At 39.1% G+C, this 115,991-nt stretch overlaps 7 protein-coding genes across 7 annotated transcripts; 3 read left to right on the top strand and 4 right to left on the bottom strand.

The window, feature by feature from the left end:
• Nucleotides 1-1,563: 1,563 nt before the first annotated feature.
• On the bottom strand, nucleotides 1,564-9,881 carry mrpl38 (mitochondrial ribosomal protein L38). Its single transcript, XM_041815008.1, has 9 exons — nucleotides 9,770-9,881; nucleotides 8,863-9,051; nucleotides 8,615-8,746; nucleotides 8,215-8,417; nucleotides 7,979-8,051; nucleotides 5,423-5,468; nucleotides 3,941-4,099; nucleotides 1,947-2,083; nucleotides 1,564-1,800 (listed from the first exon to the last, which is right to left on the bottom strand). Exons 1-9 carry the CDS (start codon nucleotides 9,852-9,854, stop codon nucleotides 1,664-1,666), a joined length of 1,161 nt encoding a protein of 386 aa, XP_041670942.1. The 5' UTR covers nucleotides 9,855-9,881; the 3' UTR covers nucleotides 1,564-1,663.
• Nucleotides 9,882-11,836: 1,955 nt separating this feature from the next.
• trim65 (tripartite motif containing 65) lies at nucleotides 11,837-25,248 on the top strand. Its single transcript, XM_041815934.1, has 8 exons — nucleotides 11,837-11,908; nucleotides 12,307-12,760; nucleotides 12,911-13,006; nucleotides 18,498-18,728; nucleotides 21,215-21,383; nucleotides 21,493-21,582; nucleotides 21,756-21,973; nucleotides 23,839-25,248. The coding sequence occupies exons 2-8, from the start codon at nucleotides 12,332-12,334 to the stop codon at nucleotides 24,145-24,147; spliced, it is 1,542 nt and encodes a 513-aa protein (XP_041671868.1). The 5' UTR covers nucleotides 11,837-11,908; nucleotides 12,307-12,331; the 3' UTR covers nucleotides 24,148-25,248.
• Nucleotides 25,249-30,265: 5,017 nt separating this feature from the next.
• Nucleotides 30,266-42,573, bottom strand: wbp2 (WW domain binding protein 2). Its single transcript, XM_041815938.1, has 8 exons — nucleotides 42,344-42,573; nucleotides 39,001-39,109; nucleotides 38,757-38,892; nucleotides 38,576-38,668; nucleotides 38,259-38,408; nucleotides 38,014-38,136; nucleotides 33,532-33,608; nucleotides 30,266-31,485 (listed from the first exon to the last, which is right to left on the bottom strand). The coding sequence occupies exons 1-8, from the start codon at nucleotides 42,400-42,402 to the stop codon at nucleotides 31,438-31,440; spliced, it is 795 nt and encodes a 264-aa protein (XP_041671872.1). The 5' UTR covers nucleotides 42,403-42,573; the 3' UTR covers nucleotides 30,266-31,437.
• Nucleotides 42,574-47,589: 5,016 nt separating this feature from the next.
• On the top strand, nucleotides 47,590-77,626 carry unc13d (unc-13 homolog D (C. elegans)). The gene is made up of 34 exons (XM_041815540.1): nucleotides 47,590-47,714; nucleotides 50,501-50,533; nucleotides 51,999-52,055; nucleotides 52,132-52,188; nucleotides 52,259-52,366; nucleotides 52,457-52,516; nucleotides 52,697-52,763; nucleotides 55,153-55,333; nucleotides 55,416-55,460; nucleotides 55,543-55,614; nucleotides 55,695-55,764; nucleotides 55,848-55,952; nucleotides 58,023-58,115; nucleotides 58,204-58,304; nucleotides 59,121-59,238; nucleotides 62,858-62,979; nucleotides 63,058-63,148; nucleotides 63,221-63,277; nucleotides 63,371-63,468; nucleotides 63,602-63,653; nucleotides 64,619-64,749; nucleotides 66,948-67,065; nucleotides 67,139-67,291; nucleotides 67,382-67,477; nucleotides 69,355-69,561; nucleotides 69,660-69,734; nucleotides 69,814-69,893; nucleotides 69,993-70,107; nucleotides 73,368-73,439; nucleotides 73,551-73,634; nucleotides 73,729-73,849; nucleotides 73,945-74,068; nucleotides 74,169-74,389; nucleotides 76,240-77,626. The coding sequence occupies exons 1-34, from the start codon at nucleotides 47,655-47,657 to the stop codon at nucleotides 76,350-76,352; spliced, it is 3,357 nt and encodes a 1,118-aa protein (XP_041671474.1). The 5' UTR covers nucleotides 47,590-47,654; the 3' UTR covers nucleotides 76,353-77,626.
• On the bottom strand, nucleotides 77,624-93,955 carry unk (unk zinc finger). The gene is made up of 15 exons (XM_041815541.1): nucleotides 93,706-93,955; nucleotides 92,983-93,192; nucleotides 89,211-89,387; nucleotides 88,957-89,087; nucleotides 87,909-88,044; nucleotides 87,694-87,811; nucleotides 85,087-85,171; nucleotides 84,687-84,994; nucleotides 84,309-84,374; nucleotides 81,954-82,137; nucleotides 81,758-81,859; nucleotides 81,480-81,665; nucleotides 81,216-81,397; nucleotides 78,763-79,023; nucleotides 77,624-78,452 (listed from the first exon to the last, which is right to left on the bottom strand). The coding sequence occupies exons 1-15, from the start codon at nucleotides 93,852-93,854 to the stop codon at nucleotides 78,297-78,299; spliced, it is 2,451 nt and encodes an 816-aa protein (XP_041671475.1). The 5' UTR covers nucleotides 93,855-93,955; the 3' UTR covers nucleotides 77,624-78,296.
• A 1,911-nt stretch (nucleotides 93,956-95,866) lies between these two features.
• On the top strand, nucleotides 95,867-98,249 carry LOC121527833 (histone H3.3A). Its single transcript, XM_041814840.1, has 4 exons — nucleotides 95,867-95,966; nucleotides 96,747-96,884; nucleotides 97,277-97,430; nucleotides 97,539-98,249. Exons 2-4 carry the CDS (start codon nucleotides 96,757-96,759, stop codon nucleotides 97,665-97,667), a joined length of 411 nt encoding a protein of 136 aa, XP_041670774.1. The 5' UTR covers nucleotides 95,867-95,966; nucleotides 96,747-96,756; the 3' UTR covers nucleotides 97,668-98,249.
• Nucleotides 98,250-98,322: 73 nt separating this feature from the next.
• Nucleotides 98,323-115,313, bottom strand: si:ch211-250n8.1. The gene is made up of 16 exons (XM_041814839.1): nucleotides 115,179-115,313; nucleotides 114,782-114,889; nucleotides 112,414-112,489; nucleotides 110,995-111,151; nucleotides 110,777-110,822; nucleotides 110,616-110,674; nucleotides 109,046-109,081; nucleotides 108,824-108,876; nucleotides 108,599-108,731; nucleotides 103,267-103,481; nucleotides 103,136-103,181; nucleotides 101,368-101,433; nucleotides 101,219-101,278; nucleotides 101,058-101,143; nucleotides 98,444-98,538; nucleotides 98,323-98,366 (listed from the first exon to the last, which is right to left on the bottom strand). The coding sequence occupies exons 1-16, from the start codon at nucleotides 115,213-115,215 to the stop codon at nucleotides 98,332-98,334; spliced, it is 1,308 nt and encodes a 435-aa protein (XP_041670773.1). The 5' UTR covers nucleotides 115,216-115,313; the 3' UTR covers nucleotides 98,323-98,331.
• Nucleotides 115,314-115,991: the final 678 nt, after the last annotated feature.

The raw sequence follows: 115,991 nt of genomic DNA, 5'->3' as shown, positions 1-115,991 counted from the left end.
ATACACACAAATACAAACATCCATTTTTTTTATTGCAAAACAGAAAAGTACATGTAACAAATAAAGTAACATAAATAATAATAATAGTAATAATTATTATTTCTAATATTATATCATCATTATACATGATATATTAGCATCATTATTGTTATGTTTATAGTTATATGTCAAAAAAATACTAACGGTATTTTAATAATAATAATTATTCTAATATTATTATTTTACTTTTATTATATTAAACCTATTGTTCGTATATTATTCTTATTTTACTATAATTGCTTTTATCATCTTAACAGAAATGTGATAATAATTATTATTATGATATTTACCATAACATTATAATATAATTATAATAATGTTAATATTACCAGGGTTTTTCCTTGGAGGAGCTCTGGAAAGATGATTCTGTAAAAACCCTTAAATCTTATCAAATCATTACCACAAAATATTCTCATATTTCCCCTGAACATTTTAGTAAAAATTTCTGAAAAAGCCTGGAAGATTTATATAAAATTTTACCACCGCTTCATGACGATTCCAGCATATGTTCAAGCAGATTTCCCCAAAATTTCACTTAAAACTACAAAAAGTTGTCAGAGTAGATTATTTAGCTAGCAGTCACTCACAGGCTCTGGTTGTTTTTCTATATCCAAACTTGGAAAAGACTGCTGATTTATCGTAGGTGAGGATTTTCCTCACTATAATAAAGGATGCCGATAAAGATACATTGTTATAGTAGGAATAAGCATAAAAATGGGTCCCCTTTATGCCATTTAAGAAAGTAAGTCTTTTAGGTTAGACTATTTTTACTTACCTGTCCAAGTGGTTGGTAAGTTGCACAAATTTACCAGACACTACTCAAAAATACCTGCATTTGGCTGGTGACGGGAGCTAATTTGAATCCCGTTGAAAATCTGTGGGGTGAACTGAAGACCAACGTCCATGCCAGAAGGCCATCAAATCTGGAGGAGCTGGAGAGCTTGGCCAAAGAATAATGGGCTGGGATTCCTCAGGAGACAACACGCCATTATCAAGCAAAAAGGAGACACAGCTGACTATTAAAAACAAGGGGATCATTATTTAGACCCTGGTAGTTTTTACCAAACAATTTTGTTTCTGTGTGCAAAGTAAAATAATGCTAGCATCCAAAATAAAGCTAGGATGTTTGAAAAAGCAGTGTTAAAATTACTTGCTCTGTTTAACAGAAATTGGGAAATACTTAAGGACTTTTTAGCCTGTTCAGCCCTCAGTAAGGGTTAAGGATGTGGGATTCCTGTTAAGGTTGAGTGTGCTGGTGTCATGAGAGGGGATGGTATTACAGATCAATAATTTATCTTTAAAAAAAGTCTCTTGTAAGCTGATGTTCCTGCTCTGATTTTTCTAAAAAAGTTCCATTCTAAATGACAGCTGAAATACCACAGAAAAGTTAAAATGTTAGTTGCATTCTCTTTATGTCTGGTTGAATCTCATCTTCTTATCCTAACCTCCCACACCTTTCGAATGCACTTTAAAACAAACCCATCATGTTTACTTCAAGACAAAATTTCAAACATGACCATTACATGATGAGAATAAAAAACGCTTTACTGATGTTAACATAAATATGGCAAACAGTGCATTTGCAGAATAATGTATTTTGTGGTTCTATATATGTGCATATTGATCAATATATCCCGTAGGTGTGCTCCTTTCCATCTCTGTATCTGTCCAGGTAGCGTAGCGGCTGTCCATGTGGGTATTTGACCTGTGGAGGGTGGTACACCGGAGGCCGTATGAACTCAAACACTGGCTCTTTCATGTCTGTGGAGAAAAAGAACAAACAAGCTTTAACATTACAATAACAAGCTGCCATGACACCATTTTGTCTAATATCCTAGGGATGGTACATTGATTTTTAATACATTTTAAGGTCAAACATGCTGTCTGTGAGCATTAGTGTGACTCACTGAGCGTGCTGTGGAAGGTGTTGGTGACGGATTCATCCCACTGGCTCTGAAAGAAGGCCAGGCCTGCTGGGGTTATGTTGTCCTGGTGTTTTCTGTAGAAATCCACAGTCTTGAATGTACGATCAACAAGAGAATGGCTGGGAGGAGAGGGAACGTAAAATCAGGATCATTAACAGGATTGCTTGAGTTTAAATCCAAAATAATTCTGCTTTACATTTGGGATTGTCTAAATTACTTTTTCTCAAGAGATCGTTTCTTCTGACAATTTAGAAACTTATTTATGTTGTCTATTGCATCCCATTAAACAACACAATAATCCACCAACTCATTGTTTCTATGGGTCAATTGATCTATGGAGCTACCTTACATCCCCAGTTTTGGGTTGTGGCTCTTGCAAAAGTATATTTAAAACAACCTGGCTCGTTAGTATAATAAGGTTGAGAGTTTGCTTACAGATGTGCACATTTTACCCTTCGGTCTGTTTTTTATAGATCACATACTTCAAATGCGTGGAGAATGGCGCACGCCAACCTCAGGCCTTGTATTGCAAGCTTTATAAATGAGACCCCCTGGGCTCTAGTGTAGCCTTTTAACAACCTTTGTATCAGCCATGGTCTGTAAAATTCTACATCTTCAGTTTAAAAACGCATTTAAAACAGTAAATGAAATCTTAAAATGGCTCAGTTCATACTTGCTTACATGAAGACCGGGATTGTGCTTCTGTGGTGCCATTAAAACAACACATAACCTCAAAGATTGTTTGCTGTATAAAATATTAGTAAGAGAAAAAGGTGCTTTATAAATTGAATGCTATTAATATAGTAATCTTTCATTACATTATTAAGAATATTAAAGAGAGGAAATTTTAAAACATGCACTATAACAGGGCTAAACACTGCTAGTACTGTGCTCATGGTGATTAATGCTGGTCTTTTATTACAGTAGGGCAGGGGTCATCAACTCCATTTGCACAAGGGCCACATTTTTCCTAACAGGCAGTGTGGGGGCAAGACCTTGACATTAACTACAATAAAAATCAATATTTTTAAAAAATGTATCCTTCAAAAAATAACAGAACTTTTAGCCTTTTGAGATCAGCCGTGATCACCTGTACTGCAGCCAGCCACAAGGGGGTAGAAATATTTTAGCTATATATTTCTGGATCGCTCATGATGTCCATTACTGAGTTTGATACTAATATGATATGTCATGACTGTTTAAAGACACATGGATGAAACAGATCTTCAGTGGAGATTCTCAGAAAGGGGAACTGCACCCTCAAAGAAAGGTACCTGGAAATTTGATGTCAAAAACCCCCAGCTTTAATCAAGATAAATAAGACTGTTAGGTATGCGTTTACATTGCCAACTTAAAACAAACTATACTTTAATGCATCTTGTTTGATAAGTTACTGGGTTGAGGGCTTTATTTAAGTGTAAGGAAAAAAGTTAACCAGTGGCATGCTGGGGCGCAAACGCCCTAGTGGTTAGGGCGTGCCCCATGTATGTGGGTGGCCCAGGTTCAAGTCTGCATGTCTCCACCCCGCTCTCTAATTCCTGTTTCTTATTTCATCCACAGTTCCCCTCTATAATAACAGGCATTAAAAAACAAAATACATATCTTTAAAAATATTGCATGCTTATTTATCCCTCTCAAATTTTCTGAATTTAGTAATCTTCCAAGGGCCAGATGGGAGGCTATGGGGGGCCTGATGTGGCCAGTTGATGATCACTGCAACAGAGTATAGTCTTTAAAATAATACAAATGATTAACACTGGTCTATTATAATAGGCCACAATAGAGGTAAAACGGTAAGTGCTCTAGACTGGGCCTCTTTGTAGTGTCTTTAGATAACTTCAGTTATGAATTGGTGCTATACAAACAAAGATAATCAAAATGACTGATACTAAAATGGTATGACAGAATTTGTACGACCCTGTCTGTCAAAATGTCAGACAGTAAAACAGTCTAGCACGTCCTCTGGTTTTGCTCACCACGGTGACGGTCTGACGTCCTCCTGGAAGTCGACGTGTCCCTCCTGCTTGAAGAGGACATAGACGTAGCGGTGGAAGCCCGTTCCTTTGGCAGGGAAGGGGGCCAGGTAGTGGCACAGCTCCTCTCCAGCCTGCACTGCTCCACCTGGAATGTTCCCTCTGCAGACACACAGGGGGGTAAGGGCTGTTGGGTAAAACTCAAACTCTACGTGACTATGCCATCCACAGAGGGGAAAATAACTGATAAAAACATCTATCGCATTTTAGTTATAAAAACCTAATTTTCACCAGTAATGAATTATGGGGAAGAAAAACCTTAGCACTGATGATAAATGATTCAGAGATTTTTTTAAAAAGTCAATATGACTGTTAAAGGCTAAAAGCTGAGATAAAAAGACTAAATTATTGCTCAAAATGTCAAAATAATGTTTTGAAAATTTAAATAAGTGAGATAGAAAGTCAAAATCATCAGTTTTAAAGGCAAGTATATGAGATAAAATTAGATATCTTGAGTTTAAAAGTTCAAAATATGAGATAAAATTCAAAATAATAATTTTTTAATAGGGCAGAATATGAGAAATGATTCAGAATCAATCATTTTAAGTCAAAGTTAGTAGTTTATAAGGTCAAAATGTGAGATAAAATTCAAAGCCATTAGTTTAAGTTATAATTGTGATATGCAAAATTGAAAATATGAAATAAAAACAAATTAATTTATTTTCCCTCATTCCATACCTTTAATCTAATTATATTATCTGCTCTTTACTTTTTCACATTTTTTGACTTAAAAAGGATATTTTAGATCATCATGGTTATGTTTACATTTTCATACTGGGGGAAGTCTGTAGACCTCATACCAGTGAGTCCATTATATTAAAAACATGCTATGATCTTGCGGGCCCGGTATAACCGTGCCACAGGCCGGATTTGGCCCCAGGGCCTTGAGTTTGACACCCCTGTCAGATTCCGCTACAGCCTTATTTGTCCAATCATCATGCTCCTGTCATAGTCTATATCTGTTGTTGCCTTTTCCACAGTCAGCCCGTCGTTTCAATGTGGATGTTGCAACCCTCCTCCACCCCAGCCACCTCCATTCAGTTCATCAGTGTTGAGTCCAGATCCTCACAGGTCATCTGCTCATCTTATTCTGCATACCCCCTCCAAGCTACCTCACTGATATCCCAGTCCAGCTTCTAAGAAGTCTACTCCTCATCTGATCCTGCATCCCTCATCAACACCAACACCAGAGTCTGGACTCCATAAGAGGAGTACTCCCATCCCCCACACCCCTTCAAGTACATTTAGCCATCCTGATGGAGTCTAATCACCAAAGTCATTGCAGATTTCTCTTTAATCAAATTTAAATAAGCAGAAAATGAAAAACAGCCAAGTCATCACAGGATTTACCCTGATGCAATGTTATAAATTGTCCCTTATCCCTGTAAGAGCATTTTGGCTAACGTGTTTTTAAAGACTACTCACACAAGCCAGTGAATGTATTCAGCCTCGTTATCCAGAAGATGCTCATCTGAAAAACATGACAGGATATTCCTCATAATGCAGACAATTAAGAATGCACAAACACCAGCATTTTCCAGTAGAAGTGCACATTCTTACCTTTGGTTCTCATCAACAGAAAATACAAATATAAATGCTTATTCAATTACAGTTCTTAAAATCAATTCGATAGTCCTGTTGGTTTCATCTTGTGAATGGTGCATGTATAAATACTAGAATTAAATTTTAAAAAATGCAAGCTGCAACTTTCCTTTAAAAAACAATCCACTCCAGGACTTTTGTGGAATTAAAACGCCTTTCTTGACTTTGCAAAACGTGGAAAAGGAAAAGGTTCTGACCTCTTCATGATTTCTTGTATTTTTGCATATTTGTCACACTTAAATGTTTTAGATCATCAAACTAATTTTAATGTTAGACTAGGAGCAACCAGAGTAAATGCAAAATACAGTTTTTAAATGATGATTTCCTTTATTAAGAGGAAAAAAGTCATCCAAACCTACGTGATCCTATGTGAAAAAGTCCTTGCCCCCTAAACCTATTAACAAGTTGTTACACCCTTGGCAGCAACAACTGCCAGCAAGCGTTTGGGATAACTGGCAATGAGTCTGTGGAGGAATTTTAGCCCATTTTCTTAGCACAATTGTTTTAATTCTGTCCCTTTGGAAGGTTTTTCAGCATTACCAGCCTGTTTATGGTCACACCACAGCATCTCACTCAGATTTAAGTCCGGACTTTGACTAGACCGCTCCAAAACCGTCTTTTTTAAAATCCATTCAGAGGTGGACTGGCTGGTATGTTTCGGGTCACTGTCCTGCTGTATAACCCAAGTGCTCTTGAGCTTGAGGTAACAAACTGATGGCTGGACATTCTCCTTCAGGATTTTCTGGTAGAGAGCAGAATTCATGGCTCAATCAATTACAGCAAGTGGTCCAGGTGCTGAAGCAGCAAAGCTGCCCCAGACCATCACACTGCCGCCATGTTTGACTGTTGCTATGATGGTGTGCTATGAGGGCATATCCCAAGAGGAGGCTCATTGCAAACGATTATTTGTCTGAATAATCCTTAAGTGTGTGGTGTCTGCATGATTATTTTATAGTTCCAAATCATAGCGTTCCAAACTTCGAATCTTAATATCAAACATAGATGAAATTTCCGATTCAAGGTCTTAATGCTGCCAACTGAATACCCACAATAGCCGATGAGAGCGAGCAGACTGAGCAGCATCCCTAGCTGGATGGTGCCTGCTTTCACTGCGCACAAGCATAAACACAACTGTACCTTTATTCCAGCTTGGATTTCATCCATACTCGTTTCCTTGTTTTATGCTGTTTGCTGCAACTGGAACAAAATTTACGTTTGTTCATAGGAGATTCTGTGAGATCTTGTAATCAAATGTTAATCTTCACCATGAGGTCCCTGGCAGATTGTCAGGCATGTAGTTTCCAGTGGTCTGATGGTCTGACACTCAAAGGATTTAAGATGAAAAATCATTTGAAATTTTCTGTCTGCAATCTCACACCTTTTAAAAATTATTTAAAATATGAATATAGTCTTGTGTGTGGCCAGCCTAAGTTTTACACCAGATGTAACGAGACGCACACCTTCCAGAAAGTTCAACTTTTGTCTGTCCCTTTACAGAATATTATCCAAAAAGTCTTGGGTATCATCAGGATGTTTTTAGTCCAATTTTAGTCGAGCCTTTGTGTTATTTTTGGTCTGCAGTGGTTTTAGACTCTCCCGTGTTTGCCCAGTGTCTTTCTTATTGTTGAATCATGAACTCTGACCTTAACCGAGTCAGCCAGGCTTTTACATGTAATTCTGGGCTCTTTTGTGACCGCCTGGATGAGTCATCATTGCACTCTTGGAGTAATTATGGTAGGCTGACCACTCCTTGGAAGGTTCACCAATGTTCCCACTTTTCTCCATTTGTGGATAATTGCTCTCAACCTGGTTCACTTGAGTCTCAAAGCCTAGAAATGTAATCCTTTTCCAGATGTTTTAGCCTATTTCACTTTGTCAGACAGGGTCTATTGAAGGGATTTATGGATCCAACAGGTCTAGCAGTAATCAGGCCAGGGTGTGGGTAGTGAAATTGAACTAATATTTCAAAAAATGTGGTTAATTCATGATTTAACATGCAAGGCAGTGACTTTTTCACATGAGGCCAGGTAGATTCGGATGCCTTTTTCCCTTAGTAAATGAAATCATCATTTAAAAACAGCATTGTGTATTTTACGCTGTTATCTTTGTCTAATATTAAAACCTCTTTGATAATCTGAAATATTTAAGTGTGACAAATATGCAAAATATAAGAAATCAGATGTTCCTCACTTCTCTTTGCAACAATTTAGCAGAACATAGTCTGCAGCGTCTTCTACTTCTGTATTCCTTATTCATATCTAAATATACAGAGATGCTATCTAGTACAGTATTGGCAATGTTTTATAAGTATAAGTCCTTACTCTTGGTGTCACTAGGGTGTCTGAGGATACTGGATCCTCTATTAAAGCTGATACTAACCTGGACAGGTGAGCAGAAGGGTCCACAGGGAACCCTCCTCTGCATCAAAGCTGATCTGAGGGGCAGATGCTGCCTAAAAAGTACAGCAAAGACAAGGTCAAGACCACAGCCAGCACAGGCATAGAAAGAAGGCTACAAAGCAGGATATTATAGGGTAAGAGACGATAATTATATAAAGCCTTATTATTAAATCATAAACAGGAACGCTGTATTAAAGTACTGATGCTCCAACGTACTTCAGTAGGTGTCAGACGGTTTCCATAATACACTCGACTGCTGTCTTCCTGGCCATAGCTGATGCGGATTGGGACTTGAGGTAGGAAATGTGCCATGGGGAAGAGATCCCTGAAGACTCCATAGTGACTGGCTAGTCTCCTGATATGAAACGGACCGCTGGTTTTCTCCCACATGTCCTGCACTCGATCAAGAGGGACCTTTACTGGTGGGGCAAACAGAAAAACGGAAAAAAGATTCAGGTGTATATAAAAACTACAAATCGGGGCTGTCAAGATTAATCACATTAATCTTGATTAATTTGGGTTCATAATTAATGCATTTAGTGTCCCTGCAGCCACAGAGATGTAAAATAAACCCACCACTGCTTTTTAATGTTTCATTTCACTTAAAAAAGCTTACATGTGCGCAGACGGACACCCCTCTCCAACTCAATGTTTTTCTTGTTTTCCTTCATCACCTGCTTCCTCTCCCTCACTTCTTTGGACCTACAGGTTCGATAGTTTGGCAGTCCGATGTCCACTCGCTCAGCCCCTGCAAAACAACAAGAGTCATATAAACTGTGAACTCAAAAGCAACAAAATGTTTGGCCACTAACTGAGCTGTGAACTTGTTTCACTGTCAGAGATATTAATGCTTTTATTCCTCACCATGCTCAGGATCAGCTGCTTCCACGTAGCTCCGGTAAGTCTTCCACCACACAGGTTTGTTATTTTCTTCTTCCGCTTGTCTGAGGTAACGGGTGTAGCTGCGATACTTCTCCAATGATTCCAGGTCTGTAACATCAATGTCTTCATTCGGCATACGACCAAGAGGAGGCCTCCGCTTGCAGAGGAATGCTGTAATGTAGGAAACAGTCGCAAAGGTTAGTGTGTACATGAAACCTCCCTATTCTTGTCATTTATTAGGGATACACAGATACACATACCTATCAGTGTACCTCTACTAGTACTCATAAAACATTGCAGATACTATATTCAGTATTAGTTTAAAGCATGCTAGCCTCTCATTAAGTTGGAGCTGTGTCTGCAGGCTGTTGATATTTTAACAAAAGCAAGTATTATTTAAAAAATAGAGAAAGAAAACTATGCACTAATGAGGGGAGTGATGAGAAAAATCTGATGAAAGTAAAAAAAGAAGAAAAAAAACGTTCAAATAATTTAAAACAGTTACTGTATTATAAAGAACCCATCTCTACTCGGTCACAGTACTTGGTCTAGAAAACTTTTGGTGTCGTTGAGTCTCTATCATTTATCATTCGTTGCCTGAAACAAATATCGCGAATTTCCACGAGACTTTATCATCAACATGAGCTTTAAAATAACATATTAGGACTAAACCTCATCCACCTTTTAATATAGGCCACTCATCATTTGAAGGACAGCTTTTTCTTCCCATCCTTTTAATCAGAATAAGTTTTTTAATTTGACAGACTGTCGTTGTCCGAAGAGCAGCACGTATGTCTGTTCTTTTAATTTTATATTAACGTTGCAAGTACAATGAATTTAGTCTAGAATGAAAGAAGGCAACCCAAAACAGTGCAGCAAGATCACATACCTGTTGTGAAGATAGTCCTTGCATTTTTGACCCCTAAATCAGCTCCAGTTCGCAACGCCGCAGCACAAGCCGTGCGCAGCGCCATCTTGGATTGGACTGATATGAACGTACGGTGGCCAAGAAAGGGAAAAAATGTGTGCGTGCAGAATGCGTCCTGTGTTCATTTTCTAATTCAGGGGTTTTCAAAGTGTAGGAAAGTTAGCCTCCCTCAAGAGAAAATATGTATTCCGTGGACCCCCACTACTATAAAAAAAATACGATTTTAACAAATTTAAAACATTTATGTCTAATTTTTAAGCATTTTCATTTTAACATTTTTTATTTTTGATATTTTGTCAGCATATTTTTAAAACATCTATCTCGCCAAGGCAATCAGCAACAATCGGTTAAGTCTAAATATGGGAAATTCTAACATCTTAACAATCCTTTTTTCTTCTTTTTTCTTTCTTTTTATTTTGTTTGTTTTTTTTAAATGATGTTTCAAACTATATGACAAGATAGACAAACGACAACAGGAGAGAAAAAAGAGACAACCAAAGAACAGGAAAATGATGGAAGATTAAAATACAACCACAGCAGAAATAGCAGAGAGTGGGGGATGTCAGCAAGGATAATCAGGTTGGCTATTGAAGAAGGAGTAGACACCAAATGTTTGATTTCTTTTAACATAGACTTGGAGCATTTGAAAGGTCACTTTGCAATGGTACAACAGCATGTCTGCATTTTTTTTATCTTGTATTTTTGTCAAAAATGTTAACATTTCAAGAAAATCTTTGACAAATGATGCTGATTGAGCATGTCAGAATCATCATAAAACATCAAAGAAAAATGCTAACACACACAAACACACTACGTGGTCAGCTCAATTTAAAACCTATTTTATTAATCAAATATTTCTTCATGCATGGTATTTTTTTTACAGTGTTTTACTGTGGAACATAAAATAAATACGTTGTTTCACTGCCATTAGAATTGAATGGACTGTATAACCAATTTTACCAAACAGCTGGCCTATTCTTCCTCAACCTGCTGTGACCTCAGTTTTGGTTGGAACACATTTTTAATTTCTCACACTTATTTGGATAAACAGGAGAAATCTGTGATTTTTTCAAACATATTTTTAGAATATCCCATAAAAAATACTCCAAATTTCTTTGTCCTCCAATCTCTCAGGGAAACTTTTCATATAGCATAAACATGCCAAAAAGAAATTTACCCCCGAAATGTCTCGCAAAATACTGAAAGTTTCAAGCAAATTACACAAATATAAAAGCAAATTCCCCTTTAATTTCTCAGTGAATTCAAAAACAGTTACAGATGAATTCTCCAAAATTCCATGAAAATGTGGGAAACAAACAAATTCCTAGGAAAAATATATAAAACCCCTAAAACTTTCAAAGGACACCCACCATCCCCAAATTTCCTGATCAAATGTCCTAAAATTTAGAAATATATTTCTTAAATTCCCATGAAAATGCAAAAATGAATGAATGAATAAATAAATAATAAAACAACAACAACAACAATAATAATAATAACAAAAATAATAATTATCATCATCATAATCAAAAACAACAAAAGTTTAAAGCAATTTCCCCAATATTTATCAAAACAGGAAATTATCCCATAATTTTAAGCAAATTACTTAAGCCTAAATGGACAGTCTGGACAATTAGCTCAAAATTATTACAAAAAGTTTTTAGTAAATGTTGATGGAAAGCCAAATGTAATGTCCTCATATGTACATGCAGGGTCTTGCAGGAGGTTAGGTAAGGTGGAGGAAGGTCAGATGAGGCCACCTTGATGTTGTAGCTCTGATTTAGAAATATTTTTCCCCCAATTTTGTAAAATAGTCTTGTTTATTAATAATAAATAGGCAGTTAAATAGAATTGTGCTCATGTATAAAACATCATTAGATGTTGTGCATGACAATTTTAAAGGTCAAATAGACGTTTTACCTAAAACTGGCCCATTCTAGCTGAATTTATTCGATTGCTAAACTGATAATTAACTGCGTAAGTCCCTTTTCCGTCAGCACTCGAAGGCAGCATCTCTGCGTCTGACGTCACGAGTGAAGCTCCGACTGACGCTGTCCACTGTTCCCACAGATGCTGTGTATGAATGTCTCCTAAAAACTGGTAAGAATTCATATTAATGTCGTATCTGTGATGTGCCTATGCGGTGGGATTAAGGGTATGCACTTTTTAAGAGTTAAATATGCAGTTATTTTAATATTTACATAATTATTTTTAAAACGAACTGAAAAACGAGGAATGAGGTGCTCCCAGGCTAGCGTTAGCCTGTGCTAGCTGTTTATTCCACATTGCTAGGTTAATATGTGCTTATAGTCAGAATTTCTGTCTGGGCCGAGCTCTGTACTGATGCTTCATATAGGACAGTCTAAGAAAGAGACAGTTGGTCTTTTTCCCTTAAATCAAAACTGGTAAAGCAGCTGAGTTGAATTATTGCTATTGTGTATGTGATGTACTGTTTCAATTTTGGCACATAATAAACAGACTTTTTCTTTCCTATGTAGAGAGGAGTGCACTCTTTCTTTGGAGATGGAGTCCCAGAATTCAAACCTGATCTGTGCCATATGCCTGGAGCGTTTCCGAATCCCAGTAACCATCCCCTGTGGACACACCTTCTGTCAAACATGCATTACAATTCACTGGGACACCAAGAGCAAGTGTGACATTGGACCTCAGTGCCCCATCTGCAATGAAAAGTTCCCCACCAGGCCCATCCTCAAGCGTAATGTGTCCCTGTCGGTCCTGACTGAGGCTGCGAACAGCACAGGGCCCTCCAGTAGAGAGTGTCTCATGAGGGGAAGCGAAGGGGCCAGAGCCATGTTGCTTTGTGATCGCCATAAAAAGCCTCTGGTTTACTACTGCAGGCAGGACCGAATGTCTGTGTGCTGCGAGTGTGGCATCTCTGAATGCCTGAACCATGAGAAGGTCTTGTTGGAGGTGGAAAGGGACTATCAAGAGGTATAATAACACAGGGTCATCACAGCTGCTTGGCTTGGTATTGTCAGAGCAGTTATTAAGCTGTCCACTTTACTCCAGTACTGTCTGCACACATATTCATTGTTTCTTGGTAGAGCCTCCTGCCCTAATTTAACGATTTCTTTATTTTAGATGATGCTAGAAAGGAAGAATAAGGAGGTGGTGAAACTCATGGAAGAAACAGAAAAGAGTATAAAGGAGCTGGCTGACAATATCAGTCAAGCCAAGGTGAGTCCCAAATACAAGCTGCTTCTTCTGTGCAAAGTTTGCTGGAGGTTTTAGACCAAGAGATACTCAATGTATTTTTTAAGATTTATTTTTGGGCCTTTTTATGCCTTTATTGATTGTGGAGGACAGTGGATTGACTCGCAAACATGGATGAGAAAGCTTGGGAGAGACATACAGGAAAGCACCACAGGCCAGACTCGAACTGGGGCTGACCTAGCACATGGGGCATGCCTCAAACCACAAGGCCACTCGCCCCGAGAGATACTAAATGTATTGTTAACTTGGGTTACTAGCATTTTTGTTAGGATGCAGGATATTTCCCAAGTCATTTCAACCAATACTGATATATATAATAGGAGTCACCATGCATGTGCAAGCGCAGTGAGCATAGCGCGCTCCTCTACGGGCATTTAATTTAATCAAAATGCTAAGAGAGACTTTAGTGGAGTTTTATGAGTAGAGTTCTGCCACCCATAATATCAGGTTAAGGAGGAGGAATGGGGTGATTCTTGGGATGAATCCTGTTGTGCAGCATCTGCAAGTCCCCTATCATTGTAGGGACTTTCCATTTGTATGACCCAGTCATTTCAAGGTCCACACATCCAAGGGGGACCACCAGACCTGGGGGAGGTAGCTCCCCTCAATGTAACACACAGCGCTTTCATGGGAACTCTGTTTCAGTTATATGAGACAGTTGATAATTGATTTAATTTGGTATCTTTCTTAAAGCACCGCCCCTCTCCACAACATCCCTGTGTTTGCACATGATTACTGATGATGTAACTGGTCCAAAAGAAGGGGTATGTCCAGTGTGGTCAGTAGGTGGGTCACAATTTTTAAAGCATCTTCACACACAGGCAGTGGCACTTCTGCTGGAAACATACACATATTCTAAAGGCATTTTTTATAAACTTATGCTCATTACCCAGCACCGTGTTCATTACACCGTGTTCACCGTGTGATTAAAGCAATACTGTGGCAATTTTTTAATGCCTCAGGATACTAACCTTGCAAAGCAGATGGATACGTCTGTTTCCTTGTTTTTCACTGGCCAATCCATCTTGCAAAGCTCCCATCTGAAATCTTTGGGCCCCGTTAGAAAGTGACAGGACCGATCAGTGACGAGGGGCAGTACTTTCAGGCACAGCAGAGTCGTGATGTAAACTAGCAGCAGCAAGAGCTGGTGCAGTTATGGAGGAAGAGATTAGCGTGGATGCTGCTAAAGCACCAGTTTTATCAGAACTTGACAACATTTCTTTGTTAAAAGAAGAACAAAGAACAGCAGTGAGTTGTTTTCTTTTCAAAAACGACAAAAGTCGAGTACTAACATGATTATAGTAGCCATGTTTCACGTTATTCCTCAGTAACTGCGCACGTGCAGCTCAATAGCAGCTACGTCACGTGTTTTGTTGCTCTGATTGGCCCGTAGAGATGTGACAGACAGAACGTTCATCCGATCCCACTCCAAGTTTTTTTCAAAGCCTCTGTCTTTTCTCAAACGTTTCCTGTTGAAGCTTTCCCAGATAGATGTGTGAAACAAATCCATCTGGCATGTCAGGTTATCAGGATATGGCACTACCGTATTTCTGCCCATCCATAATATACACTCTCCTTTTTTACTGTTAAAAACACCAAGTGTTTCTTATGCAAAGCTGAGTCTAAAGGAGCTAAGACAGGAGCAGAGAGTGGGCCCTATGCATGCATCACTTCCCCATTTGACATTAGGATGCTCACAAACCTCCAGTCGGAAGACTAAACGCAGAAGAGAACTGTGTATGAAGGCAGATTCGTTTTGGTTTACCCGCTGTTTGCAGGAGTTAACTGAGAACAGAATTAGATTTAGCTGAAGACGTACATTGCGGCAGACAGCAATGAAGTCCAGAAATGTTTTTAACCAGTCTTTGGAATGATGCCAGTATGATAAAGAGTAACACAAACAAGAATCAAAAAAACAAACAAACAAAAAAGCCTGACAAATAAACACAGTATAGGACGGTTTACGATGACAGTAGGTTCCATTTTGGCTCAGCATGTATTGTTGGGTGTAAGTTGTCAGGCCGCCTTATTTTTCATGGGCAGTACGTCACACCCTGCCGTGCATAGAGCCCATTAGACAGTCTAGTGGTGGGAGTCAGGACCCCCAGGCGGGTCACAACACTAGAGGGCAGAATACTTTTAGGGCCCAACGATTTGGGAAAATAATCTAATTGCATTATTTTATCCAATATTGCAATGGCAATTTCATGTGCATTTATTTTTTAAGTTCCACATCTTGTGTTTTTTACCAAACACAAGCAGTAAACCCTTCTGTATTTTAAACACCATAACATTAAATAGATTAACAAAGAAGAAAAAAAAAATTTGCAATTATTTTGACTCATATTGCAAATTCAGAATGAATTGTTTTATTGAAAGGAATGATCATTTTCATGTCATCCCCATTTTGATTTAGAAAAACTTGAAAAAATAACAAAAGTAGTATTTTTGCAAACTATTCTAAAAAAGAAATGTGACACTTAGATGTTTGCATGATGGGTGGAACATCTCCGCTGCCTATTTTTTTATTAAACTGGTGTTTTAACACACGTTTCATTTCAAAGAAATATTGCGCCTTTTGCGATTTGAAAATTGCAGTAGCACATAATGCGATATAATCTAAATTTTGATTAATTGCTCAGCCCTGGATGCTTTACAAAAACTGCTAAGAAATTTTGTTTATTGTGATTATAAAGTGGTACAGTTGATTCTTTATTGTAAAATTAGTTCAATTTAGAATAAAAACATAGATATCAAGTTAAATTTGTACTTAAATCCAAGTAAAATTTACAAAAACTCCCTTGAATGTGAATTCTTTACGTGATGCTTTGTGCACCATCCTACGCTTTAACCACCTCTAGGGAAGGAGGGGTTCCCCAGTCTCTGCATCTGTTATTTTGGGTGGTGTTAAAGGTTTAGGAACCCCTACCCCTAGGCAACCACCTAAACATGATGGTGTAAATTTTGTAGATTTTTAAGACCGTTGTATGTTACTCATACATCTGCCAATCTGAAAATACTAATATTGAACTTTATAACCTAAAATCTGTTGATATCCTGCTAATAATTTTGTGCATCCTACATTTTAGTGTTCGAAAACTTCAATTTGCTGCGTAGATGACCATGTCACCATGCTTTAGACAGTCCATAATTCTGCAAGCTTTAGCATTCCGACAATAACAATCCTCAAACTGAATTACTCATTTCTGTACTCTTTTTGCCATGTTTGATAGAGTTTGTCGAAGTTAAACCTGAAAGCTGAAATAGAAGCTGCTGTCTTTAAGTGGTGTCACCCCCGACCTAACCACAGAGGCGAGACTCAGCACTTATTGTGGCTGTTTAACGGTTGAAGACGATTTTAAAGGCAGCTGATTATTCTCTTAGCACACCCTGAAGCAGTTAACTTAATTATATTTGTGAATCTGCCGAGGATTTTGAATGCTTCACATAAAGAATGTTAAAAAGCCAGGGTGACAGTCTAGCTTGTGGATTGTATTGTGTGTCTCATGTGCAGAAGCCACAGTTCAAGACTAACATTGAAAATATGTGACTGTCCTCCCAGAGTTTCCTGCAGTTTACCAGGAGGGCGTGGTATGAAACGGCCCAATAATCTTAAGAATTTTGAAAATGCCAAAATGTTTCCATATGGCTTTATTCATCAAACCAACAAGCCAAAAGAAAGACTCTTAAACTAACATGACTGCCCAAAATTCCTGATTTTACTCAAGATGATGACTTTTTTGAATGAAATGAGGGACAAAATTGTGTTAATGTTTTAAACTTGTGCTTGCACCATCTGACATTTTTAGCTTATTTCAAATTAAACAGGTAGTTGTTGTAGTTCAAAAGTGGATGTATTATTTATTTATTTAAATAGAATGAAGAATTTATGGTAAAATAAAATATTGTTGTTTTACCTTGACATGGGAAGTGAACCCACTCACCTAAGCAAAATTATTACTGATGTTTATATATATATATATATATATGTATATATATATATATATATATATATATATATATATATATATATATATATAAATAACACCTCCTTAACTTTATTAGAAGTAAATCAAATATTTTTAGAGCTTAGGATAATATTATTTATTTCATATGGTGACACTTTTGTGATTTTACTACCTGAAAGACCGGTTGTGCCGCATGACTTTATCCACAAATAAACAGGCAAATACGTGGACACATATTGTTATTTTTGCTCTTGATAAAAAGTAGACACAAATATTTCTAAAATCAAATCATCAGTTTAATGGAAAAAACACATTTTTAAAGCAGTTTTACATTTGTTGACATAGAAAGTGTTTCAACCCACCTGTGACTGAAAATAAATATTTTTATCTTTACTCGAAAAGGATTTATAAATGATTTTACTTGGCCATGAGTGTTAGCTGAATTTAAATAAATTATAAATTATGTTGCGATCTGTTTTTATCTGTTCATTTCAAAATAAAAGTCCCATGATTACGGTTGCACCACCCTGACATTTAAGAACTTACAAATTCAGGGACAAAAGTTTTTTGGTGAGCTTACTAACTTTAAGATGAATCATTTTGATAACATTTTTATATTTTAAGGATTTCAAATATAACTAAAACGCCTTTTTAATAGTGTCAGTGATCTGTTCTTTTGCTCAGACAGTTGCACAACCTGACATTTATAGTGTTTGAGATGCTAAAATATAAAATGAATCTAAAATCTTAACACAAAAAGTGATCAAATTTGTATTTGGTAAATGGTGCCACATTTATAAGGAGCATGCATTTGTGGGATAAACAGCAGAGCTAAGTTTGTGGGTTGCACCAATGTTATTTTTTTCTGACTAAAACTATTTGTAAACAGCCTTTTTTTCCATGACAGAAACTAGACTAAGACTAACAAAAATAAATCTGTGATGACTAAAACCGACAAAAACTAAGTTTAGGTTTGTCAAAAAGACTAAAACTAGACTAAAATGTAATGTAGTTTACGTCAGACACTCAAAATCTGTGATATATAAAAAAAAAAAAAAAAAAATGCATCTGTAGCTATTCTGCCTCTCAGCTGTAGAAAGCAGGGACCCCAGGTTAGACAGAGTGCAGAGAGCACACTACCATGATTTAGTACCAGATTTAGGCAAGAAAATAAATGCTTGGACTAAAAGTAAAGACTAAAATGTGAGGACTTTTTATGGACTAAAACTAGACTGTAACTAAAAAGATAGAAATGCCTAAATGTGACTAAAACTAAAACGCATTTCATTTAAAGACTAAAACTAAGACTAAAATTAAAAATAGCTGCCAAAATTAACACTGGGTTGCACCCATGAAAAATTTCCCAAATCTAAAAGCTGATTCTGCCATTGACTATTGTTTGGTGGATTTGATGATTGATTGAGTTTGGACCCAACTACCTTTGTGTTTTTCAGGTAAATTATTCCTCATTTCGTGTTTTTTAACAGGTCACTCTCCAGCAGACCTCTGCCTGGGTGAATGTCAAGTTTTCCAGCCTGATAAAGATCCTGGCTGAGAAGCAGGAGGCCACAGAGCTCTTTATGGAGGAGCAGAAAGAAGCTGCGATCACAGAGGCGGAGGCACGGCTGGCTGAACTGGAGAGACGCTCCCAGATCCTCCGGGAGAGTCAGGGACAGATAGCAACAGTACAAACCCTCGCTGACACGGAGCTCATTAAGGTTTGTTCTCCTGTCTTTAGAATGTGTTACAGTGGAAGTTTAACTAGCCTAACCTGAGATGAATTCCAGTTTAAGACTTTAACCAAGCAGAAGAAAAAACCTGTAGCATTAAATGTCTTAGAGCAGAGCTGATGGCTTATATTCTACTACCAGTTACTAAATGATTTATGTTCTGTCCTCTTGATTCTCTCAGCTTGCTAGAATCTTTCCTGAAGTTCACATACTCTGTATGCTTTGTGAACACCTTTGGGGAGACGTTTAGAAGCTGTTGAACACATTACCACACAATGAAGAAGAAGGGAATAAATTTGTCTCATGTCAGAGTGCCTCAGAACAAATATGTGTTACAAAAGCAACGTTGTGCAGCCTGGAATGGGTGGTAATGTTAAACTCTCTTGGGAGTAGAGCGAGGCCTTAAGTAAGGGGAACACTCTACTGCTAGGTGGCAGCACAGGAGGGTTTTATTCTGTTTAGGTTCTGTTTTCCACTTAAAGACTTTAAACAGTTCACTGAATCAAAACTAAATATAATTTCCTTCTAAAGTACTTTGAAGTTTTTTTTTTAATTCATAACTTTGAAAGTGGTCTTATTCATGCAAATGCATGAATAAGATATAGGGCACTCTTTTACCATTACTTTGTTGTGAGTCTCCCTTTGTATTACACAGAGAGCAAGAAGCAAAGCATAAAGAGATGATCCAGAATGTGCAGGGCAGAAGTTCATTATTGAGCATATAACAGAAATATTTAATAACAGAAATATTTGATAACAGACGTTCATGAAGATAAATGTGATTTAACTTTGTTCTAAATTTATCAAAGACGATGAAATTAAAAAAACTATTATATATATATTGATAAAGTAATAAGGCTTTTGTAAAGTGCAATGCAATGTCATTTTTAGAAAAATAAAACCCCATTTCCAAAAAAGTTGGGGCGCTCTGTAAAATGTAAATAAAAAACAGAATGCCATCATTTTCAAATAAAACCCATATTTTATTCACAATAAAACATAAATAACATATCAGATGAGACATTTTTCCATTTCATGAGAAAAATAAGCTCATTCTGAATTTGATTTCTGCAACACATCTCAGAAAAGTAGGGACATGGCCATGCTTACCATTAAGTAGCGTCCCCTCTTCTTTAACAACAATCTGCAAACATCTGGGAGGTGAGGAGACCAGTTGCTGGAGTTTTGGGAGAGGAATGGTGTCCCATTCTTGTGTGATGTAGGAATCTTGCAGCTCAACAGTCCTGCACCTTTGCAGGAGTTTCAGTATGCACTTAATATTTTCTATTGGTGAAAAGTCTGGACTGCAGGCAGGCCCGTTAAACACCAGGACTCTTCCTCCTCACTGTGAAGCCATGTTGTTGTGATGGATGAGGTATCTTGTTTAGCATTGTCTCGCTGAAATAGTCAAGGCATTCAATGGAGGGGAGCAGTTGTTGCTCCAAAACCTCCACATACTTTGCAGCATTGATGGTGTCTTTCCAGATGTGTAAGTTGCTCATACCATAGGCACTAATTCAACCCCATACCATCAGAGATGCAGGCTTTAGAACTGAGCTCTGAGAACAAGCTAGAGTCCATTTTATATGAGTTTAGGCCAGACCCCGGTGTAGCATAAACAGAAGCTACAGTCCTCAATACCCTGGTCGCGGGATTGATTTCTTGTCTCTGTGCATGTTTGCCCCCATCCTCCCTCCTCATATTTCCTGTCTCTCTTCAGCTAATCAAATAAAGAATAAATGCCCAAAAATAATCTTGAAAAAGAGCTCTGACCCAGTTAGGATTGCGCTGTTTCTGGGTCCTGTTCACATGTGGCTTCTGTCTTGCATGATACAGCTTTAACTTGCATTTGTGGATGATGGCTGTGCAATCCACAAAATTACTCACATGCTGTCTGGGAAGTATGCAGAGGTGGAAAAAGTACTAGACTATTGTACTCAAATAAAAGTAAAGTTACTTTGGATACAATTTACTTAAGTAGAAGTAAAAAGTAAGCCACTTAAAATTTACTTAAAGTAGGGAGTAGTTACTCTTGATGCCTGGGGGTTATACAGTAAAATATATTTTCTCAATGTTAAATAACTACGAGAGAATATGAATCTAATACCAGGTGACAGAAGTGACAGAAACTGTGCTGATGAATCAGGGTTTTTTTTTCTTGCAACAACAGGGAACTAGTTTTCCCAGTAAAAGATTATTTATAAGACAAAAGTGATACAGTAAATAGCCTCTGAGTGACTACTAATGCTTAACCCACAAAACTGATCAAAACACTCCCTCATAAAAACAAAGAGATTACTCAACTCATCCCAGGGCTGGACCTTCTCAGCCTGCTCAGCTACTGCAGAAATACCCTGTCCAAACTTTGTTAGTTTCACTTTGTTTATTACCAGCTATCATCCCATTCTGAAACTGTCCCCAGCAGCCAGTTTATCTGGGTCTGCTTTAAAATGTTCATTTTTTTTTTTTTATAGGAATCAATGCTCATAGAAGTCCCCCGTTTTGAGGATATACCCACAAATGTAACGCCAAACCTTCCAGATCGATTAAACGGGGTCACAGATGTCCTGTCCAGAGTCTCCAAGCTGGTGTCTGAGGATCTGGAAAAAGCTGTGAGCACAGCTGTGGGTCACGACAAAGATGGTAATCTGATTTATATGTTTATGTTCCATCTTAAGCTGGTTGGATGAAGATAAAACATCAACTAGACCTCAATCTTTGCTTTGCATTCTTGATCTGTGCTGGTCTGTAGGTTCTCCTCAGGATAAGAGGCCGATCCTAGCCGTGGTTCCAAGTCCAGCTGCTCCATGCCACCCTGGTGGAAAGGAGGGCCTCAGTGCTTGTAAGTCTAGGCTGTTACTGTTGAATTCATCCTTTCTGTGCATAGATTATCTTCGCATAATAATAGGGATAAAGCAGCCATGTTTGATTTTATATTTACAAAAACAAGGAAGGCAAAGGTAATTCAGTAAGGAAATGTCCCTGCTGCAGTCTGATTTGTTTCTGTCTTAATAGATCGATGTGCGTTGACCTTCGACCCTCGCACTGCCAACGGGCACCTGTTCCTGTCGCAGGAGAACCGGAGGGCCGAGCACCTGACCTCCGGGCCACGCCCTGTCCCAGGAAACCCTTCCCGCTTCGATCACACCTGGCAGGTTCTCTGCTTTCAGGGCTTCACCCACGGACAGCACTACTGGGAACTGGAGGTGTCTAAGCCCTGGGCCTACCTTGGGGTAAAGGCCTTTATTTATCTTTGTGAAAGGGCTTGGAAAAGTTCATGTACTCTGGAAATTAGCAGAGTCAGTTTGATAAGGCATTAAGATAAGTGTTCCTTTTGTTGCTATTCATTGTATTATTTGATAATTCATCTGAAAGTGCAACAGCAAGTGTGCTCAACTGTGAAAATACAAATGCTATTAAAATTCCTACATACATTAAAATTTGCAAACACAGACTGTGTTATCCGAATATTTTGCAGGTTGATCCCGTCTGCTTTACTCAGATCTCTTTACAGTTATTACACAAAAACTTGAGGTGTGTAGTAACGGTAGAATCTCTGAGGCATGACTGAGGTGCACTGAGCTGGGTACTATATGGCTAACCTAAGAGAAATTACAACGAAAGCTTGATAATGTTGAGCAGGTATAAATTTCTTTGTTTATCCCACAACATTTAGTAGTTTATTTTGGTCCAGATAAAAGTGTCAGGCTGCAATTTTTTGGATAGCTGAGTTCAGATTCTCTACCCACACCCAGGCCTGATTACTGCCAGACCTGTCCAATCCAGAAATCCCTTAAATAGAACCTGTCAGACAAGGTGAAGTAGGCTAAAAGATCTCCAACACATCATGGCGCCATCTAAAGAAATCCAAGAACAGATGAAAAACAAAGTCATCTATCAGGTTGGAAAGGGTTACAAAGTCATTTCTAAGCCTGAGTCTTCAGTGAACCACAGTGAGAGCCATTATCCACAAATGGGGAAAACCATGACCAGTGGTGAATCTTCCCAGGAGTGGCTGGCCTCCAAAATGACTCAAAGAGTGCATTGATGACTCATCCAGGAGGTCACAAAAGAACCCAGAACAACATCTTAAGACCTGCAGGCCTCAGTTGACTCAGTAAAGGTCAGAGTTGATGACTCAACCGTAAGAAAGAGACTGGGCAAGAACGGGAGAGTTCCATGACCACAACCACTGATGACCAAAAAGTAAATAAAGTCACGTCTCACATTTTTCAAATACACACTGAGGTTCCCAAAGACTTTTGGGAAAATATTCAGTGGACTGATGGGACAAAAGTTTAATTTTTTGGAAGGTGTGTGTCCCGTTACATCTGGAATAAAACCAATACAGCATTACATCAAAAGAAACTCTCACAAACAGTCAAACATGATGGTGGCAGTGTGACGTCTGGGGCTGCTTTGCTGCCTCAGGGCCTGGGCCACTTGCCATTATTTACGAAACAATGAATTCTGCTGCCATCAGTTTGTGACCGCATGCTCTTAAAGTGACCAAGTCAAAGTCTGGACTTGAATCTAATTGAGATGCTGTGGCATGACCTTAAACAGGCCGTTCATACTGGAAAACCCTCCAGTGTGGCTGAATTAAAACAGTTCTGCAAAGAAGAGTGGGCCAAATCTGTACAGTAATTTGAAAGTCTCATTGCCAGTTACCACAAATGCTTGGTTGCAGTTATTGCTGCCAAGGGTGGAACAACCAGTTATCAGGTTTAGGGGGCAATGACTTTTTTCACACAAGGCCAGGTAGGTTTGGATGGCTTTTATCATTATTTCAAAAAGAAAAACACCTTATCTGACGTAGGTCTGTTGGTCCAGCCAAATTCTATAAACTTGGAGCATGCAACCAGTTTTTATAGTCACTATAGGCTAATATCTACCACTGATTTATCAGACTCAAATTGTCATGTCTGCCAATTGAATTATTAACTTCTTAAGAAAATATCTGTCAATATTGATATCATACTGAAAGTATCATGCATACTTAGGCCACTGTTCTGTTCACTTATCTTCTCCCTCTGTTGTTTGAAATGAGAGTCCGTCTCTGCACAGCCTTCCTTACCTCTCTCTAACCTCTCGCCAGGTAACCTATGAGACCATCCCCAGGAAGGAGAAGGGCAAGAGGTGCATGGTGGGTATGAATGAACTGTCCTGGAGCCTACAGCTGGACGAGCATCAGCTCAGCGCCTGGCACAACGGCCGAAGGGAGACTCTGGCCAGCCAGCCCCGGCACAGCCGCATCGGCATGCTGCTGGACTACGAGGCCGGGACGCTCACGTACTACGGGGACGGGCAAACCAGGCTACACGCCTTCCACTGTGCCTTCACCCAGGAGCTGTTCCCTGCCTGCTGGATAGGAGAGGGCGTCAGCATCACCCTCTGCTCCACATGAGCCAAGGCAAGGAGAGGAAAGGGAGCTGAGAAATAAGAGCACTATCATACACAGGCACTAGCTGACTCAACTTAGAAAATATCCCTTTAACATTAAGGAGGTTTTTTTCTTTCTGCCTTCCTGCTGAAGGGCTTTTCTCTCCCAAACAGACCTTCTATCTTAAACCAATTCACAGCTTTACTGACCACGTGAAAGAGTAGCAAACTTGTTCTGAAGGCAATTAGCATCTTACAAAGATGCATCAATAATTCAGTCAAATAATTGCCAAATATTATGACTATCAATGAAGGTATTGCCATTTTTCTCAAGCAAACATGTTGGAAACATGCTGTCTCCAGCTTCCTTCAAGGAGGTATTTGTAGCATTTATGTGCCCTTTAAGACAGGATATGATGAGCATTGGACTTTTAGTTATTTAAAACAAGCAATTCAGAAACTTTGCTAGCTCTAGGAATTAGCAAAAAGCATTTTCTCATTTTTTACTAACATTTTAGTAAACAATCAGAATGTTTCTAAAGGAAGCCACAGCTTCATTTTATGTTCTGTTCTTCAATTATTTATAAACCACATTAGTTTTAAGATCAATCATGCTTTCACTGATATAACGGCCATTTTCTTCAACAAGTATGTCAGTTTATTGTGCTTTTACTTTACCTACACTCATTTGGGAGTCCCTGTGTTCTTTCATAGCAGTAAGCAGGTATTAATGGAGGACTTTGAGACTAACTATGACATGGTAGGGTTTAATTACAAGAGGCACAAAGGACTTTCTTAGCTGTTCGGTTAGCACTGTGTTAGTTTAAGAATAACACGTTATTTCTACCCTGAAAACTTTTGTATTTTTTTCCTGAAGTGTTCTTGATGCATTGTGTGTGGCACAAACACTCCTTCTGCCAACTCGTGTTGCACATTAAATTTGACCTGCAACAAAGTGTTCACTCCCTTAGATGTTTCACCCTTTTTATTGAATTTCTATAATTAACCATGGTCAGAATCATTTGGCTTTTTGACACAAAAATTTTACTAAAAATCCTCTTTAATGTCAAAGTGAAAACAGATTTCTACCAAGTAATGTCAATTAAATAAAAATATGTAATGTAGAATAAGTGACTGCATAAATATTCACCCCCTTTAAAGTGAGGTCCAGCCAGTTGGTGCTAATAGTCTCACAGTTAGTGAAATGGTGATCACCTGAGTACAGTGAATGTGTCTCAGTGATTGTCGTATAAAGGCACCTGTGTCTGGAAGTTGCAGTCACTGGTTAATCAGCATTCCTGGTTACCATTACACCATGATGACAAAAGAACACTCCTAAGAGAAAAGGTTATTACGAAAGTATAAGTCAGGGGATGGATGCAAAAAAACAAAAAAAAAACATCCAAGGCACTGAACTGCCCCAGAGGTCAGTTAAATCCATCATGAAGAAATGATCTATATGTAAATCTGCCTAGTTCAGGCCGTCCTCACAAACTGAGTGAGCGTGCAAGAAGGAGACTAGTGAGAGAGTCCACCAGGACACCTATGACTGCTCTGAAGGAGTTCCAAGCTTCAGCAGCTGAGATGAGAGAGACTCCTCAGACAACAATCATTGGCTGGGTTCTTCACCAGTCAAAGCTTTATGGCAAAGACAAAGACACTGTTGAAGAAAACTCAGATTCAGTCTGGACGAGAGTTCACCAAAAGGCATGTGGGAGACTCCATGGTCAAGTGGAAGAAAGTTCTTTGGTCTGATGAGACCGAAATGCTTTTTGGCCATCAGACAAGATGCCAAACAGTGCACATCACCACAAACACACCGTCCCCACTGTGAAGAACGATGGTGGCAACATTATGCTGTGGGGATGCTTCGCAGCAGCAGGCCCTGGAACACTTGTATAGGTAGAGGGTAAAGTTAATGTAGCAAAATATAGGAAAATCCAGGAGGACAATCTTATTCAGCCTGCAAGAGAACTACTGACTGGGAGATTTATTTTCCTGTAAGACCAATGACCTCAAGCATACAGGGTAAGGTGAATGTTCTGTAGCGGCAGAGTCAAAGCCCAGACCTCAATCCAATAGAGAATTTGTGCCTGGCCTTGATAAGGGCTGTTCACGCCTGATCCCTGTGCAAAGAAAAATGGAGTAAAATTTCAGTGTCCAGATGTGCAAGCCTGACTGAGACCTATCCACACAAACTCAGTGCTGTGATTGCAGCTAGAGGGGCATCTTATAAATACTGACCTGAAGAGGGTGAATATTTACGCAGTCACTTATTCTACATTACATATTTTTATTTAATTTGATTCTGACATAACTTTGTCAAAGTCAGTTTTTGCTTTGACATTACAGAGGTTTTTTTTTTCTTTTTTTTCAAAAAGGCCAAATTAATATTGACAATTATTAATTTATAAAATCAATAATAGGGTAAAACATACAAGGTGGTGAATACTTTTTGTAGGCACTGTATAGAAGAGCAGAAGAGCCAGCCTGGATCTGCTTAAAGGTCAATACCACCACAACCACTCGCTTGTTTCACTTTACAACTACAGGAGCATCTCAAAAAGTTATAGTATCTTGAAAAGTTCCTATTTTCTATAATTTTATAGAAAAGTGACTTTGAAAAATTCTGAATGCATCACACATAAAGTAAAAATTCCAAGCTGTAATGGAGCTCTAGTTGTTTTGACAGCGGCCTTTAACTTGTCTGTATTGTTGGATCTGCTGTCACATACATTCTCCATGGATATATCCTCCAGACCAATCAGTTGGCCAAAACGCCTGAAAAGTGCCTCAGGCTATTAGCCATGCTGCACCATCAGGTGGTGGCTGTGGGGATCAGTGGTGAAGTTTGTCATCTCTCAACTTCTAGCAGGTTTCTCCTCTTGTACTTAAATAAAAGTAAAATGACTGATTTTAAAATGTACTTAAATAAAGAGTAAAAGCACAGAAGAGCTACTCAACAACAGTAGCATGAGTAAATGTAATCAGTCACTTTCCACCCATGGTCTTATGTTATATTCAGTATTTTGAGATACTGGAATTTGATTTTAATGAGCTGCAGTCATTATGATAAAGCCAACTGAATGCACATAGCTTTACATAAAATAAATCTAGAATATATGAAAGTCAAACTTTTTGAATCAAACTACAGAAACATGCACTTTTCCGTGATATTATAATTTGTTGAGATGCATCTGTATGCAAAGCAGCTAACCTGGATCTGCATAAACATTACCTTACCCTCACTGCAGAGTTCACAAGTCAATATGTGCACGATATGAACAAAAGTATTTGGGCGCCTGACTATTACTCCAACAAGGACTGTAATGACATTGTTTTCAAATACATGTACTTTAGTATGGAGTAGGTCCCCTTTTCCACCCATAACAGCCTCCACTCTTCTTGAAAGGCTTTCCTTTGGGAATTTGTGTCCATTCATTCAGTAGAACATTTGAGGTCTGGCACTGATGGGTGGCCAAATCCTTTTGTCCATATAGTGCACACTCACCCAACAAAAACATCCAACACAAAACCACCATCGTGCAGAAATTGCAAAGCTAACCATCTGACTAAAGCTTTACATTTTTGTTTCATATTTTTATTGGTGTGTACACAAGAGGAGCCAAGGCACTTCATTTACTGTAAAAATAAGGAGTCAGTCTTTATCTTGGAAGGCCAGAAGATTTATTTTCACAACTGCTTTTGTTTTTGTTTACCTGGACCCATTCCTCTAACGTGGAGGTGAAAGTATACGCACACATGTAAGCAATCATTGCATCAGTTTAAGTTAGGAAAGGGAAAAGGATATTTTTGCAGTTTGCTGAAAAATTATCAGTTTATCTTTATTTCCTTCCTGGAAAAGAATTCAATCCATGTAAAAATGGGAGCAAGTTAATCATGTGTGTTATCTGTACAGACAATACGTCACTGCAGGATATGTTAGAAATGATCAATATATCTGACTGTAACAGGCACAGCCCTGCTGCTGTACCATGAGTGTTGTAGGGGAAGCAAACGCCTGTGGTCTGTTCACTACTACTGAGAATACAGAAGAATCCCAACGTTAGTAATAACGCACAAACATCCTGCCTGTAAACTCTACTTCCTGTGATGCTGAATCTGCTGTACAGTAGAAAATGTTTTTAATAGGCTTTTTGCCTTTTTTTAAATTATGAGCACTAAGAAGGCACGGCCACTGAGGAATATCAGTCTTTGGGAACCTGCTGTGGATTTGCACAAGTATTTTGGAAGCTCGGATGAGAACTACTGATTCTGAGGAGGGGATAAGCACACTTCCAGGCTGCTTGAGCCTAAAGACAGAAAATATGACACTGCTGACATTCAAACAGGTTTATGTTACGTATGCTGTTGTACTATGCTGTGTTCAAAGTGGAAAACCTTCAATGTTGTGAAACTGCAATGCCCAGTGCGACGTAGACCGAGTATAAGAAGTGGACGTAGCTCAGTTTGTGAATTAACAGTCCTGCCCTCAGCACAAGTGCGTCTGAAAAACATCTCCAGATAGACGGCTGCACTGACAATAAATGCCTCGGAATAAAATAAAACTACTCCATAATATTCCAGTTTTTCAGATGCACCTGTTTTACTCAAAATGAGATCATGGTTTACAACAAGGAATGTTGTGAGAGTGATTTATAGGTGCATGAAAGTTATTTTTTCTGTAATTTCATTAAAGGAGTAAAACTTCCATGTATTCTAGATATATCTCATTCAAAGTGAAATATTTCAAGACTTTTGGGTTTTAGTGTTGATGATTACATCTTACAACTCATGAAATTTAAAAATCCCCTACCTCATCAGTCCATAAAATAGATGTATAACACAGAAATGTTGATCTTCTGGAAAATTATGCACATTTATACACTCATTATTTAGTTGGAGCTCCTTTTGCAGAAATTACTGCATCTATGCACGTGTCATGGAGGCGATCAGTCCATGGTCATGCTGGGGTGTTATGAAGCCCAGGTTGCTCTGATAGCAGCCTTCAACTCTTCCAGATTTTTGAGTCTCTCATCTTCCTCAGAGATTCTCTATGGGGGCTCAGGTCAGACCAGTTGGCTGGCCAATAAAACACAGTAACACCATGGTCAGTAAACCAGTTTCTTGGGGTTTTGGCTTCACTGTGGACAGGTGAAAAGGAAACCAGTATCTCCATAAAGCTTCTCAGCAGATGGAAGCCTGAAGGTCTCTAAAATCTCCTGGTAGATGGTTGACAGCGTTGACTCTGGACTTAATAAAGACCAGTGGACCAACAGCAGTAGATGACATGGCACCACAAACTGGAAACACTAGACTTCAAACACCTTGGATTCTGGTTGTCTCAAATCTTCCTCCAGACTCTGGGACCCTGATTCCCAAATGAAATACTAAACTTGCTTTAATTTGAAAACAGGACTACAGACGACTGAGCAATGGTCCCAGTTCTTTTTCTACTTAGCCCTGGTGAGTCACTGGTGACATCTGTGGTCCAGGATTTGCTACACACTAGGAACACGACACTTGTGCTCCATTTCCTGGACCCTGCTGTGTGGTGGCTCTTGATCCACTGACTCAGTCTCAGTCCAGTCCTTGTGAAGCTCCCCTAAGTCCATGAATCTGCTTTGATTCAGCCTCTGAGAACAGCCTGCCCTTTCAGCAATGACCATCTATGGCTTACCCTCCTTGTGGAGGGGGTCAGTGATTGTCCTCTAGACATTTGTCAGGTCAGTAGTCTTCCCCATGATTATGGTTGTGTGAACTGAACCAGAGAGAGAATGAAGGCTAAGGACACCTTGAAAAATTTGACTTTTCCACAATATTCTAAAATTTTGAGATAGTGGATTTTAGTTTGAGTTGCACGCTGTAATAAACAAGATTAAAACAAAAAAGTCTTGAAATATTTCACTCTGTATGAGATAAATCTAGAATATATTGAAGTTTCACTTTCTGAAGTAATGGGAAAATGAACTTTTACATGATACCCTATTTTTTTAGATGCACCTGTAGATGGCATTGAAATAACATTTTTTTAATGAATTGCTCCAGTACACATTGAGCTTTATCAATTGATCTGGAACAAAGAGGCGACACCCACTTGTCATATTCTGTCTATGGTGTACAAATAAGGACAGCCACTCCCATTCACATGAATCAAGATCCATTTAATAAAATCCAATCCAATGCATACAAGCATTAGTAGAGATCATGCTTTGGTTTACTTATTTGAGCCATTTTACATTAATTATTCAATAAATTAGTTTTAAATAAATACAGAGCTTTATTATTATTATTTTACACACAGCCATTAAAGAGCAAAGAAGAGCCTGATGCATAGCATTCTGGAAGTGCAAAGAATCAGCCACGGATGTGCCACGGATACAGTTTCTAGAATAATCACAGAGGGGGAAATGAAACGTGTAGGTGCTGAGATCAGGTGCAAAGACCTGACCCTGAACCGAGGAGTCTGGATCAAAAAGAAGCAGGCTGGTTGTGAGTCTGACCATGAGGGTTTCTTGAGGCATGACAAAACAGGAAGTGACATCATTGGGTGACTGCTCTGCTCTTATATTACAAAGATAATCCCTCCTTGTAGTCCGTCCCTGCAGTGCTGCCTTACTTGTTATGACTCTGCTCTAATCCAGGATCAGGGATTCACTGCCTTGGCTGCTCTAATCTGTATGGTCCATCAACTAAAAACAGACATGGCCTCCCTGCAGTCTGTTTACAAAGGCTATTTGTTTCTCTAGCTTAGTGTTCTTGAGAAAATATCACATTTTTTAAAAGTCCACATATTAAAAGGCTGTACACACAAATCATAGAAAAATAAAATACTGCATTCAGCTCGCTTTGCAACGGATTAGCAAAGTAACGCTTGGTTTTATCTAGTGTCATAGATGCCGTAGAAAATCAAGAGTCAGGTTCACTACTAAGCTGAATTTAGAGTTTAGCATGGGGGTATGAGCTATTGGACAGCTTCACAGCCTAGAATGCTAACAGCTTTTCAGGTTACAAAGTTTTAGTCAACTTTTTAAAGATACCTCTAAAAACCTATTAACCTTGGCCTTGACAATTTTGTCTCTCTGAGATTGCTACCTATACTTTTAGTCGTTTCTCTAAAGTAAAGGTGCTTCTGTAGAGAGTAAAGCTGGTTAGACTATAGGGATAGTCAGAAGGAATGGAAAATTTATGGAATGATTAACCTAAAAGGATGTCATGGGAAAAGAAAAGGAGGGGAACTGTTAAAGGAATGAGGTTATTCAGTAGGATAGAGATTACAAGAGGCAGAGAGGGATGATGATGGGATGAAGCAGGTTTACTGGTTCTTCTTGTCTTCAGGAGGAGAGTAGGGAGGAGGCTTGTCCTGTGGAGAAACAAATTCAGAGTTAAGGACAATTTTACTTTATAGTAAACAAATTATTAAATGATTAAATAAACTGAGTTCCTGTCAGGTCAGCTGGAATCAAAAAATGTCATTTCAGAAGTTTTACGTGTGTGAAGGCAGATGTTAAGGACATTTTGCACTATAAAAAGTGATATGGCAGGAAATTCACTCATTGGCTACTTCATTACCTGTATAACTGCTCATTAGTGCAATTATCTAATAAGTTAATCACATGGCAGTAACCAGTGCATGTCGACATGGTCAACACACTCTGCTTTAGCTCACACTGAGCATCAGAATGTGGAAGAAAGGTGATTTACAGGATTCAGAAAGTATTCAGACACACTTCACTTTTTAAAATTTTCTTATGTTATACATATAAACCAGTCTTGTAGTACTCGAGTCCAGGACTTGGACTCGAGTCCGACTTGAGTCCTGATTTGGAGGACTCATGACTCGACTTTGACTCGAGCGCCGGTGACTCAGACTTGAGCTTTAACTGCATCAGGATGAAGAGGGGAACTCAAACCTTTTTTGCTGAAAACTATTTAAAGGAGACATATTTTACCCTTTTAAGACAAGTTTATATTGTTCTCAGAGGTCCCTAAAACATACCTGTGAAGTTTGTTGCTGAAAAAACAGTCCAGTATTGGATTTTTGCATGTCTAAAACACCCTCTATTTTAGCCCTTCTCAGAACGAGCTGTTTCTGTGTCTGTGGCTTTAAATGGTAATTAGCTGTCTGACTCCACCCCTGACCACACCCCCTCAGAAAATGGATGCAGCACTCCTGATGTTACAGACACAAGTTTAGGACCCAACTGGGATTTGAAGCATCAATCTCCCCGGCTGTAGTCAGCAGGGTAACCCACTGAGCTATCCAGCATCTCAGCTGATAGCTGAGAGGAAGATGTGTAGACGAGGGCGGAACTTCCTTCAAGTGGGGGAGGGCCTACCAAACCGGGGGGCGGGTGCTTACACCCCTGGTGAGGTCACTAGATGTAAAATCTGAGAACGGCTTGTTTCAGCAGGGTGGGGGGGGATTTTTCTGGTACTTCAGGGGATTGTGGACAGGCCAGGGACACATATTTGTGTTAGAAAAGCCTGAAAAAGTGATTTTTGCATATTACGTCCCTTTTAATTCAGTAATATTTGTTGCTTTTCTGTGAGAAAACCCCACATAACTGATCACTGTTCATGCAGCGCCTGATGTGTGTGTTCACCTGCATACACGTTCACATGTGTCTGTGAAAACAGACAGCAGGTTAGGGGCAAAATCGACAAAATATTAAATGATAAATATAAAGAGAGGGGAAAACACTTAAACACATGTTGTTTATTTGAAATTCTGGTTAACAGTCTGTATAGGACACATGAAGGAAACGTCACCTGCAGAACATGATGTGCACAACTAAACATTTTACTGAGTTTTAGAAATAAAAATTGACTGTGTTTTCATTGCTGCAGCCATGCAGCACACTCATGTTTTCCATCAGAAATGTTATTAAATGTTAGTACATTACAGGCTTTACTTATCCTGTTTGAATGCAGAACACTAAACACTGATCTCAGAGGTCATTCATAATTTATAAGAGGTCCACAGGTAATACTAGTCCCATGCCAACAGTACTTTTACCACATGGGAAAAAAGCACTGGACTAACATTTCAAGACATAGTTTGTCAACAAAATTAATCCTGTTTTATGAATAAAATGCAAAGGCTCCCAAAACTCTTCCATGCACATCAAACACTAATGTCTAAAACACTTACTCTTGCTAGCCTACCCATAATCTGACATGCAAATGTCAGAATAATCTTTTTACAGAGCTCAACAACAAGGTCATCAATCATCGGTATGCCATTATTTATTAAAAATACTGATCCTGTCTTAGTGTAAAGTGAACAGACACTAATCTACATTTAAGAAAAGTAAATGCAGTGTTTTATTTCAAGTTATGCTAATAATCTTGAGGAAATGTGATAAATAAACCACTTGAACGTAATGTGTGATGGAGGGCGGCTCACCTCTGGCAGGTACACATGTGTAGGAGGCAGTGTGACACTGCTGGCACTTGCTGCTGCCTCGGCTGCTTTGGCCTCCGCTGGGAGAGAGATAGGAGGTGGACATTTATTAAAAACGGTCTAAGTTATCATTCCTGGACAGTACAGTAGGAAAACACTGAAGACAATCAAGGTACAAAGGATGGTCTAATGGGTCAGAGAAAGAAAGGAGGATCAAACTGAGATTAAAAAAAAGATGAGTATCTAGGGTAAATTCATCTGACAGTATTTAAAATCACAATATTATCAATAAGGCAACACAAACAAAATAACTCGAAGTCTGTACTATCCATGTGTCATGTCTTGCTGAGGGTAAACAGGTTTGCTTATTTTCCAATTTTTTAACCATGTTTTCCTCTATTGTGTTTAATTTTATCAGTGGAAATGTCTGCAAAATTAAAATACAAATTCATGATGGTTAATCAACAATCAATGGTGTTTAACTCTGAGTCCATCACAGTGCTCTACTGACTTCAGCCCTCAACAAACTCTGACTCAACTTGGACTCGAGCGCCGGTGACTCAGACTTGAGCTCGTAAAACTTTTAACCACTTGATTGGTTAGTCATACAGTTATAATGTGCTTAATTTCGTCATTAGAACCCAGATAATCTAAAAGTGGTTAATAAGTTAGCACAGCTTTAAAACTCAAGCTCCACTTTTAGTTTAGTCTTATCGGATTTGCTTTGGTTTAGATAAAAGACATCTGTCACATCAGGATGATTTGATACAAACGAAAGAATTATGAAATAGGGTGTCTCATAAAAAACAAACATTCTGCCTGTCATACAAGTACATTATCATGATTACATGTTACATAAAATTAAGACATGTTTACTTTTGTTCTTAGAATTGTCACCACATGTTTCTGCTGTCTGTTGTTATTTTATGCACTGTGGTCTGGCTGTCTTTCATTCTTTCTTATCTCCCCTATACCTCATTCTTGTCCTCTCCAGTAGCAGCGGATGGCTGTTCACCAATCAGTGTGGTTCTGCTCGAGGTTCCTGCCTGTTAGATTTACTCTTGCCTCTGCTGCACACTGCCTCCATAAATGTGTGCTAAGGCTGCGTCTCTTAATAACAAAACAAAGCAGGACTACATGTGACTACATTATAGCAATGAGAATCAGCTGATTGACATTACAAGAGGGGGCATTAACAGGCATGGGAAGAAACAGCATAAATGGGTGGACTGTGATAGTAATTCAGGTTTTTGACCACACTGTGAAGCCTGATACAAACTGTGAAAAAAGCTCAAATCTAGAAGTTTAAAATCTGAATGTCTGGTCAGATTGAGCCCTAGAAAATATTCCACCTCTGAGAAAGAAACAACAACATTTAACATGTGCAAACATGAAACGTATTTGTTTCTTTTGTTCTTACACTGTGCACCATTCTTTCTGAAAACAGATTCAGTGTTGTCATGAAAACTTTGTATCACAGAAGTTAAATGTCATTCCTATTTCTACTGTAGATGGCGCTGTTGATCCCAGTAACTTCATGATGAAGCTGATTAGTAAAAACACGCTGCCTTCATTGTTATAAGATCACTTTAATCCACCCATCACTCAGTGATGAGATTTCTCAAAGATGTGCTCACTGTGCAGCCTACAGTCTGTTTTATTACTCTGTTGCTAGCCAGGCAATTAAGCTAGCGTTGCCTGGTATTTTAGGTTGTTTCCACCAAGTGGTTCAGTTCAGTTTGGTACCACACTGTCTGCATTTATTTGAGTTCCAAAAAATGGAGAGGGTTCCTAATATCTGACCCGTACGGTCCCAATTTTTGGCACCCTTCCGCAGTGGTGCCAAGCTTACCTATCCGACTAAAAAAGGTGGAGCTGCACATAATAGAGGGTTTTCACTGACGACACTCTCAGCACAACAAGACCTCTCAGCCAGGCTGAGTAATAAACGCTGCTCACTGCTCTATGAGGAGTGGGGGGAACTGAGAGGAAAAAAAAGACTGCAGAAATGAGGGATTTTGGCTCAACAGGCTCCTGTACCGCTGACATTGATATGTACTCATAAATTAGTTTCCTGACATTTATATGGACCTGTTATCATGTCCACACATCAGCTCGGTTCATCTGTAGCTGTGGTTACATGAGCAATATTTTGCACAATAGTATTGAATTTATTCTGATCAGAGATTTTAAACTTCTCTGTTCACATGGATGCTAAAAGATGCGATCTGATTCAGATGTGCATGCTCAAGCATCATATATTTGATCTGAATAAAACTGCTCTGACACGCGCAGCATCGACCCACTGCTCAAGTGTACAGAAAATTAGCCGTAGAAGAAGAAACTCCTTTGTTGTAAACAAACTGCCATCACTTACACAGTCAGATCGCTTGTTTTAACAACTTCTCCCCGCAGAAAAATATTGGATTGTTCTACTCTCTTGTGTCTGTATCTTATTCTATCTTTGTTTTGGCTTTATTTAAAAATGGACCTTTATCGTGTTCTGTAAACTGTTCTGCTGCTCTCCCTGTTTAAGCAGCGAGCTCAGCAGTACATAAATATGAAGCAGAAAGACGTTATGTCACGTGGGGCAGACCTGCACAGTGTGACAAAAAAATCCCCCCGAGCAAGGTGCTGATCCAAACAACACTGGGCGTAAACCCCTCTCCATCAGAGGGAATTTTCTGTCCAGATGAGCCAGATCTGAGAATTTTTTCCAAATGAAGTGTTTATATAAAGGATATTATCCAGATCAGGCATTTATTCCAAGTACAGGTGGTCCATGTAGATAGTGATGGATGTGAAACTGGATTCATGCCAAAGTTTTGTGATAACAAAGCTTCTGGTTAGCTGTTTCTCCATATTGCAGTGATTCATTTACTTATTTTCCCTTAAGCTAATCTGTGAAAAGACTGCTATGTGGTTGTTAAATCTGTTTGAAAACCATATTGGACAAACCCTGTGTGACGTCAGCCGTCTGCAGACTCAAACTGCTTTGGAGGCCAATCCGCGGCAGCTTCCCTATTTAAATTGTGGTCTCAACCGAACTTTGGATCGACCTAACAGCCCGCCCACTAAGCTTGACTTGCTGTCAGCTAGCTAGCTAGCATTGTGGTTGACAGAACCTGAGCTTCTCCCTGTCGAGCTATCTGTCAGTCAAATGAGATGCACCAATCAGTGCACAGTGAGGTTTTTCCTAAATATAATCAAAACCATTCTGGTACAAAAAATTCACCCCTGTACAGTGAGAGCACATGAAGACATTAGCTAATGAGACATGTCTGTTTTTTTGAACCAGGCTGTAAACCAGTTTATTTCTAGTGTAAAAACCAGCTTTTTAACAGGTGTTCAGACGGGACTTCTGGTGTTCCTGCAGCCAGCCTCAAGTGGACACTCGCTGTATTGCAATTCTTTGCACTTCCGCATTGGCTTCATTTTTCTGGACTGGAGGTTGCTGCTTGAAAATACATACTGAAATGTTGCAAACAAGAACAATTTACCCTTCCCCAAGAATTTAATTTAATTTTAGCACCAGCTAAACCTTCCTTTTATTTTCAATGTGACATATTCAAACAGTAAAACTCTCAACTTTTATGTTATGTTGTATAACTATTATGGTGACAGATACGCTCATTTCCTGAAGCATCAACAGAAATAACTTTAGTATTTAACCACAGAGCAGTCAGGTTAATTTACAAAGGCTAATTGATTTAATCTGTAATAAATATCAGTGGACTTCAGTGTTTTGGTCTTTCTCTATGAAATCAGCTGTGTTGATCAGACATCAGAGGACTTCATGTACAGCTATAAAACAAAACAAAATCTGTTGCGTTAGATGCCTTGTCACCTTAGATATTACTTTACTGTAAAGCTGATCTGCTGAAATTTAAAATCTTAATTTCCCCTTCAGGTAAGAGGGAGGAGAATGTTTAGATGATATTCATCACTAACTGGATGCTTGTTGTACCTACTGTAATAGCCGAGCTTCAGCCTGTGTCTTTATTAACGTACCAAACATTCCTATAAACATTTTCTATCAGATGAGGTGCTGTACTGACTGCAATGAACAGCATCAAGACAGAGTTATTAAAAAGACAACAATTTCCAGCTGAAATAAAGCCGTTTACTCCCTTCTGATTTCTGTAACCAGTCTGAACTTTCTGACACTCAGCAGAATGAACAGCAGAGACTCGTGCTGCCTGTGGCATCACATGCATACTCTTTACAGTCCACCAAGCAAGGAGACGGTTGTCTGTGGAAATGCAAACAACCAAACCATACTTGGAAACACTGCTTCAAGTCACTGGGAAATGTCCCAGAGCTCCTGGCTACAATCCACGCCTGTTCCTAACAGTTAAAGGCAGTTCCACTCTACAGCAGTATTCCTAAAGGAACTCAAAAAACCCTATTTTATGATTTCATTTTCCATAAATCTGGCACTGGAACTGAACACTCCAGTGTAGACTTTTGTCTAGAGAAGCCTACCTGCTGCTGAGGAGGGGAGGTCTGGATCATGTGGAGGCTGCTGGCCCAGAGGAGCAGAGTAAGGAGGTGGAGGTATGTAGCCAGCAGAGGCATCAAACGCTGGTGGGTTGGGATAAAATCCACCTGTATATTATCAACAAAGAGCTTAGTTCATCTGTAGTGTCAAATTTTCAGGAACCTCAGGAAGATTTATGTCAAAAGGTAAATATGGCCGCCATAGGGCTGGGAACTATTGTAACTGTCACCTGGTGGAGGAGGGTTGGGATAGGAGTAGCCTGGTGGAGGTCCAGCAGGGTACATCCCATTAGCAGGAGGGGGAGGAGGATAGGCATAGGCCCCGTTTGCCATGTAGGGGCATCCACCAAACCCTGAAGTCACTGGCTGACCTCTTGATGCTGCAAGAACCAGACATGAAGAAACAATAAAAGACAAGACAGTAATTACAGATTTTTCATCAGCTACAACTGCAATCAAGCAGTTTTTTATCAGAGTCATTATGAAATAAATCACTAATTTGTCTTGTTTTTACTGACTGAATGTGAAAAGGGCTTCACATACATACCTTGGGCTGCGACCTGAAGCATGTACTGGCCAAACTCTATCGCACCTCCAGCAGCAAAGACAAGCTTGAATGTAGCACTGCCCTCCCAGCCACCTGCAGAAATTACAACACAAGTAGGAATCCACGTAGATCTGTGTGCTGTAAAAACTGACCCAGTAATCAGCATAACACATATTCTAACCTCCAGGTTCTGCGCTCACAGTGCCTTTGATGTAGTTGGCTCCTAACACAGGCTGCTTGATCTCACAGCCTTTCATAAGGTAGAAGGGCATCATGAAGGACTGCAGTGCATCGCGCCCTTTGGCCAGAAAGATCACCTGGGAAAAAACACAACAGGAACAGGTTGTTGTGTGCCTGCTGACAAATGTAACAGCATTGTGTCAGCATGAGGCTGCATAACAAATATGACGACTCTCATCTCTTACCCTGTATGGAGTTAGGTAGATGCTGCCCTTCTTACTCTTTCTGAAGGCTTCTGGAAGACGGTCCGCATCGCAGAAAGTCAGCTCTACGTTATCATAGTTCATCAGCACACTGGGGACAGAACGAAACACAAGAACACACTCAGCTAATGTGGAAACATGAATTTGTTTATAAACTGGGATATTTTTCCTGTGTACTTCTAAATACTTTAACATCTAGTTTACAAATAAAAACCTATTACTTTATGTGGCTTTGGTTAAAACCCAAATTCCAAAATAGTTGGGACATTGTGTAAAATGTAAATAAAAACAGAATGCAATGATGATCATGTCTCATAAACACATATGTTATTCAAAATAGTGTAAATTACCATATTTGGATATTGTATTAGAAGGCAGCAACACATTTCAAAAAAGTAGGGATAGGGACAGGAGAGAGGAGAGGCAAAGAGTTAAGATGAAAAAACAGCATCTTAAAACTTCAGAAATATGTTCCTCACTTCAGAAAGTGTCTCTTTTTGCAAGGGGCAAGGCCAAAGGTTAGATGCTGATGATCTCTGCACTGCATTAAGAACAGTAATCATTCTGAACTGGAAATCACTGCATGGGCTCAGGAACACCTCCAGGAATCACTGCATGTCAACACAGTAGGCTGTGCCATCCACATATGCAAGTTGAACTTGTATCATGCAAAGAAGAAGCCATATGTAAGTAACGTCGAGGAACACTGCCTTCGTCTCTGGGCCGGAGCGCATTAGAAATGGACTGAGGCAAACATGAAAACTTTGTGGTCAGTGTATGCAAAATGTGAAATTCTTTTTGGAAACCACGGATGCTGTGTCCCGTGGACAAAAGAGGAGAGGGACCATCCAGTTTCTTATCCTGGCTCAGTTCTAAAGCCTGCATCTCTGATGGTATGAGGTTACATAAGTGCCTATAGCGTTTCCAACACGTTTCTATCCAGACAACGTCTCTTTCAGCTGACACCTTACATATTCTAGCAAAACAATGCTAAACTACACAATGCATACATCACAACTAGGGCTGGGCAATTAATCGCAAACTAGACTAAATCGCAATGTGGCCTACTGCATTTTTCAAATCACAGAAGGTGCAATACTTTCTTTAATTTGAAATGTGTCAAAATACCAGCTTAATAAATCCATTTTTTTTTTTTTTTGCAGCGGCAGATATTTTATGCACACTATGTAAAATTCAAGTGTCAAATTTTTATAATGGTTTACAAAATTCCTCCTTTTTGTGTTTTATGTATGTTTTTCTTAATCAAATGAGTGACATAAAAATTGTAGTTCCCTTAAACAAAGCGAATGACATCACATTTGCAATATGAGCAACAATAGTTAGCTCATTCTGTCTTAAACTGATGAAGCCTGGCATTACCTCACCAAAGTCATATCCCAGCTGCTATCAGCTGGTAGCCAGCCTCACCTCCCCCACCCCAGCCGCCTCCTTTATAGCTTAAAGCTTGTTGCAGCCCCACATTCAGATTCATGCTACTATGGGTAAATTGCTCCAGAAATAATTTTATTGATTTCAATACACATGGTCTTATTTAGGGAAGTATTTACTGCTTGAATTTGTCAAAAATAAATAAGATTAAGCCATGAATAATCGCATATTCAATCACAATATTGGGGGAAAAAAACACAATTAGATTATTTTTGCAAATTGTTCAGCCCTAATCACAACAGCATGGCTTCACAGTAAAACAGTCCATGTACTGAACTGGCCTGTCTAAGTCCAGATCTTTCACCAAGAGAAAACATTTTTGGTGCATCACAAAAGTAAAGAGGACAACCCAGGACTGTTGAGCAGCTAGAATCCTACATCAGACAAGAATGGGACAACATTCCTCTCCCAAAACTCAAGCAGCTGGTCTCCTAACTCCCCAGACGTTTACAGATTGTTGTTTAAAGAAGAGGGGATGCCACACAATGGAATCACAGCCCTTCTTTGAAATGTGTTGCTGCCATCAAATTCAAAATGAGCTAATATTTTTTCATGAAAAGGTAAAATGTCTCACTTTCAATCTTGATATTGATATGTTATGTTTATAGTGAATAAATATGTGTTTACAAGATTTGCATATCACTGTATTCTGTTTTTATTTACATTTTACACAGCGCCCCAACTTTTTTGGAACAGGAGTTGTAATTAACAGTATGACTCATTGCCTTCTTTCATAATCTTGAGACTTGACAGCTTAAAAATGAGATAATTTGGCTCATTGTGCAACTGTCCTGTTACTAAACACAGCTGATCTGTTTCTATAAGTCAGTGGTACTATGGTAAATGGATTAGGCTTTCTACTGGTTCTGGGTGAGCTGTAATAGGTTTAACATCACGCTCATGTAGGTTCTAGAAGTTTCTGCCACTGATTTTCATTAATTACAACTGCATTGGCTGGCCCTCATTTAGGAGACATGAAAGAAGCCTTTTGTAAAAGACTAGGCCAGAGTGTAGCTTGTGAGGACAGAAAGCAATGCAGTACATAATAGTTGGCCTTAGACTACTTTTCAAGAAGATTTAATCTAAGACAACTGAAACATTGCCTAAAAATGTGGGTGACTACAGTGCTGACACCACATGCTGAAGGCTGTGTTTGGGCTACGTGACTGCGACCCGGTTTGCTCCAACGCCACTATTCCTTTTAAAACATGGCGTTGATACTATAAATGTAGCCTCACTTACCAGTTGACATAACTGTGTATATTTAATGTAGTCTGACACTGACAAGGGACAACTTTGAACCTCGTTTCCATGCAATATACGACTTTACAGATTTAAAAAAACAGCTGAGTTTAAGAAAATGTTCACGGTGCCCACAGCGGGTGTCACGGTTTAAATAGTGATTATGTTAATAGATGACTTCCAGCCGAATGCGTCTGGTTCTCGTAGATACAGCAGATATGGAAGAAGGAATGCGTCCTAAAATGCCTTTTTATTTCATTTTACTCTATCATAACGTAAAAGATACTCATGGCAATATGGATTCAAAGAGGTATTCGTTTGGGCATAGCCACTGCTGTAACTACGACAACCACAGACACGTTGGCTGAAGTCCCAAGTTAACACGGTCACACTTTGAACCGTTACACCGACACTGTTTCTTTTTTTTTTTGATAGACAAGTTGGACAATAAACTGGTAGACGCTGAGTCCTTGTAACAGTGAAGTAAGCGTTTGCTAACGTTAGCTGTATTACTGAGAAAAGTAGCAGGACATTTTATAACAGTCATACGAAGCATCAACGCTGTTCAGCAGTCATTTATTAGACGAGCGTCACACTTGTCAGTCTGGCTAGCTAGCACCCGAGCTACCGTTACCTTTCACTGTTGTTGATGATTACTCCGCCAGACTCAGAGTTGTTTTGGTTAAGAGTCATGTCGGCTGGTATCCAGACCGCCCAGCAATGAAACTACAGGCTGTTCTTAAAATATAAAACGTAGACGAAGGCCTATTTGTTGCTCCGGTGGCAGCTCCTTCTACGGTGATAACGGTTGTTGTGATAGTGCCTCTGTGCTCCCTGCTGCACCTGCCTCTCCGCCGCCATACGTGTGACGCGCCCATGGAGTGACGTCACGCGTGATTTAAAAACAAAAATGATGCGTTTGCTGTAAAATCTTAAAATCATGGTGGGAAAAAATGCATTTAGAATAATTCATTTGTTGAAAATACGTCCCTTTGTGAACTTCTGAGACTCCTGGATATGTTTTACAGAGTATTTACTAAAATCATCGAAGTTTCTAGAGGTTTCTACACCAAACATTCCCGGATGGAGTCTCGGTAGACTTTAATGCCAAAATTTAACTGATTGAGTTGGACATCACAAGTAGATTAGTTCTATGGAAGAGAGGAAAATGTGTATGCAATAATGAAGACGAGCTGAATGAAGAAGAAGAAAACATCAACACTAAATGTATTGTTATTATTATTGTTATTATTAGTAGTATTATTATAACAATAAAGATGAAAATAATGTTATAATTTTATTATTATTATTATCATTTTTTAATTGTTATTGTCATTTTATTATTACTATTATTATCCACTCCACTTTTGTAGATAGATAGATAGATAGATAGATAGATAGATAGATAGATAAAAACATCATATATATGTTGGGGAAATATTATTTTATTATTATTATCATTATTTATTTATTTATTTATTTGTTTATTTATTTATTCATTCATTCATTCATTTTTATTTAGGTCCATATAGCTTAACCAGGAATATAAATGGGACACAGTTTTCAGCTAAAATGGGTCTGAAAAATATCCATTCAAATATAGAATTCAAGCAGAACAGTTGGTTAGGGCGCAGAAGCTTAATATGTGAGTATATGTTACAGATATTGTTGCATGAGGACAGAGATGAGAGAGAGAGATGTGGAAAGAAGGAAGATAAAAAGGACAGACAGAGGGTGCTATAACCACAGGTTAAGTCACTTAAATCCTGTCTTCCTCAGGCTCAAGCCCTGTGTGATGTTCAGTGGATCATCTTAGCTGTGTCTGCGTAGCTAAATGTACTGATTACTGGCATGTGATGAGCTAAGTAGTTATTTGGGTAAATGAGCAGTTGGACAGGTATGCCTAATAAAGTGGTCAGTGAGTGTATTTTTAAATTCAATAACAGTTTCACTTTAAAATGCATGAAGTGGTTGTCATGTTGTTGTTCCTTTGGCACAGCAAAGACAATGTAGCTGTTGAAATGACAAATGTCCTATGGTGGCCCATATTGCAGGGACAGCTGGCCCGTTGTAGTTGAACATTGTGGCGTAGCTCAAAAGTGGAATAGTTGGTTCTATAGCTCTGATTCAGAGACAAAGGTGTTTTTTCCACTATTTTCAAGAGGCTGGGGACTACTTAGGAAAAGCTGACTCCATCCCCGGACTCCACAGCCTCTATCTCTTACTCTAAAGAACAACACTTCTGAAAATGAGTCAAGTGAGGAGAACGGTCAGGTTGCAAAAAGTACCCACATGCATGGTACAACAACAGGAACTCACATCATCACAGCTACTAGTTCTACTGCAAGTCTGGCTGCACAGTCACGGTGGGGGAAAACAGTAGTGGAGGTTTTTGTTCATCTGAACCGGTCATCACACACACTCACAACCACGAAGTGGAGCACAGCTGAACTGATTTTTTAAAATTGAAACCGACAGTTTTTTCTTTCAGTTGGATCTGCAGATCTGGAGTTTGCAACCATAAAACTGGAGAGGAGAAAATGTCAGAGAAGTTCACCACCAGACTCTTCTGCAGCGGTTTAGCATTGTCTTGCTGAAGTATTCAAGGCCTTCACTGAAAGAAATGTCATCTGAATAAGATCATATGTGAGTCTAAAACCTCTAGAATCTTCCAGTTGTGTAAGCTGCCCACACCATCGGCACTAATGTAATACCAAACCATCAGAGATGCAGGCTTTAGAGCTGTGTGCTGATAACAAGCCAAGATAGCGTTTCCTCTTTAGTTTGCTGGACACGGTGCCTGTGGTTTCCCAAAAGAATGTCAGCTTTGATTCATTTGACCACAGAACAGTTTTCCATTTATTCTAAGTCCATTTTTAAATAGATCGGGTTCCCACATGGCTTCGTCTTTGCCTGAAACAGCTTTACTTCACACTTGTTGATGGCACGGTGAACCGGGTTAACAAACAGCGGTTTCTGGAAGTGTTCATGAGGCCGCCCATAAGGGAGAATAAGGGGGAGAGCTTTCTGGGACCCAGCAAAATGGGGGCCCAGGGAGGTCAGGGAAATCATGGTCCATTGTAAAGTTAATCTGTGGTAACTGTTTTTTTATATTTGATCTGAATAAAAAACACTCTTATCACAGAAACGACAAAAAATATTTTATTTGTTGATTGAGGCTGTAATACAGTAAAGCCTTTGTCAAAATGTAAACCCCTTTTCTTAAAAAAAAAAAAATAAACTTTTTTAATGACATTGAACAACAGCAGAGCTGCATGGCGGCACAGAGGTTAAGGCTGTTGCCTCACAAGGTTCCTGGTTCTCGGTCAGGGCCTTTCTGTGTGGAGTTGCATGTTCTCTCCATGCACACGTGGATTCTCTCCAGGTACTCTGGCTTCCTCCCACCACCAAAAACATGCTTTTAGGTTAATTGGTGACTCTAAATTGGCTGTAGGTGTGAGTGTGAGCCTGCCTGGATGTCTGTCTCTATAGGTCAGCCCTGTGATTGCCTGGAGACCAGTCCAGGGTGTACCCCACCTTTCACCCAATGACAGATGGGATAGGCTCCAGCCCCCAATGACCCCAAAGGTCGCTGGGGGGTGGTATAGAAAATGGATGGATGAACAAACCAATAGGAATATAATGTAAGACTTTAGTTAAGTATGATGCACACAAATGCCAGGATGCCAGAGAATAAAGAAGAAGGGAATAAATTTAATGACTTTGAGAAAAGATAAAAAACTTAAACTTAAAATTGGCAAAAATGGGTTACAAGTGGCAAAAAGTGGTACAAAAAAGTAGCAAAGGAGAGGCAAAAGTTGGTTGATATGGACAGAAATTGGTTTGAAATGGGCTAAGAAAGGCAAAAAAAGGGTAGAAATGGAGACAAATGGTAAAAAGCAGTTAAAAACTGAAAAAAATGGTTAAAAGAGTAAAAAAAAAAATGGATGACAGGGGGCAGAGAAGTAGTCTACAGAAGGCAAAAAATAGGTCAAAACTGACAAAATAAGCAGAAAAAAGGCGTGAAGGTGGCTCGAGAGGGAATAAATGGTTTAGGTGGCAAAAAAGGGTGAAAAGAGACAAAATTTGGCCACAAAAAGTGCCCAAAATCGACTAAGAAAGCCATACAGCCTTGGGGTGAAAAAGGTGAAAAAAAAAAAAGTTAAACATTAAAAAAGGGGTAAAAAATGTGTCCAAAAGTGGCTTAAACTGGCAAAAATGAGTTAAGGAAGTCAAAGGGGTAAAGATGGGCAGAAAAAATAGTGAGGAGCATATAAAAAGTGGCCAAAATGAGCAGAAGAAAATGTGGTTTAACAGAGGCAAAAATGGGTGAAAAAGAGACAAAGATGGGCCGGAATGTGTGTCCAAAATGAAATAAAGAAATAAAGGAAAAGAAAGGAAAAATTGCTAACAGCGGCAAAAGATGGTCTAAGGCAGAGGTTCCCAAATTGGTAGTCAGTAGGTGTCAAAAATAAAAGTGTGAAGAGTGGTAAAAGAGAGGCAAGTTTGGGTTTGAAGGGGTAATCATATGCCAAAGTAGACAAAAATTTGTTTAAAATTACTAAAAGGGCTAAGAAAGGCAAAATGGGGTGAAAATGGGCAGAAACATGAGTGAAAAGTGGTTAAAACAGACAAAAATTGAATAGAGGTGGCAAAAGAACAGTCTAAGGAAGGATAAAAATGACAAAACTTGGTTCTATCTCTTCAAAAAAGTGGAAACCTGTTGCAGAATTGGCAGAAACGAGGATGAATCTTGGTCTTAAAGTAGCATGAGTAAGTAATTTGACAATCAGAACACAATAACACTCTTTTCAGCTCCAAAATGAAGTGAAGTGCCTGTTGGCCCGGATGCTAGCACCATCGCCGCTGACTAAACACATACATAGACATTATCATTAAGTCCCAACCACAGAGAGCCATTCTCTGGACCTGTTAGGGGCCTACACGCCTCTGAGGGCAGTTTGTTGGTACGTCTTTTCCAGCTTTTTGTTGCCCTGTCCCTAACTTTTTAAAGTGTTGCTGCCATCAAACAAAATGAGCTGATATTTATTATGACATGGTAAAATGTCTCTGTTTTAACATGTGATACGTTCTATTGTGAATAAAACACAGGTTTATGAGCTCTGACATTCCTTGCATTTGTTTTCTTTTACATTTTGCACAGTGCCCCAACTTTTTTGGAAATTGGGTTGTAGAATACTAAAATGTAGCCAATCATATTTCTGTTGTGGGTTTAACCAATGCCCCTTTCTATAAATAAAATGTTGCAACAGACTTGCTCATGCTGGTTTGAAGATCTAGAGATAGTGAGAGACAGAGAGATGGGAGATTACATGTGGAGATAAACACATTTATATGTACACACATAAATACATCTAGATTTAAAAGAATGAGAGCAGTGAGCATTGACTCCTGGTGGAGTGATTAAAGGAGCAAACATTCTGTTGAATAGGATAAAGACACACAGGTGAGGCCAACAATACACCAACCACAGCTGGACAGCCTCAGGTTTCATTCTGTTTCATCAAACCTCATTTAGCTGCAGCCAGTCGTACATGAGAGATGTACTGATCATCTATGGTGGGATTCAGTGTACTAATAATGACCATAACACTATAGAAGCTAGCCTGGGGAAGAGATCTGAGGATTCTGAAGAGCTGGAGGTTTGTGCTGTGAGTGACAGGTAAGTGTTTTGAGTTTTGTGCTTTAAACACAATGAGTTCAGAAGAAGGAGGTTCTGCGATGTTGCATTGAGACTAAAAGCACATCTCCAGACACAGAAAAAGTCACAAGTCACACACATTGACGTTACCACCTTCAACAGGAAGTGAGCACTTCCTGCTTCAGTGTGATATTTCATAGAAACACATTGCACACGCAGCTTCCCTATACCACACACACACACAGCACACCAGGGAGGAGAATGCTTCAACATTAGCATCAAAATGGCAAGTAACAGTGAGGCTGCCAGCAAAGGTAACAATCTCCTGCAAACACCTGAACAGGTATGAACAACACACACTTCACCGTGAATGTAAACGTGTTGTTCTGTTTTGGCTCTGTGCATCTTACTAACCAGTGTGTTTAGATGGTGCTGAGCAAAGAGATGATGCTGTCAGATACGCTTTTACACTCTTTTATGCTTTGTTTTGAAACAGTATTTCAGTCTTTATGCTCTTTTTGAAAATAGCTTTGAGTAGCTGAAGAAAAAAATCCCCTATTCTTTTAATACTCTAAAGACTTACAGCAGTGCAAACCCCCAACCTCAATGACTCATGTTGTCCAACAATCTATTTCAAGATCTTGTGACAATGATTAATGTATTTTAGAGGTAGCTGAGATCAGATGATGCCGGATGAGGCTGATTTGTCTCTCTGTGGGTTTTTAACTGAGGACAGTAAACTGAGTCATATTTATTATCTCTAAAGAAAGTCCCAGCAGGGAATTGTGCAGAAAAAGTTGAGCAGGAGTGGTATGATGCAGTAAAAGTGTATTTTTAGGTGGAGTTTTTCTTCTTCAAGTGTCTTTGCTTGGGTTGAACATGAAGAAAGTTGCTGCCTCTGACTCAGTTTCTTTATCAGCAATAGAGGAAGTCAAAACAAGCCTTATCAGATATTCAACCCCCAGCTGGGGAAAAAGAAACTCTTACACTCGGGGTGTTCAAGACCAAGAGTGGCAGCATGCAACGCGAACAAGAAAAATGATTTACACTCGTATTTTTCCAACGTATTTTGTGTGAGTCTTAAAATCAAGATCTAACTGATTATAAATATTAAATTTTAATTACTACTTTTCCAACTTTAATTTTTTTTTTCCTAGGTTAATTTTTCAAATGCGAACAGATTAAGAACAGACCTGGTCATCAAATCAAATATTAAAAGAATTCAGAAGAGTTTAAATATTTTAAATATTAGTATAAGTGCAAACCCCCAACCCCATCATCCCTGATTTTTGTATGAAATATGTAAATAATGGGAAAAGACTTTGAGTTTACTGCTTTATTATTATCTAAGGTTTTCAAATAAACTGTTAAACTTAGGGTGCTTGTGGCCACATATAGATGCCACGCAAAATTTGAAAAAAAATAAGTACATTTTTGCTTTAACTTTTCATCAAGAACAGAGCAGATTATAAATATCAAACACTGAAAGATTTTCAGGAATATAACCCTTAAACCCTTTAATATGCCAAAACACTTTGTAAACCTTTGGTGGTCTATAAATACAATTATTATTATTAATATTTTCATAAATGCCACTTTAAGTGCAAAAACGACCCAATGTTTGAAATGTAAAAAACACAAACATTTTTTTTCATTTACTTCATGCAAAGGAGATTATCTCAGTTACTGATATGTTTATAACAGGAAACAACTTTGATTTTGGTGTATTATTAATATTTTTATGATGATGATCATGATGATTTTTTTATATTAAAAATATTATTATTGTTAATATTTTTGTTATTAATAATATTATTTATATCAATATTATGTCCTTAATTATCATAATCATGAAGCTTGTATAACTTATTTTTACTTTTATTTTATTATAAGTTTTTTTAAATTATTATTACCTTTATTATATTATTATTATTATTATTATTATTATTATTATTATTATTATTGTTATTATTATATTATTATTATTATTATTATTATTAGTAGTAGTAGTAGTAGTAGTAGTAGTAGTATTATTGTTGTTGTTGTTGTTATTTTCTTTTTATTATAATCATTAATAGTTATATTGCTTTTCTTTTAACTATTATTTTATAATAACAATTATTATTATATTATGATTACTATCATTAATATTATTATTGTTATTATTATTATTTATCATCATAATCATTATGTGAGGTTATGATAATTTTTTACACTCATGGTGCTTTTGGCCACAAAAGGACACCATACCTAAACAGCTAAAAAATTTTGCCACTTTTTGCATTAATTTTTGGACTATAAAAATGAGCATCAGCATTAATTTTAATGCAATATTTTTTTTTTATTTTAAAATTTAATAAATTGTTTTACTTGTGGCCACCAATGGATGCTAAACAAAAACAACAACAAAATACTATACATCTAAAAACCATACAAATTTTGGCTTTTTTGTTGTTGTTGTTGTTGTTTTACCAAGATCAGTCCTGATCATAAATAGGGAATATTAACCTGTTTTAGGGACCTAACCCTTAAAATGCCAGTTTTAGTGCGAAAAACTTATGTTAATGCAAAAAGAAACTAGTAAAAAATTGTATATACTATATGCAAATTATATTACCTTGTTTATTAATTATGAGCAGGATTTAGATTTTTTTAATGCACTTTTTTTCTCTTTTTAAGATGTTAATCAAATGTTACAATAGCGCCTCTATAGGAAACCAGGAAAAAACATGCATTTCTCCTCATGCTGAATATGGTTCAATGACTTACATTTGATGATAAACAGAAAAAAACTGCACATTTTAAGCAGTGAATCCAGAATCAAAGCCTGATATAAAATGCTTTTTTCTTACTGGTATGGCCAGGAAATGAACATTTTTGGTTTTAATATGTTTTAATGGGGTAATTTGATCACCCATATCCTGACTGTATGCAACTGTATTACTAATCTGTTACAGGATCTAATGTAAAAATTGTTAAACTCTAAATGTTTTTCAGTTAAAGGAGTGCTTAAAAATCTGCATCAGTGATAATGAAGGGACAAAGCCAGCTTTAAATATCTGCTATAGATTTGATTTTTACCAAAGTCCTCACATTTAACCAAAGGAACTTCTATCTTCTGTTTTCCAGGAAAATGGCTCAGAACAGAAGCAGGTGAAACAAGTAAGCCTCGCCTTTTTGTATTTCGTTATAAAGCAATATTACAGGAGGGGTAGCGATGATGTTCTAGGGATCATCTACAGGATGGTTACCGAAGAGAATCACAGCAGAATCATTGAGAACATCTCAGCCTCAAGTGTGACGATGCTTTTGTCACTTTAACTTTCAGCTAACAGTTTCAGTCAGCAACACTTATTTATTAAATAATGGTATAATTTATCTGAAACTGACATTCTATTACTTCATGGAATATGAGCTCATTTTGAATTTGATGGCAGCAACAAAGGCGACAAGTCAGAAACATGACTGGGTCTAAAGGGAGGATTTTAGAGAGGCAGAGTCTCTCAGGAGTAAAGATGGGCAGAGGTTCACCAAAATATGCCAAACTGCATAGAAACGTTTTGGAACAATATCAGAAAAATGTTCCTCATTTGCAAAGTTTTTGAAAATCCCACCATCTACAGTCCATGATATCATCAAAGATTCAGAGAATCTGGAGAAATCTCTGTGCACAGGTCAAGGCCAATATTGGATGCTTGTGCTCTTGAGGGTCTCAGGGGCTACTGCATTAAAAACAGCCATGATTTTGTACTGGAAATCACTGCATGGGCTCAGGAACACTTCCAGAGATAATTGTCTTTTAACACAGTTGGCCTCGCCATCCACTAATACAAGTTCAAGCTGAATCATGCAAAAGAAGAAGCCATGTGTGAACATGATTCAGAAACGCCGCCGTCTTCCTGGGCCAAAGCTCTAAAATGGACTGAGGCAAAATGGAAAACTTCTGTGGTCAGATGAACCCAAATTTAGAATTCTTTTTGGAAACCACAGACACTGTTAACTAAACATCTGTAAAGGCACCATTAATGCTGAAAAGTAGATAGTGGTTTAACAGAAACTTATTCTCTCATACGGACAACATCCCTTTCAGGGAATTCCTTGAATATTTCAGCGAAACCACATATCACATCAGTCACAACAGCATGGCTTCACAGTAGAAGAGTCCGGGTGCTGAACTGGCCTTCCTGCAGTCCAGACCTTTTACCAATAGAAAGCATTTGGAGTATCGTAAAAGAAGAAAATTCAGTAAAGGGTTGTTGAGCAGCTAGAGCCCTACATCAGACAGGAATGGGACAGCATTCCTCTCCCAAACTGATCGTCTCGATTCCCAGAAATTTACAAACTGTTGTTAAAAAAGAGGGGTTGCTACACAATGGTAAACATGGCCCTGTCCCTATTTTTTTGTGTTGCTGCTGTCAAAGGTAGCCAATATTTTCATGAAATGTTAAAATGTCAGTTTAACATCTGACACGTTGCTAATGTTCTATTGTGAACCATTTTAATCTCAGTTTAAACTGTGTCCCAACTTTTTTGGAATTGGGGTTGTATATTCAGACTATGGCATGCTTTTGAAATTCAGTTGACAGTTTTTGCTCTATTGCTCTTAAACTTGTATGCCTGTTGATAGATTTCTCCTGGCCATGTACGTAAACTTGGGCTGACGAGGAAACTGCGAGATAGAAGGGTAGGCAGCGCTATATCTTCATTTATCTGATGTTCCTGACAGAATCATCAGCATATGCGTTGTTCTACTCTTACAGGATTTGAAGGAAGATGAAAATCCAGAAGAAAAAGCACGAAAACACAGAGAGATGGAGGTAACATCTATGTTCTTTATGTATTGATCCTAGTTTAAACAGAACTCTGACTGGTTTCCTCTATCTAAAGCTGAAGCCTCTGTATAAAGAGCTGCTGTACACTATCGCTCATAAGATGGGGAACTCATCATCTACCGAGGCCTTCACAGACAACCAGCTCCACCAGTACATCAAGGAGGTAAAAATCTCAGGTCCACACATGCTCACCAACTTCACACTTTGCATGACTTAGATTGTTGTTTTCGTTTTACTTAACCATCCTGTCTAGGCTTTCACAATGACGGAGGAAGAGCACCACAGTCTGAGTGAGCAAGTGCACAACACAGAGGTGAGAAAAGGAAATCAGTTTGTTCCAATAGACGCGCCTTAGAAACCCTGAATCTATTTATAGATGTCTTACCAAGCATCTTAACTTCCACCAGCCTACATTTAGGTTTCTTGTGGTAAAAATGATCTCATCTACATCTGCATGTTTGAGATAATAATGTCTGCACCTTAACCCTTACAGCCCCCAGTTTACTGCCTCATGGCCACAGTAAAGGAGGCAACGGGAATCCTGGGAAAAGACATCTCTGGTGAGTTTTTCTTTACCTCTGCAAACCTTGCAGTGGCTATTCTTTACATTTACAGAGCGCTCAGAAAGCATTCAGACCCCCCCTTTTCCTTTTTTCAGTGTTATGTTGCAGCCTCATGCTACAATTGTTTAAATCGTTTTTTTCTAAGTGTAAGATGGACAACCATCAATCACTGCAGCCCCACACTGATCTGGGCTCTGTGGCAGAATGGCTAGACAGAAGCCTCTCCTCTCAGACTGTGGGAGAGAAGATTTTCTGCAAGTGAAGCATGGTGGTGGCAGCATCATGTTGTTGGAGTGATTTTCATCAGCAGGGACTGGGAGACTGGTCAGGGTTGTACTAGTCATCTCAGGTGCCACTCCAGAATCAGCTGTTTACCCTGGCAGCATTTGAACAATATGGACAAAAGTATTTGGCCGACTGTTGATTACACCAACATGGACTGTTATGACATTGTATTCAAAAACATGCACTTCAACAGCCTCCACTCTTCTTGGAAGGCTTTCCACAAAATTTTGGAGTGTTTCTGTGGGAATTTGTGCCCATTCATTCTGTGGAGCATTTATGAGATCAGACACTGATGTTGGACGTGAAGGCCTGGCTCACCATCTCCGTTCCAGTTCAGCCCTAAAGGTGCTCAATGGAGCTGAGGTCAGGGCCCTGTGCAGGCCAGTCAAATTCTTCCACACCGACCTCATCAAACTACACTATATTGCCAAAAGTATTTACTCACCCATTCAGATAATTGAAATCAGGTGTTCCAATCATTTCCATGGCCACAGGTGTACAAAATCAAGCACCTAGGCATGCAGACTGTTTCTACAAAGATTTGTGAAAGAATGGCTCGCTCTCAGGAGCTCAGTGAATTCCAGCGTGGTACTGTGATAGGATGCCACCTGTGCAACAAGTCCAGTGGTGAAATTTCCTCACTCCTAAATATTCCACAGTCAACTGTCAGTGGTATTATAACAAAGTGGAAGTGATTGGGAACGACAGCATCTCAGCTATGAAGTGGTAGGCCACGTAAAATGGCGGAGCGGGGTCAGTGGATGCTGAGGCGCATAGTGCGCAGAGGTGGCCAACTTTTCTGCAGTGTCATGCTTCTCCATCTGGAAATCTGGTGGACGAGTCTGGGTTTGGCAGTTGCCAGGAGAATGGTATTTGTCTGACTGCACTGTGCCAAATGTAAAGTTTGGTGGAGGGGGGATTATGGTGTGGGGTTGTTTCTCAGGAGCTGAACTTGGTCCCTTAGTTCCAGTAAAGGAACTCTGAATGCTTCAGCAGATTTTGGACAATTTCATGCTCCCAACTTTGTGGGAACAATTTGAGGATGGCCCCTTCCTGTTCCAACATGACTGTGCTCCAGTGCACAAAGCAAGGTCCATAAAGACATGGGTGAGAGAGTTTGGTGAGGATGAACTTGACTGGCCTGCACAGAGTCCTGACCTCAACCCGATGGAACACCTTTGGGATGAATTAGAGCAGAGACTGAGAGCCAGGCCTTCTCGTCCAACATCAGTGTGTGACCTCACAAATGCGCTTCTGGAAGAATGGTCAAAAATTCCCATAAACACACTCCTAAACCTTGTGGAAAGCCTTCCCAGAAGAGTTGAAGCTGTTACAGCTGCAAAGGGTGGACTGATGTCATATTAAACCCTATGGATTAAGAATGGGATGTCATTTAAGTTCATATGTGAGTCAAGGCGGGTGAGCGAATACAAAGTTGGAAGCATAGCATTGTCCAAAATGTCTCAGTATGCTTCAGCATTAAGATTGGAGCCTTAACCCAGAGCTAAGGGACCTAGCCCCTCTGCAAAACAGACACGTGTGATTGGTCGCTCCATGGATCATGTTTCCATGCAAATCCTGCAAAAGGAGAAAGCATAAATTCTGGAATTGAAATGTTTTTCTTCTCCAGTTGATCTGAAGGTATTTTTTTTTTTTGCAGCATTTGCACATGCAAACATTTTAAAAAAAAGGATTGCATGTGCTTTTTCATTTGCAGCATTTCTAAAAAGGCTGTGTTTCTCTGACTGTATGCATGGGTGCTTGTGGTAAATACTGCAAGTCAAAATGTAAGAGAGATATAATTTCTGATTTAAATATAAATGTAAGCGGAAACGTTCCCAAGTAGCATTAAAAATATTGTTATTACTCTCTATGATAATATTTGAGGTTGGCTCCTGGTACGTAGTTGAATTTTCTTCATTTTACTCCCCTCATATTTACTGAAAGTCTTCTTTTTCAATACTTGTCAACTCTGTCAGCAGTTGTTGTGTCTTCCTGTGCTGTTGTCTCATGCAGCCTCACTTCTAGTCTAATGCCGTTGCACATGCCACTGCACCCCATGACTTAAATCCATTGCAGATCTCTTGTGTGATCTGAGCAGGTTTCAGTGATCCATACTGCCTGCTGACCATAATGGAGGATGAGGAGGAGAGACGAACACGCAAGTCCAGATCCAAGCCGAGTAAATCTGTGGTTAAGGACGCCGTATCTGATGACAAAATCTACCAAACAGATGTGAAGAAGCAGACCCTGAACCCCATCTGGAATCAGACTTTTGTACTGTGAGTTTAAATATAGTGCATAAATGATGAAAATCCACCAGTCTAAAATGTGACACAAACATGTTTTTATTTTTGCTTTAAGGGAGTTTGAAGACATCATTGGTGCCAGCTTCCACCTGGAGATGTGGTGAGAGAAAAAACCTTAAAGTTATCTTGCTTTGAAATCTCCCTACATACAGTAAACCTCATGAGTGCTGTTATTGTTCCAGGGATAAGGATGAAGAGGTTTCACTTACTCAGAAACTTGAGGACATTAAAACCAATTTCAACAGCTTAAGAAGGTACCGTGCTCTCCAGAGGATTCACATACAAACAGATATCCAAGCAAAGAAAATAAACGTCTTTACTGCTGCATGTTTAGGATGATCAAGGAGGCCAAAAAGGAGAAAGGTACGGATGACTTTCTGGGAAATGTTGTCCTTAAACTACAGGTAAAAGAGGTTTAAATGTGTCTATCTGTGATTCTCTTTTCTCCCACTGCCATCCCAGTTTAGTTACCATTTCTCTTATTCAGGATCTTCACTGCACTGAGGACAACTGGTACACTCTAGAGCCTAGAACAGAGACATATCCTGATCGCGGCCAGTGCCACCTGAATCTCAAGTTCATCCATAAATCAGTAAAGTGCTTTTTTATCCTATCACACTTATAACCTTCCTATTATATTCACAGAATGCATGACACTCTAATAAAGGCATGCACTGCTTTCCATGTCTGCAACCCAGTCTCTATTCCTGCACATCTTCAGTATCCCATCCGCTTTCATGTAAATAAAAAACAAGAACAAAAACTTTGTGGTAAGACACAACCCTAGTATCAGAAGTTAAATGTACATTCCTGTGCACAGATAAAAGAACATAAGGTGGAGAGAAGGCGGATGGATTTGGAGAAAAACTGTTCAAAGACACTGCACTAGTAATGTGAGGTTATTGTGCTTTCATGTATAGTGAGGATAAACAGTAGATGTTTTACCCTTTTATAAATCAATCATGGTCAATATAATGTGGCTTTTTATACAAAAAAAAATCCTCTTAAATGTCAAAGTGAAAACAGATTTCCACAAAGTGATGTCAACAAAATAAAAACATTTAAGTTGAAATAAGCGACTGCATAAATATTCACCCGATTAAAGTGACTGACCTAATTCAACAGAGTCCCAGACAGCTGGTGCTAGTAGTCTCACAATTAGTGGAATGGGGATCAGCTGAGTGCATGTAGTATAAAGACACTACAGGCCCCTGGTTAATCAGTATTCCTGGCTGCCATTGCACCATGAAGACAAAAGAACACTCCAAGCAACTCAGAGAAAAGGTCATTGAAAAGTGTAGGTCAGGGGATTGATGCAAAAACTTTCTAAGGCTTTGAACATCCCCCAGAGTTCAGTTAAATCCATCATCAAGAAATGGAAGGAATATGTCACATGTGTAAATCTGCCTAGATCAGACCGTCCTCACAAACTGAGTGAGCTTGCAAGAAGGAGACTAGAGAGAGACTACCAAGACACCTATGACTACTCTGTAGGAACTCCAAGCTTCAGCAGCTGAGATGGGAGAGAGTCTGTAGACAACAACTGTTGGTTCTTCACCAGTCAGAGTTTAATGGGAGTTGCAAAGAGGAAGACACTGTTGAAGAAAACTCAGATTCAATCTGGACAAGAGTTCACCAAAAGGCATGTTGGAGACTCCATGGTCAAGTGGAAGAAAGTTCTTTGGTCTGATGAGACCAAATGAAGCTTTTTGACCATCAGACAAGATGCCAAACACTCCATCCCCACTGTGAAGCACGGTGGTGGCAGCATCATGCTGTGGGGATGCTTCTCAGCAGCCGGTCCTGCAAGGCTTGTAAAGGTAGAGGGTAAAATGAACACAGCATAATATAGGAAATCCATGGGGGATAATCGTATTTAATTTGCAAGAGAACTACAGCTACATACAGCGAAAGCTACACAGAAGTGATTTAGAGACAACATCGTGGATGTTCTGGTGTGGCCGAGTCAAATCTCAGATCTCAGTCCAATAGAGACAAAAAGAGCTGTTGACGCCTGATCCCTGTGCAACCTGACAGAGCTCGAGCAGTTCTGCAAAAACGAATGGAGTAAAATGTCACAAGCCTGATTGAGACCTATCCACACAGACTCAGCTGTGATTGCAGCCAGAAGAGCATCTACTAAATACTGACTTGAATAGGGTGAATATTTATGCAGTCAGTTTTTTTTACATTAGATTTTCTTATAAAAGGAAAAAAATACCTTTGACCTTAAAGAGGGTTTTTTGTCACAAAAAAGTCAAGTTATATTGACTATGATTGCTTGATAAAATTAGTTAAATGGTTAAACATCCAAGGGGGTGAATACTTTTTTTAGGCAATGCACAGAGATCCAAAAAGTAGGAGTATAAAGTCCCTTCCCACTCTAGGCCTATAGCATAACAAAGAGCTGGTCAAAGGCAAGCCTGAGTCACCCACAACTATTAGTTTGAGCACAAAGAAAGTGTTTAAACCCACTCTCAAAGACGATTTCTGCACACTTGACTCATACTCTGCCTTGGTTTTACAGTGGAAGACTCTTGATTCAAGGCCCTGCCTACCATCCTGTGTTCGGGACTCTTTAAGCAAACATTCTTCAAATAATTGAGCACTTTTTTTATAAACTTCAGTTGTAGATGTTGTATTTCTGATTTGTGGTTGACAGAGAGATGGGACACTGAGTGCTGGTCGTAGTGCTTACATCAACTACTGTGGGATTCTGCAACAGTTTGTTCAGGCTTACATCTCCAAGCAGCAGGTAAAGAGCATTTATGAGGTCCAATTTTATTCAATGGCTTGACTTTTATCGACTCTTGACCTCCTTCATCTTGTTTGGTCTCTGATAGAGCTCCGCTCCGTGGACAGGGGCGCTGTGCGGCGAGGCTCAGACCCTGCTGGAGCTCTACGCCACGCAGAATGACCTCTCACCTTTCCTTCAGGACCTGGCGTAAGCACCAAGTTAAAACTGAATTATACAAGGCAGTACCACCACTATATTTACACATATAGCCTAGAGCAGTGGTTCTCAACCTTCCGGTCAGGACCCCCTTGGGGGTCGCGAGACACTGAGAGGTGGTCTCCAGACGCACTACAAAAACTAAGAATATTTTTTAAATTACACTTGTTGCCACTTTACACTAATTTTGCCAATTCTAACCCCTTTCATCCTTTTCCCACTAATTTTAACACATTTTTTTTAAAACATTAAACAATTGTTTTCTTTTTCTGCCTGTTCTTGACACTTCTAAACCAGTTTTTGCCCCTTAAGCCTAATGCTGCCTCTGTTGGCCCAATATTGCAACTATTAACCCATTTTAACCACCTTTTACACCCAGTTTTTCCCATTTTAACCACATTTCACTATTTTGCATGCACATTTTTGCTAGTTTGACCAATTTCTGCCAATATCCCTATATTTTCTTTGTCAGTTAATCCTAATTGACCAGTTTATATAATTTTTTCGTCCCATTTCACCAAGTTTTCCAACCATTTTTGCCAGTTCAGAGCCATTTCAGCCCCTTTTTAACTCCCTTTTAAAACTATTTATGCCAATTTTGCCACTTTAACCCATTGTTGCCATTTTTCTTATTTTTTTTCCCCATTTTTGTCCAATTTTTGCCACTTCTAACCACTTTCAGGTACAGTGGGGGTCCCTGGTTTCTGGCACCTTCATTTTGGGGGTCACAGACTGAAAAGCTTGAGAACCCCTGGCCTAGAGGAACATATTTTTACCCTGTTTTACCTTTATGTGTCTCACTGGCAGGAAGTGGGTGGCGTACAGTAAGCTGTATCAGAGTTTAGAGGTGGACTCGTCGGTGTTGTTGCAGCAGCTAACCAGTATAGAGTACCACTGGCATCAGCAGGAGCTGCCATATCAACAGGTAAGTCAAATCACACAACAGCAGAGTACCTGATTTACCTGAGTCCTTGCATTCTTGGTGTAAAGTCACAATGTTTCTGGTTCAGGGACCTCAGAATGTCATCTCTGCTGTTTGCAGATGATTTGGTTCTGTTGGCTTCTAGCAGGCACTGGGGAGTTTTGCAGCTGAGTGCATAGAAGTGGAGAAGAAGGTCAGCAGCTTTGAGTCCATAGCCGTGGTTCCCTGCTGGAAAAATGGTGGATTGTCTGCCTCACTTAAAGGAGTTCAATTTCTCGGGGTCCTGTTAATAAGTGAGGATAAAAAGGAGCGTGAGGTTGACAGGTGGATTGGTGCAGAATCTGCAGCACTGCAGGCATTATGCTAGATAATGATTGAAAGACTTATACCACCAGTACAAGCGGACAAATTGAGTTTCCTCCAGAGGGTGTCTGGGCTCAGCCTTAGAGATAGGGTGAGGAGTTCAGGTGGGAACGAAAAGTAGAGCCCCTAATCCTTCACGTCGAAAGGAGCCAGTTGAGGTGGTTTGGGCATCTGATCAGGATGCGTCCTTGGCACCTTCTTGTGGAGGTCTTCTGGGCACCTCCAGTTGGGAGAGGACCTTGGGGAAGACCCAGGATGGGCTGGGGGAATTGTTTATCCTATCTGGTCCCCTTAAGAAGTTGGAAAGTGTCACCAGGGAGAGAGATGTCTGGGTTGACTTGTTGAGCCTGCTGCTACTGTGACCTGGCCCTGGATAAGCAGAAGACGATGCAGGGGTTGGTGAATGGATAGATGGATGGTTTGATGGATGGATGTCACTTTGATTTCAGACAGTAATATGAAGCTCTAAAGCCTAAAAAATACTTTTTTTTCATAACATAGTTAAACAGGAGAGAAACGGATTCTTCAAGAATTGCAGATAAACATCCTAAACGCTCTCAAATGCGCAGTAACATTGCCATTGTTTCAGTAACAAAGTGTTGCAAAGGTTTTTGGGCAGTGTAGTCAGCATGCAGGAGTTGCAGAATACACTATATGTACAAAAGTATTTGGCCACCCAACCACTACACAAATAGGGACTGTAATTACACTGTAGTCAAAAACCTGTACAGTGCTTAACATATGTATTAGACCACCTGTCAAATTTGTCTCAGAGACATCCAGCATCATGAAGTGCTTTAATGTGGACTCCGTCATTTTCGGTGAGCTCTCCACGTTTTACCATTTTGAACAGGAATGAGGGATTTCAAACTGAATTCACCCAAATTTGAGCCGGCTCACTGTGATTCTCTGAGAAGTCAGAAATTAATCAAGCATAACATTCAACCGCTAAAACTCATTTTTTCTGTTCAGGAATGCAGGTCAATAACTATAATTTGACATATTAATCAAGAAATATTAATGTGCTTTACTATTTTTTTCAGTTTTTTCGTAAATCAGTAAATTTGAGAATGCATGGATAACAATAATAGCATTAAAAATATCATTTGGGTTAAAAAGCATCTACATATTGGTGTATTAACCGTTGCAGAAACATAAAAAAAATGCTGTTAATTTAGGGCAGCTGTAGGGGGCGCGCCAGTAGTCGAGTAGCTGGGGCGCGCACCATGTACGCAGGTGGCCCAGGTTCAAATCCGGCCTGTGGCACCATTTCCTGCATGTCTCTCCCCACTCTCTTCCCTGTTTCCGAGTCTATCCACTGTCCTCCTATCTCTAATAAAGGCACGAAAAAGCCAAAAAATAAATCTAAAGAAAAAAAAAAATTAGGGCAGCTGTGGCATAAACCTTACTTTGGTAAGACTTAGGGTGGTCTAATAAATTTGTTAAGCACTGTACATACGTTTTTTTTTTTTTTTAAGATCAGTGTTTGGGCATTTGTGGGAGAGATAAAACCATTAAATCATGTCTTTATAGTCCTTGCATTGTGCACTGGGGCACCATGGGCATAGCTCACACAAAAGGTGCTGATTACCCAGGCCCTTGAAAAACCTTCAATGAAAGGTGTGTTTTTATTTTTAGCAATTAGTGACATTATTGAATTAAAAGCAACTAAATGTATCAGTCAACAGAATGAAATTTGTATCAAATAGGGTAAAATACAATACTGAGGGGCCCTCCTCCTCCCTTAAAAATGTCCAAATGGTGTAGTCCAGTTCTGCAGAATACTGCAAGCAAAGCTGATTCAACCAGAGTAAAAATATTGCTGATAAATGAGGAAATTATTGTTCAAAACTACATTAAAATGCATAGATATTTGTGAAAATGAAGCAACATTTGTTGCTTGGCTAGTCAGTAAGTGGGGGCCCTGTGTAATATTCTTTCTGGGGGCCCAAAATCACTAGCTACACCCCTGTGGGGCACAGTCATGTTTGAAAAGAAAAGGGCCTTCCCCAAACTTTTTCCACAAAATTGGAAGCATAAAATTGTTCGATTTGTCTCGGCATGCTGAAGCATTAAGACTGGCCTTCACTGGAGATAAGGGGGTCTAGCCCAAACCCTGATAAAACAGCTCCACACCGTTATCCCTCCACAAGACTTCACTGTTGAAACAATGCAGTCAAGAAGATAACGTTCTCCTGGCATCCGCCAAACCCAGACTGACTGCCACCAGAGAAGCATGATTGGTCTCTCCACAGAACATGTTTCCACTGCTCCACTGTCCGGTATCGGTGTGTTTTATTTCCATTGGACTTGGTGATGTGAGGCTTGCATGCAGCTGCTCAGCCATGGAAAACCATTCTCAAAGCTCCCACTTTACAGTTTTTGTAATCACATTAATGCCAGTGGAAGTCCAGATTTCTTCAGCTGTGGAATCAGCAGAGCTTGGTGATTTTTACTCCAGTCGTCATTGATTTTGCATGGTCTTCTGCTTTATGGCTGAGTTGCTGTTGTTCCTAAACGCTTTCACTTTCTAATGATATCCCTTACAGTCAACTGTGGAAAACCCAGCAGGGGTGAAATTTCATTAACCGCCATATTGACCACTTAAGCTCTTCAGAATGACCCATTTAGTATGACAGACATTTGCACATGTCGACTGTATGGCTAGGTGCTTGATTTTACACCCCAGTCGCAACGGGTCTGATTGAAACACCTGGATTCCTTGTTTATGGGTGTAGCCAAATACTTTTGACCACAAAGTGCATGATAAATACAAGAAATAACCAAATGCTGGATACTGTAGATTTTTGTTGTAGCTGGATGGTATCAATATGGTTTATTAGGTGCTAAAATATTAGTTTAAATTTCTTGACCTTACCAGACCAGTTTTAATAAGAATAAATCTTTTTGTAACTTTAGTGAGAATAATCAACTGAGTGGTTGTCACGAAGCACTAATATTTTGGATTTCAGAGTCGGTTTAGAGTACGTTTAATGTCAAATACTTGTTTATTAGTTAAATTCAGAGTGATGTGTATTACTCAATCAAAAGATCTTAGGTTTTCTACTCTTGCTGACTTCCTCTTACAACATGGTGTCGAATTTATCAATGTTTCAAATCAGACGTTTGTTTTGTAAGCTGTAGACAGCTCCTTCTTGTCACGTCTACTTTGCTTCTTTAGTAAAACCCTCAGACATTCAGGTGTATTTATCTCTGTACACAGAGTTAGAAACTAAAGTTGTTGCTCTCTTGTTAACAGAAGCGGGAACTTGGAGACTCTCTTCATGGTTTCCTGCAGTATGGATTGTGTCTGGTGGCCAAATACAGAGACATCTTCCCTCCAACCTCCAGTGCTACTCCAAAACTACACACGCTGCTCAGGTACTCAAAGCAGAGTGTTAATATCGTTGATGTTTCTGAAATTATGGTTAAAAAATAACATGAATGTTCTCTGTTTAGAATCCTAGTCCAGATCTGTAAAACTCAAGCTTTTCAAAAACTGAACCCAGCACACTTTGAGCTTCACGATGAAGTCTGCGAAGTCATACAGGTCAGTCATTTTACTGATGAATACCAGGACCAGAAGCATGTTAAACTTTAGTCTAAATGAGTTTTACTACAGACAGGGACACAGGAGTGGTTCACCATTAAGAAGGGTCTGCATCAGCCCATGACCAAGGTAAACACAAGCAGATCATAAAGTCTTCATACTGAATTTTAGAATACAAGGTCTTTATTTCTCTGGCATTTTTTTCACCCTGCTGACACTCAGGACCTGTCAGAGATTGTTGGCGCCCTCTCCAGGCTGATTAGTGAAGTGCAAGAAGACATAAAACACAACAAAGACGTGTGGAACAGAGTATTTGTCAGGTAAGGCCAGAGAAAAGGACCACTGGGCGGGTTTGTGTTGAGATTTGTTCAGTAACAGACAGACTTTGATAAACCTCAGTAAACCCTGAGCTGATAACAATCAGTCAATAGAATTGTTTTTTTTTCACTGCAGTGCTGTTCAGGTGGATGTCTTCACTGAAGTCTATAAGAAGTTTGATTCCCTGGTAAGATGCAGTGATAACGGTAAAACATCTATTGCCTTATTGCCTCTAATTTTATCTCTGCATGCACAAATGAGGAGATTAAGTTTGGCCACATGATAATGATGAATTATGCTATAAGCATTACTGAGATAACTGTTTAAAATTTTCATAGAAGTTTAAAAATTTGTCTAGAATTTTGGGAGAAAATTGCTTAAAAGTTGTCAGGAATTATCATGAAAATTGTTGGGGATATGTTTATATATTTTGCAGAATTTTATTTGAAGTATTGGAGGAATTCGCTCTTAAAGTTTTAGGTATTTTGATGGGAAACAGGGGGATTTATTTATAGATATTTGGGAACTTGATTGGAAATTCTGTGACAAGGGATATATTTTGACATTTGCCTAAATATTCTTATAAAATTACTTATTTTTGTAAATTCTTGGCAAATTGTTCAGAAATGTTGGGAATTTGATTGGAAATTTGGGTGAATTCTTTGGTGAAAATTGTATGTAAATACAATATTTTGGCTTTTTTTCATTTCTTTTGTTTTATTTTCTTTTGTTTCTTTAATTTATTTTATTGTATTTTAATTTTATTGTATATTTTATTTTATTATTTCATTTTGTTTTAGTTTATTTTTTAAGAAAATGTGTGTGTGTGGGGGGGGGATTCATGGAAAAATTTTTTAGAAATGTTTAAGAATTTCCACAGAAATCTTTGGCATTGTCTTGGCATTTGGGGGATTTTTATGTTTTGGAAAGCACCAGTGATTCTGAGGGATTTTTTTCTAGATATCTAGAACTTTAAAACTTTGCATTTTAAAAACATAATCTTCATGAAAACAACTTACAAGCTAAGAAATAATATTTTTGTTTTGTGATATATTTATCAGGTCCCACTTATCTCAAAGTAGGTGAAACTAAAAATGCATTCCAAACAAAAGCTCAGGTCTCAGGCGGCTAATCCTCTTCTTCTCTCTGCAGCTTGCAAAGGAGGTGAGGGAAACCACGTCCCTGATCGAGGGTCAGATGGAGCAGCCTCTCGCCAACAGCCTCTTCCCTGTTTACCTGAGCCTGCAGGCCATCCATAAAGACAAGGCGTTCCTACAGAAAAGGTCAGACATCAAACTCACAGCATAGCCTCTACAGCAGTGATTTCACATTGTTTTAGTCTGACAGCTGCCACTCCAACAGTAGGTCAGTGCCATTAGCGTCATAACCCCAAACCATCTTAATGTTCTCAGTGATTGTTTAAGATGGACTAAAAACAATAGAGGTCAATACAAGAGCACAGTAAACATTCATCCTATGTAATAATGGGCCGAGGACATCTCTATTCCCAGGAAAAAAGAAGTGCTATTTCTTCAGAGTATCTCTTTGCAAGTACATTGATTGATGCTTCGACCTTCCGACACCTTGCTCTCCATCCGGCTTGCTGAAAACTGCTGATTTGGCTAGCTTCCTTTTAAAGGCCTCATCCAAGCAGTCCTCCCAGGGGACTGTTAGCTCCAACAGAACCACCCAGACTAGAGAATAATATCTGGTCTCAAGGGGGTGGTCACAATGTGATGGAAACTTCAGTAGCCTCTTAAAGTCCACCATCAGCTGCCAGTCCCTCTCAGAGGCCAGGATGCCTGGAGATGTTTCAGCAGCTGGCCTTAGCTGATCCCCTGCTTGGATGAAGGTGATGGCATGTTTGGAGTGACCAAGTTGTCTACCGCACTGATGGCCTCAGTGATGACCTTACATTGACCTACATAGTCAAAATGCTTATTCTTTGTTTTCAAGCTACTTAGCCTAATTTATCACTTTCCTCTTAAGATTTTTTTCGAAAAAGTTTAAAAGAAAAATCAAAGAAAAGTCTACATTTGATTCAAGGAGAGGGGTCTGGCCGCTACTGAGACGCCGCCTCTGTCAGGACAGCAGTTTTCTGGTAGAACATATTTCCTAGTTTAAAGTTTTGTTTGAATACAGCTTTATTCATAAAAAAGTCTGACAGTTACTTTTGTGAAATAACCACATAGCAGATATTTCAGACTAAGAAACATTCCATTAATAAAACAGAGCATAAAAGGTCAGAGGTCTAATTCCTGGTTAAATTATGTTTCGATCCTTTGTAGAAGTAGCTACGTGAACAGTGGCTCGTTTTAGCTTCAATAACTTTAGTTAAAGCTAACATTGCTATGCTAGCTATGGAGTTAGAATTACTACCTAAGACAATGTAGCTGCATTAGCTTTAGCAATGTGGGCTTTATCAAACATAAAGCAAGCTACATAAGTAAAGAAGGTAAGTAGCATTTGTAGCCTAGTCAGCTTTAGCAAATGTAGCATAAGATAACAAAGCTAATAGAACTAAGTTAGATTTAGCTACGTTAGCTATGTAGCTATTTTACGTAAATAAAGTACGTGTTTATGAGATTTGCAAAACTGTAATAGGTGCACAGTCTTTAGCTGAGTTATCTAGCTTACATAGCTAATATAGCTTTATTAGCTTTAGCCTTAGCTACATTAGCTGCATTAGAGTGTTTTTTTGAGGACAAGATTTGTTCCTGTGAGCAGACTCTTTAGTCGTCTTCTTTTAACGTTTCAGGTCAGGCTTTTAACTTTTAACTTTTGGTATCCTAACTCTTACCTTAACCTCACTAGTCTGATTTTAGTTTGAAAGTTTATTATGTACTTCCATCCTGACACAGCAGGGGTCTGAGAGCTGAGGTCTGCAGCCAGACTCTCTTAAATTATTGACTTATTCTTAAATGGATGACCTGTATTCAGAAACTGATAAATGCCATGCACTCTAAGCTGGCAGCCTGTCCATGTTTTTCCTTAATTAGCATAAAGAAAGGCTCCTTTTATGTCCGTATAAGGGCATGAGACTGCAGGGCAGTGTGCAAACACAGACAAACAACTGTGGACTCCATTGCACTGGAAGGCTTTTTAGATTTTTCCAGTAACTTTTTCTCTGAGTTGCTTGGAGTGTTATTTTGTCTTAATGGTGAAATGGTAGCCAGGGGTACTGTTTAATCAGTGACTGGGACTTCCAGACACAGGTGTCTTTATACTACAATCACTTGAGACACATTCACTGCACAGGTGATCCCCATTTCTCTAACTGTGAGACTACTAGCACCAGCTAGCAGGACCTCTGTTGATTAGGTCAGTCACTTTAAAGGGGGTAGATATTCCTGCAGCCAGTTTTTTTACTTACATGTTTTTATTTAATTGACATCACTTTGTAGAAACAGGTTTTCACTTTCACGTTTAAGAGGTTTTGTCTTGTATGATGAGGTTTAAGGAGTTTGTATGGTTGTTTCAGGGGATTACTTGAGCTGACAAACTTTCAGGAGGCCTTCAGGGAGGCTCTGCCTTACTGGCTGAACCAGGCATTCAGCACCACCCAGGACCGGGTGGAGAGGGCTGTTCAGGTGGACCAGGTAACTTCTGTTTTGAAGCTGTATTCTAACATTTACTCTCATCAGTATTATGATGATGTTACTCTCCTCTTAGCTCCAGCCCTTGCAGTCTGGTGCTGTGCCCATCAAACACAGTTCCTCAGCGGTAGACTTGGTGGCATGTATTCAGCCCATCTGCCAGCTGTGGGAGCAGCTGTCCTGGCCGGACCCTGAGGAGGCCTTCATGCTCATGGTTAAACTCACTGAGGTACAGGGGTACCAGGGGTGGACGTTAATCAGATATTATCAGAGAATGGTGCCGTTTCATTGGCTTTGCTCTCTTTGCTATCTGCTCCAGGATGTGTGTAAGATTGTGGTGAACTACTGTTGCATACTGAAGGAGAGGGTAAGGATGCTGTCTGAGAAGTCAGACCCTGGCAGCGCCATCAACATGGTAAGGTTAAACCTGGGAGAAAATAATGAAAGGTTTTTAGGAAATAGACAGCAGTGTGTATCAATTAATGATATAATATAATGAGACTTTTTGCCACAGGTGTATAAAATCACTGCATAACCATGTAGTCTCCATTTGCGAACATTCTTCGTCATAAACGGGTCGTTCAGGGACTTCAAGCGTGGTACTGTGATGGATGCCACCTTTGCAATAACATTCGATCACAGCTGCCTGAGACAAATCCTCCAAATTCACTGGACAGACATGATTAGCAACATCAATCTCTGGAAGACAACCTACCAACTCAGGTCAGGTCAGTTATGCCGGTTTGGCAGTTTGCCATATCAACCTTGGTTCTGTACTGGTCTGGCCTCCTGATGGCCATCCTCCAGACCTGTGCCATGCCCACGCCCAACCTCTCCAGGTATCCTTCCAGCAGACCGATCCATAACGCATGCTGTCGTCCCTGGCATTTGGACTAGCCCACCGGATCCTGGACACCAAGTATGCGGGTGCCCTTCCCGCCCTTCCCATACATGCTCTTTGGAGCATGGCAGCATTAGACACACGGTATTGCCAATGATACCCAAAGATGCGCCAAAGAGAAGTTGTCACAAAGGAGTCCAGTCAGCACCTATGGCCATCAGTCAATGTCTAGGCCTCACAAGAGTATAGTAAGACCAGAGGGACCAAAGGCCAAAGTGTTCTGACTTTTGTCTGCGTGCCCAGATCCCAGGAATACCGCACTGTCTTGCCCAGCAAACCCATCACTCTATGTGCAAGTCCGAGTCTGTGGTTGATATCAGCCTTGCTGCCAAAGTAGGTGAACTGCTCTACAACTTCCATGCTCCCACCATTTACAGACGCAGATTCAATGGCAGCATCCAAGGCATCCCCAAAAACCTGGAACCCACCAACTACTAGTAGGAATTGAAATAGACAGGAGAAGATGGTGATTGATTGGGCATACTTCAGAATACCAGCGACAGGCACCACAAGAGAGGCCAACTCCTAATCCACAAGGGAAGACAAAATGAGGCTGGCCTATGAGACCTCCAGGCTGATACCATTGGGACTGGTTCCCCCTTGAACCAACAAGAAGTTTAGGCACAGGACAGAACACACTTGAGGGTCTCTGACTTTGGCACATTGGCATTAATGTTAGCACAAAAACTGCAGCAGGAGTCTCATGAATTGGTGTACATGGCCGAGCAGTTGCATGCAAACTTCACATCAGTAAGTCCAATACCAAGTGTCAAATCATGCTTCTCTGTATGACAGGCAGATGGGTGAGTCTGGGTTTGGCGAATGCCGAGAGATGTTACCTGCCGACTGCATTGTACCAACTGTGCAGTCTGGTGCTGTTTCCCCTGATAGGCCCCTGATTTCCAGAGGAGGCCAATCTTAATACTTCAGCATACCCAGACATTTTGGATGATGCTATGCTTCCAACTTTGTGGCAGCAGTTTAGGGAAGGCCCTTTTTGTGCAAACACGGCCGTGCCCCAGTGCACAAAGGACTATAAAGACATGGTTTGACAAGTCTGGTGTGGAGGCCTGCTCAGTGCCCTGACCTCAACCTCATCGAGCACCTTTGGGATAAACTGGAAAGGAGATTGTGAGCCAGGCCTTCTGGTCCAACATCAGTGCCTGACCCCATATATGCTCTACAGAATGAATGGGCACAAATTCCCACAGAAATACAGTTATAGCTGCAAAAGCGGGTCCATCTTTTTTTTAAGTTCATGTTTTCAGCACATTTTTGTCTATATAGTCTAAGTGATCAAAGTTTCCAGAAGCAGTTTGCTTGTGTCTACATGAGAAACATTTCTGGAGTTACATAAACCCTTTATAAACCTCTGCTCTCTCTCTCTGTAGCTGTGTGTGGTGGTAAATGACCTCGAGCACTTAAGGTCAGTGCTGACTCGACTGCCTACTCAGCTCAACTGGGCAGGACTCCGAGATCGAACCCAAAATGTCATAGGAGAGAGCCAGTTCCACAACACTCTGCCCTCACAGCTTCAGCAAGCCCAGAGCTTCCTCGGCAAAGAGATCCGCTCTGCTTTAGACACTCTCGGGAAGAAGGTTTGACAATTTAACATGGAACTCTTCATCATCCTTAAATCATTTAAAGTATAGAAAGCATCGTGTTCTCTCTCTGTGCTTCCTGTCTAACTCCACAGTTAAACACAGACATTGAAACTCATGTTAGAAGCATGGCAACCAGGCGGAGGATTCCCTCCAAGTCTACAGAGGATGTAGGTCACCATGATTGCTTGCTCAACACAAATACATTAAACTTTTCAGTGTTTTACTCTCAGCTTCTTTCCTCTCAAGGCTGCAGCACCTCTGATGCGCTACCTGGAGCAAGAGCTACAGTACATGAATGAAAACCTGGTTCAAGAGAACTTCAACAGGTACATAAAAGTCCTATGTTGAGTTTTTTCCTTCTATTTTGAGCTCAAATAGTTTTAATTGTTATTCAGCTTCGGTAACGTCTTTCCCCCCTCTTCTAGTCTCTTGACTCCTTTGTGGAATAACTCAGTGAAGATCCTCTACCAGATGGCTACCAAGCATCCACAACAAGAGGGGCTCATGGTGTACTGCCAGAGACTGCTGTATACACTGCAGGTACGGCTAGATAATGAAGAGCTGCTGCTGTGGCCCAAATTCCAAAAAAGTTGGGGTGCTGTGTTAAATGTAAATAAAAACAGAATGCAATGATATTCAAACCACATAAGCCCATATTTAATTTATAACAGAGCATAAATAACACCACTGAGACATTTTTACCATTTCATGGAAAATATTAGCTCATTTTGAGTTTGACAGCAGCAACACATCTCAACAAAGTAGGCACAACAAGGCATTAAAAGAATGGAAAAGTAGGTTGTACCAATGAAAACCAGCTGGAGGAGCATTTTGCAGCCAACTGGGTTAACTGGCACCAGGTCAGCATCATGACTGGATATAAAAAGAGCATTTTAGAGAGGCAGAGTCTTTCAGAAGTAAAGTTTGGGAGAAGTTCACCAATCTCTTAAAAAATATCTAAAAGTGGGGAGCAATTTTAGAAAAGTGTTCTTCAAAGTAAAATTGCAAAGACTTTGAATATCCCACTATCTACAGTCCATAATATCATCAGAAGATTCAGAGAATCTGTAGAAATCTCTGTGAGCAAGGGTCAAGACTGAAGGTTAATATAGGAGGCCTGTGATGTTTGTGCCCTCAGAGGACAGTAAATCAAAAACAGACCTTATTCTGTAACTGGAAATCACTACAAGGGCTCAGGAACACTTCCAGAAATCATTATCCAGAAACGTTGCTGTTTTCTCTGGGCCAGACATCATTTAAAATGGACTGAGGCAAAACGGAAAACTGTTCTGTGGTCAGAATGATCAAATTTTGAAATTCTGTTTTGAAAATATTGACTAAAGCCTGCATCTTTGATGGTATGGGGTTGCATTACTGCCTATGGCGTGGGCGGCTTACACGTCTGGAAAGGAACAATCTATGCTGAAACATAGATAGAGGTTCTAGAGCAACATATTCTCCCATCCAGACAACACCTCTTTCAGGAAAGGCCTTGACTATTTCAGCAAGACAATGCTACCACATACCACATTCATCACAACAGCATGGCTTCACTGGACAAGACAGTGTTCTTGCAGATCCTGAAAATTCCTTAAATTGGACTTGGACATTCCTCTATCAAATCTTTTTTTTCTGCCTGCATATGCTTGTTGCCAGTGTTAATTTCATTGGCTAAAACTATGATTAAAATTGTTCGTTGACACACGTATCTCCATGAGAAAGAGTGGACTAAGCGACTAAAAATAGATCTTTGATGACTAAAACTGACAAAAACTAAGTTTAGTTTTCGTCAAGATGATTAAAACTAGACTAAAATGTAACTTCGTTTTTGTCAGACATTTAAAAATTCGTGACATTTCTTCACTGTGGGTAAATCTGCCAAAAATACAATGTATCGGTATCCATTCTGCCTCTCAGCTGTAGAAAGCAGGGACCCAGGTTTAGTAGGGTGCATAAAACACACTACCATGATTTGATACCAGATTCAGGCAAGAGAGTAAATTCTTGGACCAAAAGTAAAGACTAAAATGTGAGGACTCTATATGGACTAAAACTATGAAGAGTAGAAATGACTAAAATGTGACTAAAACTAAACAGCATTTAATCTAAAGACTAAGACTGGGACTAAAATTAGAAAAGCACTCTGAGAGCGCAGACCTCCGCCATTAGCCTTATCTCCCAATAGGGAAGAATCCTTCAAAAAAATTCCTGGATCGTTCCCATGTGCCCCCCACCGCGGCATTCGCTGATTACTCCCTCCCTGGTGGGATGGAGACACGGTGAGGCAAAGCACTGGCTTCGCTACATGTGGACTGTCATGGCGGAAGCACCCATGGTCTCACCGGACGACTGGAAGTCATGGCAGAGGGCGAATATTCCTCTCTTCCTCCCAGGATTGTGAGTATTCTCGCTACAATTTGCTGTCTTTCTCTCTGTTAAGCTCCGACTCGTCTCCTGGACCAGGCGTGCGTCTTTCAAACTCTATAAACTCCAAAACTTTGAATAGAAACACACCCAAAAATGCTGCTAAGATTGAAGTTACTCATGTCCGCCATCTCCTGGTGTAAAGTGGTAACAGCGCAGACCTCCAATATTAGCCCTATCTCCCAATAGTAAAGAATCCTTTAAAAAATTCCTGGATCCAGATGCTGATCTGGATTAGTCCCAAAATCTAATCAGTTCTTCCTTATGCCATTTCTGATATTTCCTGAAAATGTCATGAAAATCCGTCCATGACTTTTTGAGTTATGTTGCTAACAACCAAACAAACGAACAAACCCATCCGACCACATAACCTCCTCGGCGGAGGTAATTAAAAAAGCTGTCAAAATCAGCACTCCTTGTTGCATATGTTATGATAAATATCACTTGACTATACATTGATAGAAAAGGGGTATTAAATGTACCAGAAGTCATCAAATTTGGCTGTATGTGAACAAAACATCTCTTTGCCCTGTATTAATTGACATTTTATGAACAGTGCATTAAACCAGATAATTCAGCTCTGTCCAGTGTGCTGAGTAATCTCACATGCCTGTCATTTTTGACCATTTGCCACACCAAAATTGAAACAAATTTTTATTATCCCAGGTATTAAAAAAGGTCTTAAGAAAGAATCTAGTTGGTGAACAGGTCTGCCTGCAGTCTTGACCTTTCAACAATAGAAGCATGTGGAGTATCATAAAATGAAAATCAGACAAAGTTGACCCAGGACTGTTGAGCAGCTAGAATCCTACATCAGACAAGAATGGAACAACACTCCTCTCCCAAAAGTTGAGCAGCTGGTCTCCTCACGTCTCAGATATTTACAGACTGTTGTTGAAAGAAGAAGGGATGCCACACAATGGTAAACATGACCCTGTGCCAACATTTTTGAGATGCGTTGCTGCCATTAAATTCAAAATAAGCTAATATTTTTATGAAATGGTAAAATGTCTCGGTTTAACACTTGATATGTTGTTTATGTTCTACTGTAAATAGAATATTGCTTTATGAGATTTTTACCTTTTTTACACAGTGTACCAACTTTTTTAGAATTAGGGTTGTATATTCAGACTGTGGCATGCTTTTGAAATTCAGTTGACTGTATTTTACGGTATTTGTTCTTAAACTTGTATTTCTGTTCATAGATTTTATGTTCTACTGTGAATAAAATATGGGTTTGTGAGGTTTACAAATCATTGCATTCTGTTTTCATGTACATTTTACACAGCGCTCCAACTTTTTTGGTATTGTGGTTTTAGGATTGACCTAATGCACAGCCCTATGATACATTTAATATTGTGTTTTGTTACTGTCAGTGCTTTGAGCAGTGCTTCCATGCTCACGGGAACGGGCTTCCTCTGACTACTCTCCACTCTGATGATTACAAGGTAGCTACATGCCTCAACAGCTGCTTATCACCTAGAATTAACTACATTTATTCTCCAAGAATTAAAAGGCATATCCTTCATTCTTATATCCTCCTTTTCTCTTGGTCCCAGATTCTTAAAGGTCACCTCACACACAACTCTCTGAGCAGCCAGCAGCTTGTGGAGAAGTTCTTTGAAAGAAAAATATGGGAGCAGGTGAGACCACCCCAGAGAAAATCCCCCATCAGATCCAGTCTAGGCCACACTAGTTCCTCAAACCTTCTTTCTGTTTCTTCTGTATTCATGGCAGAATGTGTACAGTGGAGAGAAATATGGCGCCGTGACTCTCCTGACTTCATACAGGAGATCAGACCAGAGACTCAGAGTTGAGGTGCTGAATGCAGTCAACCTCTTACCAATGGACTCCAATGGTAAAACCATGCAGAACAATCACAGTATAAATGACTATCTTTGTGAAATGCAGTATGACCTCTCATGATGACATATTGTTTTGATCCTTCTTCAGGTTTAAGCGATCCGTTTGTGCAGCTCTGTCTCGAACCTAGCCACATTTTTCCTGAGGTGGAGCTTCGGAGCACTCAGATCAAAAGCTGTGATCTCAATCCACTCTTCGATGAGGCCTTTGAGTTGTGAGTTGCTGACCTATTGTTCATGTCTCAGCTTTCACTTTTCTGGAAGTTTCTGCCCTTCCTTTTCTCTGACCCCTGATGCCTTTTCTCTGTATCACAGTCTGGTGTCTCTGGACCAATGCCAGACTTCAGGGGCCTGCCTGGTGGTGACCGTTCTAGACCATGACATCTTGAGGACTGATGACTTTGAAGGGGAGGCCTTCCTGGCTCTTAAGGGCATACCAGGAGTTGGTGGAGGAAAGGAATCCGATGGACTCAGTTCACAGCCAGATACCATCCCTGCACAGATCCGACTGCCTCTGATGCATCCTAAACCCAACGGTATGATCCATTAGCGGGTTTAAATCTGAGAATAAGGGAGTGAAGATTTAAAATAACAAACATTAAAACTGGCATAGTTACAAGGGAATGAAGGAGCAAGTGTCTGCTGATTAACTGGGGAAAAAACGAGTAAATGGAAATGATAAAGTGCTGAGTAAGTATTCAAACAGTATGTTTACATGTAGTAAAAACTTTTATTGTGTCAGTGTGGCGAAACTAGACCTTTAGAATGCATGTAAACATGTTAGCCTGACTGAAATCATACAAAATCACATTTCTGAAAGCAGACTAACTCAGATAAAGCATTTGACTATGGCACAAAAAGCTTTGCACACCTGGATTGGGGGAATTTCTGCCATTCTTCTTTGCAAATCCTCTCAAGCTCAGTCTGAGGTTTGAAGCACTGCAGAACAGGCTCCATTCAGTTTTCCCTCAACCCTAGCCAGTCTCCGAGTCCCTGCTGATGAAAAACACCCCCACAGCATGATACTGCCACCACCATGCTTCACTGTTGAGATGCTGTTGGGCCGATGATGAGCAGCATCTGGTTTCCTCCTGACATAACATTTAGAACTGAGATCATACAGTTCAATCTTGGTTTCATCAGACCAGAGAATCGTGTTTCTCACAGTCTAAGGGTTCTTCAGGTGCTTTTTTGCAAACTCCAAGTGGGATTTCACGAGTTTTGCACTAAGGAGAGGCTTCTGTCTAGCCACTCACCTATAAAGCCCAGATCAGTGGAGGGCTGCAGTGAAGGTTGTCCTTCTGGAACTGTGTCCCATCTCCACACAGGATCTCCTGAGCTCAGTCAGAGTGACCATCAGGTTCTTGGTCACCTCTCTTACTAAGGCTCTTCTCCCTTGATTGCTCAGTTTGGCCAGGCAACCAGCACTTGAAAGAATCCTGGTTGTGCCAAACTTCTTTCATGAGAATTATGGAGGCCACTGTGCTCTTGGGGACCTTTAATGCAGAAGTAAATATTTGTAGCCTTCCCCAGATCTATGCATGTCAACAATCCTGTCTCTGAGCTCTGCATTGCTTGTTTTTTGCTCTGATACGCATGGTCAGCATTAAGGCCTTCCATAGAGAGGTGTATGCCTTTCCAAAATATGTCCAATCAGTTTAGTTTACCACAGGTGGATTCCAATCAAGGTGTAGAAACATCTTGGCAACAATCAAGAGAAATGGGATGAACCCGAGCTAAATTTCGAGTGTTTTTGCAAAGGGTCTGAATACTTACGTCAATATGAAATTTCAGGTTTTTTTTTTTATTTTCAATAAATTTCCAAAAATTTCAAAAATTCTGTTTTCACCTTATTGTGATGGGGTGCTGATAGGGATGCATGATATCGGATTTTGCCAATATCTGATATACTGATATTTACAGATTCATTTTAACCAATACCAGTATTTAACTGTTTTACATAACTAAAAATTCATTCCTTTGAACACAAGTTAAGGTTTGAGGATGAAAAAGGAAACGAACTTTCTTAAATAAAAAACACACTTCAATGTTTAAAGAATGAGGATGAATAAAGAAAAAGATCTCAGCTTGCATAGGTCTGTTGGCCCAGCCTAAATCAGCCTAAAAATTTTACAGTTGACATATGCTAATTTTCATGGCCAAAAAAATTGGATTTAAATATCAGCAGAAATTATTATATCTGCCAATACCGATATCATGCAACCCTAGGTGTTGAGTGTAGATTAATGAGAATAAAGCTGCATTTTTTCCTATGTAGCATCAGGCTGCAGTACAATACTTTGCAAATGCACTGTAAATGTATTATTATTTAGCATAAATTCGTTCATCCTGCAGACCCTGAACCTGTTCTTCTCCACTTTTTCAGACGACAACATCCTGAGGCTACTGGAGTCCAGGAAAGGAGAGCGAGAGACTCAGGCTTTTGTAAAGAAGAGAAGACAGAGAGAGAAGCAGTCCCAGGAGGCGGCTCAACTGTAACAAACACACGGACAATGTCTTCCTCCAAAAATATACAATTTGTTTTAATGATCTGTACCAAAAACAAAGAAAAGTCCACTCAGAAAGAAACACTGTTGTTGTATGCGCTGTGTGTGAACAGGATGCTGAGCATGGGTTTATCAGACCATCACAGTGATCATGAACAGTTTCACATCTGTTTTAAACCTCATACGTCTTTACACACCTGTCTGCTTCCTCATGGTTCATCTAATCAGTGCAAGAGATGAATTTGACATCACCTAACCATGTCACGACACTGAAATGTCAAAACCTACTACAACTGTAAAAATTATGGCAGAGAAACCTGTCACACAATGATTTAAAATATGGGTCTGTTAAACAAAAGTACATTTGTGTTAACATGAAAAGTAAAAATAAAGAAAATATGTAATTTTGAAGACTACACGAGTTAACTGAGTACATTTGCTTTGATTGTGTTAACATGCTTTCCTCTTCCAGTTTATGTAGAAGAATATTAGAGAAAACCTGAGAGCTTTAACAGAGGCCATCTGTTGTAACTTAAAAAAAAATTACTAAATTTTAAATACTTTCTCTTATCATTCAACAGTAATTGAAATTTTCAATTTCTCTTGCTAAAAACTGGATATAATCTAGACAAGTGCTACCAGCAGACTGGTATGACGGCCCCCTTTGGGTTGGAGCCTGTAAGACCTGTAATCTTGATAGGAGAGCTCATTAACCCCAGGGTTAAAGAGCGACTGTGTCATTTATCCATCTGGAAAGTTTAGAGATCGTTGTCTGTGTCCAGAAACCGTAGGCCAGTGACTCATTTAAACACCTATTTAATGAGAGAATTGTTTTACGTTCACCCCTATTTTATCATGTCTACTTCATCAGGTATAGGTTGTTGAAGTCACATGATCCTAATCGAATGCTCCATGGAGGGCAGGAAGTGGAGGACAGCCATTAGGAATGAATGAGAACAGAAAAGTCAGCATGTAAGAGCTTTAAATGGATTTTTACGCTGCAATTTTCATCAGAAGATTTCTACATACATTGAGTACAGTCCATACACTTAAAAAAAAAAAAAAGAGATTTTTGCCACAGTTTAACCGATATACCTGGCGTGGAGGCATTCAATATCACAGCTTACTTAAAGGTCACGCATTTTACCCTTTTAAGACAACTTTATATTGGTCTCAGAATTCCCCAAAACATGTCTGTGAAGATTGTTGCTGAAAAAAAAAATTCCAGTATTGGATTTTTGCATGTCTAAAAAGCCCTCTGTTTCAGCCCTGCTCAGAACGAGATGTTTCTGTCTGTGGCTTTAAATATTAATTATCTGTTTGACTCCACCCCTGACCCCGCCCCTCTCTAGACATAGATGTGGCTCTCCTGATCCTCCTCTCAGCTACCTCCAAGTTTAGTCATAATTCTGCCAGTGATAAATTGTAGTGCAATAAGTTTAATGGGCAGTAAGTGTGAATAAATGACAACTGCATGACCTGAAACCTTACAGATGGATAAATGACACTTAGAAATATGTGGTCTTACCATCTAGTTTATGCCTTTACCATCAAGACATTATCAATAACTATGGATATAGATGCTTCATAGTTGGAGAAGATTTTACAAACTGTTTTCATTGATCAGGAATAATGGGTGAAGAACAGTGTTGCTGGTCTAGAGCAGAAACGTGTCAGATATACTGGTGTTCCTAGCACTGGAGAAATTATTCATCCTAGACTCCACTTTAAAAGCTTTCACTTTGTCGCCCATTAAACTGATCACTCATCAGTAAACATCTTAAAAGTACAAAAACCAGGTCAGTGCTAGTGTTGTTACCACGTTATAAAATGACCTCCACACAACTCTGAACGGCGGTTGAGATCCAAGGCTGGTATTTGCGGAATCAGGGGGGAACTGGTCTGGAATCTGTGGTGGTCCTAGAGGGCTGTGAGGTCAAGAAAGCGGTTGATCCATGGTCTGTTCAGGGCAAAGTGGGCACTCTGTGGAGGTGGAGCAGCTCTCACACTGTAGTCCATGACCACAGGATAGGGACACTGAGCCCTGCTCCCCACATGTAACACAGCACTGTCTCTGTTTCCTGTAAACCACCTAGAAAAACACAAGAGGGAAATATTAAACCCACTACACAGGACTTAAATTTGATTAAAGGAAACCCAGAGCTGAGTACGATGAACAAAAACACTCATCCTAAATATAACACTCAAATAAGAGCACACAATGTAGGGCCCAGTCAATCTATCTAATATTATGTTCTTTTAATGTACAACCTCAACTTCAAAATAGTGAAAATACTTTTTACTCAGCGCCCCAACTTTTTTGGAATTGGGGTTGTAGAATGAATGCAGTAAGATTATTTTCCCCAAATGGTTCAGCTCTAGTCAGGGGTCTGTGGTATTACCTGCTCCACAGCATGTAAACAGCTACACAGCTGAGCCTGCAAACTGAGGACCGACTCCAAGGGTAGTCGGTGCAGTAGCTGCAGCTGGTGCAGTGCTAGATGGGGATTGTCTCCACTTCTTAAGCTCTCCAGCGCCTCCTGCAGCAGAGAAGCCTGTCTTTGTGCCTCCTCGTCGGCCTGTCTGGCTCTCTCTGCTTCCATTGCTAATCGTGCTGCATGGGCACGGGACTCCTCGGCGTCTGCTTTCAGAGCAGCCCACGACTACAGGTGGCAAAAAAGAAAATGTCAATTTAAAGCTCAAATTCAGCAAAATATTCCCAAACATAAAACATGCAGATAAATACATTTAGGCTGGTGCCACACTAGAACATTAAGGCCTGCTTTTAGGCCTGACTAGCCTTGACCTAACTATGTGGTTTATCAATAATTTTCTTCAATACTCTTCATGCTTGTGGTCTTAATAAAAGCAAATTATTTAACAATTTTTTGACAAGTCAAAGCTTCCCAAATATAGTAGTGAATAGGATTTTTGCATTCACGCAATCTCAAATGTCCATCGGGGGTCAGGAAATGAGGAATAGCCCTTAGGAATGAACAGGAATGGAGGACAGTTAGTACTTTAAAGCTCTAAGTCACGGGTGTCAAACTCAAAGCCCAGGGGCCAAATCCGGCCCATGGTTCAGTTATTCACGGCCCAGAAGACAGTGTCATATTCTTTTTATAACTGGACCTGAAATATGAGGTCTGCAGATTTCCTCCAGTATAAAAATGTAAACTTAACCTTGATTATATCAAATATCCTTAAGTCATAAAAATATTTAAAAAATATAAAGAGTAAAAATAATTAGACAAAAAGAAATGTGGGAAAAGAAATTCATTTGTGTTTTCATTTCATATTTTCAATTTTGCATAGCACAATTATGACTTCTATCAGTTATTTGAACTTTTATCTTATGTTTTGACCTCTTACATTTATTATTTTGACTTTTAAGTAATATTTTGGCTTTTTCTATTTATAATTCAGACTTTTTATCTCATGTTTTGACCTTTTAGGTTACAATTTTAAATTTTAAGTCATATTTTGGCCTTAAAAATGTGATTGTGACTTTCTTTTTTTTTATTTGCCTTCTAATTATTATTTTAAAATCTAATTTTGTGTTTTGACCTTTTTGCACTAATAAGTTTAAATTTTTATCTCAGATTTTTAATTTAGCTTATCATTTTGACTTTTTAAATGTCAAAATCATTTATCATCAGTGCTTATTTTTTCCCCATAATTTATTACTGGAGAAAATGAGGTTGACAGTTGGGTTAAAAGTGGACCCTGTTGGGCCATCAGGTTAGCCCTTAATTCAGAATCTGGCCCCTTCTGTGATTGAGTTTGACATCCCCGCTCTAAATGGACCTCTATGCTGCAATTATCATCAGAAATGCTCTACTTGCATTGAATATGATCCCTACACTTTACAATAAAGTAAAAAAAGACTTACCAAACATGGAGACGATCAATATCACAAATACTCAGTCCTGCAAACCTCCTTCAGTCTGGCATCTAGTCAGATGAAGGGAGCCAAGACTCTAGAACAGTCTAGTACTGAGCTATGATGCTAGCTGAGCCCCTTTAACATAAACTAAACAGTGATATGCTATCACCTGAATAAACATTGTAGGGTGAGTGACCGAGTGATGAGAAGCCGTTCACAAACGAGCTTGTGCTACGAAACAGCTCCTCAATGTAAGCCATGGTAGCTACCTCCTGTTTGAATGCCAGTTTCCTTTCCTTCACCCTTTGCCGATTTAATCCACATTTAAGAAGCCAAACTGGAACCAAATGAAGATCCTTTAGGGAGCCAAACAACCAAATCTACTGAGCTGAGCCAAATGATCAGATCTCTTAAAAGAGATGGATATCCTGTCACAGTGAGCAAGACTGGAGGTTGGTGAGATGTATATCAGCTGAGGAAACAAGGGCAGGATCAGAGTTTAAAGAGCTAAACCACGACAAAACTGGACTGCTTTGTGGAAATGGTAGTGTGACACCGCTTGTCCAGGCTTTAGACAGAAGCTTTTTAAATTTCCTGCTTGCCGCCATTTTTCTGTGAGTTTTTTTTGCCTGTATATTTCACTAGTTTTGGGACACAAAAGTCGCTTCAGCATTAAGAATATTTTCATTTTTACAATTTGAGTGCCTGGCATAGTTGTAAAAAGCTGAAAACATGGCCTTTTTGGGAGAGTTTCTCTATGCAGAAGTCACTTCTTTCCTCCCAACAGGAGTTCTCTGCTGCTTTGTGAGATCATCTTCAATATGCAGAAATTGCCTGATGATAATTGCAGCATTCAGGTCCATTTAGAGCTTTAATGTTCTAAGTTCACGTAACTGCAACAACCTACTGACCAAGGACTGAAACTAGTATGTAGCCAGTCCTACTACAACAGAACCGTTCACTACCAACCTGAGCGGTGTGTCTCCAGCTGTGACCCCACTGCTTCAGAGCTCTGTGGGCCTCCTCCAGCTCCTGTTTCAGCCTCGAAGACTCTGCACCAGGGCCAGAGGGCAGGAGGGTAGGGGGTGTACTAGGGGAACCCTGGCCTGATGGAAAATGTTCCCAGATATTTGTACTCATACCATTTAGACCTACAAAGGAGAGAGAAAACATTTAAATGATTGAAGACAGAACAGCTACGCCACTTAGTGTCGTAAATATAATCCCACAAACCTAAAGAGCTATGAGATGGTCCCAGAAATGTGCTTTCTGATTGGCCAGGTTGAGGCAGGTGAGAGGAAAAGAATGGTGAAGCGTGCGGCCTGATAGGTGGAGATGGTGAAGGGGAGCTAAAAGGAGCAGAGCTGCTAAAGGATCCTGGGATATTGACAGGGGCTGAACTCTGAAACTGGCTACCTCCTACAAAGAAGAAAATAAAGAGTGTTTACTTTCATAAACAAATGTGGTCATGTTTAAAAGAAGTGTGTTTATTCTTGTCTCATTAAAAATACCAAGAACAACTCCCACACTGGGGAGCGCAGAGCTGCTCTCCAAGCTTTTCTCCAACGCCGACACACCAAAATCATTCAGGTCGAGATCATCCAAGGCGGACTCTGGTATTTAAAAAAAACACCACCAGAATATATTCGCCAATACTTTTATTGTCATACAGGCTTGACATGTGGATCAAGTGTTTTCATTGCTTACCAACAACTGATTCCACAGTCTCACTGGTGGGGTAGAAGGGCAGGGCGTTAGCATTCATGCCCGAAGAAATGCTGGATCCTGGGGGTCCAAGAGGGGCGGGACTGGGTGGTGTGGCAGCCAAACTGGAGGGGATACTGGAGGACAGACTCAATGGGCTTCCCACAGGAAGAAACACTAACAGATCCTGAGAGAGGGAGAATGTTGGAGGAGGTATATAACGAGACAGAAATTAAATGAAAAACAGGATTTGTGACTTAATTTATTCTTATGTAACTGTTTTCCCAAAGAAAGTTACCTGGGAAAAAACAGATTTGGGATATATGATGTTTTCGTAAACAGTCGAACTGTTCCCATATGTTTTCTTATTTTGATGGATACCATGTCCTTGTAAGGTGGAAGCTTGTGCTTGATTTAATGAAGAAACTCTCTAATTATGCCAACAGGGCATGAGACTGCAGGGCAATGTGCGCACACAGTAGTCACACAGGAGAAGGAGGATTGGGTGATTTCTGTTTTTCATTCTGTCAAACCTTTCCCAAATTTTACAGGGGTATACAGTATTACCTCCAGGTGTTTAAAAACCACATTACAAGCATTTGCCCTCATGCATGTGCAAGCACAGCAAGTGGAGCAAGCACCTCTGCAGGTGCTTCATTTAATCCTTTACCAAAATGCTTCCAGTCAAATAAGGCACTGATTGATGGGGTTGGATAGCTCAGTGGGTTACATGGCTCATTTGGTATGGGAGTTCTATGGTTCAAATCCCAGTGCATAATCCTCAACTCCTGGAACACCTGTCTACCTATCAGATGTACATAGCTTTTGATAAAAACATCTGCTAAATAATATTATAACATTGTTGTAACATTACAGGTGTGCTAGGAGTGATTTTACCCTGAGTCAAACAATCTTCTGTCTCCTTTTGTCCCCTCTCTAGCTGGTTTCCATTACAGTTTTTCACAAAACAAAAGCCATATTTATTAAATTACAACTGAGTACAACTGCACTTTTTTAGTTTTAGGCATGAGCCTTGCAATTTTCGTAAAATCTCATCACGTGAGACTCTGCTGCAAGGAAGATGGACGCTCCAAACCTGTTGCGTGTTGGTACAGTTATGATTACATCTACAGCGGTTGCCTTGACAATTTTAAACAAAGGACGAAAGCAACGGATGATAGTTCAGAGGCAAAGTCTGTATGCTTGCAAAAGCCACGAATAAGGGTGTAAGTATGATGTTAAGAAAAGTCTCATCTCCTCTTTTGTCCACATGTACCGCGCCATCTTGTCTTGGAGTTAACTGGTCATGTGACACCGTACATTATGTCCTGTGACGTGTTAATGCATATAAAGTGTTTCCATTGCACTTTTGCAATATATTTCTGTATTGAAACGTCTGAAAAACTATTCTAGAGGTTTTTTGGAAATTCAGTTGTTTCCATTACCACTTTCTTACTGCCCTATTTAGATCTTTGGCATTTCTAAGGGTAATAGAAAGTTTCTGTCTCTCTTCCACCAATGTTGAAGGGAAATGTGAGAAATAATAATCCACAGTTACTGTCATATAGTAGCTAAGAATGTGAAGGTATGTTCCATGGTTTTTAACAGATAAAAACTGGCCTTAGTTCCAATTTATTTATGTGTTGTGCAGCCTGGTGAGCCCTGTACTGCTGCAAGTTCACTTTATGGGAAGTTTCTAAAAAGCTACAGACTACTTTGGAGCCTAACAAGCACCAATAATCTTCATCTGTGTTTTACATAAAAAGGGGTTAAGATACTGTATATTTAAATGTTTTAAAAACAAGTCAACAAACTATTGCAGGCTGTTATCAAGCAAAAAGGAGACACAACTGACTATTAGCATCAGAGGGTTGATAATTCAGACCCTGGTAGTTTTTGTTTTGGTGAAATAATTTTGTTTCTGTGTGCAAAGTAAAATAAGGTTAGCATCCAATATAAAACTTCCTTCATCTGCAGCTGGATAGCTCAGTGCTTTACATCTCTAATACTGGTACAGGAGAGTAGAGGTTCAAGTCCTGGTTTAGGTGCCATCAGTTTCTTGTGTGGTCCCTTGGACAAGATCCCTAACACCATTAATACCAGTCACTCTGGATAAAAGTGTCTACTAAAAGACCTCATACCATACTCTTTCTCGACCTATATGATTTTTTTTTTTAAACACCTGGCGTAAATACTGCAATAAAGATTTAGGGATGGTTTAAAGGTATTAAGACACTCTTCTTGACTAAGTGAATTTCAGAATCTTTCTAAAAAGGCTTTAGTGGGTTTTAAGAACACATTTCTTCTCAGAACAGTTAGCAAATAAGGCCCACTGAGAGAATAAGGTTGTAATTATACCTGTTTGCTTTGTGTTGATGACAACTCTCTGTTCCGCTGCTCTAGGGCAAAACTCCTTTGCTTTGCCTGAAATCACAAAACAAAAATGATATTAAAAAAGCACAGGCAGCCAAAGATTCACAAGCAAAACCTCTGCAGCACAATCAGGTTATCCCAGCATCTTAACAGAGGCCCACATGTGAGAAAAAGAGTCTGAGGGATCAAAAGCATTATCCTGAAAAAAGCTGGTAAAAACCAGCCTGTAGTAGTAGCTCCAGTGTCAATCATGAATGAATATTTAGCTATGAAGTGACAAAACCACTAAAATTCTCTTCACCACGCCCTTCATTCTGATTCTGTGTTGTTTTTTAAAAAAAGGTGCTATCCCTCCTTTCTTACCTGATCCTCCCTCTCAAACCCCGGCGCTCTGCAGTACCCTCCCTCTCCTGCCCACGGAGACAGAGGCTCTACTCCTCCACTCACGTCTTCACACAGAGACAAAACACTTCCTAGAAGTCCTTGCTCTGCAACACAAGATACTGCAGATGGGGAGAAAGGGTCTGAAATGGCACCCAAACCGGGCCCAGGCCCCATGCTGTGTCTGCTGGGGCTTGATGAAGCTTCCTGGGCAGGTAGAGGGTCTGGAGGTCTAGGGGGTGGAGGGGAGCTTGGTGTGGGGAATGATGGTTCTTCTGGAACAAAGGGCTCTGGAGAAAAAAAGTAAAATACAAAGCTGATTAAAAAATGAATTCTCAGGTGGTTGTTGAGAGAATCTTAGAGATGTAACGCTGTGACTTACTTTCAACATGAGCAAAGGCACAGAAAGGCCCTCTGGGACAGCTGCCGCACTGCTGCATGTCATTACACTTGGTGGATTTATAAATCTGTGAAAAATGAACATATTTATGTTAATTTTAAAAATTATTTAGAAGGTCTGGTTCTTTTTCATCAGGTGTTCTTCGTCTCTCCTTGGGACCGTTTCTCAGAGTATAGTTTTCATTGTCCTCTACTGTTCCATCCTCATTTATGTAAAAATATTAAACTGCAGAAACGGCTCCAACTTTGACTTCATACTTACGTATGAGAGGCAAATATGCTGTAAAATGATACCGTGTTCAGTATCTGCAATGTGTTATGAGTACAGATATTTAGGCTTGGTATCGGCCAATACCTGATTCTAGGGTGTAACGATGCATTAATGTATATTGATTCTTTGGTGATTAATCATCCAATCAGACTGATAGTAAGTCAAATCATTAATCTACATGGTCACCTTTAAGCTATGCTTTTATTTTGAAATTCCTCCTGCACGTCTACCAACAGTTCCCACCCTGCACGTCCTAGACAAGCCAGCGGTAATGCCAGTTTCTAAAGGTTAGCAGCCGAGATGTAGAGGATATCCACTCCTCTCTCTGGACAAATGTCAGACAGAGGCTACAGCAGGACTGGCCTCTCTAAGTATTTTGCCGACTATGTCTACATTTTTATCCTTATACAACCGCTATCGTTCGTGGATAAAAAAACACCCTCCACCTGTTATAGCATCAATGGTTCCAGGCTAATCATAAGGGGCAAAGTGTTTTGCTGCATGCCCCCTTTGATACACAGACTGAAGCCTGAAGTCCTTTATTAGATTTATAATTAAGATAAAAAATTGTCCAACTTCGACGTGATCAAATCAGTCAGTATGAAGCCACTCAAAACATGTGAGATCACCCTTCAAAATTAGCTAAAACTTTACCATAACTCCTCCATTAATCAAATTGCAAAAAAATGAAAATGAACTAAGTGCCACATTAACAGGCTTCTATGTAAAGTAGGAAATGCTGAAATAGAACAGAAATAACTATTCAAGTTCACATACGTGTAAATAAGTCAAATATACAAATCTAAAATAGGAAAAAAGAGGCCAAATGACTGTATCGTGATCATGAAAGGATGAAAAAAATTACATATTGCTAAAGACTGAAGGCCCAGGGGCCAAATCTGGCCCGTGGTGCATAATATCCGGTCATGGCATATTTCCATTAAAACTGGCCCTCCAGTATGAGGTCTGCAGATTTTCACCAGTATAAAAATGTAAACTTAACCATGAGGATTTAAAATATCCTTGTTTAAGTCATCAAAATCTGAAAAAGTAAAGAGTGAAAATCAAGAGATTTCATTTTGGAAAAGAAAGTTTGTGTTTTCATTTCATGTTTCTCAAACAAATGTAGGATTCAGACTTTTTATTCCATACTTTGACCTTTTCAATTCGTAACTTTTACTTTTTATATCATATTTTGACCTTTCAGACTCACAATTTTAAATTTTAAGTCATATCTTCACCTTTTATACTCATTATTTCAAACTTTTCCTCTTATTTTGACCATTTTAATTCCCTAACTTTGGCTGTGTGATGCCATATTTTTACCCTTTAGATTCACAGTCTAATATTTTAACTCATGTTTTGACTTCCAAACTCATGAAATTTATTCAAAAACACAACTTTTCTATTTTAATTTTGTTTTGATCTTTTTTCTTACTTTTTGAAATTATTTTCTTGAGCTTTAAATTTATCGGTTTGACTTTTTTAAATTTCAAAATGATATATTATCAGTGCTTTTTTCATATTTTATTACTGGTGAAAATGAGGTTGACAGTTTATGGTTGAATGTTGACCTGTTAGGCTCTTAGGTTAGACCTAAATCCAGAATCCGGCCCCTGCTGTGGTTGTGTTTGACATCCCTGCTATAGACTGTTCAGAGTACATGTAAGGAAATAAAAAAAGGTTTGTACTTAAAATGTCCATAAAAGGTTCCTGTTTTAATGAAATTTGTGTCCCTCCGTTTTTAGTAATTTCACCCAGATCTTTGTTCCTTTTGTTTAAAAATGTTTTGATGTGTATGCATGTATGGATATCTTCTTTTATTGCAAATTAGTTTTTGAAAATGAGTATCAAATGTTATGTCTGAAAGAGGGTGGGTGGGTTGATGTCAAATGTATTTATATGTTCTTATTTTTGTTAATGTAAAAAAGGAAAATATCTACAATATATTGCCTGTAAATTATTGTGGATTATGTTACAAAACAAAACAAAAAAAAAAACATTCCAGAAAGAAAAAATGTTTGGGTTTTTTTTGTTTGTTTTTTTAATGCAGAAACTTTTCAGAAATTGTACGGCCAAAGCTAATTTTTTCTGTAACTGCTGGAAGATTGTGTATAAAATCGTCTGATATGGATTGAAGGCTCCAGTTTGGAATTGAAATTGTATCGTGGCAGTCTTTGAGATGTTGGAAAATATCATATCATTGTCCATATTATCGACACTGTATCATATCATGATCTGGTATTGGGATCTGGTATCGTGATCTGGTATCATGATCTGGTATTGGGATCTGTGTATCCCTTTTAAAAAAACACAAACCTCTGGGTGGAACTGTTGCTCTGTTCTTGTGTGGCAGTACTGACATCCCTCTGCTCCCTCACATTTACTGGGATCGCCCCATTCTTCACTCTGTTTCACAGCAGGACACGGCAACGCTCTGCAGCAGCAAGAACCAACAACAACTTTGTTAAAACATCCACAAATGGTCAAATCAATACAGACATTCAAACATGTTACAGTGTGTTTTATAGCACCTGTATTTGTGTTTGTGTGGGCTGCGCCTTCGGTCTTTGCTGTTATGGTAGTATGGACACGCATAGCCCTGACGACACAGACGGGGTGGTTTCTTGCAGAGTTCAGTCTTATAGTGGGACAGCACATAGTTGTTGTCTAAGGATTTAAACACAAAAGGAGACAGTGAGGTAGGCACAAGGTGAGTGCTGATAACTAAAACATGTAATTATACAAGTTAATGGAGTTCCTTTAATCACAGAGCAAAAAAATGAGGCTTTCATACATTAATACAATATTGTATTTTCAGCTGGCATAATCTTTGACTGATCTAGCTACAGCGTGTGCCTAATTACAGCTTACAATGATCTTATTATTTTCTAAATCAGTTCTACAACTGCAGTTTCTTAGGGCAGCAATCAGACCACATTTAACCCTACGTTCTAAAACATAGCCCACTCATTTAAAAAGCTACATGCACAGAAAAGTTGAGATACCACTATAGCTGAAAGGGGTAATGTAAATGGACTCCTGCCCTTGTCTCAGTATACATGCACAGCCAGAGAGGGGTTATGTTTGTAGGGGAGCATGCCCAGATCCACTAGGGTAGATGGCAACCTCTTCGGATCATAACAGTACACCCTCAAAAAGACCTTACAAATCAGCCAGCAGCTGGCTTTTTACATGGATTTTTCTACCATATCTGAGTGTGCTTTTATGTGTTTTGCACTGAGGAGAGGCTTCCATCCAGTCACTCTGCCATGAAGCCCAGCTCAGTGGAGGGCTGCAGGGATGGCTGTCCTTCTGGGATGTTGTCCTATCTCCACACAGGATCTCTGGAGCTCAGTCAGAGTGACCGTCAGGTTCTTGGTCACCTTTCTTACTAAGGCCCTTTTCCCTCAATTGCTCAGTTTGGCACAACCAGCTCTTGGAAGAGTCCTGATTTGATATTAGGATGTTATAGGTACAGTATTGTTTTAGCACCTCTAAATGTGTGCATCCTGAACCATGTCTCACTTAAACCTTTCACAACGTATCAGTTCTCCCTGAAATGCACCAATCTAGACTTACCTTGCCAGCGTGGCTCTTCACTGAGGATTTTCTCTATGAGGGCTGTACTTGCTGCCTGTCCTGACTGTCCATCACCCCCTCCTCCCTCTGTGGCTCCTGGGCCCCCCTGAGACTCCATAACCTGCACCTCTCTGTAAGAAAGAAATGTGTGTGAAAACTATTTGTTTCCCATTGCAGCACTAATATACACATACAGAGGTAAAAGAATGAAAAAGCAGGCTAGTTCCTTTTCCCAGTTTGAGTTCTCTTCGTACCTGATATCATAAACAGGGCTGCGAAGGTCATGTGACCCGTGGGCGAAGGCACAGTGGGAGCCATTTTTGCTGCAGTGGCCTTTTGCATCTGTTTCGTGGATACATGATCCAGTCTTGTAGTAGCGGAGGTGGTATCTGCGCTCTGTGTCACCTGCTGTGCGATGTAGAAATGGGCATCTAAAAAATAAAACAAAAAAAATCCAATAAACATTGATGGAAAAAAATTGGAAAAATCCTCACAAACTGAGTGAGCATGCAAGAATAAGACAAGTGAGAGAGACCACCAAGACACCTATGACTACTCTGAAGGAGTTCCAAGCTGCAACAGCCAGGTTCTTCACCAGTCAAAGCTTTATGGGAGAGTGACCAAGAGAAAGCCACTGTTGAAGAAAACTCAGATTAAATCTGGACTAGAGTTCACCAGAAGGCATGTGGGAGACTCCATAGTCAAGTGGAAGAAAGGTTTTTGATCCGATGAGACCAAAATTGTGCTTTTTGGCTATTCGACAAGACGCCAAACACTGCACATCACCACAAACACACCATCCCCACTGTAAAACACAGTGGTGGCAGCATCATGCTTTGGGGATGCCTCTCATGAGTCAGCCATGGAAGGCTTGTAAAGGTACAGGGTAAATAAACAGGGAAACCCTGGAGGACAAACTTGGTCAGTCTGCAAGAGTACTACGACTGGGAGAATAATTATTTTCCAGCAAGACTATGAACCGAAGCATTCAGAGAAAGCTACACTGAAATGGTTTAAAGACAACAAGGTGAATGTTCTGCGGTGACAATGTCAAAACCCAGATCTCAATCCTACAAAGACTTTGTGGCTGGACTTGAGAAGGGCTGTGCCCGAGCCCCATGCAACCTGACAGAGCTGGAGCATTTTTGCAAAGAAGAATGGAGTACAATTGCAGAGTCCAGATGTGCAAGTCTGATTGAGACCTATCCACACAGACTCACTGCTGTGACTGAGGTCAGAGGTGACTCTACTACATTCTGCCTTGAAGGGAGTAAATATTTATGCAATCACTTATTTTACATCACTTTTTTTTCTAGTTAGCATTATTTTGTAGAAATCTGTTTTCACTGGACTTTAAAAGGGTTGTTTTCGTCATTTCTTTTTGTGAATAAAGCCAAAATGTTTTGACCATGATTGATTAATAAAATCAGTAAAAGGGTACAAAATCCAATTTTGTGCATCTCTTATATAATTACACTTTTCTAATTAAAAATCCTTAAGATATTTCACAATAAATCAACATTTTATGTGCAAAAAAATCAACACTGAATAAAACATTTGTTTTGTCTGATGAATAAAATGAAAAAGGCTTGAAAACATCAAATGTTAAGGTTTTTAGTGACTCAGACAGGTAATGTTTACTGTAAGGTTCACTCAACTAATTTTAGGATGAAACACTAAAATCAGTGCCACTTATTTTCTGTCATTCCTTAAGTCACCGATAAGCAGATAAGGGAGTCTTCCTGTTAAATCCAGAGCTAAAGGCAGAATCGTTAGATTAATTCACATCGTTCTCAAACATTAGCATAAGTCGTAGACATCCCACTTCAATTCTGGAAACACTCCCATCTTTTACATTTACATTCCTTTGTCTGCGAGTGTCACAAGGAGCACAAATGCTCATACATTTCAATCTTAAAAGAGACTCACAGAGGGGCAGACTGGTGGTCTTTGACACTAATGTTCATTTTGAATAGATAATTCACAGACACAATGCTTCCCAGGTGTTCATCTTGATTTCCAACAGTGACTTGGGTGTATCGTCCTTCAGTACTTAGCGTACTCTGGAACAACTGAACAAAGCTCCTTTCAGATGCAAGTGTTCTTGCATTGAGCAAGTCTACATGTAAATGTAAAGGCTTACACATTTTGGAGATGGCGTGCAATGAGGCTTTTTGTAACAACAATTTAAAAAACAAGAAATAAAGAGACTGGCATTTAGTGGTGGTTCTCACAATTGGGAGGTTTATAAGACTGGAAATTCTATATCAATTCACCAAAAAATACAGTAATGTGTACTCTAAATAGACTCTCATACATTTCCAACATCACAGTTAGGGCTGGGCAATTAATCTAAAATTAGATGAAATCGCAATATGGCCTGCTGCAATTTTCCAACCACAAAAGGTGCAACATTTCTTTGACCTGAAATTTGTGTCAAAAAAAACAGTTTTGAACATTTTTTGCAGCAGAGATGTTATGCATGACATATCGTGCAATCGTTTGTGTGCCATTTGTTTTAGAATAATCCACAAAAAATCCTGCCTTCTTCATTTTGGTACTCTTTTCTTATTATATAAGAAATATATAATATAAGAATGAAAAAAAACCCTCAATGCAATAATTCAAATCCAATTTGCAATACGAGTTGAAATAATCAGAATTAGACACTTGTAAAGAATTGTTCAGCCCTTGTTCGGGAATAAAAGAAAGTTATGAATAATTGCATATCAAATTCCAATTGCAATATTGAGGGAAATAAATCGCAATCAGATTATTTTACAAAATTGTTCAGCCCTAAGCACAGTCTCCCCAAATTAGGGATGCACAGTATTATCAGAATTATTTCAGTATCAGCAGATATTGGCTTAAAAAGTGTATTTTAGAATCAGCAGCTATGACAATATCTGACAACATTTACAACACATATTTTGGCAAGAAAAACCTGCCTATATCAACAGTATATAATGGTCTTATGAACACTAAGTTGGTGGAGTTTGAGGCTGGACTAACAGCCCTACATCGGCTGAAGTCCTTTTCTTTATTCATTATCATTTCTTACTATTAAAAGAGCGTTTGAAGGACTGAAATTTGAAGAATTTGTTAATCCCTAAACTTTAAATTGTGTGTCTAAAGGACTAAAGTTTGAGGTCTGAACTACATTTAAATGTCTGCTTTGATATCTGTCTTCTTTTGTCATCACAGATCTTGAATGCCTGTTGGGAGTCAGTAATGAAGGGACAGTCTTTAGGATTGAATGGGAACAGAGGTAAGTTAGAACTTTACAGCTATAAATGGACCTGTATGTTACAATTATCACCAGAACTTTCTACATATATTGAGTACGATCCCTACACTTTAAAAGAAGTGATTTTTTTCCCCACAGTTTCATCAATAAACCTGCCGTGGAGGTGATCAATATCACAAATTACTCAGTCCTTCAGACCATACAGCATTGTCTATCAAGACGAAGGTGTCTCGTACTGAGCTAAGAGGCTAGCTGAGCCCGTCTAACATATAAGAAATACTAATTTTGTCACAAATTGTCTGACTTTGATGCTTGACTTTCTCCCTCTTCCTCTGTCTGATCACCTTCAGATACGCACAGGTGATAACCTTGATATGTAGTACAGATGGAAGGGATATTTCACTAGTTAATTGGTCATGGGCAGCTTGCAACAGATCTAAAAGATGTTAACATATAAATGGAGGGGAAAAAATACATAAGCGTGAGTTGTCTATTGAAAAACATTATATTTTTTTGTATGAAACATATATTCATGCTGCAACCACACAGCACCCTTATGTTTTCCTTCATAAATGTCAGTAAATTTTAGTACATTACAGACTTTGCTTATACTGTGTGAATGCATCACACACACTGACGTCAGGGGGTTTTTCATAAATTAGCGGAGGTCCACAGGTGATACTAGTCCTGTGCGAATAGTGAGGAGCCACAATGTGAATAACGATTTGAAGATGCATTGAGCCCTAAACATAACTGAACTGAATTAAGGTTGAACTCACTCATCCCCATCAGGACAGGTGCCAGTTCCTTCATCATATTTGGTACAGTAAACATCTGGGCTGTAGTTGAAGGTGCCATCTCGTCTGCGTATAGGCCTACGGCGCCTTTGGTTCAGGAAGTGCCAATGGAAACAGGAAAAGGGCCTGTGTTGTGTACATTTATGCTGTACAAACAGGGGGCATTGCTCTGTTCTGAACTCCTTCAGATATCTGAGAGGGAACAAATCAAGAAGAAAGAAACAGGTCAAGACAGTGATGAAGTAGTGGACAGTTTCTACCTGTACATGTCTGCTTAAACATACAGGATTATATCATAAATGTGACATTTATACATTATCAATACTTAAAGTGGTCACTTTATCTGTCTTCGTCTTTCCAGCTATACCACCTGTCCCACAAATGAACAATAAAAAGTAAATGTCCACTGAACTACAGTTACGTTTATGCAGCACCAGGATACATTCACTTTTAAATCACTTTAGGAACTGTGATGGAAAAACAGAGCTTAAAGAATTGGCTTTAATTCTGTCAACGTCAGGCCTCTTTGTGAAGACACGACCACGTTAATAAGCAGCTGGAATTTACTTGCTTCAACAACCTACAAGAAAATAGAGCTTCTTAGTCATTATATTCTGCAAATACAATAAACTGAAGTTTTATATATTCAACCACACGTGAGGTTGTGTACACTTAGCTAGCTAATCCAGCTAACTTGCTACGTACGTGTAATGTTGAGGTTTCTCTGGCTGCACGTTCAATACGGTTGCGGGAGATGTCGAGCCCCCAGCGGGCGAAGACGACGAGGAGGAGGAGGGTCCTCCGGTCGTCGTCGCTGCCGAAGATAACGGAGGTTGTGAGTGTGTTTTGGACATTTTCTCCGTTTGAAGTATAACAACCAGACCGTTGTTTTTAGCTTACTAGCTAGCTATTCTTATTAGCTTCGAAATCCGCATTCTACTGCGATGTGAGTTTGCGCAAGGTAGGAGGAAGTAGTAGCAAAGGGAGAGCAAGGAACTATGGGATATGTAGTCTTCATACGAGCCATTTAAAGCTTTTTGTTTCAAATATTTTAAGAGGTTAGAGCATCCTCTGCTATTAATTATTAGATGATATTTACCCTGCCAAGTTTATGAATTACTTGAAATATTTTCCCTGAAAATTATGTAAAATAGGAATCGCCCTTCATAATAATTTATCTTTGTTGATTTTTAAATCTATTTTTATTTTCTTATTCATTGATTTTTTTTCGCTTACATAAACTATAGACTATTTATTTATTCATTTTATTTTTGTTTTTGAATATATTTTCAGTTTCAACCACTTATTTGGGATATGTGGGCCCTTATAATTATACACAAAACAAAATTCAGGAAGTCATATTCATCAAGAATATGTTTTTAAAATGCAAAAACAGTAGTGTCATTTTTCTGATGATGGACTACAAAAATGTATATAAACCAAGTATGAACTAAATTACCACTAAAAGTACCAGAGATCTAGAAAAAATCCTTTTAAAATACTAGAGCTTTCCAAAACATTAAATCCCCTAATTTCCAAGGAATCGCCAAAAGATTCTGTAAATATTCCAAAAATATATCTCAGATGTTTCGGTCAAACTTCCTTAAAGCCAGTTGCTTAAACTTTGATGGAAATTTTGCACAATTATCTCAAAATCTCTAACAGCAGAATCCATTACTATCTTGTAAGAAAGCCTAAATGTAATAAGTGTATGCAGGGACACAAGATGTTACTATAAATCAAGATGCAGATTTTTTTAAATGTTCAGCCATTCAGATTTATCTGATAAACATTTGCTTCCTAAAGAGATTTTTTAAAAAAATCACCAATGAAGAAATAAAGCACATCATTACAGAAGGAATGCATGCAGCTTATTTAACTCCATTTTTCAGAGACTGTATGGAAATTTTGCAATTTCTTGAGTAATTTCTTGGGATAACTAGCAGTGTTATCTAAAGAAAAAGAGATGAATTAGTGGAGCAATTCAGTCAAATACTGAAATTTACTTGTTATCATGGGCAAACCTAAAAAAAAAAAGTATGAATTCAATTCTGGCACACATTGTAATCCACTGGAATGAGCCTCGCAACCCACTTTTCGGTTCCAACCACTGCCATATGCATATATAAGTCTTTAAACATTTTGCTATCTAAGATTTTTTTAATATTAGCTATTTACAGTGCTTTCTTTTTTTTTCTAACTTGAAATGTTATATGTGTGTTCAGTCCTACACAGATCCTACCCAGCAAGTAGTTATCTTGTGAAATTAAAAATGAAAAGTAAAAAAAGACTTAAGGGCATACTGTTCATTCCTTGACATGCAACCAGACACATCTTTATCTATTGTGGGACTGTGGCCAAATAAAAACTATGGAAGGACCTGGGCATAATGTTTTTTAATTTCAATAAAGGCAGGATCACTAAAATCTGGTTATTCTCGAAGCAAGATTCCATGTTTATCAATCCAAATGAAGCCATTCTAAACCCTTAGATTTTTGTGTTTGAAAATGAAGCCAAACATTAAAAACAGTCTCTATCCCCACAACATAAGGCTATATTAGGACGGTTATGCTCATCCATGAATGCATCTAAGTATGTATTTTTTCTGTGGTATTGAAATAGTTCAACGTTTATCTTGTTGCTTCCGCCACTTTGCCTTGTTCTCCTCAACATGACTTTGTCGCCTGTCTTTGCATTACAAAAATGTGGGAAAACATCTGCGTGGTACAAACGTGAAAACTGATATAAAGATAAACTCACTATTTTTGCCGCGCCTCATCCATTGGCTGTAACAATTTCCGCTTTGGTTGATGATCCAATGAGCAGTCAGTGTTTTCAAGCATGACGTCACGACACACTATAAATTAACGGCCTGAACCACGCAGATCACAAGTCGCCTTTAGTGGATCGTCGTATCACAGGCTGTCAGCTGTTGGATTCCCGGCTAATCAACCGTTTGATCGAAGGTAGATAGATATTATTACAATTTAATAACAGAATATGATTGTAGTAGGTGTTGTCATATATATGTAGCAGGTGTGCTGGCTGTTTTGTGATAAAATCAGCCTGAAAGGCCAACCAGACGCATTGCTAACCTTAGCATTAGCTAAAAATAGAACAATGGAATTTTGAACAGTCGACGCTCAGGCTCTATCTCGCCTTAAGCTGTAATACCGAAACTCGACATTTTACTGACGTCAGATAGACTTGTGATTCCCGATGTACGTCAAAGGGTGTTGTCGGAAATACACGAATAGATGGCTCTTTGTTTATAAAATATTTTCATCAGAGATGAACGGAGGCAGATTAGTATTAGGATGAAATGAGACTGAAAATGGCGATGTCGGAAAAAGCAAGAGGCCGACATGTTGGGCTGGTACAGGCCCCGATTGTTTTCACATGCCGCCGCTGTAAGAAGTAGGTTAATCGAGCGTGTGATCGACCGATTCACAGTAATGGTAATAATAAATAATAGCGGTCATAACGTCATTCACACTGCCCTATTTCTATCTTTGGTATGTTGGTAATAATAAAGCGATGACCGAGTGTATTAGGGCACACTCGGCGCCTCCCTGTGGTTACAACCTGGGGGGAGGGGTGCCTTGAATTGTGCCATGGCTAGGTTAGCACCCTAGCTTCTTGTTGGAGGGAAGACTCGCACCGCTACTTCGTTTTGCTGTTTTAAAATAGATCATACCTTTTGAAGAGTTTTATATTAATCAAGGCCATGTTACATTTTTTTTTAGCTAATACGAGATGGCCCGTACCAAGCAGACTGCCCGTAAGTCTACCGGAGGAAAGGCGCCAAGGAAGCAGCTTGCTACCAAGGCAGCCAGAAAGAGCGCACCGTCCACCGGAGGTGTGAAGAAGCCCCATCGTTACAGGTGTGTAATCTTACATCACTGTGCTGATATTTTTAGTGTGGAAATGAGGACTAATTGTCAGTGATCAATAAAGTTAAAGCGTAAATGTGTACCTGGACAAAATTGGGAGGGAATAGGTAGATGATGGGGTTGGATTGGTGAGTTTAGGAAATTATGTATGATAATGGAAAGTGATTTTTCTTCAGAAATGGTAAAATCTGGGCAAAAAACTGTATGTATATAATCTGATCCCAAACTTTTTATTAACATGGAACTGAAAGTCATGACTACAATTTTTAGAAAAAATTATAATACTGCAGTTGTCTTGACTGTCTTTCAGCCAGTCTTTTAGGTACTTTCCATTTTCCTGACTCAACTAAAACATTGGTGTACAATCCCTTTCTTTTGGTTAGGCCTGGAACTGTGGCTCTGAGAGAGATCCGTCGTTACCAGAAGTCCACTGAGCTCCTCATCCGCAAGCTGCCCTTCCAGCGTCTGGTGAGAGAGATTGCCCAGGATTTCAAGACCGATCTGCGCTTCCAGAGCGCTGCCATTGGTGCTCTTCAGGTAAATGACAGGAATGAAAGGAATACATGAAAACTATAGCTCTGAATCTGGATGTTTATCCCTACATGGACTTTTTTCTAACCCCTTTCTTGTCTCTTTCAATTGCAGGAGGCCAGTGAGGCCTACCTGGTGGGTCTGTTTGAGGACACCAACTTGTGCGCCATCCACGCCAAACGTGTCACCATCATGCCCAAAGACATCCAGCTGGCTCGCAGGATAAGGGGAGAGAGAGCCTAAGCAGCAAGTGGCAGCTTCAAGACAAATGATACTATTTATCGTACTTAACCATTTTGTGGACATTTTTATTTCTTGGGTATTTTTTTATAAGTTTCTTTTTTGAACTTTGTAATGTATTTTAGATCAGGAAAATTCATCGACCATTCCACAAGCATGACTATGCTTAGGATAGTGTGAAATATTTGGCAGTAGGATGACATACCGATACCTGTCTATTTGATGCATTACATTTTTTTGGGTCGTACCACCTCCTTGTGTTTGTTTGGGTTCAAGGCTGTCTGGAGATGGCATTGCTCAGAAACAGTTCTTCACATCTTCCGAGAGGGGTTCTGGATTATTTTCCTATCTACCATATTCTTCAAAATGCCAGCATGTCTTGCTGAAAAAGGTCTCAATGCAGTGTACAACTATTGACTAAAACCAGTTGATCCTACACACTCAGACTAAGAGCATGGCAGACCCTCATGTATTTTTCTGGACTGCTTTTTACATGTTTTTCAACAAATCTTGGCAGCTACATTTAATACTATTTATGAAGATGTTGTCACATGTCTTTCTATTAAAGGTCTTTATGAGTAGAAATCACCTTGTGTCTGTTTCTTTTCCAGACAGTAATGAGAGTTTTTTTTACTTTTTGAAATGATTTTATTCACATTTACACAAATTATACAAACCACTCTGTATGCTTGAAACCAGTAGCTGTAAAAGGGGGGAAAAAAATTAAAACTTGTTTGATTTACAGATTAGTTTATAACTTGTAAACTGCAGCGTCTCACCTATACGACAAACTATCTCCTCACAATCCTTGATGGTGCTGGCTCTGAGGACCACGCAGCAGAAGCCTGTCGACTGGGGGGTTTCTGGAGAGTCTCTGAACAAAGACATGCAGAGATGACTTCTGGGCTCCGCCAATCACATGGATATTGCATCATCACATGACACACTTCAAAATTTCTTTTACCTTAATATCCACTCTTATAAGATTTTTTTTAAATTATTTGCGTAGCAAGAAGCCCTCTTAATGTAAAAAATAGCTAAAATGGGTTAATGGCATTTGTGGGAAAGGTGGTGAAAATAGATTTTAAAAGCAGCAGAAATGGCTTTGAAATGCCAAAAATGTGAAAAGTGGCAAGAAATAACCAAAAATGCAATAAAGTGACAAAAATGGGCATATTAAGTGGTAAAAGGGGATGCAAACGTGGCTGAAATGGCGTTAAAGTGGCAAAAATCAATGGAAAATTGGTGAATTGTGATGAAATAGATATAAAAATCGCAAAAAAAGGGGTTAGCTGGGGCAAAAAACATCAGAAACTGACAAAAATGGGGCATATCAAATGTAAAATTTGGCTTAAAAAGTGGTAAAAGGGGTTAATAGTGGCAATAATGTGTTAACAGATCCAACAATAGGCAGAGAGTTGCATGATTTTTTTAAGTGGCAAAAACAGGCAGAAAAAAGTGGTGAAAAGGGTTAAAAACTACAAAAATGGGTTATAAGTTGCAAAAATATGTTTAAATTGGTGGGAAAAAGTGATTAAAACGTGTTAAAATTAGGCAAAATTGGTGTAAAGTGGCAACAGTGTAATTCAAAATTGTTCTTGTTTTTTTAAAGCATCTGGAGACCTCCTCTCAGTGTCTTGCGACCCCCAATGGGGTCCCGACTCCAACATTGAGAACCCCTGCGTTAAAGTACCAAACAATAGTTGAGCTTTCCTGAATTTACTTGAACAAGCTATAAGAGTCATTTAAGCCAGTGGGTTGTCAGGAAAAAGTGTGTAGGACCGCAGTTACATTATACATGTATTTTTTAGGTTTTCATGTGAGGACAAGTACATCTCAGAATATGTCTCAGATTTCTACAAATCTTTGTTTTCTTTGAATAACAAAGCTTGTTTTTTCAAACTAATGAGGAAAATCCTTGAACAAAATTTCCATGCTTTCTTGGGAAAATGGAGTAAAATAACAGTAATAACTTTATTTATATAGCACCTTTAAAAACAGATGTTTGCAAAGTGGCTTAACAGACATAACAAAAGCAAGCGCTCAGGGATTCACAAGATAAACAGATTAGCAGTTAACCAAACAAAGAAATTCTTGATAATCAAACACAAAGTCAAAACAGAGACAAATGTCTACGGAATTAGCATAATTGAAAGGAAAGGGAAAGACAGACGATCTTGAAGGCAGTTAAAATAGTAAAAGATAAAAATATCTAGGGAAAGACAGTATGATATTATATGAAAGTAAAACCATAAACACACATAAGACGACATCATTAGCAACGAAACAAAAATCAGACAGATGCCTGCTTGTCCATCTGTTTTAAACATGTTTTTTTGTCCTGTTCAATCGTGTTTTATCCATTTGGGTCCAAACTGTGACATTCATTAAATAAATATGATTGGTGGGAGTTGTAGAAAAATTCACGATAATTCTGTCAGAGTTGGTAGTGGGTCCTGAGGCCCGACCAGTTGAGAACCACCGACTTAAGCCATAACTTCCACTAACGTGAATCAGATGTGTCTCGTCGCTGCCAACCCCCAGTCCGGCTTAAAAAATCAACATGTGTGCTTGGCATAGGATGTTTACGAAGCCCAAATCATAGTTGAAAAGAGGATATTAAAATATTTTAAAAAATGTAGCAGAATACCAAAACAAAGTATATTTAAAAAGTTTTAAGAGAAAAATTAAGTTTTGACCAAAAATAAATAACTGTTGCATTTCACAAATCAACAAAACAAGCTAATTTTATTGTTGATAGAGCTATTTTGTCAAACTGTACATTTTATAATCAGGCAATAAAAATTCTTACTGCTATTTGTAATGCATTCCCTGACAGATTGAAAATAGCTTGTATATTTTTTGCAGTTCAGCTTGAAACTCACACATTTCTAATAACCTTAGGTTGATTATTAAAATGTTTTTTTAAGGTAAATGTCAAATCTCAGCTTCTTTTACATTTTGGATGCCATTTTTACAATAGCCATTGAAACCAAAGTAAACCTGTGCTATACGTAGTTGTATAGTGACAGAAATGGGCACAGTCTGCGTTTTACAGTCCTGTTACAAATGTGGTCATGGTGTTATAAAACCTTAATGCCTTGTTTTTTAAGCCTGAATTAACTAAATATGTAAATGAGAGCAAAAATATGCAAACCAGTGAAGCACAGCTAGACTTAGCTCCTCCAGAGCAGGCTAGTCCTGAAGAGTAAGATGGCATCAGCTGAGACTTAAATAAGCCATTTTGATGGAACAGAGTTAAACCAGACTTACTTAACCCTTTATCCACCTTCATGGAATACCCCCCTTGTGTGTGGTTTTATGGTTCTGTAAACTTTTTCTATCTCTAGGTCTAGCTGCAAAGGAAGAATACTTATAAAGATGAATACGTACGCCACACAAAATGCAAAGATGGTGTAGTCTGGTTGACTGTATCTCCCTACACATGAAATCTCAGGATAGTGGTGTTCAAACAGCTCCTGGGGAGAAAAACAGTGTTGCTGAATACGGTAAACATGTGGACACTAACAGTGGAATTTGTTTACATCACTCACCAGTTTACTTTTTCTGTCAGTGCATGTCAAATGTGTTTCCTTCAGATCTAGAAGCACCTCCTGCAGAACATGAAACACTGATATTATTGACTAAAATTGTCCCACAACAGGATCCAGCATGCCCTCAGGCACAGGAGTGGTTTCATTACCTTGCCTGGCAGGTTTTTCTGCAGTACTAGAGGGATGGCTTGCTGCAGTACCTCCTTGCCTCCAAACTGAAGTAATGATATAGAAATAATCAGTATTGTACAGTGGTCCTGAAGGTCATCAGTAAAAATGTTTCTTTGATTCAAATAATTCACCAGATGCCAAAACATTTCGATACAGAGATTACACAAAGCATATTGATTAGAACATCAGGGGAAAGGTGCCTTATCTCCAATCTTATTGCTTTAGCATAATTGAGAGGGGTCAGCCTGCAGACCGTACATTTCTGAGACACCTTATATCTCAGGAAGGAAGTACAACATATTTCCCATTTTTATTTTTTGTTTCTAATTCAACTTTATTCTTAAACAAAGTCTGGTGGTTACATTCATGAAATAACCACATTGCAAACAATACAGACTAAAAAACATTTCATAAATAAAACAGAGAAAAAGATCAGAGGTCTAATCAGGGTTTAAATTACATATCGACTGATTTTAGAAGTAGTTACATGAACAGTGGCTTGCTATAGCTTCGTTAGCTTTAGCTAAAGCTAACATAGCTATGCTAACAGTGAAATTAATGTTACTAGTTAAGCCACTGTAGCTAAGTTAGCTTTAGCAATGAGAGCTTTTGCAAACAAAGCTAAAGCTCAGCGTAGATGATACTGATGGTGTACCTATATAGCTTACCCCGCTTTATGAGCTAAGCTTTGGCAACCTACATAGCTCCGTTATCTATAGCTAAGTTAGCTTTAGCAACGTGAGTTTCGCAAACAAAGCTAAGCTAACGTAGTTGCGTAGATAATGTACCTATGTAGCTCACAGCTGCTTTATTAGCTTAGCTTTGGCAACGTTACCTACATAGCTCCGTTATCTATAGCTAAGTTAGCTTAGCAATGCAAGTTTTCGCAAACAAAGCTAAGCTAATGTAGCTATGTAGATAATGTACCTATGTAGCTTATTGTGCTTTGTGAGCTTAGCTTTGGCAACATTACCTACAAAGCTCTGTTATCTATAGCTAAGTTAGCTTTAGCAATGCGTGTTTTAGCAATGCAAGCTTTGGCAAATGTAGCTAAAGCTTACTTAGCTACACAGATAACATAGAAATGTACCTTGCATAGCTGCTTTGTAAGCTTAGTTTTAGCTATGTAGCTCTGTTACTTTGTACCCTGCACAGCTAGCAGAGCTACATAAGCTACACTTGCTGCGTTAACATGTATTTGCATCATTACATGTTTTATAATTGGGTCTTGCAGGTCAGGCTTTAACTTTTGGTATCCTTACCCTTACCTTAGACCAGGGGCCACATACAGAAATATATAAGGAAGGTGGGGCCACTTTCATAAACCTCATTATGAGGGTATTCAAGTTAGTAAAACCAGTTTAATAAGCCAAGATATGCATAGTGATTGGGCATACTAAAATGGCTAATTCATGACAAGGGAAACAGCCAATCATTTTAATGATTTAAGAGTGGCAAATCAGATTTCAGGGGGGCCTGGTTGGCCCTGGCTACCACTTGCTCCATCCCTGGAACATCACCAAGGCTGCCATTTGCTGCCCCATTCCATTGGTGCGTTATAAATCAAGATACTGTTATTATTTTAGTTACCAATATGTTAATTTGGACATCCCTGCCTTAGACCAAAAAAGTTTAATCCAATTTTAACATTTTTAGCATGTATTTCTGTTCTGAGATATATGAGTAAAGAAAATGAGTAAATGAGTAAAGGAAATTTTATTATCCAAAGTAAAAGTCAGAAATTACCATTCCAATATTTGCTTTGCCCAGGAACTGCACTATATGAACAATCCTGTAAGAGAAATAAATTGTGGCCTTATTAACAAAGGACTCTCACATTCCTGGAATCACAGTAAAGGGTTTGTTTTCAAACTTGCCTTCCTTCCTTCAGACACTGTGATGGAGAGGTTTTCTGCTCTGTTGAGGCAGATTGCTGGGAGGGAACAGGGCCAAGCTGCAGGGTGGGGTTCTCTATCCTCAGCGCCTGCAGGAGTTTGATAAGGGGCCTATACACCGTCCCATCGTGGGCCTTCCAACGCAAAACACGCATGGACAGTGGGCACCCCTTCAGTCGAGATAGAACAACACCTGCCTGTAAAATCAGAGAAAATGTAAAAAAAAGATTTTAGAGGAGAGAATTAAAAACAGGTGTAACCAGGATGTAATAAATAGACAGCTGTACTGTACAGCCCTGAGTCCTCTTATCACAGAGGAGTAAAGCAATCATTGCACATTCATGTAGTTTATGCTTGGGAGAAGACAATAAAAATGTCTAGACAGGTGATTTGTTGATGATTCGACTGTGATGTGCTTTAAAAACTGGTTTAAAATCTCTGGTCACCGTTTTATTTTCTGCACCTGTTTAATATAAAGTTGCAGTGTTGCCATATCTACTCATGTTAACCTTGCATACTAATGCATGGCTGCTGATTAGACTGACACTCAGGTTGGGTGCAGATAAGACGAGAAATTTGCAATGTCATTGAACTACATGAGGTGATAACATGATAAGACATTATTTCTGAAATTAACACAGGATAGTCATGACCTAATGAAAGGATAAGGGCCTAGAGAAGGGCCCCTATTCTCCATTATGCCCTTATGTGCTACTGATAAGAAGTTTAACCTATCCCATGGCCCCTAGCAGCCACCAGAACTCTTAACAGCATCACCATCTTTAACAGCCTCCGGCTCAGTGCATAAGTGGCACATGCAAAGATGCAATTAGATACTATTATTATTATTTTACTTTGCTCACATACACAAAATTATTCCCCAAAAAACCAAAAACTACCAGGGTCTAAATGAAGATCCCCCCTGATGCTAGTAGTCAGCCTGCAGTTGTTTGTTGTAGTTTAGTCTTTGACTTGTCTCCTGAGGAATCCCAGCCTGTTCTTCTTTGGCCAAACTCTCCAGTTCCTCCAGATTTGATGGTCTTCTGGCATGGACCTTAGTCTTCAGTTCACCTCACAGGTTTTCAAGGGGATTTAAGTCAGGGCTTTGTGCAGGACACTCAGTCATGCTCACTTTAGTCTTCTGGAGGTAGCTCTTTACCAGGGACCACATAAGTTTTGGGTCATTGTTGTGTTGGAAGAAAAAGCGATGACCCAGACCCAGTTTGGCTGACTGCTTCAGGTTTTCTTTCAGAAACTTCACATATCCTTTCTTCACAATCCCTGCCAACTTTACCAGATTCCCAGTTCCAGACTCACTGAAGCATTCCCACAGCATAATCCTCCCACTGCAGTGTTTCACCCTGGGGACGGGGTTTTTTGGGTGATACGCTACTCCCTTCTTTCTCCAAACATAAGCAACAGTTCTATGGACAATGAGCTCCAGTTTAGTTTCATCTGACCAAAGAACACCTTTCCAGTGTCAGGATCTTTCTCCAGGTTGTCCTCAGCAGACTTCAGTCTGGCTTGAAGGTGTCTCTTCTGCAGAAGTTTAGTTTTTCCTGATCTGCAACCTCTCAGTCCATTCCTGCGCAGGGCTCTAGTGATTGTGTTCTTTGAGACTACAGTTCCTGCATGGGCTTAGTCATTCACTGGTTCTCTAATTTAAAAAATCATAAATGTATGCTGAAAAAACCCACATTTTTGAGAGTATAAAGTTTAAAATAACAATTTCTGTGGAAGAAAATCAGACCAGGGCTGCCAGTGGAAACACCATTGCCTCACAGCAAGAAGGTTCCTGGTTCACTTCCCAGTCAAGACCTTTCTGTGGAGTTTGCATGTTCTCCCGCGCATGCATGGATTCTCTCCGGGTACTTCAGCTTCCTCCCACCACCAAAGAAATGCTCTTAGGTTAATCAGTGACTCTAAACTGGCAATGGTTGTTTGTCTCTGTATGCCAGCCCTGTGATTGACTGGCGACCAGTCCGGGGTGTACCCTGCCTCTCGCCCAATGACAGCTTGGACAGGCTCCAACACCCCTGCGACCCCCAGTGGGATAAGCAGTATAGAAATGGATGGAAAATCATACCAGAAGATGCTGTTTTTCTTGCACAATTCAAGCAATTGAGAGCATGGGCAAATGGTATTTCTTGTTGGGACAGATAAAAAAAGAGGTAGTAGGGAGTTTGGCCCACAATAATCTCAATATCATAATCACCTGGATTAAGAAGAGACTTTTCTGTAAACTGGGGTAATCCAATGGCTGTTTTCAGATTAGTTTCTCGTGATGTTTTTTACTTTGCAATGTTGTGAATACACAACCATAAAAACTTGAAATTTTGAGTTTATAATTCCAAAATTCCTAACATTTTATATTCTGAAATTCTTAGTTTAGCTTCTTGTAAATCAACAACTTTATAATCTAAAAAAATGTTTTTTCCTCGTAATTTTTTTTTCTCCAAAATGAACAGATCCCCTTTATTTTTTTTTATCATTAAAGCCCCAATAATCAGTCATAAGCTATGTCTCTAATCATGATTCAAAAAATTTCTGAACATCTAATTTTTAGAGGGTCAGAGCAGACAGGGCCCCATGACCCCACTGAGATCTTTGGTGTCCCCTCTAAGGGTATCAGAACCTCAGGCTTTCAGAAGGTTTACAAACAGTAGTAGATGTTACAGTAAAAAGTTGTTTCAAATCATTAAAGAAATAATGAAGGAAAACAAACAAATCCTTTAATTCCAGCATCCTGACATAATGTTTGACATGGTTTACTGGAACACTGGAGGTGAAGACAGTAACGTTAATGTTACTGAAATACTAAAGTTTCCTACTGGGTAACTCTGTACCTGCAGAATAAAAGGAACATAACATTCACAAATGAGGGATGGATAAGATTTACCTCAGGTTTTTACTAGGACAGGGGTGTCAAACTCAATTCTGGATTCAAGTCTAACCTGAGGGCCTAAGAGGGTCATCTTTTTAACCATAAACTGTCAACCTTATTTCACCAGTATTAAAGTATGAAAGAAAAACCTTAGCACTGATGATATATGATTTTGAAATCAAAAAAAGTTAAAAAGATAAGTTTAAAGGCTCAAAATCTGAGAAAAGTTCATTTATTGATTCAAAAAGGTTGAAACATGAAATTGAAAAATAAGGTTTTTAAAGGCCAAATATATCAGAAAGAAAGTCAAAATCAAGAGTTTAAAAGGTCAAAATATGAAGAAAAAATTGTAATCATGAATTTAAAAGTCAAAATATCATTCAAAATGTTTTAACTGAGAGTCTAAAAGGTCAAACTACAGAATTATGAAGTCGAAGTTAGGAGTTGAAAATATGAAATAAAATACAAAATAATTACTTAAAAAGGTCAAAACATGACTTAAAAATTTAAAATTATGAATATGACATCTCAAAATATTGTATAAGAAGTCAAAATTATGAGTTGAAATGCTCATAAAAAGTCAAGTTTGATTCCTAATTGTGAGATGCAACTTTAGAATATGAAATTAAAAGACAAATTAATTTTTTCCACATTCCTGACTTCTAATTATTTGTACTCCTTACTTTTTCAGATTTTATGACTCAAAGATATCTTAAATCATCTAAGAATAATTTTACATTTTCATACTTGAGGAAATCTGCAGACCTCAGACTGATGGGCCAGTTATAACAGACATATGTTATAATCTAGCAGACCGGATTTAACTGTTCCACTGGCCGGATTTGGGCCTTGAGTTTGACACCCCTCTACTAGGACAATGTTCAATTGTGGCAGCTTTAAAGAACAAATCCTTTATTTTGAACCTGTGCCCTGTTTCAACAGTTTCCGGTTTCTTTCTGGAATGGCCTCATGAGATTGCACAGCCATGTGGCATGAGGCATGATAGGGCTAGGATTGTGGGATTGGTGCAATGAAATTACGAAAACTATCTGGTATCCTCTTACAAGAAGGTACATAAAAATGAGTAACTAACTGCTGGTTAACTGGCAAAGGTGGTGTGGTTACTAGGTGATGAATGAGTAAAAAAACCTTCTAGTTAACCGACACCACATTTGCATAGTTAGTAGATAAGGACTGGCTAGCTGGCTGCTCTTCTGCCTAAATAAAAATGGGGCCTGTTTCATGAGTAACATGTGAAAGGTGGATGAAGCCTCACGAGGCACTGGAGCTTTCTCTCACTTTGTGCCAAAAAAAAAGGTGCAAAGCTTTGAGGTTTCGTCTCTGGAAAAACAGTGACATCTGGTGGCAAACTGAAATTACAGCAGCCATTTTAAAGTGGTATTAAACTAAAGCATTGGCACGACACCTCACTGTAAATCCATCCATACATTTTTTATACCACTTATTCCGTTGGGGGTCGCAGGGGGCTGGAGCCTATCCCAGCTGTCATTGGGCGAGAGGCGGGGTGCACCCTGGACTGGTCAGCCAGTCAGTCACAGGCCTGACATATATAGAGACAGACAAACAGGCAGGTTCACACCCACACCTACGACCAATTGAGAGTTAATTAACCCATTAAGTATGGCTTTTGGTGACGGGAGGAAGCCGGAGTACCCAGAGAGGACCCACGTATGCACAGGGAGAACATGCACACTCCACACAGAAAGGCCCTGACTGGGAAGCGGTGCCGCCGTGCAGCCCCCTCACTGTAAATGGCAACCAAAATAATGCAGTCTTGATCTATAACTCCTGATGGATTTTGGCAGCAAATAGCAGCATGAATGGCCCTCACTTGCCTCTTTATTCTCCATCTTTTAATCATATCACTTTGATCATCTTCACTGCACCAAATCTCTTCGGTGCACCTTCCTGCAGTTTGCTTGTTTTGTGTCTGATAAGGAGATCAGCTGTCAGTGTCTTCTCTCTCTGCTGCACAGAACGACATTCTCATCTTCACCACACGCTGAGGCAATAGTAGCCAGGGCCAAACAGCCCCCCCCCTGAAAATAACTGGCCTCCCTACGGTTCTCAAAATGATTGGCTCTTTGCCTTTTAAGGCAATAACTATCCATTTAAGCATATCCAGTCACATGGCATGTCTTATCCTGCTTCCGATTGATTTTAACTTTAGATTCTTTGGCTTTTTTGCCATCATTTTGACAGGATAACTGAAAGAATTGGTTTTGCTTTGGTTGGTTTTAACTTTAATACCCTAAAGGTGAGGGATGAAGAGGCCCGACCATCCTAGCATATTTCTACATGTGGCCCTCAGTGAGAAAAGTTTGGACAGCCCTGATATAAAGGAACATAATCTGTTAATACCACAGGTAGTTGTTTGGATTCAATAAAACACTGCATGCTTGAGATTACCTGTCCAGTTTTAGAATTCCTCAGCGAGGTCCCATTGATCTCATCAATAACGTCACCAGGACAGATAAATTTGTCAACATAGGCCTGACAACCAGGTATCAGCTCCAGGACAAAGACACGCCCACTGAGATACCTGCGACACACAGACAGAGATGCACAGGGAGATAACTGGTTACTTTATGAGAACTGTTGAAGGATGGTACCTTTTAGAGATTAAGTACAAACCTCAGCACCATCCCCACCTCCCGACAGGGCACTATTTCATATGTCTCACACACCTGCAACCAAAAAACGTAAATAAGAGACCAATTCTCACAGTCTGAGGTGGCTGATTTTCTGCCTTCTCATAGTATGCAGGATTTTCTTTAAATTTAAGACTTCCCACAACTAGGCATTTCAAATTATGGTGACTAAAGTGAGTTAAACTGCAAAACCATGTTTTCCTACCGGTAGGAGCCAGCTCTCATCCAGAAAACTGCAATTCTGTTAAAAAAAAGGTTAGTGGCAGTCATTAGTTCAGAATAAGATAACTGATTTAATCAGAGCTTTAAGAAAGTATCTGCCACCTTCCTGATATTTTTTTGCATATTTACCACACTTAAATGTTTCAAATCATCAACAAATAATCTGAATAAATACAAAATGCAGTTTATAAATGATGATAACAATTAGAAGGCGGAAAAAACACCCAAATCTACCTGGTCCTATAAGAAAAAGCAAACCCCGACTATTGTTAAATCATGAATTAACTGTGATTAACCACATTTTTTTGAAAGCTGAGTTCAATTTCACCAGCCATATCCAGGCCTGATCACTGCCAGACCTGTTGAATACAGATATTTCTTAAATAGAACCTGTCTGACAAACTGAAGTAGGCTAAAAGATCTGAAAAGACAACACATCATGGCAGCATCTAAAGACATTTAAGATTGACATTAACATCTATCAGTCTGGAAAGGGTAACAAGACATTTCCAAGGCCTTGAGACTCCAGTGAGCCACATTGAGAGCCATTACCCACAAATGGAGAAAACTTGGAACAGTGGTGAACCTTCCCAGGAATGGCCAACCTACAAAAATGACTCCAAGAGCTCATCAACGACTCATCCAGGAGGTCACAAAAGAGCCCAGAACAACATCTGAAGACCTGCAGACCTCACTTGACTCAGTTAAGGTCAGAGTTCATGAAGAAAGAAACCAGGCAACAATGGCATCATGGGAGAGTTCCAAAGACCAAAGACACTGCTGTCCAAAAAGAACACAAATGTTCCTGATGATCAAACATCCTGATGATCCCCAAGACTTTTGGACAAATATTCTGTGGACTGACCAGACAAAAGTTGAACTTTTTGGAAAGTATGGGTCTTGTTACATCGGGTGTAAAATGGACATAAAAAGAAAACCATGCTAACAGTCAAACATGGTGGTGTTAGTGTGATGGTCTGGGGCTGCTTTGCTGCATAACCCAGGAGCACATGGTTATGCAGCAGGGAAATGATCAGAACAGACCAGCAAGTCCACCTCTGAATGGCTTAAAAAAAGAAGGTATTGGAGTGGCCTAGTCAAAATCTGGACTTAAATCTGATTGAGATGCTGTGGCATGGCCTTAACCAAGTAGTTCATGCTGGGAAACCCTCCAATATGGCTGAATCAAAACAATCCTGCAAAGAAGAGTGGGCCAAAATCCTTCCACAATGATGTGAAAGACTCATTGCCAGAAATCTCAAATTCTTGCTTGCAGTTGTCCCTGCCAAGTGCAGAACAACCAGTTATTAGGGTTAGGGGAAGATGACTTTTTCACATAGGGCCAGGTAGGTTTCGATGATTTTTTTTCCTTCTTAATAAGTGAAATCATCATTAAAAACTGCATTGTCTATTTACTCTGGTTATCTCTATCTAATATGGAAATTTGTTTGCTGATCTGAAACATTTAAGTGTATTTGCCTTGATTTTTGAAACATGGGTACACAATCAACACCTCACATTTTTTCATACGTTAAATAAAGAGTTGCTCTTACCTCCATGTCCAGTTTAAAGTCCATGTGAGAGAGGACCAGAAGCAGCGACATGAAAGGCTCTGAAAGAGGAAGAAAGCTGTTTTTTGTCTTTCCAACTGAGCAGCAGTGGTGACAAAGATTTCCTGGGATGTTAGATAGTGAGATCAAGTAAAAAGCCCCACCTAAAAACTCTTCATTCCTGAGGATGGACATTTCCGCGCTGTACCACTTGAGAGGAGGAAAAACCATGAGAGCATTACACAAACAGAGGCTGCTATTAGACTTGAATGTTCCAAAAATCTGGAGAACATTTAATCTATAACACTGTAAGCACACAGTTAAAGGTATCAGTCTCCAAATTCAATGCATTATAAAAATCTATCTTGTCCACATGTCTGACCTCCAGGACTCTGGGTGTATGCAGCAGGTGTGTGATGAACTGAGGTAGAGTCTTACGACTGAGAGCCAGTCTGAGCAGGTAGCGGCCTCGACCCTGAGCTGAGAGCAGCTTCCTGCAAACTCTGGTCTGCTCCACCACCAAGGACAGCGCAGAAAGCCTACACATAGCAGAAATAAAAGCAGGGCATTAACAAGTGTCATAGAAACTGGAATTTAAAAAGGTTTCAGTCTTTAGGATGTCTGTACAAGAATCCAACCAAGGATTTTTACAAGTATTATTCAAGTAAGACACTGTTTTTTGAAGAAAGTGAGTATTTTTATAGTGCTGGAGAAATTTTTGTTGGATCACAGAAAATTTATTATTTCTTATTTTGGTTTTACTCTGAATTACAGGATGCAAGAACAGAATGCAATAATTTGTACATCTCATAGACCCATAATTAATTCACAATTGAACATAAACAACATATCACATGTTAAAACTGAGACGTTTTATCATTGCATGAAAATATTAACTCATTTTACATTTGATGGCAGCAACACATCTCAAAAAAGAAGGGATGGTGCAACAAAAAGCTGGAAAAGTAAGTGCAACTAATTAGATGAATTAGCAACAGGTCAGTAACATGACTGGTATAAAATGCCAAAAAAAATCAGAAAAATGTCCTCCAAGTAAAACTGTGAAGACTTTGAATATCCCACCATCTATAGTCCATAATATCATCAAACATTTCAGAGAATCTGGAGAAATCTCTGTGTGCAAGGGACAAGGTTGAAGGTCAATGTTGGCTGCACATGATCTTTCAGCTCTCAGGCAGTGCTGCATTAAAAACAGGTATGATTCTGTACTGGAAATGCCTGCATGGGCTCAGGAACACTTCCACAAATCACTTGGCTGTGCCATCCACAAATGTCAGTTAAAGCTGGATCATGCAAAGAAGAAGCCACATGTGAACACAATCCAGAAATACCGCTGTCTTCTCTGGGCCAAAGCTTATTTAAAATGGACTGTGGCAGAATGGAAAACTTATCTGTGGTCAGATTAATCAAAATTTGACATTTATTTCAAGGACAGTTTAGTAGCTAGACTCCTACATCATACAAGAATGGGACAACATTCCTCTCCCTTGTACAGGCTGCTGTAGGGGATGCTACACGAGGGTAAACGTGGCTGTGTCCCAACTTTTTTGAGATGTCTGAGTTTTAACATCTGAATAAAATATGGGTTTATGAGATTTGAAAATCATTGCATTGCAAACTGTGCAAATACTTTTTCAAAGTGTTTTGACCTGTTATGGTTTCATCTTTGAAAGTCAATAGATAGAATGCTTTATATGATTGCATTAAGACTTTTTATAACAGTGAACATCTATAACAGTGTAATGTATCTGATCAGGAAGTCATGACAGGATATTGTTACCTGCCACAGGTGTCTTGTTGGGTGATTTGTTCGAAACAGTGCCAGTAGTCTCTGTGTACCAGACTGAGAACTGGCTCTGCAAGGAAAAGAAACCAACACTCACTCAATACTGCAAATAAAACACGAACTCAATGATTAGAGTGTCTTAATGCTTAATAACAACCTGTTAACATCATTAGCAACACCTGTAAGCTTTGGTCTATGTATGGATGATCACTTATGGGGCAAGAAACCAAATATGGTCATTAAGGTCAATTTCCTCTGTGGCCTCCACCCAATTCTCTCTGAGCCAATCAGTGGAGTCAAAGTTACAGAAACTGACCAATCAGTAGCGTCTCAAACTTCCTGTTTCCTCCAGAACTTACGAAATGCAGTTTTACATCTTTTTTGGTCCCAAACAAACGGCCTTAACATCATAACTAAGCATGATAAGTTGATGAAGCTCACACATTGTAAAGGTGTAGAATAATGTGTGTCATGAAAGGTTTTGTTTGCATAGGATTTTTAGAAATTACTGAAATTTTAGCAGGAAAAATTAAGGAACCATATTTGGCTATAGGCCCTTTTAGGGGTAAAAAACTGTTGTCTATGTTAAAACAGAAGACCGACTCATCAAGCAACCATACTAAGGGTATTTTCTGCACAAATAACTTATTATAATGTGATAAAGAGGCACATTTTTACTGATTCATAGATATTTCAGGATATAAATAGGAAACAATGTGTGATTTTTTTAATCATTTTCATTACCTTATAACATTTTTATCATGCTTCTGTGGTATCAGTTTTATTTTCCCTGTGAGCCTTATTTCTGCTTAAAATAATTCAGACATTTAATATTTGTGATGGTTTAATTTTTTTGGTGGAATTATAAAGAGAAATGACTGATATGAATAGTGAAATAATTATATGTGGCTTTGGTCAGTTTGACAACAGTATAACATTATTATTCAACCTAATGGCATAAATCAGTTTTACTTTTATTGTGAGCCTCATCACTGCTAGAATTCACATAGTTATGTAACATTTGTGATTATTATAGGGTTCCTGTTGGAATTATAAGATATAACTGGTGGTCTTGTACCTAAAAGAGGTCAGAATCTAAATACAACCTCTTGTAAAATGATTATTTCGCATCAAAATGACTTTTTAATAAGCAAGTAAATACTCATTATACTCTATATGTGTTTATTTTCCATTAACTACATCTAAATATGCATGCACTTCACCTTGTTGACGTTGATTTTCATCATAATGATGAAAATACATGTAAGTGAGAAAAGTAAGAAGGTAATGGGATTTCCACCAATAATATTCTAGGTCATGGGTGTCAAACTCACAGCAGGGGCCGGGTTCTGAGTTTAGGTCTAACCTGAGAGCCTAAGAGGGTCAACATTTAACCATAAACGTCAACCTTATTTTCACCGGAAATCAATTATAGGGAGGAAAAAAAAAACTTAGCACTAATGATAAATGATTTTGGAATTTGAAAAAAGTTGAAATGATAAGTTTAAAGGCCCAAAATCTGAGAAAAAAGTCAGCTTTTTAGGTCACAAGGTCAAAACATGGAATTAAGTCAAAATTATGTTTTCAAAAGGCAAATGAGATCAGAAGGTCAAAAAATGAGATAACATTTGGAATCTTGGGTTAAAAAGGTGAAAAATGCGATTTAAATCAAAAATCATGAATTTAAAAGGTCAAAACACGAGTTTAAGCTCTAAATAGTGAGTCTAGAATGTCAAAATATGGGATTAAAAGTAGAAGGTAGGAGTTGAAAAGGTCAAAATATGACATTAGATTTAAAATTGTGAATCTTAAAAGACCAAATACAAGATAAAAAGTCAAAGTTATTTAAAAAAAAAAAGGATTAAATAAAAGGTCAAATTCATAAATTCAAGTCATAATTGTGAGATGCAAAATTGAAAATATTAAATGAAATCACTAATTAAATTTTTTCCCACATTGTTGACTCTTTATTTCGTTATTTTCACTTTACTTTTCATGTTTGTTTGTTTTTTACTTAAGAGGATGTTTCAGATATTCCAGGTTAAATTTAATTTTTTTTACTGGAGGAAATCTGTAGATCTCATTCCGGTAGGCCAGTTATAATAAAAATATGATGTGGTCTTGCAGGCTGTATTTGGCCCCTGGGCCTTGAGTTTGACACCCCTGTTCTAGGGCTTAAATTTTTAATTTCCAAGTATTTAAATGAGTGCCCTATGAAGTGTTAACAGGCTACATAAGAGTGAAAGGTGTGACAGCCAGCCCTGGTCTCCCCTACTCTATGGCTGTAGTAATATTTATCTGAAGGGCTCGGACTAAACCAGCTAAACCAGGACCTTAAATCTATTATAGTGGTGATACTGACGTTGGAGCCCCTTCCTGAGGACCAGCTCCAGAAGCTCACAGCAGGAGGAGAGGTGAGGGTTGGTGTCTGTCACGATCTCTCCATCTGACTGAAGGTTCAGCACACAAACTGGGAGGAACACAATAACACAACACTGACAGGAGAAAAACACACGGTTTTCACAGCCTACAGCATGCATTATATCGCCATTTTACACATTAGTACCATTTAAGAAGAAGAGGACAGAAGATACGGGAACGATGATAAAGATGCAGGAATGAAACTCAAATGCTCGATGCGTTTGTTTGTTTAAGCGAGCCATAAACGCGCAAAACTAGACGAGGCATTCAGCAGCTATGACACAAATACTGTGGTTGGATAAAAACGCTTCCATCCTGCGTTTATTCAGTATTCCTACCTTTGAGAGTGCCGAGCAGAGGGTCTTTAGGTGCCATGTTGAGGATCCAGCTGTGTTCAGACAACAGGCGCGTCGAGGCTCTCCTGTCATTCAAACACAACGACACGCTGTAATCTCACTTCCGTGTAGCTCAACCAACATACCGAGACACCTTCACCATTCCTGCGTAGCTCAAACACAAACAGATGGGAAGGGCGAGCAGCTGGATCAGCCTTTAAAACCCTGCATGCACATAAGAGGACATTAACCTGGCTTTCTTACTACATAGTCATGAAGTCTGCTGTTGGATATTTTAGATGATGGCGTGAAATTTTTATAGAAGTTTAAATAATTTAGCGGGAATCTTGAGGGAAAATTGTTTTAAAATTGTCAGGAATTTTCATGAAAATTTTGGGGGATATGCTTGTATATTTTGTGTTTGTGTATATTTTGAGTTTTTTATTCGAGTATGGGAGGGATTTGCTCTCAAAGTTTAAGGTATTTTCATGAGAAATTTAAGGTGGCCGGAAAGTGAAAAACAAAATTACAAAGTCTGAAACAGCTTTACAGAGCTCAGAATAAATATTATAGTAACCAACACATTTTAATATTTCATGACACAAATTCAGGGGCGTAGCTAGGGATTTTGGGCCCCCAGAAAGATTATTATAATTCCAATTATAATAGGAAAATTTAAAATTATATGAAAAAGTTAAAATTTATTATATATAAAAAAAAATCATATTTATGAGATAAAAAGTCAAAAATATGGGATAAAAAATCAAAATTGTGAGATAAAAAGTCAAAAGTTACAATTATTCTATAAAAAGTCAT

The sequence above is a fragment of the Cheilinus undulatus genome, linkage group 20 (genome assembly GCF_018320785.1).
Source record: "Cheilinus undulatus linkage group 20, ASM1832078v1, whole genome shotgun sequence".
NCBI classification, from domain to species: domain Eukaryota; kingdom Metazoa; phylum Chordata; class Actinopteri; order Labriformes; family Labridae; genus Cheilinus; species Cheilinus undulatus.
Note: the sequence above shows the minus strand (reverse complement) of the source record. Positions and strands in the feature narration are given on the sequence as shown.

Excerpts from the sequence above, each read along its gene's own strand:
- mrpl38 (XM_041815008.1), bottom strand. The coding sequence starts at position 9,854 with ATGGCGCTGCGCACGGCTTGTGCTGCGGCGTTGCGAACTGGAGCTGAT. Across the intron at positions 8,418-8,614 it reads GGGTGTCCGTCTGCGCACAT|TAAAGGTCCCTCTTGATCGA; the intron begins GTAAGCTTTTTT and ends TTGCCCCACCAG. Across the intron at positions 4,100-5,422 it reads GAATACATTCACTGGCTTGT|AGGGAACATTCCAGGTGGAG; the intron begins GTGAGTAGTCTT and ends GTGTGTCTGCAG.
- trim65 (XM_041815934.1), top strand. The coding sequence starts at position 12,332 with ATGGAGTCCCAGAATTCAAACCTGATCTGTGCCATATGCCTGGAGCGT. Across the intron at positions 13,007-18,497 it reads ACAATATCAGTCAAGCCAAG|GTCACTCTCCAGCAGACCTC; the intron begins GTGAGTCCCAAA and ends GTTTTTTAACAG. Across the intron at positions 18,729-21,214 it reads CTGACACGGAGCTCATTAAG|GAATCAATGCTCATAGAAGT; the intron begins GTTTGTTCTCCT and ends TTTTTTTTATAG.
- wbp2 (XM_041815938.1), bottom strand. The coding sequence starts at position 42,402 with ATGACTCTTAACCAAAACAACTCTGAGTCTGGCGGAGTAATCATCAAC. Across the intron at positions 38,409-38,575 it reads GCTTCAGGTCGCAGCCCAAG|CATCAAGAGGTCAGCCAGTG; the intron begins GTATGTATGTGA and ends TGGTTCTTGCAG. Across the intron at positions 33,609-38,013 it reads CCTCCCCTCCTCAGCAGCAG|CGGAGGCCAAAGCAGCCGAG; the intron begins GTAGGCTTCTCT and ends TCTCTCTCCCAG.
- unc13d (XM_041815540.1), top strand. The coding sequence starts at position 47,655 with ATGGCAAGTAACAGTGAGGCTGCCAGCAAAGGTAACAATCTCCTGCAA. Across the intron at positions 52,189-52,258 it reads GAAAACACAGAGAGATGGAG|CTGAAGCCTCTGTATAAAGA; the intron begins GTAACATCTATG and ends CTCTATCTAAAG. Across the intron at positions 63,654-64,618 it reads ATAAGAAGTTTGATTCCCTG|CTTGCAAAGGAGGTGAGGGA; the intron begins GTAAGATGCAGT and ends TTCTCTCTGCAG.
- unk (XM_041815541.1), bottom strand. The coding sequence starts at position 93,854 with ATGTCCAAAACACACTCACAACCTCCGTTATCTTCGGCAGCGACGACG. Across the intron at positions 88,045-88,956 it reads TGAAGAGCCACGCTGGCAAG|ACAACAACTATGTGCTGTCC; the intron begins GTAAGTCTAGAT and ends TTAAATCCTTAG. Across the intron at positions 84,995-85,086 it reads TGCCTTTGCTCATGTTGAAA|AGCCCTTTGTTCCAGAAGAA; the intron begins GTAAGTCACAGC and ends TTTTTTCTCCAG.
- LOC121527833 (XM_041814840.1), top strand. The coding sequence starts at position 96,757 with ATGGCCCGTACCAAGCAGACTGCCCGTAAGTCTACCGGAGGAAAGGCG. Across the intron at positions 96,885-97,276 it reads AAGAAGCCCCATCGTTACAG|GCCTGGAACTGTGGCTCTGA; the intron begins GTGTGTAATCTT and ends TCTTTTGGTTAG. Across the intron at positions 97,431-97,538 it reads CTGCCATTGGTGCTCTTCAG|GAGGCCAGTGAGGCCTACCT; the intron begins GTAAATGACAGG and ends TTTCAATTGCAG.
- si:ch211-250n8.1 (XM_041814839.1), bottom strand. The coding sequence starts at position 115,215 with ATGGCACCTAAAGACCCTCTGCTCGGCACTCTCAAAG. Across the intron at positions 111,152-112,413 it reads CAACAAGACACCTGTGGCAG|GCTTTCTGCGCTGTCCTTGG; the intron begins GTAACAATATCC and ends TGCTATGTGTAG. Across the intron at positions 103,482-108,598 it reads GGAATTCTAAAACTGGACAG|GCAGGTGTTGTTCTATCTCG; the intron begins GTAATCTCAAGC and ends CTGATTTTACAG.